Genomic DNA, 144,179 nt, shown 5'->3' on the forward strand with positions numbered 1-144,179 from the left:
GAGATTCTTTAATACAGAAAGTGGGTCAGTGTGTGTCTCTTTGAAGGTTAACCTCCTCCCTTTCTCTCTTCTCCGTGGCTGTGCTGAAGAGAAGACTCCTCTCCCTCATGTTCTTGACGTCATATATACCGTCATAATGCATGGGGCCAACTAGTCATGGGTTGAGCCAGAAAAACCCTCTACCTCATGCTTCTGACATTGTAAGTCCTGTCCTCGCGCATGGGGCTGACCAAACATGGATAGAGCTGGGATTATGCCCTATACATCCACTCTGTCAGCTGTTTTGCCATAGAGACACAAAATAACTACTATTGTCCTGTTTTGGAGATAGGAAGAGTCGTGAACCCTCCGATGGCAGACTTTGAGTACAAAGTGTTCCTGAAGAGTGTTCTCTGAATGTCCTTGGGGCTACCCTTCACGGACTGCTATCTGTATAAGGACGCACTGTCAAGTGTTTTGCCTGGATCACAGTTCTGCCTTGCATTATCTATGTATTCTTCCATTGGAATTCAAATGAGTTAATTAATTTTCACGCAGTCCAACAGTGCTCAGTGGAGAAGACTGATTCCATGCTATAAGACTGAAGGTCTGAGTTAAATGCTGCAGCAGACACGATCTGCATTCATAGCATCATCTGGGGTAGGTGCCAGGGGTGTCCAAGTGAATCAGCAGGCTCTGGATCACAGAATTCATGAGGGTTTCTTGGAGAAGACATATATAAATAGAAAAGGATGCCTAAGGAAGCTGTTTTAATTAAATAGGTTAGATGATTCAGAAAGTCCCTCAGAGAGGATCCGGTACATCACTTACTATGTGACAGGTGAGCAGGCACAACCTCCAAAGATGAGGCACCCTTTCCAAGACTGAGACTATGATATTCTGTTTGGAGAAACACCTATCCAAGGATGTCACAGTGACTTTGCAAGAGAATTCATTCACAGGAAAACAAGGTCTCATCATAGAGCAAATTATTTGTATGAGCTTACATCATTTCACGCTCCGGTGGGTACCATCTTCCTTCACCAGCTTTCCAGCTAAGCCACCCTTAATGTCGACTGAACTCTCACACTCACTAGGCACGAACTGATTGAAGTCACACCCTTCTTTTAAGCTGAGCTTCTTCTACGTCGTTTCCTTTTCTCTTTCAAATCGTATGCATGGAGTCATCTGTCTCTGTGAGAAGAAAGAAGTCAGAGGTCAGTTTGCAAGAGTCTTTCTAGCACATTAGTCTTGGGATTGAATTCAGGTTGTGAGGTTTGGTGGCAAGGGCCTTAACCTGCTGATCCTTAACCTTGTGAGCCGTCTCATCAGCTCTGTAATTCTTTTTCTTTTGTGTCCCTCTAGGTACCGTTGGATTGACAGCTCAGAGACACATATCCATGTCCCTCAACCTCTGCAGCCTCAGCACGTAGCAGCCAGGAAGCATGTGGCTTTTTGCAGCCCTGGGAAGCTAAATCTGCTCTCAATCCTGTAACTAGCTAATGGGAGTCAGGAGTGGGATTTCATTCCCTTGCTTTCTCCACTAGCTTTCTTTTCATCACAACACAAAACTAAGTACTTAGTCTGGTGGCCTATGGGCACACAGATAACACGTCAATGAACTGGGACCAGATTAATGTTTTCGGAGTCCAGATTTTATGCTTTCCTTTACAGTAAATCAACTAACAAACTTTGCAATAAACAAACAAGCAAAAATAAAGCCATCTACCAAAATGACACTTATGAAGAAAATAACATTTAGTCCTGTTGGAAGAAATAGGGTACTCAGCCAGGTGGTGGTGGCATACATCTTTAATCCCAGTACTTGGGAGGCAGAGATAGGTGGATCTCTGTGAGTTTGAGTCCAGCCTGCTAGTTCCAGGACAGGCTCCAAAACTACAGAGAAACCCTGTCTCGAAAAGCCAAAAAAGAAAAGAAAAAGAAAGAAAAAAAGAAAGAAGGCACAATCAGTGGCCTCAGTTCTTGCTCTGAGAACCTCCAGATGAGGGAAATTAAGGGGTTATAACTTTATTGGACAGCTGCCCCTGAAAGCAAGGGGGGTCCAAGCCCACTCAAACATCTCCAGTTGGGAGTTAGATATAGTTAGCCTTCTTCTTGAGCTAGCCAAACTCTCCTCTTTCCCAAAATCTTTATAGGGGAAACTTCAAGTTTTATCATTAATTGAAAGTAAGTTTTCAAAAACTTAGACTATGTGGGCAGTGAAATTATCTTGTCACGACGTGCCATGGTGACTCAAGACAATTTGTATTTGTCCCAAAACTATAGACTAAAAAACTCTAAGAGTGAGTCTTACTGTTAACTGTGCAATTTAGTTAATAAGACTGGTCCATATTTGTTTATCAAATATAATAAATGTGCTGTGCTAATGTACAAGGTCAATAACAGGAGACTCCCAGAAGGGCAAAGGAACATGAAGCATATTTGTACTTTTTGCTCAATGATTCTGTAGAATTGAAACTGTTGTGAAGGATAAAGTCTACGGATTGAAATTGATTAGAAAGGGAAACAAAGATAACAACAAATCTGCAGCTTGCAGTCTCCTTGCTACCAGGATGCCACGCCTCGCCATCTAGAGCTGGAGGCTTTAATGTCTCCTTGGATGTAATGTCCCCTCCTCCCATGTGTCTCTGTCCCATTATCTCTACCCAAACTTTATCACTGTCGAACAAAAAAAGCATTCTTTCAACTTAAAGGTGCTATAGCCCGCAGAGCTCACATTTCTGTCTACCCACACCATTTTATACTCGCATTTTTACTGCCTGCATCTGTCATCACAGTTTAATGTATTCAGGGACAGAAATGAAGATAAACTTCACATTCCACTAAGAAAGCTAAAATGTCTCTATTCCAGTGGCTCTAGGAAGATAAAGTATCAAAGAATAGCCAGTTAGAAGCAGGCCCTTGCAAGGGTGTCTCCCTGTATCTCATCAGCCAGAGCCTGTTGTCTTTTAAGTCCTAGCCATTGCTCTTCGCGTTCTTTCCATGGCTTCTACATCTCCACAAACCTTGCATCCCTTCATCTGTGCTCTCTCACTCCTTTTTCTTCTCATACTGTTATTAGCAATGCTCATGAAATTGAAAATGGCACGGAAAAATCAACAAACGACAGGGATATTTGAAACAGTTTCTCACTGTGTAGCTCCGGCTTCCTCAAATTTGAAGTGTTGCCAGCTCAACCTCCTTCGTGCTCATATTACAAGCATGTACCACCATGCTAGGTTCAACTCAGATATTTTAAGTGTTATCAGGGTGTTCTCCAATATTTATCCTCTAATATATTGCTACAAAGTCTTTCTTCAAGCGGAAGATCTGATTTTATATGTTGAGTGAAAACTGCCATTGATTATGCTGCCCCATCCTTTTCGGATTTACACAAAGTGAAAACGACTTTCGGGTGTTTATAACGTCCTCAGGGGCTCACAATGCACACCAATCTGAGAGCTCCAATTCATCTGGCCTCCTTCAATGGGAGATGGGTGGTTTCTCTAGCTCACCATCATGACTGAGCAAGGAGGCTACAGCAAAAGAAAGAATGTTAATTAGAACCACCAAACCTGAAAAAAAAAAAAAAAACGTCTTCTTATCCCACCTGCAAATGAGTCAGGATCATGTGGGGGAGGTAAGACCCAGAGCTGCCCCATCCAGCTAACTGTTCTGACACTTGACATCTGAGTCTTCAGCGTGTGATTATCCTGCCTCTAACTCACCTGCTAAAGCCTGAGAAGCACCAGCAATTACAGACAAGCTGAATCAGAGGCTTTGCTGTGTGGCTTAAACAATAAATGGGTTGATTATGCCACATAATGAGCAATCCATGAGCCAGGCAGTTGGGAAGAGTGCTAACAACTTTTCCAAGAACCCTCTTCCTGCCTGTTTTTGCTATGTGGTTAGTTTTTAACCTCAAGCTTGTCAACCCATGACTTCAAGTTTTCAGCACCCCATCTTCACACGGTAACATCATCCAAGACCCAGGGATATGATCCTTTTTTGTACTTATTTTTTATTGATTTATGATTATTGTGTGTATATGCACGTGTGTGTGCATGCATGTGGACATGCCGCTGTGTGTGTGTGTGTGTGTGTGTGTGTGTGTGTGTGTGTGTGTGTGCACGCATCTGTGTGCAGGAACATGTGTACCATGGGTGTATGTGAAGATCAAAAGGCAACTTTCAGGCACTGGGTCCCTACTTTTATCATAGGGATCCTGGGAATCCCAGATCATCATGCCGGGGCAGCAAGTGGCCATCCACCAAGCCATCTTTGCCATACTAACATGCGTAAAGTTGCCTGGTAACAAAATCAGTGTCTCATAAATGACAACTATTCACTCCATCATTGATGTGTCTGTGTGTGTGTATTAATATGTACCATTTTTTAGGGATAGAGGAGATCTTTTTAGAAGCCATGTTTTGGCCTCTAAATATACATCACCCCTACTTCTACCCATCAACAGTTTATTCTATTCAGATGTTTGGCAAATACTTAAAATCGGGCTTTTCATTTTCTTGTTGCTGTTTTAGCGTTTCTTTGAATATTTTGGATAGCAATCTTATCTTTTCACATCTTCCAAGCGTCTTTCACAGAGCTAAGTCTTTGTTTTAAAAAATAACAATTTAACCTGTTTTACTTTATTTTTCTTATGGATCATGCTTTTGCTGTGGTGGCTCAAGGTATCACTTAACTCAAGGCCATCTGGATTTCCTTATGTTACATTTTTATCTTATGCCTTTGAATTGTACGGTTACAGTCATTCCTCAATCTCTTACCAGAGATTATCATAGAAATAAACAAAAGCACATTTGAATTCCTATAAAAAATCTCTGGAGGTTAAGAACAGAGTTGCCATAATCTGATTCAACTATTGCTTTTTGAAATTCTTCCAACATTGAAATTATTTGTTCTGTTAGGATTTCTTAAAGAAATAGAAATTAAAAAGAAAAACATATGAGATCATTTATTATAAGTAATTGCTGCACAAGATCAAAGAGACAGGAGAGTACAAAATATCCAGCACCTTAGAAACAGAAAAGAATGACTTGCGTCCCACCTGAAGGATGGGAAACTCACTCTGGTTCGGGGATACCTGTCTTTTTGTTCGATGTAGTCCTTCAGTGATTGTATGAGGCTGACTAACATTACACAGGGCACTGTGCTTTTCCTACAGCCTCAGATTTTAGCATTAGTTCCAGGCAAGCAAAGTCTACATTGACAGCAGTCTTTCTCCATCACAAGTCTACCCCGTCAGCATGGCATCCATTTATATGCGCTTATATAAAATCTCCACATAAAGACACAATGAGACCTTACTTCAGTCTATACTGACAATAACCAAGGGTGCCCTGAATCCTTTTCCACGGACACAATGAAGAGTCCTTAGATAATGTGTCCTAGTTCAGCACCTGTGACCCCGACAGAAAGAACTAGCCTGGGAGAAGAGTAAAGGTGCAGAGCGCTGTAGGAATGTGGGAGCCACCAGCAAACTCCTTCCTAACAGTCATTATGAAAGGTATGTCTTATGGATCCTCTCAGGGGGTGAGCTGTGGCAACCCATAACATTCCAGTTTCAGCCTTTGAAGACCTCCTCCATACAGTCAAGACAGACTGGGTTAATTCCAGGTGGTCACTTGGAGTCATCTTATATCCATATATCAGCCAACTGACCTAATAAACTATTATGGCCCTTAATAATGTCCTGTGTCTCTCAATACTGCATGCAGCCCTATGATCAGTGAGCTCCTCTAATAAAGTTCACCCATGCTGTGGGAACTTCTTCAGCCAATAGCCTTTGAGATGCTGGACCACCACTTTGGGCATGGTCTTGGGGGTACTATAAAAAGAGATGTAGAAACATGTGCTATCTTTCTTGGTGTCTGAATTTGGTTCATGTTCCCCACTCATGATGTTGATCTGTGAGTCTACTCCTAAACAAAAAGGTATTTATTATTCTCCATTCTGAGCTAGTGTGGGACTACTTTATCATGATCTTTTACACACCTGATCTGATGTTGCATTGCCCCTACTATTAGGTCATACCTTTGCTACCATTCCCTGTGTAGTTCAGGCTTCTGTCTTTATCAGTCAGAAAACAAGAATGGTTCATTAGGACTGTAGCTGATACCATGATTCCATTTTTTTTTTCTTAGCCATAGAGAGCGACTTGGATTTTAAGTAATGAGATAGAATCATGAAATGTGATGGGACTGAGTTCCGAGAAGGATCAAGCCTGTCTTGCATGGTAAATGCCTGAGGAGAGGTTACCATAGTTTGTTAGGGGCTCAATACCACAGGGTTTGGAAGGCAGGTATCCTATAAGGGGTATGTTGCAGTCTCTGGAGCGGAGTTGCTACTTCTGAACATGGGAGGCTCTTTCCTTATGGGTGAGACTTCATCAGTCAAAGAATGCTCTTCTGAACTTAGGAGTTGAGTATTCTTCCCACATCCTATCAGAGTTTGCCCACTCGTCTCCATCTCAATTTATCATCTGCTGGTTTCTCAGTCAGTGTAACTTTACTTCCATCACACACACACAGACACACACACGCAGAGACACACACCCCCACACACACTGAAGCTGACTGTTCATGGCCTGTTGTAATTCACAAATCTGCATCTGCTTCTCAGGAACATCAACTCTGTGGTTTTTAGAGATGCTCGTGTCCTCAGAGCTCCTGTCACCATTTAGATGGTGTTACAGCTGGGAAGCTGAATCCCCAAACTTACCCTTCTCTAGCTTCATTCTGTCCAGCAGTCGCAGAGACAGTCACCCAAATTTACTATGTGTATTCGTTTTCCAAATATGTTTGAAAATATCACAAAGGTGGTCACCCATTCCTTGTTTTTCATGGAGTAATTAGAAATATTCAGTGTAGATATCTTGTGTCTCTCCCTTGGCAGATACACTATGGACCATCAGGGCTGTCCTTGACACTGAAAATAGAGTCATTGGCATGATGTAATCTAAACAAACTATAAAGCCAGTTCCCAAACAGATTTAGAAGATTCACAGCTAAAATACCCTTCTTCTAGAGCCATTCTTTCTGCCAAAATGTTATGAGTCAAGGATCTTCAGAGAAAGAGAGCCTGTAGGACACACACACATATACAATTATACACACATCAGTATGTGTGTATAATGTATCTTTGTATAATGTATCTTTGTATAATACACATATTATACACACACCTTCCAGCCTTTTTCTTTAACTATGTAATATAAAATACATTTCTATAATATGTATGACATACATAACCACACAGACAAATATATACATATATATTGCATTTATGCACACACACACACATGCATATACCAAAAGAGTACATCATCTCTACTCCACAGATTATCATCTCTACTCCACAGATTAGAAGAAAATTGCTTTTTTCATTGGTTTTACTGTTCATTAACATCTTCTATCCTCTTTTATATGAGGCTAATTAACATTTCAATTTACAGTAAGTAAAATAAATGCAACTAAAAGTTAATTCCACAGCTATGTTAGCCACATTCTATGAGCTCAGCAGCCACCTAGGATGAGTACCTAATATGTCAACTGACAGAGAGAATTCCTGCTCTACAGAAAGCCCTGGTTCATGCCATATGGGGAATAACAAACTCAGTGAGTGCCAGTACCTCCATGCCAGAGAATGAAGACATGGAGATCATTAAGGCACAATTCTGACCTTCCATAGATTTCTATGCAGTTGAAGGGCATGGAAATGGATAAGTATACTAGAAAGTGACACTGACAATCATAGCACACTCATTATGCAAATATTAAAAAGAAAACAATTGTTCTGTGCTGTGTTAAGATGGCAATGGGAACCAGGACTGTGTACACGCAGAATAATGTGCCACTGAACTACCTCCCTGCCTCTCCTTTTTTGTTTTTCTCACCTTTTCCTTAAAACATTTGTGACCCATTTACTCCAGAAATATTAAAATAATACTTCCATATTATTTCAAGGATAGAGTTTTTATAAGCATAAGGACCACAGGGCACTGGGGATAAATGGTGTGCCTTTGAAAGTCATAAATTGTCCCATGGTTGCTTCCTATAAATTGTGAACCCATACTCTATAGTAGGTTCAGGAAGTCTCAAATTAATCTTCAGGAATGGAGAAGTATGAATTCTGATCACAGCTTCCCTCCTGACTGGTCCTGATTTGGAAGAACAAGGAGGTTTGGCTTTTGCTTGTAAAATTTACTAAACACAGACATTTACAACTGAAATCTCAATTCTTAGTCCCCCAAGAAGACTAGAACACTACATAAACACCAGCAGAATAGGTGAGCTACCCGTGCAGTCAGTGACCTACCTGGAAGCTGTGAAAAAATAAACACAGGCGATTTTTAGGATTTCAATCACTGAAAAGCCCTCCTGATACTTTCTATGCTTTCTGTCTTATTATTTTTATGTGTCTTCATATCCTTTACTTATATTTCTTCAATCCCCACGTGCCTTACCTTGGTAAGAAGTATTTTTGTTGAGGCCAGTCCCTGACAATTATTATAGAACAGTTTGGCATGCTTGGCATTGGTTACTCTTTTGGAGCAGGACAGCCTAGGGAGGGCCTATGGAGGTGATGGATACAAAAGTTCCTTGTCTATCTGTCTAGACAAGTCATGAAACACAGATTCCACAAGCAGATCATATTGATTTCAACAGTGAGGCATCAACTAAGGAAACACTGTTCTGCTGTGGGATAATGTTCTTGTACCTTGGAAAGATTTGTCACTTGTATTGGTTTAGTAAAACGCTGATTGGCCATTAGCCAGACAGGAAGTATAGGTGTGGTGACCAAACTAGGAGAATTATGGGAAGAGGAAAGGCTCAGTCTGCAGTTACCACCCAGATGCAGAGGAAGCAAGGTGAAAATGCTGCACTGAGGAAAGGTACCAAGCCACATGGCTAAACATTGACAAGAATTACAGTTTAATTTAAGTTGTGAGAGCTAGTTAGTAATAAGCCTGAGTTAATAAGCCAAACAGTCTATAATTAATATAAGCCTCGGTGTGTTTCTTTGGGGGGACTGAATGGCTGGGGGACCACATGGGACAGAAACTTCCATCCATATTGTTCTTCCCTCTTGCTGGGGCTGTGGACCCAGAGCCTACAGCTGGAATGTTAACAAAGAGATATTTCCTAAATTACATAGTTTTTTCCTTGTGCATTCCAAGCTCTCTTGCTCTATGTCAAGACTCCCTGAAAACGGAGGTTCAGATGAGATGTGTGGTTTTAGAGGGCTCCTTATCCACAACATCTTTCTGATTGGTCTGATTAGAGCTGGGTTGGGGTTGGATGTGTCGAGACCCTCTGATCTCTGCAGCGGAACTGACTCTAGCTTGTAAAGATCTGTCTCCTGCCTTTGCAAGATGCTGTATCATTTAGATGAATAAGGAAGCTTGTCTTCTTTAAGATAAATTCTGGAAAGGAGAAACAGAAATAAAGTAGAAAAGTCATTTCCTCATCTGATAGTCTTAGTTGTACTAGTGTTCGGATTTTTGGAAATATAGCTTTAAGGATAAATGATGCTAAAGTAGATTTAATTGTGGTCCCTATGATTTATGTCTATATCCTCATCTCTGCAACCTAAGGAATGGACCTCATTTGGGGAAAGAATGTCTGCTGATGTAAGGACCTTAGGATAAATCATCCTCAGCAGGTAAACACATGAGAAGTCTGTCTATATGAAGCATGTGGAAGAAAGTCACAGACACAGAGGAGAAATGTAAAGATGAAGGCCAAGAGAAGAGAGACCCAATACAATCTAAGCAATACCTAGAACTGCCCGGTCCTAAGAGACAAGCAAGGATTCTCCCTTAGAGTCTCAGGGATGACAGTCTTACCAACATGCCTTGGGTTCTTGTTCTTTAAAACTGAAGAAAAATAAACTTCTAGTGGTTAAAACTATCAAATCTTCTGTAATTTGCTGTAGTAGCTATAACAAACAAACTCAAATACTATGTTAAACATGATCATTTCCTTTGAATTCAAAACCTGGGTCCCAGGATGTAGGTACCAAGCATCAGTTTCTTCTCTATGCATAGTTAGATATCATTTTTGTTTTAACATTGAAAGAATATTGGACAAAATGTCTGGTGTTTATCCAAAAATAATTTTCTTTCAAGCTAATCCAGATTTTTGGGGCAGTCCTGGCCTAGTTTCACAGACTTTGAATTCTTGTTCTTAAGTTAAAAGCAATGCCATTTTTGACTGCCACAAGAGGTAACCGAGAGGGGATAAAAGGGGGTAAAGGGGAGTCTTTCTCTTCAAATGAGTTTTAGACTTTTATGTAGGTTGGATGTTTCTAACCACGGGAATATTTTGACATTTGACACCTGGACCATTTAAAAGGACTTTTACTGTCTGGTTCTATATTCTCACTTTTTAAGCCAAGACAAAACATACAGGAAGGGTGAAATTGCTATTATCTTTCAGGAAATAAGAGACACAGTCCTCTTCATGCATTTAAATTGGCTTCTCCATATTTTTACACGTTTGTAATAAGGAGCAGAAATGATACCTCTCTGTTACAATCATCATAAGGTCCCAAACAAGAAAAGCGCTTTTCGTGACCATGGATAAAATTACACAATTCTACTTGTGACTTATTCTTACAATGCCCTAGTATGGTAGTTAAAAACATTACTTCTGAACTCTTGATAGCTGGAGACCTGGTGTCAAACAGGTTTCCTCCAAAACAGCCAAAACCTCTGGTAGGAGACCTCTGCTTCACAGATGCGCGTATCAGGAGTCCAGGTCCTAAGCGTTAATTCACTCATGCTCCTCACCTGCTAACCAAATTTTCAGGCTCCACTTCTCCTGAACTGAACACAGAAGTGAATTGGTAGCAGAAGATCTGTAGGTGGGAACAGCTGCAGAACACCAGTGACACCGGTGACATTCCCTTCCCAGCCTGTAATATGTAGTAGCCTCTCTTGGGTTCTGAGCCTACTGTATTCTCATTTATCTCTGATAGTTCACCTCAGCCTGGGGTAGGAACACCATATTTGCTAGGATACCAGCATGGATTTGCCAAAGACATTTTAAAGGGCTGGAACATACGGTTTCTGGAGAACACTAAGAGATGTTCTTAATGACAATGAGAGTACGAGAAAGGTTGATGGATGTCTTACTTAGGCTTTTTATTGCCAGGGTCATGGCAACTCATTTAAAGAGAAACATTTCATTAGGATGGCTCATTTATAGGTTCAGTTGTTTAGTCCATTATCATCATGGCAGGGAGAGTGGTGGCATGCAGGCAGACATGGTGCTGGAGACATGGCTGAGAGTCATGCAGGCAACAGGAAGTGGACTGAGACATTGGGCAAAATCCTGAGCATAAAAAATTTCAGAGTTTGTCCCCCACAATGATGCATTTCCTCCAACAAAGCCATACCCACTCCAACAAAGCCACAGCTCTTAATAGTGCCCTTCCTATAAGATTTTGGGGGCCAAATACATTCAAACTACCACAGTGGGCATGCTCATCAAGACACAAGGAAGACACGCATTTCTCTGAAAGTGTGTCTTAGAAAATTTGGAGAAGACAGACCCATAGTGGAGGGCAGGCTGACTCTAAGCAAAAGAGGCACATTTTCACCTCTTTTATTCTGGACATCAAAATGTGGCCATAAAGCATTTAGGTGCCTTCTAGGTAGCACCTTGGCTAGTGACAATGCTGCTGCTTTGGGTATTGTTTGCGACTCCCTCAGGCTTGCCATTGGCACACACCTGGCTTAACCACAAATGTCATTATTTTATCTCTGTGCCTGGGGGCATTTTCTGGTCATTGCAGTTTTCTCAGCCAGCCCTGGGAACCCCTTGAACAGTAACCAAGAGGAACTAAAGCATAAATGGCACAAATTCTTCAAAATCACAGCTAGTCCAGGTTAGCCACCGCTTCACAATACTCTCCAGCAGAAAGTACTTGGAGCCTTCCTATCACCTGTACCTTCTTGGTGATTTTTGTGATCAACTCCAAATAAACACATACTTGTCTCACAGTCTGCTTCGGCGGAAGCCAAACTAAGCACAGTTACTTGTGACCAGAGACGCTCGGCTTAAATGCCTTCTTTGTGTATCCAAAGGCTTATTCTGTCAGAGAGTTAGCTCATCTTTTCTAAAAAGGATCAGATGCGATACACATACAGTTCAGATCCATATTTTCTGTCTTGGTTTGTGATGTAATTGTTAATCTAAAAATATTTCTAGGTCAACCATTTTTAACGCAGAAACAAGAGTGTTCCAGGGTGCCAAAGTGGAATCAGTAGAAGCCTGGAGCTGCATATAAATGCGCATACTCAAGGAGAAATAATGGGTGCTTCTGCCTTCTCCCTAAATATCAATAGAGCCAGATGGAGAATGTATGTTTTCACCAGTCCCCTCCAGATCAGCAAGATAATGTCAATAAAGTCACATCAAAACGCTGGATTTTCTGTAAGATCTTTAATCATCTACTCAGAATGTGTGTGTGTTGTTGTTGTTGTCGTTGTTGCTGTTTGTTTTAGTCTTGTCATACAAAACATAAACCCTTTTATAAACTAAAGGAGAAAGGATACCAGTACCAAGATCATCTGATAGTAGGCTTGCCTGATAGTCTTTCTAAGAGTACTTTACTGGGGGATGGAGAGATGGCTTGTTTTTTTAAAGTACTTGCCACAAAAGTATGAGAACTCAGGTTGTACCCCATGTTCTTGCCATAGTGGCACACACCACACTGGTAATACCAGCCCTGAAGATGCAGAGACAGGATCATGCTGACCATGTACTCTAGCCAATCAGCAAGACCAAGTTCAGTAATAGACCATGTCTTAAAAAATAAGGTGAAGATATAGATGTATAAAGAAAAAGAGAAATCCCAATGTTAGCTTCTGTTCTCTATGAGTACATGCATATAACAAATTATAGACCTTCTGCATGTGCACACACACAAAAGAATATATTCTATATATACATATATACAAATATACACACATTCATATATATAGGTGTGTATGTATAGAATAGGAGGAATCCAATGTTAGCTTATGTCCTCTACAAGTACATTATATATATACATATGTTATATATAACAAATTGTACACCTTTGTGCATGTGCACATGCAAACACACACACACAATCCCCGACTAACCAAAACCAAAAAAAATTAAATAGAAATTTGTAAGCAACATAACCTAAGTGAAAACAAGAGATGATACAAAGCAATGATAAAATTGAGAAAGTTGGAACTAAATGAATATAACATCTACTCAAAACGAAAGAGTCAATGAAAAGATCAACTGTCGAAAGTAGAGAAATAAAGAAATAAGCATTTACTTAAACAAAGGTTACTGATTTTCGTGTATTAATTTTGAATCCTACTACCTTATAGAACTACCAACTAAGAAGTTTCCTGGAGGATTTTTTGAGAATTTTTATGCATAAAATCATATCATCACCAAGTAAAAATACCTTGCCTTCTTCTCTTTCTATTTGTATCCCTTGATCTTCTTCAGCTGTCTTATTTCTCTAGCTGAGATTTTAAGAAATTTATTAAATAAGTATGTAGAGAGTAAATGACCTTGCTTTGTTCCTAATTTTAGCTGGAACTGCTTTGAGTTTCTTCCCATCTAAATGGAAAAAGGTTTCCACTTCTAACCAAGAAGATATCTGCAATTCACACACACACACACACACTTTCAAAGGAATAATCTTTTTATTTCAATGAAACTTCACTGGGTATATTAGCCTCACTTCAGGGTAGGTCCCCTGTCCAACAGTAGATGGCCAAAAAAAAAAAAAAGTGAATTCAATGGTATTTTGTAGATTTTTTTCTTATTGTTTTGTTCAGTAATTTTTTTGTCTTTTTATAGTATGTCTTTCAGTTTTGTGTTTTTATGGAGTTTATTTTCTTTTTGTGACTTTGTGAATATGTATGATTTCCTTGTGTTGTGGGTTTTGTTTGTTGTTATAGAGTTGTTTCTGTTTTCTTTTGTTTTGTTTTGTTTTTTGCCTGTTTTCTAATGAGAGAGAGAAAGAAGAAGGGGTATGGCATTGAGTGGGTATGTAGGTTGAAAGGATGTGGAAGATTTGGGAGAGGGAAAAGTATGATCAGAATATGTTGTATAAAAATACATTTTTCTAGTAGGAAAAAAACTAATTTGAAATTAAGAGTCCTTTAACATGTTTCTTAAATATCAAAATATGTTCAAATATTCACATAACTGAAATTATAATTTATAATTATATATTATGTATATTTATAATTATATTCTATTATATATTTTATAGGCTATAATTATAATTTTCTTTTAAATGAAACTTTTTAACTACTAAAATTAAAAATTACCTATTTCCCAGATAATCCAGTTTGTGTCAAGTTGCCAAAAACTAGTCAGGACAGGGACTCATTTAAAGTATTCCTAAAGTAAAAGAGAGTTTCTGAGAGAAGAGTAAAGATTGACAAATTGGTGTGTTTATATGTTGCAGAAACTCCTTCAGCCTATAAGATATGGGACCACTTTGGGCGAGTTCCCATAACATTTATATAAGATATAGTTGTAACTATGCATAGAAACACCTAACTACATCATGTTTCTGCAATATTATTTTTAGGAGACCAATCTGGTCATCATAAAGATTGGAAGAAAAATTAATGGTAAAGAGATAGATATACAGTTATTTCTGTGTAAGATAAAAATCCCTTGCAAAATGTAGGAGAAGGCCAATGTTTTGTTTTTGTTCTGTTTTGTTTTGCTTTGCTTTGTTTTGTTTTTTTAAGTCGTGTGAATTTAGGACTTGAAAAATACAATGGTATTAGGGAGGAAGGATTATGCCTGTCCTTTGGATCTTCGTTTCCCAGTATACCTTGGTGGAAGCAATGTAGTCAGCCAAGCTCCCATGATTTACCTCTAGGATCCTTCTCACACATGTACACTAAGAAAGAAAACTTAAACCCCAGTTGCTACCCTGATCCAGTTAAAGGGATCACTCTTTAGCTATGCCTTTGTTAAATGCTGCTTTTGTCCATGCCTGCCTCCCTGTTCTGTTCAAAGGCAACCATGCAGAGCACTAATGGACTCTTGACCACTCCTCTTAGAGTGTGCTAAGGGCCCAAACTTGTCACTTCCAGGCTCTAGTCAGATCTCCTTTTCCATTCAAGCCTCTTGAAATCGCATGCATTGCTTCTGCTAAACATACCCGGCACTATTTCTAAGATAAATACACAGAGTATCAGCTACAGCACACCTCCCCTCAGGACTATGACCCCGTCCAATTAAAGAATTTCTCAGTGTCAGGGCAAAGACTTTGATCCCAGTTAAAACTCAACGGAATTCTAAGGGTGGCAGCAGGCACATGTCCATGTGGCTTGGGAAGAGATCACTGGACAGTCTAGACAAGTGGATATCATCCTAGGGAATCTTGGCTGGTGCCCTCCTGATGGGGGCCTTCTAGAGAACAAGTTCTCACTGAGAGGACCTTCCCTCTGTGTTATTGGTTACATAAAACATTACTGCAGAGACAACCAAGGAAGAAAGGCAGATTTGAACAGCCGAGTCAGTTTAAGGAAGCCACTCTGTGTCTGACTGGAAAGTTGAGAACCAGTGCTCTGGTGGGGGGGGGGGGGGTCTTCTTCTGCCCATTTGAGAAGATGCCTGGGGAAACCAGTCTATCTGTCTCAGCAGCTCAGGCCAACACCATTGCACTGTGCCTTCTGTAAATATGGTCCTACGTGGGGAATTTTTAAACAGCAAATCATGGATGTGTCATTCTCTCATTGTTTCTCAGTGATGCAATAAGTAGGAGCCTCCTTCACAATCCATGTAAATGAGAAAATAAAATAGGAGCTCAAATTGCTAGCCTTGTCAGAACAAATTATCCTGTGTGTTTAATCAATGTTGCCACCATAAGCTACAGTTGAGCCAAAAGACTCAAAGAGATTAAATCTGTCCCAGACACATGATAATGGGTATTAGTAACCTTCATGCAAGTCACTCAAAAATTTAAATATTACCCCAGGTGTGCCGTATAGATACCACTTCCGCTGGTGCTGCTTATTGACTCGTTTCTGTTTTGTTTTGAGATAGGCACTCACTCTAGAGCCCCAGCTCCCCTGCTATCTGTGAAAATTGCTCTATCTTAGCTAGGATTACAGGAGTAAGCCACACTGGGATTTATTTATAAAGTTTGAAATGTTTGGAAGAAAGGCATAGCTTTCTGAGCTATGCTGTTCCATATGTAATTTAGCATCGGTCTCAATCACGAAGGAGCAGGACCGGGAAGAAGCATTGATTTTTAAGTCATTACCCGAGACCTGGAACTGTGCAAAGAAGTTGGTGAGCTAGAGGAGAAACGTATCAGGCAACTTGGCGCTTCTCTTTCCAAAATCTGTAGGGCTTTTTTTTTAATTGGTCCAAAGTTTCCACTTCGTGTTCATGCCTCTGAAGTCTTAAATTAGTGCCATTATTATCCATTAGTTTCTATAATGAAGGCTATTTTGTATCATTTCTCTCTGTGACTGAACAAAATTCAAATTGCTGTAGGATTTAGACTTCTGAAATGGCATGGTGTTTTCAGTTCCACGGTAATCAGGTGCCAGAATGGACCACTTCAACTCAGAATGATTAGTGTTTAGTGAGGGGTGGCGGAGAAATTGCTGGACTAATCAAGGGGAAATTAACCAGCAGTCAAGGTGGGTTTTAATTAATTACAACGCTTGCTCACTGAATAAATGCCTTGAGAAAATAATCAAAGGAGCGGCACATATAGGGTGCTTATTCTCTTAAGATAATGTTTCAAAGGGAAATGTCTCCATCGGTCTTCAGACCATGCCCAGACGGTTCCAAGATGTATTTCTGTTATTTTTTTTTATTAGCATCCTCTCTGTTGTGTGGAAAAACACAAAAACCATCAGACAAAAACAACAAAAGTCTAGATTTTAGAGGGGATTGCCACATGCAGGAAAGTAAACGACCACCCTGGGTGTGTTGTCTAGCCTTAAAACTGACAGACAGGTGGAAGAGTTTCAGAGTGGAGGCAATGGGGGCTGGTGACAGCCTGGTGGCCTGGAAGCTGTAGGGTGATGTCTAGAAGTGAGTGTCCTGTGTAACTCTTAAGGAGCATGTGTCTGCCTGTTTCTTACAAGGATTCAATGAAAGGGAATGAAAGCAAGTCCAGGGCTGCCCTTTCTGCGATTCCAGATGTTACCCCTGAATAGGCTACAGCACTGACCACTGGCAAGCAATGGCTGGAATGGGTTAGTGATGGAACCTACCCTGTTCTATAGTAAATCCCAGCACACATCCCTCCCGCCTGCTCACTGGATTTTTGTATCTGCAATCTGAGCTTTCTCCCACCCTTCTAAGAATAGTGTCTCTTTATTGACGGTGACAATATTCTGCACTGGAGTGGGTGTTTTGACATCAACATCTTATTAAAGACTCTGAACCGCCCTAAGAAATGATGTTATTATTCTTACTTTACAAATGGGGAAATTGCTTCAGAGTTAAATGTCTTGTCTAGTTACTTGAACTATGTGAACCATGGAAACTCACATTTTATCCTGAGGTCTTTCACAAAAAAAAAAAAAAAATCCCCCAAGCATGTTGTGAATAGAGTAGAAAAAAACCTTTTCTCCTCCCCTAGGGAATAATACAAGCTACACCAAATGAAAGAAGAAACAATGTATCGAAAGAAGAAACAATGTATCAAAAGAAGGGTGGTGGTGGACTCCTTTAATCCCAGCACTCTGGAGGCTGAGACAGGTGGATCTCTGTGAGTTGGAGGCCAACCTGGTCTGCAGAGTGAGTTCCAGGACAGCCAGAGCTGTTTCATAGAGAAACCCTGTCTCAAAAAAATCAAATAAATAAAAATAATAAAAAAATTAGAGAGAGTGGACTGAAGAAGAAGCAACCTCAAAGTTAGCCCACATAAACTACCATTTCCTTGGGAACTGCACTTCACCGTCGTGAGAAGGGACAGAGGTTCTAGTCACCGAGTAAGCAAGTTAACATTACCACTGTTGGGAGAAATATGAACAACAGCCTTCTCAATGTGCTGAGAGGAAAATGATTCTCTGGAGTGTTTCTGGCCCCAAAGTCTACTCTATAGGCAAACAGGCTCAAACTGGGAATCGCTTAGAAAATGGTTTTCCAAGATTGGGTAAAACAGGTACACTGAGGAAATGTCCCACATGAGAGGGAATAAAGAGACAGGAAATCGAGACATGAGAAGGTCTCCAGGGATGAATGCTTGAGAGATGGATGCTCTAATGACCTTGTCTGAACATTGTTCATCTAATACTGGATTATCACACTGAGCTTCATAGATATGGACAATTATTGTATATTTCTGTCTATTTATGGTGTGGTGGGGGAGGAACTCTATTCTTAAGAACTACTAAAGAGTCTTTGGGGCAAAGGGTCTTGATACATACAGTTTATTTCCAACTGAACCAAGGGAAACTCTAAATAGAGAGGAGGTCTAAGTATGACAAACCACATGTATGGAGGCATCAATATTTCAGGAAATCTGGGTTACATTTTTCTACTAACATAATTTTATACGGGTAAAAAATAGCTTGCTAAATAACTACAGGAGTTAGCATTTTAAAAGCCCTGCGGCTTTAATAAACAGGGACCATTATTACTGTCATGCAATTAAGAAGTGACATGGCCATCTCTCTTTGGCCCTGGAGCCTGTACTTGTCCCTCATCTTTCACATCCTCACTTCATCTTTCAAACTGTTCAAAATCCAGTGAGATAATTTATGGGAAGGTATATATGAAGTATGAAATGCCAAGTCTTTGTGAGTGATGGGGAGCTCATGAGTGATCTCAGCTATTTCTGCTAAATGATTAGATGACCTTCATCCAGAACATGGAGTGGGTTGTCAAAGCTCAGAAAGTATAACTGAGGGGTCAAGGACAGAGGCAAGTCATGTCTTCCAGGTTTTAGCTTCATCTTCTGGCCTTGGAACTGCAGAAGAGTTTAGCCTCTTTCTTTCTGACATGTTTCTCCATGCCTGTTTGGCGATGCTCCCTTAGGCTGAGTTGTGACTCCACAGCTCTGCTGGTGGCTCGCTTCTGCAAGGTGAGAGCTGACTGGATGCTGGCAAGCCTAAAGGCCACCAGTAGCATCTGTGCATCATCATTCCCACAGCTGATGTTGCAGATGGCATCTCTCTTATGTCTGATGCCAAACTTATTTTCCTTCCCATCTGAAATACAGAAGGGAAGGTGGGGAGGGAGCCTCAGGTAGCCTAAGAACTTGGTTTCTACGTACACCAAAATAGAATCTATAAGACTGTTTCTTCATAATGGGGATCTCTATTTGCTTAGCAATATTTCTAATACTTTTAAATTTTATTTATTTTTTGAAATTAAAAAATGATTACAGTCTTTTCCCCTTCCCTTTCTTCCCTCCAACATTTCTTATATACCTACCCCTTTTCTCTCTGAGATTCATGACCTCATATCTTTTTATTGTTCTTACTCACACATATGTGCATATGTATATGTATGAGTGTTTAAAAAATAACAAGAGCCGGGTGGTGGTGGGGCACGCCTAAAATCCCAGCACTTGGGAGCCAGGGGCAGGCGGATCTCTGTGAGTTTGAGGCCAGCCCGGTCTACAGAGCGAGTGCCAGGACAGGCTACAAAGCTACGGAGAAAGTTCTGTCTCGAAAAACAAAAAAAAAAAAGTCCGGTTTTATCCCCTGCTTTTTCAGACCCGGGCCAGCTGGCCTTAGTGGGTTCCCCATAGAACATCCCCATTGTCTCAGTGTGTGGGTGCACCCCTCGCGGTCCTGAGTTCCTTGCTCGTGCTCTCTCTCCTTCTGCTCCTGATTTGGACCTTGAGATTTCAGTCCGGTGCTCCAATGTGGGTCTCTGTCTCTGTCTCCTTTCATCGCCTGATGAAGGTTAATATTCAGGAGGATGCCTATATGTTTGTCTTTGGATTCACCTTCTTATTTAGCTTCTCTAGGATCGCGAATTATAGGCTCAATGTCCTTTATTTGTAGCTAGAAACCAAATGTAAGTGAGTACATCCCATGTTCCTCTTTTTGGGTCTGGCTTACCTCACTCAGGATAGTGTTTTCTATTTCCATCCATTTGTATGCAAAATTCAAGAAGTCCTTGTTTTTTACTGCTGAGTAGCTCTAATATGAAAAAGCAGGGGATAAAACCGGACTTGCTGAACATAGCGGACAATGAGGACTACTGAGAACTCAAGAACAATGGCAATGGGTTTTTGATCCTACTGCACGTACTGGCTTTGGGGGAGCCTAGGCAGTTTGGATGCTCACCTTACTAGACCTGGATGGAGGTGGGTGGTCCTTGGACTTTCCACAGGTCAGGGAACCCTGATTGCTCTTCGACCTGATGAGGGAGGGGGAGGGAAATGGGAGGCGGTGGCGGGGAGGACGCAGAAATCTTTAATAAATAAATAAATTAAATTAAAAAAGGAAAAGATCAAGAAAAAAAAAAGAAAAACCAAAAAAAAAAACAAGAGCAATCTCCAAAACTACAGAGAAACCCTGTCTTGAAAAATAAAAAAAAAATAATAACAATGTATGTAAAAGCACACATTTGTGGCTGTATTCCTAAATAGATAGCTACAACCTGCTCAGTTTATACAATGTTGCATGTGTTTGTGTGTGTGTGTGTGCGCGGGCGGTGCGTGCGCATGTGTGTGTGATTTCATTGCTGACCACTTGTTACTGAATAATCAATCTGGACATTCTTCCTTGGGAAAGCCTGTTCCACCTGATATCAGCATTCCTTAGTTGCCTGTCATGCTTTGTCTAGATTTGAGACTACATGAGATTTTACCCTTTCATGTTCACATGTGTACTGGTTGTTCTTTAGGTAGCCACGCTGGTAAGACTTCATGGGTATAGCTTCTCTAATATTTCTGAGAGAGACAGTCTTACAGCAAACTTCCTATGCCTCTAGATCTCACAATCTTTCTGCCCACCTCTTCTGCAATGATTCTGAGTCTGAGGTATAAGAACTGTATTGTAGATGTATCTGTTGAGGTTGGGTACCCTAAGGTCTCTTTTTCTCTACATATTTATATGATGCCGTTTTCTAAAATGGTGTTTTTCTTTGATGAAAGCTGAGTCCTATATTTATCTGTTAGTATAAGGATAAGTATTTAGAGTGTAATTAAAGGGATTGCGGTGACAATTGTAGGCTACTTCCAAGATTCATAATATCATTGCTTCTGGCAGTTGGCTAGATTTCCAGTACTAGGTGTGATTTCAGTCTAAGTGGTCTTAATTTTTCTTTTCGTTTTCTCCTTCCTTCCTTCCTTCCTTCATTCTTTTCTTCCTCTTCTTCCTCCTCCTCCTCTTCTCCTTTTCTTCTTCCTCCTCCTCCTCCACCACCTCCTCCTCCTCCTCCTTCTTCTTTCTTTCTTCTTCTTCTTCCACACTGAGCAAAGACATTGCAAAAGGTACTAGAAGATGAAAAGGCCTTGCATGCTCATGGATTGGTAGAATTAATATCTTGAAAATGGCTGCCTTACCAAAAACAATCTACTGATTCAGTAGAAGCCCAATCAAAATCCCAATGCAATTCTTCACAGAAATTGAAGACATTGTCTTAAATTTCAAGCAAAAGACAAGAGACCATGAATAGGTAAACGATCTGAAACAATAAGAAGCTGCTGGAGGTATTATCATTCCAGATTCCAAGTTATACTACAGAGCTCTAGTAATACAAACAGCATCGTAGTGGCATAGAAACAGACTCATTGGTCAATGAGTAGGAATTAAAGGCTCATATCTAAGCCCAAACTCACACAGCCACTTGGTTTTAAACAAAGAGTTCAACAATGCATACTGGAGGAAAGGCAGCACCTTCCACAAATGGTACCAGTCAAGCAAGATGGCTATCTGTAGAAGAATAAAACAAGAACCTACCCTCACAAATCTCAACCTCACAGGGTATCAGTACCAGACACACTGCATCTGATAAGGAAGAAATAGGAAAACTACTTGAACTCACTAGCACAGGAAAGGACTTTCTCAACAGGACTCGATACTGTAAGTATTAACATCAGTAACCGAGAAATGGAACCAAACAGAACTGAAATGCTTCTGTTCAGCAAAGAATAGCATTTTCCTAGAGAAGCAGCATCCTAACAAAGAGGAAAAAGTTGTTACCAACTATGCAATTTACAAACACTATCCGGAACATATAAAGAACTGTAAAACCGAAAAATCAAGAAAGCAAAGAACCTAATCAAAAATTGGACAGAGAACAAAGCTGGGCTTTCTCAAAAGATGAAATACAAATGACTGAGAAATAGTTTCTTTTTTAAGTGTTCAATGTGTTTAGCCATTAGATAATTGCAAATAAAAACTACTTTTGATTTCATCTTATTCCATTCAGAATGACTAAGGTTAAACAAAATGATAAGATGCTAGTGTGGATATAAACAGCCTAGATATCCATCCAAGCGGTGAATGGATCATTAAATGTGGAACATTTACACAATGGACTATTACTCAGCTGTTAAGAAAAAAGAAGTTATGAATTCAAAAGATAGTGAATGGAGCTCACACAATCATCCTGTGTGAGGAAATATAGGCATAAAAAAATCTGAATTGTGGATGCTTGCTTTAAATCTTTAGATATATATACTTCATTTGAAATATCCACAGAGGTCAGAGAATTAGTAAAGGGTCTTGGGATTTAGGGGAGGATATTGAAGGAAAAGAAGAAAGAACATGTTGCTATAAGAAAAGGAATCAGAATAAAGGAACAGGAAGGGTTAAATGGGGTGGGAGATGGGAGGATAGTGGAGAGGAGGGAATGGGGGAGGGATAATTAACCCTAAGAACCTCATGAAAAACCATCACTGCCAAGTCCTCCTGTAATTTAAACACACACTTATCTAAAAAAGAGCTTGACGAGAGTGACCCTATAATGGGGCCACAATTCCCCTACTAGACTCCACCAACTAATAAGGAAAAACTCCAACGCCAAGAATGGGTTTCCTCTTTAGGAGTTCTTGCTTACTTAGTGAAGTCCCCTAGACCCTTAATATTACAGTTTGTTTTCCCCTTCACTGCTCTTGGTTCCAGTCCAGAACTTGATGCTAAGCCCGTATTGATGAAGACACTACCTACCTGAATCACAAAACATGTACAAATCAAGCCGGTACTGAACTGTGCTTCAAGAGCATAGCAGGAGTACCGGGCAAGTGGGGGTTAGGACAAAGATAATGGAGGAACCCTGAATTTAACAGAGAACAGAGATGCAAGTTATTATAAACATATACAGTAAGTTGATTTTAAAATAATTCCGGGCTGAAACTGGAATATTATAGAATCAGCAGAGCTCTGCAGTTGACCAATTAAAAAAAAAAGTCTTCTCTTGTTTGGGGTTCCTTTGAACAGAGCAACATGTGAAAATATTTCATTCATTCACCATTACCCTCCGACTGAAGCCAGCATCAACATACAGCCTTCTGCATACAGACTGCCTTTATGAATTGCTTGGGAAGCTACAGGTTGTCGGATATGCCCCCATCATTTTCAACGAACCATCAATAATAAACTAAACCCACTTCAATTTCTACAACAGAAACTTGCATATTTACTGCAAGCTGGGTAGTTTTTCTACAGGCACAAAGTTCCTTGTTTTCTGGACAGCATATTTAACATTCTATTTTGTTTTTTAAAAAGGTAGTCACGGAGCCTCAACTTTGGCAGCATTTCTGTGAAAACAGCAACATAGATGTGGGTAAAACATAACGGCAGTCTGAAAGGAATATGATAAGTTTTTTTAATTTTGCACCAAAACATTTTAATAATGCTACTATCATTTTTTATTACTTGAATTGACTTGCTGTTGGCTTTAAGCACTAGCAAAGATACTTCTAGCACATAATACACATCTTGATGGTACTTCCATGTGTCCCCATTACATAGAAGACAGCTTAGAGCCACAGTTTACATCACCCTAGTGTCCCGAAGAGTCCATTGTGGCGACTGGTGGGGGAGGATCAGAGCACAAAATTAGCTACATCATATGATCATATGTATTTCATTTGTATAAGATGCAGTTATTTATCTGAGTGACACATCGTCCCTTCAGGCAGTTCCTAGAAATTCTATACGTCAGGAAAAGTTAATAACTGCGGAAACCCAAGTAAACATCTCCCCACTACACTTGATCCCACACAGTGCGTTTTACCCTGGGGGTTTTAGTTCAATTGCTGTGATGTTTTTTTGTTTTTGTTTTTGTTTTTGTTTTTTTTTGTCTGTAAACTTTTGGATTGAATTTTGATCATCGGTCGTGGTGTCTACTCCCAAACACATGGTTGGCACTAAAGAAATCGACGAGAGGAACTTTAAAACAATTCATTCAGTGGGGGAAAAAAAATGTCTCCAAAATGCTCATCCCTGCAAGGACCCAGAGTTTGGGAGCATGGGATTGATCTGACTGACCTCAGTCCCGCCATGGACAATCAGCAATGAGTCTTGTTCTCCCAGGACCCCTTGCACTTGCCCTTTTCTAACTCTGCCAGAGAACTCACAGGGAAATACCCACAACCAAGGGGGCCAAAGTTCACAGAAACATGTTTACCCGCAACCCGGGACAGCTGTGGCTGCCTTTGGAGACTAGGAGGGCCTCAGTGACAAATGGACATTCCGCATGTGAGCAGACAGACACACCCGGTCTGCGGCTCCCGCAGCCCAGCTCTAGGTCACCCCTGCGCCCCAGGGGCAGTCCCGAGAGTCTGAGAGGCGAGAACTTGGCCACCCCTCCAAGAGTTGGACCGGCTTGTGTTGGTGGACAAGTGGGGAGCTCTGAATGAAAGGCGACCGATTCCCAATTCCGTCCCTGCACAGCAGGGTGCCTCTCTGTAGAGGCAAGAGTGAAAAGGCAGGCGGCTTGAGCCGGCCTGAGACTGAACAAAGGGAGCCAGCGGCCCAAAGGATGCTATGCTCCCCGTGCCCCACCCAGCGGGCCAGGGCGCTGCCTCGCGTGCAGGTAGCCAGTTTTTCGCTCTGCAGAAAGCTGTGTTCGAGGCCAGCACACAAAGACTCACTTCCTTGGGGCCAGCCTCCCAGACTGCCCTGCCCACTCGTGGCCAGTAGCATTCCTGCGGTCACCACCTGGACCCTTGCGCCCCCGGGTGCCAGGTACTGGGGAGCAGAGGCTGTGCGGGGAGCCCTCGGAGCCGCTTGCCTGGTGGAGGCGGTGGCTGGGATTAGCACGCCTTTTTAGGCAGCCGCGCCGCCCCACACAGCAGAGTCTGCAATCGCTGTGCGAGAGGCAGGCTCTGCGTCGCTGGAGCGTCCCCGCCTGCTCGGGCCGGGCAAGCTGCTGGCTGGGGTTGCGCGCGGGAGGCCGAGCAACTTCCCGGCGCCCAGCCGCTAGGTGAGCCCAGACAGAAGACCGGAACCGGGAGGGCTGGGGTGCACGGGGCTCCGGGGCGGGACAGCCTCCGATCGCGGGCCCACGGGGCCATCAGCAACCGTGCCACAGCAGCGCGGGTTGGAACAATGAAGCGCGCGGCGCGGGGCTGAGCTCAGCCACGCATTGGCTGGGAGGCCGAGCTGTGGCGGGCGGCGACGCGATCGCGCGCTGCCGGATAGGGGACCACGCCAGCACGGGGTCGCCTGAGCCCCCAGCGAGGCCGCGCTTCCTTGGGCGTCCCTGTGAGTGTGGGAGCGCGTTGTGCGCGCGCCCGCCAGTCCGCCCGCGTGGCTGCCGGGGAATAAAATGTGACACGCACGAGTCTGACTTCGGCGCAGAGCACAGGCGTGGGGACAAGGTGAGTGAGTAGCTCATGAGTGTGCAGGATCTGCGACCCGCCAGTGTCCTGTTGAAATCTCCTTGCTGGTGCGCTGAGCTACTACTCAGAGTTAGATGAGCTCAGCTACCAGAAGCCAGCGCTGTGCGGGGAGAACAGGGCACTCCGAAGAGGGTGAGCAAAGGAAGGCTTGCGCTTTGGGGACAGGTGGACACAGTCCACTCTGGAAATCTGAAATTGTGCATTGGTTTGATTTGATGTGATTTGGCTGTGAAAGAAAGTGGAGACTTTTATCAAATTCCCTGACATCTTCTTACAAATTAGTGCACTTACAGCTTAGAGAGCATCCTGATTTTTTTTTTCTTCTTCTTCTTCTGTGTGGCTATAATGTTTAGGTGCAGAGGGATCTTCGAGAGCCCCCTCCCCCGCCAAAGTCAGTGTTAATTCCTTGTGCTCTTAGCTGGCGAAAACTCCGTGTTTCGGTTGTTTTACTTCCCACCATGTAGAGAGGTTATGTGATGAATTCTTCTTAAGAAGAAATGTGACATCTGTCTCCTTTGGACCTGATGGCACTGGTGCTGTGGGACCAGTGAAGGTAAACGCATGGTTCGACGCAAATGAGGCTTTCCAAAGAGAGCTGAATAGTGTGTTTGGAAAAGCTGTGCTTTCCAGGAATTTAAATGAGACTTTTGTGATTGCCTTTCAGCGTCTCCCCCTGTGTTTCTTGGGGCAGAACTTCCGAAGCAGTGTGGGAATCCAAAAGCACTGTGGGGTGAGAAGCTATGTGTACATGGATTTTGGTAAACTTTAGGGGAGACGGTGGGAGGTGGGTACTGCTGAAAATTTGATGGTCGTATTTGGTAGAAATCATTGTCGTTTGGATTACTGAGCATTCTGTGGTCCTCCGGCAGACTGCCTTTCTGGGGGAGGAGACTCCTGGGGAGACTTAAATACTGCACTTTCTGCACACAAAAAGAAAAAAGAACTAGCAGAAGTTAGCTTTTCAATCTTTATTTTTCATGAAAGTTACTTTATAGTTGACTTAAAATTTCTGATCAGTACTTTTACCATTTTGAAATACAGTGTATGTCTCGGAGAGAATTTTAGTAGCAGAGTGTTGGGGTGGTAAATTTGGGGTAACTTCCTTTCAAAGGAAAAGCAACGCGTAGCCGTTGAGCTACTTTTTCCATTACTATTTTTCTGGAACTGACAACCAATTTTCTCCCCTATTTTGTTCTAATATCTTAGAAAAACTGTCAGCAGTGGTAGATGGATATTGCAACGGAAAAAAAGAAAATAAAAATAATAGATGATTGGGTTCTGAATTTTACAAGTTTGGGGTGGGGTAGGGCTCATACATGCAGAAGTTCTAGATATGCTTCGCAGGGCCAATAGAAATTGGAGCAGGCTGCATCCCTGTTTGCTCATTCAAACTGATGCTTCCTTGGTTTTGAACTAAATCTTCTTAGAGATTTTGGAATGGGTCCTCTCCTGACAGAGCTACGAGCTCCACGGTTTAGGATGCTGGAGGTGTGCACAATTTAGAATTAAGGTAAGGATGAAGACACACACCTGGAGGACCTGGGCAGAGAGACTTTAATATCTGGAAATGTGTGAATGATGGATTCTCCAGAAAGAGACAGTCATCTGTGCTTGGTTCTGACTATGAAAACTAAGAGGGGATGGATGTGAGTTTCTGAGTGCAGCCAAGGCAGCTGCCAGGACAGATCAAATAGAATCCTGGTTGCTGAGGTAGCTTATACATATGTCCTTGGATCTAGGGCTACTCCTTTTCTTCCTCCTCCTCCACCCTCTTCTTGCTCCTCCTTCTTCTGAGATGATTTTCTTCCTGAGCAGATCTCTTGCTTATATATGCTAACGAAACTCTTATTCTCTAGTGCAGAACGTATCCAATCATTTCTTTATAAGCCATGGCACACTAGGCCCGGAGCAGCCCCTGCTTAGATAAATAGGTCTCAGAGCAACTTGCAGACATTTATCCCTTGGGAAATTCTTAATTAATCTGCAACTCTTCTGCCTGATTTCTGACACTCTGAATAAAAATATCTTGTGCATCGTAATAGGATGCCTTGTCTTAAACATGGATTTCTCTTTAAGCATGCTATATTATGGTATTCCCTATCTCTTCCTCCTTTGGAGTATTTTGGAGTACGACCTTAAATTTTAATTGCTTAAATTAATGTTTTATTCAACTTGCTCAAATGTATAAGCAAAACAGAGTTCTTTTGGTGTTAAGTTTTAATTGTTTTAAGCCCTAAAACTGGAAACTCATGCTTTACCAAAGATGAGAATCACGTAAGTATAAAAGAAACAGTTGCATGGAATCGGGCACTGATTTTGGAATCAGACGAGAGCAGGTGCACATTTACACAGGCATTTTCACTGTTTTTAGCACTAACTATTGCTATCAGTGCCAAGGACTAAATGGGCTATGGATGATAACCAGCTACTCTTAGCAAGTTAACATACCTTCAGTTTCATAAAACTGTTGTTCCCTTTTTGGAAAGCCCATCATGTCCCCCTTTTGAGAGATTTGTTTATCACATTAAGTGTAAAAACTACAGCGTGGGGGGATGGATTTATTAGGTCTCTTATCAAATCTGAAGTTTATTATAACCTGAAATTCCACGAACCCCCTGAGTGGCTAGGGAACAGCTGCAGTGTGGAATATGTGCCTGGAACTTACCCAGTGTGCATGTGGCATGCATTAAAAGAGGCACTAGACTGTCCTTGGAGCTTGCGGGGCTCAAGATCCGGTCCAGCACCGCCAAGGACCCTAGCCTGGCCACAGGATAAAAGCTGGGTCTCAGCAGTGTCAGCCATCATGTGCATTCCACAGCCCCCCAAAACCAAGGGCTTCCTGGTGTGCAAGGATGGGGGGCAGAGGGTGGCTTTGTGATAGGAAATGACACCTGAGGCGTGTCCCCCCACTCTTGAGCATGCTGTCTCTACACATCTGTTCTAAGCCTGTCCTGCCTCCTGCTGTCTCCTCTGTTCCTCCTTAGGAAAGGAAAGAATCCCAAATTCAAGGTAAGATTTGGTTCTAGAGAGATGGAAGAGTCTGCTGAAGACTGGGTTTACAATTCTTGCAATGGGATTTCCTGAAAAAAAAAAAAAAACTGATCAAGAAGTCTGGTGGTTGTGACTTATTCTGGAGGAAGTCTCCCTGCACCAAAGTTCGGTTTCAGGGCTGGAAAGGAAAAACAGGGACCAAATCTACTCCAAGCTGACTTCTGGTTCTGGATTCTTAAGATCAATAATTTAATGTTCTGGTGTACTTAAAATTGATTTGCCCTGCTGTCCCTGGAGAAGGTAGCAATTCAAAGAATAATAATAGCAACTGATTTGCAGGTACTGTGCACCACACCCTGCCATTTGCTTTGCATAGATTATTTGAGTACACTTTAGCCATAAGCCTAGGAAGTATTATTACCCTATTTTAACAGTGAGAACACTGAGTCTCAGAGAAGTGAAATGTCCTGGCAAAGCTGGGGCGTTTGCCTAGAGCTGATGTTGTTGGGCTGAACTCTGCAGAGGAGCATCACCTTGTCTGGCCAGAGATTGCTGAGACCGACCATAAGCTACCACCTCCTCCAGTGCTTGAGCTGCTGGGTGGGGCAGATACACCAGTGTGAAGGGGAAGGCAGGAGCCCTCAGAGACCCTGCAAGAAGAAAGAAATTTTTGAGCATTTTTAAATGGACTATGGCATTTTAAGAACCCAGACAAGCAGGATTAGAATGAAACCCTGCCTTATATGAAGGTCACCACGTTGAGCGGAAATTTCAAAGAAAGATTTGGGCTGAGATTGGAGAAAAGGGTGCTGCTGCTTTGACTTATTTAGAAGTATATTGGTGAAAGCTCAGAGGGTTCACCATGCGCAGAAGCTGCCATCTTGATGATTGGCCTCTGCTTTCCTCAACTTCATTGTTCACACATTGAGTTCTTTTCAGTGCTGCTTCTAGTCTGAGCCCGTGAGCAAAATACTTTATTAAATTTCAAACAATTGGTTTTGCCTAATTGAATTATACAGATTTTTTTGAAGTCAAGATTCTTGCTGTGGTTTCTAAAATGACTTGACTTTAAATTAAACTCTGAAAAGGTGAGCCTCTTATGCAACCTGATTACTTTATTGTTTAGGGATAAAGCTGAGAAGCAACTTCCTTGAAAGCAAGGTAGTTAGGATGATTTTTATGAATGACAGTATATGGCTGGAGGTGAAAACTTAGTTAGCATGGGATTTGCTCCTGTTGCTTCTCTCAAGTGAAAAATCAATCTGTAATGTGTGATTAAATGAATGAATTCATTTTTGCTATTGAGGAAGGAGCTAACTATGTAAACTACGTTTTAAATTTTAAAAATCTTATTAGCTTCGCCATGTGAAGCTGAGCATGATGATAAACACTTGAAATTCCAAGCCAACCTGGGCTACCTAACGTCCTACTGGGGAAAGGGTGGAAAAGAAGAAAGAGAAAAGTTTTTATATGAGAAAAAGTGGACTGCCTTTAAATAGACATATATTTTCACACACACACACACACACACACACACATACACAGGAAAACATGAGGAATAAGTTCTTGATTCCTATCTTAAACTGACAATTAGGAGCCAGGCGGTGGTGGCGCACGCCTTTAATCCCAGCACTCGGGAGGCAGAGGCAGGCAGATCTCTGTGAGTTCGAGGCCAGCCTGGTCTACAAGAGCTAGTTCCAGGACAGGAACCAAAAGCTACGGAGAAACCCTGAAACCCTGTCTCAAAAATCAAAAAAAAAAAAAACCCTCTAACAATTAGGAATGAGAACTGAATCAGGGTATTTGGCCTGGGATTTTACCATGGTTAAACAACTAATCAGGACTAGAATTCAGCCCTTCTTACTGAGAAAATATTCTTTTTCTGGTATAAATTATCTCAGACCTTACATGTGGCTTATGGGAACTTACCCAAATGGGAAGGGTTTTGAGAACCTTCAATTTCTTATCAGTAGAACCTATGTGGAAGCAAATGTATTAATTTATGTTTCTGTGTATTTGTGGGGCACATGCCTGTAGTATCCTTAACAGCCATCAGCATCTTTGGTGGTTTTTCCAACTGCTCTTGGCTGAAGAGACTAACTCTGAAGAGGCCCTGGGCAGGGCACCCAGTGGAGTGTCCTCAGACTGAAGACTTGACCACTGTCCCTTAGAAGCAATTTCCCCAGGTGACAGACTGAGCCACTTGTTTCAGATCAATGTGAAGTTGGGAAAACAATGTAGGTGACTCAGCCTCTCTGCCAGGGAATACAATGCTGTTTGAAGTCATCCTGAATTGGTGTCTTTTATCTCACCGTACCTGATAGCAGGTTAAAGAATTTAAAACACTAAGCCCAAGGCTTTTGTTCTTAATATACTATACTTCCCAATTCTCAAAGGAATTTTTTTTGAGTATAATTTGTGAGTAAATGGCACGCGGGTCAGGGTTAACGTTTTTTAAAACTCTTTCTATCTGTAATACGAATGTGATTATTCGTGGGTATATAATTTCCATTCCTCAAAGGGAACCCCCACTTGACTCATGTCTAATTAACAGGTGTTCTGCTTTTTGATTAGAAAATAAGTAGAGAGGAGATTTGAACTCATTGAGTCATTTGCCCAACCTAATAAGGTTGGCCCTCTGCATCCGTGGATCCTACACAAACAATTTGGACCAACTGCAGTCAGGATGGGATCACTTCATAAAACTGCATCTATTCGGAATGTATCTGGGCTTCTTGGCGTCATTCATAAATGACTCGCTATAACACAACATGCATCTTCTGGAGTGAGAGGCCGTGTGTAGTGTCTGTGCCTATGCTGCCCTTTGATATGTGGCACCTGGGTACCCGGGAGGTCTTAAATCAGTGGTTCTCAACCTCCCTAATGCTGTTACCTTTAATACAGTTCCTCATGCTGTAGTGACCCCAGCCATAAAACTATTCTCATTGCTGCTGTAGTTTTGCTACTGCTATGAACTGTAATAATGTAAATACCTGTGTTTCCTGATGGTCTTACGTGACCCCTGCAAAACGGTCATTTGACCCCAAAGAAGTCATGATCCACATGTTGAGAACCACTGTCTGAGAGCAGATCCTGCAGTTCCTACATCATAATAACAGTCGCGATGCCTTTAAAGAAACTATTTTATTAATCATTTGAGGTGAGGGAGTTTCAAACACTCAGTCGTGTAGAGAGCAGATACCCACTTGGAGTCCTGTAAACAGTGACCTATGTGCTTCATTCTACTCTTTGTACCCTGGAGTTAAAACATACGACACTATATTAAAATTACACCCTAGCAATACATCGTCTGATAGAAGAGAAGCTTTAGTACACATTACATAATATTCCTCTCTTCGAGCAGTTAAAACAAACCTCCACCAAGGTGTTTGTGCTGTTTCTAGATGGTATGCTTAACCCAGCTGTTATGTAGAACTGATTGCGCTTAACTGTTGTATTGGTGAGCGGTGTGCCTATTGTGTTAGCAAGATTGACATATTTTATTCCAAATCTCCATGTATAGATTCAGTCGAACTGACTCTATTCAGTTCGACTGAATCTACTTGGTATTTAGCATGATAGATGCTGAATAGGGCATGATATTGAAACTTATAAAAGAGTCACCCTCTGAGTGATTTGCACAGTGTTCTGGGAAATAACCCACGTGGTGCCCGAGAAGTAACCCTTAGGTGCTGGCTCTGTGGATGCTGCAAAGGACAGCCAGGTCCTGTGCCAAGTGCCAGGTTTCTGCTTCATCCAGACAGCAAGCTCTCTTTGAGAAGCCATTAATAGGAGGGGTCTTCCTTGCCAAGCTAGATGGCATACATATAGTGATTAATTTGCTTCTTCAGGTCCACATTCCCCATGAATCCAGGTCTTCTTCCCTCCCAAATGGCAATTTAAATTGTATATAGGATAGGAGGTGGGTATGCATCAATACTTCAGCAAACTCATGCGCATTTTTAGTTATTTGCTTAAAATTTTTTAGTATTGCAAGTACATAAGGTTTGGCAGTTTCAGTAAAGCATTTAAACACACCTTTTGTAGGACCCAAGACCTTGGTCGGTATGTAGTGCTCACAGCCTTTCTATAACAGGCATAATATTTGCAAAAATCTACATACATTATCCATGTGTCCTTTAAATCATTTCAGATGACATGCACTTAATAAAGATAGTTATAATGCATATATTAAGGAAAACAAGAAAACCTATTGTGTTCAATATATATGCAGCCTTTGGTTGGGGAGAGTAAGGGATCTTTTTTATGCAGTTTCTCGCATATGCAGATCTAGAGACATTGGCTCAAAAGGGCCCTAGAGTCCTTGGCCCAAGAGGATGCATTGCACTGTCTGGCTTTTCTCAGAGCTATAAAGTATCGCTACATTAGGAAATATTAAATATTTGCCAGTGCCACATTGCCAGAATTATAAATACACCGTTTTGTGACTGTTCACGAACAGGATATGTTTGTAGAAAACATAGAGAAACAGATGCTGTCAGGTCATCAAGCCTTCTTTTGTCCTCTCTCTATCACTGTCCCCAACGTCTCTGCTTGGTTTCTATTCCTGATTACATTAGATTTAATCAAAACTAACTTATTTTCTTATAGAATTAAAGTAAAGTAGGAATAGAAGTATTTGGTTGAACATTTCTGAAGTTGTTCATCATGGAAACTTTTGTACAGAGAGCTAACCACTCTAGAATTGTTTGTGCCACAAGAGCTGAGTTTTGTCATTGGGTCAACACCCTAGGATTTTCCTTTTTGTTGACTGCAGACATGTCTCAGAAGTAATTTTTAGAGAATTCTAAAAGCTACTGTGTTGTGTTTCAAATCATGAAGACAAAGTGCCGAGCAAAAACACAGTCCATGAAATGTTTACTTTCAACTGAATTTATCTCATATGAATTGTAAGTTTGGGTTAATTTAATATTGGCAAATGGATATCGATACGTAGATAGTTATAAGGGCAATTTCGCACAACCTAGATTTCTTAGGAAATATGGGAGAAAAAGTAGCGCAGCTGGAGGGGTCAAGTGGGACCAATTCTTTGGCACTATTACCTTCTTAAAGAGGTGTGCCTTACAATGTGGAAATAAGGAGAGATTTTGAAACTCTAGTCTAGACAGTTCCATGATATTACCTACCTTGTACTAGAATGTGAGGAGCAAGAGAGACCTTTCTACTTTTCAGAAAAGGAAAAGGCAGTTTTCTCCCAAAGGTAGAAAGACGCCTGGAAATTTTGTAGCAAGGGAAAGATGGAATGTGTGACTGGAGAGATGGCTCAGTGGCAGAGAGCACTTGCTGCCCTTGCAGTTTCCCTGAGTTTGGTTACTAGCACCAATACTGTTAGTAAGGCCCCCAGCCACCTGTACCTCCAGCCCCAGAAAACCCAGTGTACTCTTGTGGCCTCTTTAGGCATTTGCACACATGTAGTGCGCATGTACACACTCGGGCACACACATGCACATGAAGAAAAATAGAAAATTGTGAAAACACAGAAAGCAAATGTAATTTAGGCGGTAAGAATAACAGGCAGACTGTTTAATAAAGGTGAGGGTACTTAGATTATGTTGTATGAGCTTGGTATTCCTCTAAAGCCCAAGCTGGCTCACATCCAAAGCCAGCTGCAGGTGCTGATGTAGAGCCAGACCCAAGGCAGAAAAACCTGCACGCTGTGTCTGCTACTTGCTTTCAGCAACTTTAGCTTCACAACATCATACCCTGGGCAAGAACTATTTGGGGCCTACAGAATAAGTGGTTTTGCCCCCTGTGTTAGTCAAGCCCCTTTCCTATTCCAGACAGTGGCTTTTAAGGTTTCGGGAGGGTGACTGTCTCAGGGTCTCATATCCTTTAAGGAAAACATCAAGCATAAATGCTCCCCTATTTACAAATTATGAATCTATGCTGCTTCTCATTCTCTTCAATCTTTTAAGAATGCTTGTCCATCTATTTTTTATTTCTGCATGCTTATAGGGCACACTGGGGTTATGCTGATACACGTATGCATTTAAACATTTATCTCTTTTGTTTGCTTAGTGTTTCCCCCCTCCATTTTACATCTGTCTGTATTCTGTTCTGGCCGAATTACCTTATCATGTGACTTCCTGTCTTCCTTAGATATCCCAGCTATTCTCCATGACATGTAAGGCCAGACCTCTGATCTTGAGCATCAGTGTAAATTACTTCAGGATTGGGTCAGTTCATGGTCTCATTCTGGTTTCAGGCTATTTTCTCTACTTTTTAATTCTCAATAACCCTGGTCATTTCATATTTCCTCTCCCTAATCCCAACACCGAGAAGTTTTTCCAACACACACACACACACACACAGAGAGAGAGAGAGAGAGAGAGAGAGAGAGAGGGGGGGGGTGCAAAGAGAATGAGAGAGAGAGAGAGTTAGAGAGAGGGTTAGATTATCGTTTTTCTGTTGATACATTTACCACTTACAAGTGCTCCCCCCCCCCACTTTCTTGGCCAGAAGTAAGAATCTGGGTCCCAGCTACATAGCCCACGGTGTACACGATACTCAACTCAATAGGTGCTTCATGAACGCTGCTTGAATGTGTAGTTCTAAGAATCATACGACACTGAAATAAGGGCTCCTAAAATGTGAGGTCAAAAAATGGAAGGGACTCAGCAATATACATTGCCCCTCTTATTTCAAGTTAAATCCCCATGGATGTTGTTCCCCACTTAAACAGAGTAAAAGCGATGGGCCCAAGGCCAGACGGATCCTTTTGAATATTGGTTATCTTGTGCTTGGAGTTTCTGTTAATCATTTTGGAGAGCCACGTTCATTGGCAATGTGGTGAAATCAGCATTAAACCATTCAACCTTAAAATTTTTGTGACAATTGCGAACCTCAAAGAGAAACCTGAAATGCACATTTATTTCTGTAATTGTTACAAATAAGGTTGAACGGCTTTGTTTCTTTCTTCAGCAGCCCATTCAGAACTGAAGGACAGGAGAAACCGGCAAATAATTAGGACATAAATTGGGTAGGGATCTGTCTGTGGAGGATTTATGAAGGCACATCGTCGAGGATTCATAAATGCTGTATTAAATCCTAACAATTAGGATGGCACACAGTACCAACACCTGGCAAAGATAATAAGGCAGCATTAGTGCAAATGGGCTCAGCAGTGTTTTGTTATTAGGCTGCGTGTTTAATTCTTCCTGCCCAAGTACCATCCACGAAGAGGTATTAGAATATGGGAATATTGCTTTCAGATTCCTGTGCAGGACCTTGACCCTGAGTTCAGTCTAAGCCCAACTACAGGTCAGAAATCTGACATATCTTAAGCCTACAGCCTGAGGATGTGCTGTGATGTCCCCTCACACACACACACACACACACACACACACACATACACACACACACACAGAGAGAAAGAGAGACAGAGAGAGAGACAGAGAGAGAGATCCAAATGCACAGCTCTGATCTTATTCTGCCAATGCTTCCTGCTGGAGCCAGTTATGGTGATGAGAGACTAAGTCAAGGGTCAGTGTATACCAGCACCGGTCACTGGACACCACCATGGCCCATCAGAGTCTGTCACGAGCTCTCTGTGTATCTTCAGCATATCTTCCTGGATTCCCACATCTGTGAGTCCTAAGCACTCTACCTTCCCCTCCCTCGAATCTGTGTAGTTTTATTTTGGCTTTTGAAATCTTGCTGTCTCCCTAAAGGTCAAGTTGAAACTGGGAGCTTGCCTGAGACATGTGACTTAATTAAAAGGGTTGTCATTCCCTCTTGGGCGACAGCAGATGTTTACCAGTGCTGGAAGTTGGAGACACTGAATGATTGTGAGCGGAAAATGGTGTGTTTACTAAATCGCTCAGGTGGAAATGGAAACAAAGAAGAGTGCCTGGAGCATTTATATAAATTGGTCCACGGTGCCTTTATGATGGGCTAGATACTGGACCATTACGAGGGACTAGGACTTGCTAGGAGTAAAGAGGAGAACCGAAGTGGACTCATCACGCCGTGGAAATCATTTTACTGGCATTCATAATCACTTTAAGTGAGTGTTAATGGCTTTGTGTGGGTTAGCTATTAACCGTTATCCTGCAGGCTGTCGCAGCCTGGCACTGCTGCTGCCTGATGGCCCCATCAGCACCTAAGCTGTGCCCTGTCTTCACAGCACACCACAGCACAGCACAGATTCTACTGGTCTTGAATTCACACACCAAGAAAATGATGTTTTTAAATTAAGAAAGCCAGGTCTACGATGAGGCGTCTAGGTGGGTCTCAGAGCATCTCTGTGTTGCTGTTGTTCACAGTAATATGCAAAATGCAAAAGTCTGGGAAAATCATTTCATGTTTTGTAATAATCAAAGATCTCTGCATACCCCAAGCCCTCTTCATTTTCCTTCTGAGTCATGCTATGCCTGCTTAACAGGCCTGCATCGCCAGCTGGTTTCTGTGTACTTTTAATTATGTTGTTGTCCTTCACAAGGATTTGATAATAAGATGTGGTTAGAAAAGTCTTCTGCTTTTCTTCTGGAATACTGATGCCAGCCAAGAAAGATCCATTCTGCACTGAAACCAACTCATCAGTCAGAAAACATTGCTGGAAAATTCATGAGCATGGACACTGACAGTGCCTCCAAAAGGATGCTGGGCATGGGCAGAGGAGGATACTGGCCTCGACACCTCTCTCTACCAACAGGCTGGTGGACGCTGTGCCCATCTTTTTACTGGATTTTCTCTTTTTACATTTTCACACTGCCTTATAATCCCTGGGCAGTGAAAATGAATATAATGCGGGGGATTCCTAGAAAATTGGCAAAATAGGTTGATTAGCGAGCAGTCTTGCCATTGTTTGTGCTCACGATTGTCTGTGGTAATTGGAAATTTCAGCATTTTGGGTTCTGTTAGTAAATTTGCTATTAACCATTTATTTCACACACCGCAATAATGACTTTTGTTTGTTTGAGGAGGTGGCATAAAAGCCTTTTCTTTGGAAGCTTAGGGTGACATGTACTATGGAAGTTAATATCAGTGTTTGTCTGTCTGTCTGTCTGTCTCTCTCTCTCTGTGTGTGTGCACGCGTGTGTGTGTATGTATATCTGTGCCCTCCTCCCTCTGTTTCCTCACACTTCTACCCAGAGTAATGTCTGTACAGAAGAGCCCTGAGCAAAGTGTAGGGACTCCCAGGTGACGGCTGTGTAGAGCTGGCCTGGCCCCTCTTGCCACTGTACTGGAGAGGGGCTCCCAGTAGCCACAGCAGTTAATTGTGCCTTTTTAGTCACATCAGGTATAGTGGAATGGCACTCCCATAGTGGCTGTCCTTGTTACATTCTTCACAAATGACTTGCCTGTCCCAGCTCTGAGGTTAGGAGCCTCTGGGCCAAGGTGGTCTGTTCCATCCTCCTCCCAGCCCGGAAGAGACCCTTACCTGAGCAGGTGTGATGGAGCACAGCAGAAGCCCCTACACTCTTTCAACTTAGTACCAACTTATAGAAAGTAATGCACTCCAGTAAGTAAAGTACTTAGTGCGTAGCTTTGTTTGTGTTTGCAGTTTTTCTTCTTTAAATCATCTACTGATTCATACTCTCCAGACATACGCGATGCCTTTGGGCGTCACTTGGGAGCAGGGAAGCCCATCTGAAGGTTGGAAAATTCCTCCTTCAGAACAGAGACAACAGGCTGACTGGGTGAATGGTGTTTCCTTAGACTGGGTTTCCCCCAGAAGTCTGCAGTCACTTTTCCCGGTCCCCTGGAATGTTGTGCTGGCTTACTGTCTTTCTCCAGTTCTTCCCAGCAGCTCTGCAGTGATGACGGCATGCTCCAGGAAGCATGGTCAGCAAGGTTATTGTTGCTCTGGGACCTGCACATAGATATGTAGTTTATTATGGCCAGTTCTAAAAATTTATGACCTATGAAAAGTTTATTTTTCAGAGTGTAGCCAAGGTCAGAATGAGGCTTTTCATCAGAAACCGCTGTCACTGAGTTCTACCACCTGTCAGAACGTTTGGCAAGCTGTAGAGGGCAGCCAGGGAAGGGACCCAGGCTCTACTCACCAAGCTCAGGCTCAAACCCTAGAGGAAAATTGAGAATCACTCTTCCCCACCACCATCCATTTTGTTGTTGTTGCTCCTCTCCCCCCACCCCACCTTCGTCTTTTAAAATAAAGAAAACAAAACAACAACAACAAAAAAAAAAAGAATTAAGTACATCTTAAGCTTCAGGTTCTACCTCTCTACTAAAGGCTCTTTCGTGATAAGCAGTATTTTGAAGGGCTACCCAGAAGACTTGCACAGGACTCAAGGTCAGTATCCTTGCCCCCATTCAGAACACAGCAAGCTAGTCAAAGGAGGTGGAGTTGACTGCTATCTAGCCCGTATAACTTTAGCAGCCTGGGATAAGCCACGTGGCATTTTTGTTTCACATTAACTTTTTGGATAATGACTTGTTCTGAGAAGGGACGTTTGGTTGATGTCACTTAAAAGCCAGTTGGCGGTTTGGGGGGAGAAAGAGCAGTAGAGCTTTGGGGTGGAAATCCTCAGTCTTGCTTCCTCCAGCTCATGGTTTTAATCCTTTACCTCCAGAGCACATCTGGTCCTCCCTGGAAACAGTCCTTTGAAACTCAATGCCTCTCAGCAGCCAAGGGCACTTTCTCTGCCCCTCTTTCCTGTTTGTACAGTGCTCTAAACCATCAGACCTGCCAGGAGCTACAGCCTCTTGTCAGAGTAGTCATTAAATATGAGATGAGCCAGAGAGAGGCTTGTAGGCTATGCGACACTTGTTGTCTTTTTGTTTTCGTTAAGGATATGAGAGGTGACTTTGCCCTACCTTTTACTGAAGTTTTAGTTGGGTTGATGTGTCTCCTCCACAACAGTTAGGTGTATTTAGTGTGCAGCAAGTGGATGGCAGAAGCTCCATTGAAAGATGCTCAGAAAAGATGGGTAGGTGAAGGGAATGAGTCATCAGTCTCCAGGAGTCCATCTCCAGCTCTGCTGCTGACCTTGGAGCAACGGTGGAAGTTTTGGACCCTGAGGAGCCGTTTACTGGAAACTGGGTAGATGTGTGCCAGAGCAGGGTAACTTTAGACTCAGCCTGCTTGGGACTTCATGCTGCTATTTACAAAGCTGACTGTGGGATGCTGATCAGAATTAAAACGAAGTTTTGCTTGTTCGATTGCTTTGTTGTTGTTGTTGTTAAATGTAGGAAATACGTGCCCTGAAGGGAAGGTAGGACTCCATGCTTGTGCTGTACTCCTTAGTCTAAGGGGTTGGCTAAGGAAAAGAAACCCGAAAGGACAGGAGGGGTTCTATCATTGGGACTTCTTGGAGTGTAGCTGTTTTGTTTTGTTTTGGAAGCAGCGCATGGTTCCAGCAGATAGGCTGACCTCTTTGACAGGTGAATCCTCTCTTGCTATAAGGCAGCCTGTTCACCTTGTGTTCTTTCTTAGGCTTGTTGAGCTCTGTGCATTTGTGACTGATCTAGTCCTGTGCTTGAGGGATATCAAGTATGCTGTTATGTGAATGGGGGCAATGCATGGTGGGTACAGAGTTGTCATGTTACTACTGTCTGCTCTGCTCATTTAATCGGCTGCTTCTACTTAACAAACTTTTCAGACAGTAGCGGAAAGGCATTAGCTAGTGGGAGCCTTCCAAGCCTGACTACCTGCCCTGAAGACATCTCATGTATTCTCAGACAATGTTATTTCTTCTTACTATATCTAATATCTACAGCAATGGACTTTTGCAGGTCTCTCCTGTGTTCTGCTCGGTGACATCACATGGCTAGCTTAAAATTATGTATCTGAAGGGGAATAAACACCTACGGACACAGGTTAACAGCCAGGTGTCTTTCCCCGCTCTGCTTCTAGGAGAGTCAGCTGTAAAACATCAGCAAGCTGCAGAGTCGCAATCACAAATCCCTTTTGGAAGAGTCATTCCATGCTGTGGCTACTGTGGCTGTTCTTCCAGAAGCCATTAGAGAAGGTAAAAAGGAAAAGGAGAATGGGGTGGTCATTCCCTGAGCAACAGTAGCTGGTGAGACATTAATGGCCTTTTATCTGAAATCCGATTAACATCCTCTTCCAGATGAGACTACCCTAGTCTTGCAGTTGGAGAAGCTTCTCTGGGGCTTCTTAATCTTCCCAAGTTGATAAACTTAATAAACAAAAAAGATAAAACAAAACCCAGCTTAGAAATGTTCCTAAATCCAGGTATTTGTGACTCAGATGCTGATTATCCATGCCTTAGTCAATGGGAGTAAGAATGTATTGGGTTTCGTTGTGTGTAGTGTGGTACTAGAGATGGAACCCAGGGTCGTACATGTAATCGGCAAGTGATTAATCCCTAATCTATAGCCTCACCACAAGGGTGGAGCTGCTTGTGAGGTGCTGTGTGTGGAGGAAGGGGTCTAAGAAGGCCAGGAAAGGCCTTAAGAAAACTGAGCTTGCAACAAGCCAGGACATATGTGCCCGGGATCCTGTGTGGTCTCCAAGGTTGAAATAAGAGGCTGTTTTGGTAGAGGCTCTAGAAGGTAGAGTTGGCAGATTATGGTCAGACAGACATCTAAGGGTAATTTTCTAATTCCAATCAGTATGTTGAATATTGTGTGAGAAACTTCCCAAGAGTGCCAAGCCACCGAAACACACCTGGAATGCATCTTCTTCTGGATTTCACACATATGCTCCAGTGTGAAGATTTCCTAAGACAGCTCCTGGGCCATGGTCCAGTGAGTCATGGGGTCGAACCTGGGATGGTGCATTTTGAACACACCTTCTTCGAGATTTCAAAGGAGCAGCAGGCACCGAACATTGGGAACTGCTGTTTTACAGCTTCTTGGGTATCCACGAGGAAAGAAAGGCCACACCCTCGATTGTCGTGATCTTCCCAGCTCGTTTTCACTTTATAACCAGTCTACATGGATCTCCACAGTTGCCGTGAGAGATTGCAAGCAGTTAGTTATTCTTAGTCTACAGTTGAGGAACTCATCTTCAGAGGGCACAAGCTAACGAAGCAGCACCAGGTCTCCCCATTAGCTGTTACCAGACCCAGACTTCTGGGTATTTTGCCAGTGTGCTTTTCTTGGGTGCACACAGTCTCACGGTAGCTCCTGCCAACATGCTGTGAGACTGTCACTTCATGGTGGCCTGCTTCAGCACCCATCTCAGAACCATGGTGCTTTCAGCTGTGGGGAGGATGCCCTGTGCTTGCCAAAATAACTGTGAGTTCCCTTGGAATAATCCCTCAGGATTCACAGTGAGCAGTCTCACTTTTGAGATTCCTTGGTCTCAGTTCACACAGCAACCGATCCTAAGCCACAGTTACAAACTTTGCCACATTCCCACCCACAGGATCTACATTATATGAGAGGGACCCTTTGAAGTTAGAGCACCGGGGGATAGCCATAACCATTTGAGTTTGTGTGAAGTACACACTAAGGTTGCTGCACCGTCCTGAATATAACTAGTGACACATTCCTTAGAGCATCTCTTTGCCAATAATTGACATTTGAGTGTGCCCTGGACCAGCATCCAGGATCCCATCAATCAATACCATTGGATGATGAGCTGATTCACCAGCTATAAGTACATCTCTCTCTTTTCATTGCACGGTGCCAGAATAAAACTGAGAACAAGACAATGAACGTGACGCCAGGTACCTGTGCTTTCATCCTATCTTCACCCAGCTAGCTGAGTGACCCTGTGTAACTTGCTCCATTTGTCTACTTCTTTTAGAAGGAAACGTTGAAGTTTTTGTAAGGTATGCTCCAGAGACTATAACTCCACTGATAGCATGGTCTTTGGTCTAGGACAAAATATTTGCATGTAAGTCACAGACTCATGGTTCTGCCCTTGTGTTCATTTATTTGGGGCCTGCAATAATGGCGATGGATTTTGCCTGTCAAATTCTTTGGATTTAAATAGCTCAGTGATTTGGTTGGCTCAATACTTGGTCACATTGCTTGTTTGCATGACTGTCTGTGTCTGGGGGTTCCTGCTCCACATCTTGCTTCAGATTTGTTCCTGGGTTAGCAAGAGGCTTCCATCCATCTCATCGTATTTATCCATTGATTCTACTTTAGATCTGATGCTTTACCTCATTGAAGAACTGGGACTCAAACTTTTCTTCTGACAAGAGAGTCAACCGCGCTGGCAAGTACTTGATATAGTAAAAACCCACAGTAGCCATACATGACGTAATTTGAGCATTACATTCTGAAAGAATCAGAACATTTTAGGGAGTATATTTTTTTTTCCCCTTTGGAAGGAAAGCAGTAACCTTACATTGTTCAGAAATGAGTTGTAGATACAGATTTTTATCCACCTCATCTGACATCTTAAGTGAAATTTGACTGATGAATTCACTGTTTCTTTGATAGACATCATAAACATTTTTCCTTTTTCAAAAAGCAATCTAGGGAGTATGTATTTTTAGTGTGGTTAAGGCTGTGTTAAATTGGTGTAAAATAGTTGCCGCAAACATTTGTAGAGGAAAGGAAAAAAAAAAAGCTTTTATTCAAATAGTGCCAAGAGCCGAAATAAAATGAACAAAGACAAACTGGGATGAAAGGCAACATGTGAAAAACGGGGCTGCTTTAAGGGTGCACGGCAGTGGCTTTAGTACTTCATTTAAGCTGTGTGCCACATACAGAATAATCTCTAGCAGTTTTATATCTGAATATAAGTGACTTACACGGGATATTTGTTGAGTGAAAAAATAATTTCTGCTGCAAGAAAAAAAATGTAGTTTACTCGACATGGATATTAGTTTCAGATACAATAATTGCATGTCATTTATATACTTACCCAAGAGCATGACATATCGACATCAGCTCTTTCACTCATTTACGGAAGGCTTTCATGTGACTCAGATGTCATAAAGACATCATTGCTGCTTATCTTCACTAATTCTGGGACCGTCGAAGACTATTCTCTTTCATTTGTCTGAAGTGATTGGGCCAAGTCATGTTTCAGATTTCAGATGACTTTGATTTGAAATTTTTTAAAATGTGAGTAATGCGGTGTCTTGGGGAAGGGACCCATGTTTAACCATGGAATTGTTTTGTGTCATGTGTGCCCCTTCTAGACAGAAGTGAAGACAATTTCACTTCAGATTTTAAGTGTGCTTTCATTTTGTGTAAAGCCACACACAGGAGTCAAAAATGGAGTTTTCTATTTGTGGCCCAGTGTTGGCCCTCAAAGGTTCAACTCTTGGAGCATTTTGAATTTTAGATACATAATCATGTATCTATAGATGGGCTTTCACCTCAAGGGGCCGTTGGGCAATTTCTGTTTAAGCTGTGGCAGTCTTATTACTTTCTCTTCTTTTCTAGTTCTATATATCATAAGTTAGACTTCTAGAAGTCAGCGCTACATTGTTTCAAAGGAGTTTTAACAACATCATTTGTGGGGAAGAGTCTTTACTGAGCTTCAGGAGGGACCCTGCAGTCTGCTGTGTTCGGTATGCTCTCAAGTGGCATAGCAGCCTTGACATTACCAAAAGCTGGCAGTATTCATCACAGAAGTCAGCATAGCCAATTCACTGTGTTTATGGGATTGGTAAGAGGTGGCTGGATCCTTCTAAAGGGCATGTTTAAAAAGCTAGAACTTTCCCAAATTATAGTGCACATTGGCCAGGCTCTTAGCTGCTTTAGCTTTTCATTGTTGAGGTTCTTCCACTTGAAATGCATTCGAGAATCTTCACTCCTCGTGATCCATTCCTTCCCAGGTTAAATAGTTCAGTCTCCCTCAGGCCTTCCTAGGATACTCACTTAGAATTATTATGTCTCCAAATCTCACCTAAAACCTCTTTCCTTTTCAACCTCCTTCCTTGGGCAGACTGTTGTAGGCACTGAGGATGTGTGCTTCACAAGAGAGTCTACAGCCCACTAGAAAGGCCAGCGGCACACATAAGTTTCTGGTCAATGTCAAACATTGACACAAAGCCACCTAACCTGGGCAGAGAGGACACAGGAAAATTAGGAAAGCATTTCCACCTCAGTAAAATCAAAAGGAAGCTAGAGCAATCTGGAGAAGAATCGGTTAGGCAGAGGAAAGGGGCTATGCAAACACCACGTGGCAACATGAGTAGAGCATGTCCAAGAAGTATTTTATGGGTGAGGGTTATAGGACCTCAATGATTGCCAACACGTGCAGGTGCTCAAGTCCCTTACATAAAATGGTGTAGCATCTACAAAGTTTACCTGTACACACTCTTATCTACTTTAATTATCTCTGAATGATTTATAGTACCAAATACAATATAGGTTCCAGATAAATACTTGCTGTACTCTATTGATTAGGGGGAAATGACAAGAAGAAAAAAGGGGGGGCTTGTATGTGCTCGGTACCAACACAATTATTTTCCTAAATTATTTTCGATCTGCAGTTGACTTTTTTTGTTATAAATCCTAAAGCCCTGGCTATAAAGAGCCAGTTGTATTTATCTTTTCAGCATTGTAAAATAGGTGCTTGGATGTCTGAAAAGGAAGAAATGAAAAAAGCAGTAGGTGGGTGTGTAATGGACATCTGGGCTCATATGTACACTTTCACACTTACACACAAACACCTGGGGCAAACTGGACCAGAGTGCAGGAAAGGAAAGACCTGGCCCACCACCAAGGCCTTCTCCATCCACAGTAGTGCTGACTCTTATCCAGAGGCCTCTTAAGCCAATGTCATCAAGGTTTCTGTAAGGACAGAACAACTTCAGAGTTCAAAAGTTAAAACTTACTGTGAAATGTTTTGAAAGTCCAACTTTACATACTAAATACTCAACTTTACTTTATATTTCATTCCAAAATATTTGGGCATATGTTCTAGAATGTAAAATCAATGTTCCTGTGTTCTCTACCTGAAAAGATGTGGCTGACTTATCCCATGACTTTTATGGATAGAGTCTTATTAGGGACAAGGTGTTAGTGCCTTCACAACTTGACAATTCTTCTAATAGGTCTTTAAAAAAAATAATTTATTTTTTCTATGTGCATTAGTGCTTTGCCTGCATTTACGTCTATGTGAGGGTGTTGGTTATCCTGGAGCTGAGTTACAGACAATTGTGAGCTGCCATGTAGGTGCTGGGAGTTGAATCTGGGTCCTCTGAAAGAGCAGTCAGTGCTCTTAACCACTGAGCCATCTCTCCAGTCCCATCCCCTAAACCAAATTTCAGTAGTGCTAATCCCACCTCACTACACCCTTTGTAAGGAAGCATACAAAAAACCACCGTCTCTACTGACATTTTTACCTGGCTGTGATTTCCACTGGGACTTTCTTAAACACATACAAGAATCATGTTTACCTTTAAACACACTTTGTGAGACAAAAAATTGACTAGCATCACTGTGACGTACTCACCAAATCTACGTTTCGACAGTGACCCATATAATAAAAACTGGATGAATTGGTAGAATTGTCCTAATTTAAATCTTTTTCCCCAATACATCTTTTTCTTTTGGCTGTTTAGCAGCACTGTGACGCAGACCTCACCCTTTCTCTGATAAGCTGTGTCATGCAGCCTTTTTTCCTGCATATCTTGACCAGCCCATATGAACAACAGTTTGGGCTACACAGCCTTTGACAGAGTCTCACACCAGGATCATGGGTTCCCAATGGACTGAGGACACCCTTTATTCAGGAAGAACTGATGGTGGAGGAAGGAAAAACTGGAGCACCAGTAAAAGGCTCCGTTATCCCTGGAGGTTGGAAGTCAAGATAGTGCTGCTACATAGCAGAGCCGTCAATTTTATATTCTTGGTGTTTGTGTAAGAACCAGGGATACTTCTCTTTCCTTAAAGAATAACGTAGGGGGTTGCTGAGAAGTTCACTGACTCTTTAGATAGCTTCTGGTAAGATAGTCATTTTCCCAATATTGATTCTTCCAATCCACACAGGAGGCCCTTTCATTTTCTAGTGTCTTTCTCAATTTCTTTCTTTATCTGGGTTTTCATCGTAGAGCTCGTAACTTTGTTGGTGAGGTTTATCCCAAGTCCCTTTCTGGAATCTGTTGCGAATATGATTGCTCCTCAATGTCATTCTCAGTATGTTAAACTTTGGTGTGTAGGAAGGTTGCTGATTTTACATGCTCATTTTGTAGCCTGTTACTTTGATGAAAGTGTATATCAGCTGTAAGGTCTGGATAAGTCTTCATAGTATCTTGTATAGGGAATTGTATCACCCACAATTAAGGGGCCTTGACTTATTTTTGCTTTATTGGTATCCCTTTCATACCCCTCTAGTCTTATTGCTTGAGCACTAACTATATTGAAATAGGCATCGAGTGACTATTGCCTTGTTCCTGATTGTAGTAGAAATGCTTTGGGTTTTTCCTCACTTTGTGTAATTTTGGCTGTACATTTTTCAAATAAAATCTTCACTTTGTTAAGATATATCCTTTTTCTCCCTGGTCTCTTTTCTCTTTTGTCATAAATAGATGCTGGACTTTGTCGAAAGAATAGTTTGATGTATTGAGAAGATCGTATAATTTCTGCCCTTCAGCCCATTTGTATTATGTATTACATTTATTGATTTCCATATGGCTTAGTTTCTATCCTTGTTGCAATGATAAAATAACTTAATAAAACAACCTAAAAGAGAAAGGATTTCTTTTAGCTCCCAGTTTGAGCTACTGTTCATTATGTCATGGAAAAAGAGGGCAGCGGGAAGTTGAAGCACCTGGGCACATTGCATCCACAGGAAGGCTGCCTGTCTCTGTCTCCCCAATGATGAGATTACAAGTCAAAATGATGAATGCCCATGATCAACTTACTCTTTCCACTACCTTTCATGATTCCACTCTCAGGGAATGGCCTTCTCTGCAGTTAAAATGGGCCTTCCTGCATCAATGATCAGAGTCAAGATAATCTTCTGCAAGCATGACCAGAAACTAAATAACCCCTTAGGGATGTGTGTGGAAGTCTGTGTCCCAGGTGCTTTGACAGTTCACAGCTAGAATTACAATGTGTATTGAACCATCCTTGTATCTCTGCAATGAAGCCAGGTTGGCCATGGTAAAGGAGCTTTCTCATATGTTCTTAAATTAGTGAACTATTTTATTGTTTGTGCATCTATGTTCATAAGAAAGATTTGTCTATTGTGCATGTGTGTGTAGATTTACAATGTCTATTTTTGGGTATGTAGGACAACCTTGAATGGTATTTTTCAGGAGTCATCCACTTTGCTCTTTACAATAGGACTTCTCAACTGTCCTAGATTTTGCTGTCTTTCTCTACCTCCCCAGTGATGGGATTACAAAAGCACACCAAAATACCTAGTTTTTTTACTTTAGGTTCAAACATCTTAATTCATGTCCTCTCAAGCATAAGCACATTATTGATTGACCTATTTTCCCAGCCCCTAATTTTCTTCATGTGTCATGTGTTGTATATTTTATCTTTATCAGCTTTGGGTATCATGGAAATACTGGCTTCATAGAAAAAGTTTTGTAGCAGTCTTTCTTTAAAAGAAATGTTTCATTGAGTGGCTTGAGATAGAGTGAGGTTACTTCCTTCCACGATTCTGTCAGAATTCAACAGTGAATTCATCTGGGCTTGGGCTTCTTTTAGTTGAGAGATGTTTTATCATTGCTCTAATCCTGTTGCTTATTATAAATTTATTTAAATTGTTTATCTCATCTTGGCTTAATTATGGTATATCTTAAGAGTCTAGAGTATATCCACTTCCTTCAGACTTTCCAATTTAATATTTTTGTGGTACGTGGTTTTGCTTAAAACATTTTAGCCTTTATATTTATGCATATGGCTGCTTTGCCTGCCTGTATGTCTGTACCACATTTGTGGCTGGTGTCCACTGAAGGCCAGAAGAAGGCATCAGATCCCCTGGAACTGGAGTTACTCAATGACTGTGAGCCATGATGGGTTCTTGGAATTGAACATAGACTCATAAAGAGCAGTCAGCACTCTTAACTGCTGAGTTATCTCTCCAGCACACTCCATAAATATTTTTAAGTATGTTGCATTGATTTAATTAGTATTAGTAGTGGTGTGCCCCTTTGAAACTCTAATTGCTTTTAGTCTTATCTCTTGTTCTTTCATTCAGTCTGGCCAAGGATTTGCTTATCTTTTTTTAAAAATAGCTATGCTTATGCTTTGTATTTTGTTGTTGCTGCAATTGTAATTGTTTGCATTTTGCTTCGATACATTCTGCCCTAAACTATATTTATTTCTGTATACTGCTTAAGATCTGACTTGTTTTTCTGAGACCCAATGTGCATCATTTTTGTATTTATTTGAGACCTCACTGGATTTTAGTGTAGGTACTTGAGCAGTAAGCTCTCATTTTAGGATTGCTCTCACTACAGTACATAGGTTTCTCCAGGGTTGCAATCATCTTTATATCATTCTTGAAGTTAATTTTTCTTGATTTATTCAATGGTCTGTTCTTTATTCAACAGTATGCTGCTAAATCTCCTTGAGTTTGTATATGCTCTGTAGTTTATCTTGCTGTTGATAGCTAGCATTCCATTGTGGTCAGGTAAAATACAACTTTCTTGTCTTTACTAAGGCTTGCTTTGTGTCTCATTATAAGAGCAATTTCAGAAGAATTCCGAAGGCTGCTGGGAAGAATTGTGTTCTGTACTGTTTGTGTGTGTCTAACAGACTGTGGATGTCTGTTAGATCCATTTGTTGGCATTTAACTTAAGTGTTTCTCATTTATTTTTTTCCTCAGAATGATCTATCAATTACTCAGATTATAGTATCAAAGTCACTGCAACTTTTTATTTGTAATCTTTGCTATTTTACTATCCCTCATTTGCATCACTATTGCTCCAGCAAGACTTCATCCTTCCTGTAGCCTCATTGATGTGCTCATCTTCCTCTTCTGGCTGATAGAATCTTTGCAGCGTCTTCTATGGAGATGGCTTGACTGTCATTAATTCTTTTAGCCAATTCTTATTGTGGGAAGCCTTCTTTTCTTCTCCAATTATGATGGCTAATTTCACTAGGTATACTATACATATAAGTCCTTCTGGGTTTTAAAGTTTCTTTAGAGAGACCAGCTATTATTCTGATGTGGTTGCCTTTATATGCCACTTTTTGCTCTCTTGTAGATTTAAATATGTTTTCTTTGCTTTTTATATTAATCTTTTAACTATACATTTTATGGTCTTATCTGCTTATCTTTCTAAATGCCTCCTGTACTTAGGTGGGTATCTTTCCATATACTTTGGCAATTTTCTGCTATGGGTTTTTTGAAAATATTTTCCCAGTCTTTGCCATGAAGTCCCGCTCCTTTTTCTTTGTTCATGATGCATAGATATGGTCTTTCCATCATATCCCTTAGATCTTCAATGTTCTTTTTATATGTTTTAATTACTTTACATTTATCATTGGTTAAATGTTCCAATTACTTTTCTGTTTTTAAGGCTTGATATTTGGAACACCTTCTGAATTATTCTATTTTTCAGGGACATTTTTATTTGACATATTGAAGTTTTCATTTCCAGTATTTCAAGTTGTTATTTTTTCATTCTTTGAACCTCTTTATTAAATTTCACTTTCCTGTCCTGTATTGAATTCCTTATTTCCAATGTTTGTGTTGGAATTCACTCTGGAGTTTATTTTTGTTCTGTTAGGATTTCTTTGAAAATATCTATAATAATTCCTTTGTATCCTTTGTCTGGGGTTTCATTTTATTCACTCAGATTAAATTGTTAATTTGGAGAGGTATTGTATTGAGTTAGTTTATCATATTTCTGTGGTTTGCATTGGGACTTATGCATCTGGGGGCTATTTATTTATTTTAATTGAAGACACCCCTATTCTTTTGATGCATATATTCACAATGTTCAAGATGGACCAGGAATAGGATTCAATTGTCATTTCCTACTGTAGACAGATGTTCAGGGTACAAGGTTAACACCCAAAACTCCTGTGAGAGTAAAATAATAATGTCTTAATTTTTTTTTCAAAGGGTAGAGCCACTTTGGAAATGTAGCAATCATCAAACAACTAACAGTATCTCCTTAAACATCAAATCCCCTTAAATGTTTTCTGAAATTGTTTAAGGGAAGAGTTGTGTTGTGTGACTTTATTGTGTTTCTTGGGATTTTGCATTGGGACTTATGCGTTAAGAAAATTCAAGAGCAATAGGACTGAATACACTGGTGTGTTACCACGGTGGAGTAACTGTGTTCAACAATAACTTCCTATTCACTTTGTGAAGAACAAACTAGAAGAAGGGAGCTAAACATTCCAAGGAAAGAAATGATAAAAGGGATAAGAATGGGAATTACCATACTCTGATGTATACACACTGTGCTGAAATATCATACTGTACCCCGTAAGTATATATAATTATTATCTAAAGATTCAAAAAGAGATGGTGAAAGTAAAAAAAAAATGTAACTCTGGGGCTCGGATTCTCTTCATTTTCTATACAAAGATGGAGCTTAAAGTGCAGAAAATCACCCAAGTTCATGTGGGTGTAAGAGCTGTGGAATTAAAGCCTGTTCCACGGTGAGCCCTCTGCTATTCATTTCCCTAAAAATTTATTACATTTTTCATGTGTTTAAATCAGGATATACATGTGTGTGTCTCTTTTCAACTGATAACATTGTCTCATCGAAGTTTTGACTAAATCTGGAATCTAGTGTAAAATACACATTTTCTGTTTCATATCACTCTCTTAGCAGGAAGTCTTATCTAAAGGGCTTTAGAAATAAATACAAGAAAGTAATAGCAATTGGTGGTATTTCTGTCTTGTTTTTTACAATTATTATGGTTGTTGCTATTATTTAAGATTATTATATACTTTACGTGTGAGAAAGCAGACACTAATAAAGAAGTTTATGGATTCAAATTTAATTATGGTAATATTTTCTATTCCGGGTCTTTAAATGTTTTTCCATGGTGCACACACCCTACTCCCCCTCTTACTTATTAAAGTCTCTTTGCTCGCCTTAGAGGTGTTTAATCGATGGATCTCTATGATGTGTTTTACTCTGTTACATAAATGGCCACTCTGTGTGTCTGCTTTACCAGCCTCTGACATCCTCCAGGTCATATTTGATATTTACTCATGGAGACAGCACTAATATGTTTAGTTTGTCTTCTATTTTTACTCTTCATGTAGGTCTTTACCCACAAACCCTCTTTCAGAGGGAGAAGCAAATGTCACATGGAGCCTCTGAAATCTGCTCCAAGTTCCCTGAAGCCCCCTTTCTTCTTTGGTTCTTCAAAGGGGCCTCATTTTCTGGCCTTAAGGGACGTGGGTCTTTGACTCTGCAGAATTCTTCTCGTTCCTGCTTTTACTATGAAGTAGGTTGTTCAAGGACAAAGCACCATGTGACACATACCCACTCTTACCTTCAGCCTAATGAATATGTATTGAATGATAGCAGAATGAACTATAAGAAGCTGATTACCACAGTGAATCCATTAGCAGATACTTATCAGTCCTTGCAGGGCAGGTTTTCGTTCATGACTGAAGCAGCAGGGATAGGGCTTTATTTAGGGAGGATTTATTCTGGACTTATTAGTTGTAGTAAGGTAGTAGTGCTTGTGTAACTAGTGCTACCTCAACTTAGGTCACTTAAGGAGAGGGGTGATGCCTAATGGTAAACGCTCAAGTGAACACAGGGGACCCAGTGTCCAAAACAATAGATACCAAACTTCTTAGGCCACTCTTTCTGTTTGTACAAACTATGGAATCTACATTTAAAAAATAGGAACTGAGCTCTGTTAGAGGGAGGCCCCTTGTTAGTTTCTGGCTGCTCAGCCCCTAAATAACCACACAGAAACTATATTATTTAAATCACTGTTTGGCCCATTAGCTCTAGCTTCTTATTGGCTAACTCTTACATATTAATTTTACCCATCTCCATTCATCTGCGTATTGCCACGAGGTCATGACCTACCAGCAAGTTTTTAGCACGTCTGTCTCTGGCGGCAGCTCCATGGCTTTTCCTTGACTCTGTCTCCTTTCTCCCAGCATTCAGTTTAGTTTTCCCCACCTATCTCTGTTCCCCTATAGCTCTGCTTTAGGCCCAAAGCAGTTCCTTTATTAACCAATGATATTCACAGCATACAGAGGGGAATCCCACATCAGGGCTCCCAGTATGGACCAGACTCTGTGCTGAGCATGTCACTTTATTCATGCACTTTATAAGGCATGTACCACAGTCCAACCATTTAACAGCCTAACCATAAGCAACCTACTACATACTATGGCCTAGCAATTCAACAGCTTCATGGTATGATCTTATAGACAGAGAATAGCCTAATCATTCAATGATATTACCATAGAGTAGTCTAGACATACAAAAGACCTAACCATTTAACAACATTCAACAGCCTAACCATATAGCAACCTACTACATACTATAGCCTAGCCATTCAATAGCTTAATGGAATGACCTTAAAGACAGAGACTAGCCTAACCATTCAATGATATAACCAAATAACAGCCTAGATATGCAAAATACCTAACCATATAACATCTTAACCATATATTTTCCTGGTAACCATAAGTTTTCCTGGAGCTGCCTAGACCCTCTTCACAGGCTGAGAAGCACACACTGACACAACCATCCTCTTAAACAGCTAGGAACCTCTGGGGGGGGGCAATTACAAGGCAAAGAATTTCCTCCATTTGCTATATTTTACTATTCCCAATCATTTATTTGAAAGAGAAGGTGAAGAAGGTCCCATAAGCCTCCCACTTCTTCTGAGTGTTAAAAACTGAGTAAGATGTTGCTGCCACCTATAGGAGGCTTGCAGTCATCTCCACTGTAGCTTATCCCCTTATCTGATGATTAACCATTGCCTTGGCACCTTCATACATCACTGCCTAGCCCAATCGCCATCAGAGATGTTTTCTCTGGCAGCTGATGCAGAGAACCACAGCCAAATACTAGGCACAGAGAGAGCCCAAATTGGAGCTCTCCATTGGGACCCTCCCCTTGGAGCTTCGAGAACCCTGAGGAAGAGGGGAAAGGAAGAATGGTAGGAGCCAGAGGGGTCTAGGGCACCAAGAGAATGTGGTCTACAGAATCAGCTAAGCAGGGTTCAGAGACTGAAGCAGGAATTATGGAGCCTGCATGGGTTTGCCTCAAGTCCTTGACATATATGGTTGTTAGATTGGTGGATTTTGTTGTGTGGAATTCCTAAGAGTGGAAGTGGGGGCATCTCTGACTCTTTTGCCTTCTCTTAAGACCCCTTTCCTCCTGCTGGGTTGTCTCGCCCAGCCTTTATATAACGGTTTATGCCTAGTTCAACTGATACCTTAGGAAGCCTGCTCTTTTCTGAAGGGAAAAGAGGAATGGATCTAGGTGTAGGGTGGATCTGGAGGAGTGAATGGAGGGGAAAAGATGGTTGGGATGTGTTGAAAATAAAAAGGGAGGAACAAAAATAAAGGAGGGAAAGAGGGAGGAGGAAGGAAACATGCAAGCAAACTCACACCTTTGCCAAGGTGGTCCATTTAGCCTGTCATCCTTTACCCCTTCCTGACATAAGAGGCCTGTATTTCCACATCCATCTGGACACAAACCATGACCCGACCCTGTCGCAGGAAAGAGACCTATCACTCTATCATGAGGGACTGCCCTTCCAAAGACAAAGATTTGATGTTCTCCTTAGAAAGGGGCTAGTGTCCCATCACCAAAAAGCTCCCCTGACTTTCCCTTCTTTTCTTCTGAACATTGGCCTGAAATTGGGCTGAGATTCTTAGCCTTCTGTACTTAGCTATGTAGAGACTTTCTTATGTTTACAAAGTGAAGAAAAGAAAGGGGGCATTTATAAAGAGGCCCATGAGGTTAGGAGGTGATAGATTTCCCGCCAGAGAACTGTTCCTTCCTCTCGTGTGTGACATCTTCTCAGATGTCACAAGAGCTAATTTAAAAAAAAAAAAAAAAACATTGCGATGATCATTAAAATGCAGGTGTCTCTCCATAGCTTACAAGTTAAATCTTTATTATTTCAATGTTAGATAAATACTTAGATTTGAAATTGGTGCCCACAACTCCTTTGTACACATAAAAAAATGCAAGTGGTTCTGAGACTCACAGAAAACCTGGCCATTGGGATCACAGCAAACATATCAAAGCATATTAAATACCACCACCATCAACAACAAACTTGAACCCCCAAAACTGATGATAAACCTTGTCAACCTCAGGGCTGTAGAGCGACATCCTTAAAGAGGCCTAGGATTAAACTTTTTGCTATTGTGCAAAATAGGAACTTAGCTGGTTAACATCATGCCATACTGTACCATTTGAAGAAGTGTTTACATTTCATAATTTCATCTGACAACGTGTGATAAATTGTGCCTTTGAGAAACTATAATTTCTTTCAGAACACTTTGAAGGAGAATTTCAACATTCCTCTGTATAATTATGATTATCCCTAAGACAACTGGGCTCTTTGGTTGGCTGGGGGAATCCATGTCTAAGCTGAGGAAACCCACAAACCTTTCTAGATAAGCAAGAAAATTAGAATAATTTCAGGGATGGATAGGTTCCCTATGAAAAAATACAGAATTTATCTGGAGGTTTGTCTAGACAAGAAACTGAAGTAGAAGAAAGGGTGGGAATAGGACAGAGGTAGAGCCAATCACAGAGAAGGTCCTCTAGGAACCAAATCCTTCCTGCTGCTACGTAATAACTGAGAGTGTCTGTGGAAGGGAGAGGAAGCCACACTGGTCCAGGATGCTAACAATCTTGCCACAGCTGTTCTCAGGGGGAAAGAGGCAGGGACTTGACAGCCCCAGTCACTTAACCCTCACTGACAATATACACATGAAGGTCTGATTAGGGAGCACTTTCCCCTGGCATCTGGGGGCAGATGATTTGCCTGATGGGGCCTCTTATCCTTCTCTGGTGGCATTTATATCACACCAGCTAATGATGACACATAGCAGTGAGGGTAACAGGTAACTCTGCTTAAATGATGTCATTATAATATTTCAGATGTACTGTAATAGGGAAAGGCTGCTTTCTATTGCATAATAAAAGCATCCATTTCACATGGAAGAGGGTTGTATGCTTTAACCTTGATGCCTCTTGCCTTTATGTCCTAGATCTATTAGAAACATGCACCCGGCAGATACCGAGAATAAGCAGAAGGAATTCTGTGTATTTTGCTAGCCGAGAATCTGCCGCTGCTTTGAGATTTAATCATTTTGGAGAGTGGTCTCTTAATTAACAACAGCAGGCTTGCCACCACCAAAGTTGCAGTGAAGGTTTTTGGATTATTAAAAGTTGAAGCCTGCTCACGAGTGGAGGCAGCTAACCTCCTCCTCCTCTCTGTAATTACTGTGCCAGGAAGCACGTGCATCTCACCTGATGGAGAATTGCTGTTCCTTTCCTTGAGATTCTTTCATTTTGTGCAGCTCTGAGGATCTTCAGTTTCTCCTGCCTAGCACATGGGGCAGGAAAGAACAAACGGCCACGGGGCCTTGGGTACCCGGCAGGACCTTCTCTTCCAAGTGTCCCCAGACATCTTCTCATTATTTTCCCTCCCTACCGTGCCAGCCATCATTTCCCTTGACAGAAAAGGCTTCCCATCTCTCTTTCAAGGAAAACGGCATTTTTGTATTATGATGCAGCTAGTATGTGATCTTGGGAATCATACTGTCTAATTCAGCAGCTTCACCTTTGTATTTGACTTCCCCGCAGCTTTCTGCAGCCACTAAACTATAAAGCAACATGAATTCATGTAGCATGGGGGCCATGGCCTCTGCGGCCAGAGGTTTCTGTCTCCTTTCCAACAGCTCAAAGCTGATGTTCTTATTTTATACCCCCGACTCTGCACACACCTAGTCTTTATCTGTAGGTTATAAAAACATTCTTACGGGCTAACGCTGCAATGATGTTATTATCTTTCTCATGTTACCCACCCAAATGCTGCTGCTCAGAGCGGTGAAACCATTCCCAGTCAGAGGCAGGAAGGCAGGCTTTCAAATTCGCACCTGCAGCCGTGGGATGAGGTGAACGCTGGAGGACTCCTCTCCTCTTTGTCGTAGGATCCTTTCTGAAACTCTACTTCAAAATTTTCAAATATCCTGTGTTAGGACTATGCTCATTATACTAATGAAGTGAGTCACGGGTCCTACAAAGCTTTAGGGTGGGGACTTCAGAAAGGCTAACAATGTGAAATTTCTGAGTGGGAACTTGGCGTTAACCTCTAGCAAAGAAAGGAAAGCTGTGGACTGAGTTTAGTCTCAAGGCTGACCGTTCATCCAGGCATAATCATATAACACAACCTCCGTAAAATGCTGGCACTGAGGATTAGCAGAACTCTCTGACTGGTAAAGATTTGATATACCAGGAGTGTTTCATGTATCCACCACCTTGTGGGTATTGTGTATATAAAACTAAAATAATTAACTATGCCATTTTGCTTGGGTTTGTTGGCCATTCTAGAAAATTATCAAACCTAATGGGCATTGTGGGGACTTCGTGCCTGATAGCTGAACCATCAGAGGTGTGGCCAGTTGACTCCACCTGCAGCTGGCATCCAAAGTGAGGGAAGTCTTCTGGATATGAACGCCAACTTATAGAGTAAGCACCAACTCTAGGTAGCAAGTGATGGAATGACATTTCAATGCCCACAGTTTTAATGGAAATAGAATAACTATTGCTAAGCGTAACGTTCTGATTTCTACTGGATCTTTAAAATACTAGAAAAAGCTCCTAGACCTTTTTGTTTGACATTATAACTTGAAGCAGGGATGGACTGTGTCCTGAATAGACAGGTTAGTCAAGTAACATAGAAGATGGTGCTCAAATCATGGCCCCAGACTGCACTGTAGGAGACGATCCATTATCACTTCCTAGTGAGATGTGTGAACCCATAAGGAGTAAGCACTTAGAAGTTTTGACAGTAATTGTCATGGCCGTCACATTCTGCTACACAAGAAAACACCAAAGTAGAGCAGCGAGTGGCAATTTGGGCAATAATGATCCTTTCCCACAGGTAGACAACAAGCTATATTTAGAAAATATAACTTTCCTTGGTATGGTTTCAAAGTTTAGCAAGCCCTAAAATCAAGATGGGTTTGTACACAACATTGCTTTCTATAACATGTTTTTGAGCATGTTAGTTTACATCTCTGGACCTGTTTCTACTTTTCAAAAATTTAAGTATATAGTACTTTATCTGTATGTATGTTTTCATGTCAGAAGAGGGCATCAGAACCCACTGTAGATGGTTGTGGGCCACCCTGTGGTTGCCTTGAACTCAGGACCTCTGGAAAAGCAGCCAGTGCTCTTAACCACTGAGTCGTGTCTCCAGCCCCGCACTTCTAATTCTTGGAAATGGATATAACAGTTCTTTCTGTCTTATTCAAAACCGAAAATATCTAAGGAGATAATCCAGGGCCTGGAGCACAGCCTGGCAACTGCTGGTATTTCCTCTAGGTTAACCTTGTGTCCCTGCGGGTTCAGTCTTGGTTGCAGAAGAGCAGGGCAATTCTTGAGGGCACTCAAGTCAGAAGGTACCCTGTAAGGTGTTTACCTACAGCCACAGTCCCCCATTGCTTTATCTAGAACCACCAGCGGTGGACTTCTGGCATGTTCCAGGTAGATCATGAAGAACTTAGAAATGCCTACCGTAGTAGAAGCCTATAAAATATCTGAGATGAGACGTTGATGATGCTAGCAGACAAGAGCAGGCAAACTACACTCTTCAACTTTGCTTCCCCTAACTAGATGCAGAAGGAAGGTTCCGCCATAGGTTCCCCACAAGAGTGCACAGGCATGAACGGCAGACACGTCCAGAGCCCCTTAGGAAAGATTTTTCACTCCCAAGGCTCTGCTGAGATGGCGTGACCTTGCAATGGTCAAGTGTGAAGGTAGGAGAGAAGTTAATTCTGTAGTTTCTGTAGTGCTGGATATTGTCTTCTGATGCCCCTTTCAGCTGCTTTTTCATAAATGCTGCCCCAGCAGCGTCTGAACAGGCTTCCCATGCTAACTGTGGCTCTTGTCTTTTTCAGGTTCTGCCCACCTCGCCGTGCGTTAGAAACCTAAGGTGAAGTGCTGGCCTCAGAGGTCTGCAATGAAACCACACTTGAAGCAATGGCGACAACGAATGCTCTTTGGAATATTTGTCTGGGGGCTCCTCTTTTTAGCGGTTTTCATCTACTTTACCAACAGTAACCCTGCTGCGCCTGTACCCAGCTCCTTATCCTTCCTGGAGAACCATGGGCTCCTACCCGTACAGGGCAAGCAGCGGGCCATCATGGGCGCTTTGCAGGAGCCCTCCTTGCTCAGGAATTTGGAGGCAAGCAAAGAGCTGCTGGGCAGTCACCCTGCCAGCCCCTTCCACAGCGGGCCTGTGGACCCACAGAAATGGGACCAAGATGGCTTTGACGATGGGGATGAGTTTTTTTCATCCCAGGTCGGGAGGAAGTCGCAAAGTGCTTTCTACCGGGAAGAAGAGGAAGATGGCTACTTTTTTGCTGCTGGTCAGCCAGGGTGGCACCGCCACACGCAGGGCGCCCTGGGGCAGCCCTCCCCGGAGGAGCCGTCGAGGCGGGCAGGACCCGCCCAGCACAAGCGAGAGAAGCTTCACCGTGCAAGACGGAGCCGCGTGCCAGAGGAGGCCTTCTACGGCGACATGCTGTCAGCCTCCATGTCCAGAGCCTTCCTGTACCGGCTCTGGAAGGGGACCGTGTCCTCCAAGATGCTGAACCCGCGCCTGCAGAAGGCCATGCGCTACTACATGTCCTTCAACAAGCACGGCGTGCACTTCCGCAGGCGGCGGGAAACCAGGCGCACAGGGCCAGAGCTGCTGTGCGAGCTGCGCAGGCGCGTGCGCGTGCGCACGCTGGACGGCAAGGAGCCACCCTTCTCAGCGCTGGGCTGGCGGCCGCTGGTACCTGGGGTGCCATTGAGCCAGCTCCACCCGGGCGGCCTGCGCAGCTGCGCAGTTGTCATGTCCGCCGGTGCCATCCTGAACTCCTCCCTGGGGAAGGAAATCGGTGGGTCCCTCGGGGGCTGTGGTTCTTTGCACTTAGAGTTCCAGGCTGGGGCTGTGCCCAAGATGCTGGACAAACTTCATCCCTCATAGAAACTGTGGTCTATGTGAGCAGAAGGCAACAGGGGGCCAGGGCATCAGATGGGAATATGGGAGAGGAGGAGGAGGTCAAGGATGCTGGAGGTTGCTTTTATGGGCGCCAGCCTTAAAGTGGTGTAGTTCCTGCCGTAGGTAGACAGACATGGGCTCACCAACAGAAAATCAGTTCTTGGTGGATAGCATTCATTCCCCCACCATTCTTTGCCAGAGAAAGTACCTACCCATCTGCCTGGCCCCTTCCCCAGCTCTTCTCTCCCTGGCAGTTTTAGATCCTGCCCTCTAGGACCCCTCTAATCCAGTTGATTGCATTGCTGTCTCCCCTTAAGGGCAAGCAGTTTGGCCCATTAAGATCACTGATTTTACAAGTGTGTGTTTATCCCCTAGTGGGTTCTTTACTTGGCACAGACTACAAATGTGGCTCAAACATAGCCTCAGCCTCAAGTCTGGACACAAAAGTTCTCACTGCAGATGTGGCAGGTCCTAAGGCACTAGCATGGAAGTGACATTCATGAACGCATTGCTTCTTCATGACAGAGAAGCAATTCACTATTGCCCTTATTCTTCTGAACAGAGCCTTTAGTTCTGTGTCCTTAAAGAGTGATGGTGTCCTGCAGCCAACTCAGAAAGGCACACTCAGAAACCCCCTCAGCTCATCTATTTTTTGGGGAATGAGACTGAATGGGAAATTTTTTTAAACTTAAAAATCCATAACAACAAATATGGCCTTGTGGTGTGAGGTCCCCGTGTCTCCATGCTGACATTACATCAGGCTCATAATAACACTATCCATGTGTCACATAAGCTTGTAGCAAAACCCAGAGCAGAGCGGCCTGCAATTTATTAAGAACGAACAGTGGTTTAAAGGCCCCCAGGGTGAAATAACACCACAGCTCTTTCTCATTTCCAAGGACCAATATTAATAATGCAGAAAAGGAATTTAAGTATTATGCTTTGAAGCAGGCGGTAACTTATTTCTGGTTTTGTTTAGTTTTAAACACCTCTGCATCGTAAATGTAGAGTGTTCGAACGGCTCTTGCATACCAAAAAGAAATCTTACCTTTTTTTTCTCATGCATAAAGGATCATGACTGGAGCCTTTCAATCTCTACTCAAAAGGTGGAAGAGGATGTGAAAGTCACTTTACATTTCTGGGGGAACATGAAAGACCACTGTTACATATTTGTTCGTTTCTAGTACCCAAATTTAATTTCAACTGTATGACTTCAGGATCAGAATTGTAAAGTCAGAAATGAAGAACAGGCTTAAGGAATTTGTGGGGTTATTTGCTACTTCGGCTGGTTAGTTGGTTCTGTCTTGTTTTGTCTAGGTTCAGATTTTATACCTGGGATTTTTGAGTCTTAGAACCATAGTGTTGCTCAGTTTGTAGAAACAAAAAAAGCTGGGTTTTTTGTAAGCTGGTGTGCTGGACCAATTCTGTACATGCCAAGGGCTGGGTTCTTTCCTCCCTGCTCACCTGGCAATGCCATTGCAAACCCCTATGGTCACTAGTGAGTCTCAGAGCAAAAACAGTCTCATGTTGTAGACTTTCTATCTCTTCATGTACCTTGGGGTATTGGAGCATGCTGCAGATAACATCAGGTTGCCCCCTCTGGAATGGAATGCTAAGTGAAGATCTAATGAGTTTCCCAAAGATGACGTGGTGAAAAATTTACAGCATGCCCAAGGCAGTCATATGCCATAGCCCAACCTTAGCTCTGCCCAGAAGGCTCTCCAGCTAAGGTCTTACTGTTCCCTGGTTTTCCAGAGTAGGCCCAGTTAAGACAGTTTGCTACTTGGCTACCCTTTGGCTCCCCCAGGTGTTTGTTTTGTGGGCATTGAGTCCTTCTCCAAAGGCCCCATTCTGTTAGACTAAGTCCTATGTAACTGTTGTTTGGGTTTAAAGAGGTATACTGATTATAAAGACCCTTACTCTGAATGCGTGACTTGAGCTGTTTTGGAAACATGAGATATTCCTTCAAGTTATGAGACAGTTTCTTGTCATCCAGACAACAAATGACAATAATTTGCTGGTCATTCCTGACAGTTCTGTGGAAATCCACTAGAGAAAATAAAAATCCACTGTGGGGAGACATCGCAGTCTTGATGTGGAAGACCAGGGTCAGTGTTATTGAACAACTGAATAGTGTCACGTAGATGGGAAAATGGGAGGTAGGGGTGGAGTATGTTGGGTGCAGAACCCACAGTAATATCTGGAGCAGGTCTTGGATTTGGCAAGTCCTTTAACCTTACGTTTAAAAAGCCAAGATCATGTAATCACTAAGTCATTAGATGTTTGCTGATCACCGTTTCTCAAGCAGATCCTGTGCTAAACACAAAGATGAATAAGTGACAGAGAAGATTTCAAATTCTGTACAATTCTAGAGAGAACCAGACCATGAACAGAGAATTCCAGCATCCTGTGAATGGGACAAAGGCAAAGAGACGTAGAGATAAGCAAGATAGAATTGATGGCAAAACACTAACCCACTCTTATTGGCGGGCAGAGAGGAGGTCAGGAAAGACTGCTCTGCAGAAGCCGGTCCAGGCCAAGGGTCCAGTATAGGGCATGAGACTAGCAAAACCTCAGTGAGTACAAGGGCCAGGAGTAGGCAGGAAAGAAGCTAGCAAGGAAGGGAGGAGGGCAACGCAGGGATAATCTGATGCTTACTGTCAGGCTCCATTTACCAATTGCAGTAGTATTGCCAGCTGAGAGTGTTTGCTGTAAACAGAGACCTGTTCTAGCACATTTTGACTGCCATAAAATCAACAGCCCTGAGTGGTACATACATTTCCATTTCTAGATAGGACACAGGCATCCAGAATCCACTGGACTGAGTGTCGATTGAAGTTGCAGCCTGGGTCTCTAGGAATTGAGGGCAATGAGGGCTGAAGCACGGAAACCTAAGCATGGATGTTTTATTTTAGAGACATCACACATGACCCTGGGTTTGGGGGCATGAGAGAAGTCAAGTGGAACAGGCAGGTCAGAGAGGAGAGGGACAAGACAGTGGGAATTGATAGAGATAATGGATGGTTTTGTCCTGTCCCTGCAGGCCATTGGCTGGTGTCTGGAGGCTACATGCTGTGACTGCTTAGTTTTTGTTTTTGGGTCAGCACAAGTTAGGAGGGGGAAGAGGGGAGGATGCAGGGCCTGAGTCAGGGCTAGGTGGTGATGCTAAGACCTCTAGCATGCCTGGGTGCTCCTTGATGGGCCCTGTGGGAAGGTCAGCACACCTCTGCTCTGGCCCAGTAATGCCTTCTGTAGAAGTGAAGCTTGACCTCATCCACCTTGTGCTCACTGTCTGATCTGCTCCCTTCCTCTGCATATGAGTGAACAGCGTAGCTTCTGATGATGCATTACCATGCGGGCAGGTGTGTATTTATCGAGTGAATATGGACGGTTTGAACTTGTTGTCCCTGGTCCTGCTCATTGACCCCTTCCACCAGGTTCAGCAGACTCCATCACTCTGCCACCTGTACCCTGGTAACCTTGTGACTCTTGAAACCAGCATACTCTTTCCAGAAACATTCATGGTCTTCTGCCTTGTGACATTGTAAAATACTGACTGGTCCACCTAGGGAAACAAACATTCAAATGCCTGGAGATTTATGAGGGTGATTTGATTAACTTGGAATTATAGTCAATTTACTAGAAACACATCCACTACTTAGGACCCTGGGTATGCTCATCAGATCATGACACAGAGACTATGTCACAGGGATGGGCAGCATGGCTTCCAAAGAACTGTGGTGGTGGAGACACTGTCACACTGGTTCTCCAGTCTTGCCCCCAAATCCTTCTGAGTCCATAGTATATCAACCGCCTGGAGTCTTCCTCTTTACTCTCGATTTTTTGATGGGTTGGCCTGAATGACCACTTCAAATTTGTGGTTCATCTATGGTTTCCAGGACTCTTTCAGGGCTCTAGAAGGTAAACTCAGTTTTTGTTTATACCCCCAAGTCTTTTTCTTTTTCAAAATTGTGCTGTTAAAACAAAAGCAGCAGAGGACAATACTGATGGCCTCTGAGCACACGCCTGGGGTAGGGTGTGCAAAACACTGGTCACCATGGTATCTTCACCACTAAGTGGAACAGTACAACTGAACAGCGTCGTGTTCACTGTGAACGGCTGGGGGGCTGCGTTCAAAACGAATGCCTTCACAAGGGCTCGGCCGCTTGAGTGCAGATGTTTTTCAGATCCCATGGGACAAAGTAGGAAATGGGAGATGGCACTTGTGCTGATCAATGGGAAGGCCCTGTGGGACTGAGCTGAAGGATGAACTAGCCACTCACGCCGTGAAATACAGCTTTTATTTGAAAAATAGAATAACTGACAGACAGACTTTAATTATTCAGATCTGGACGCTTGGCAAATTTCTTCTCGGGAAGGAATTAAATGAGACTGTCACTTTGAGACAGACAGGGTTTTTTGCAGTGATAAAAAAAAAATGAAGCTTTCAACAAGGAACTTGGAAGCTTCCCACACTTGAAGACTTATGAAATCCATGGTATATTAACCAATATGGCCTGTGGATAATTTATAGTGGAACATAACAGTATTCAGAATCACTCTCCAACTTGTTTCCAGAGAGTTTTTAAATTAACACTGAGCAAAATTTACATAGATAGACCCCCATTTTAAGAGCAAGACGGAATAGATTATAAAATAAAATTGCAAGCTGGTTGGACTCCTTTTATATAGCCATTCATTTTAATTTTAAAAAACATTTTATTTTGGAAGACTTATTATTTCAGACACAAAAGTATTACTTTCTACAAGGAAGATAAGCTGAACGGTGGGCACAGACGGCAGACTGCAGATGAACCCTGCTTTGCGTTTCATAAACATACGTCGTCAGCATTTATTTGGAACAAAACAAAAACCAAAAAAACCCTCGTTGACATGCTTTTGAAATACAACAATACAACCAGCTCTTAACAAACTACCACCTACCAAGTATGGGTAAACTATCGAAGAATATCCAGTTCTCTGGAAGAAGTTATAAAGTCTAATCTTTTTAAAAAGATCTTTTAGTTTTATCTGGCTGTTTGTGTGGGTGTGTATGTGTGCATGTGTGTGTGTGTGTGTGTGTAAAAATTCCTGATAACAAGATTAAAATATGAACTGTCTGTTCTGTATAATACAATTTTTATAGCTCAAAATTTTCGACTTTTATTATGCAATATATAATTAAAATATAACTAAAGCAGTTCATTGCAAAAATGCAAAGCAGTACTTAATCTGTGAAAGTCTTCAAGGGTTTTTACATTATCTCTGCAGAGCTTAGATTCCTTGAAATATACAGATTTGTAAGGTTTATTTTTTTTCTTAAGAGCCATATAGTAAATATTTCAGGCTCTGTGGGCCACGGAGTCTCTGTTTTTAAGGTCAGTTGTGCAAGGCTAGACCTTGCACAAATTAAGTGTGTCTGTTGTACAGCTTCAGTCACTAAAGCAGAGGCAGACCACATTTGGCCTACGGATCATAGTTTATCAATTCCTCTAAACTTTTCTCCTAAAGAATACTGTATGGGTTTTTTTGTTTTGTTTTGTTTTGTTTTGTTTTTTTTGATGGCATGGCCAAAACATACCACTTATGTATTCACTGTGCTCAGAATTTCTCAATAAAAGTAGGTACCTCTTAAAACTATTGTTTTATTGGGGCATGCCCAATGGCTTTTAATCATTAATGAGTACGGTGAAGACTCTGAGAAAAGAATATCAGAGTCCTCTTTTATAAGGCAGGTTGTCACAAGGACCTTATATAGAATATGGTCACTGTAAATGCGGTATCTCTGTGTCCTTGTGACTCCCAGCCCTGTCAGAAAGCTGTGAGTTTGCCCTTATTTATACTGCCAGCCACCATGCCTGCTGCAGATTAAACTTGAATGTGCATGGAATTCTTTTTGTTTGCTTGTTGGTGTTGGTTTTAATGTGCTTGTCTATGTGTCTCTGTGTGTGAGTGCAGTATTCACAGAAGACAGAAGGGGCTGCGAGATCCCCTAGAGCTGCAATTGCAGGGGGTTGTGAGCCACCATGTGGGTGCTGAGACTTGATCTCAGATCCTCTGCAAGAGCAGCTGTTGCTCCTAACTGCTGAACCATCTCTGCAGCCCCCATGAACAGGATTCTAAAAGCTAAAGGTGATCGTAGAAATTCTCTTACTATTTGCACCAAACCTTGGGCTGCTGGTGACACTGGGAGTTTCTCTAAATTCAGGGACTCCCTGACATCCACAGTGGGAGATGAGGCTTCATGGAAACCAGGACTGTTTTTCTTTTAAACCTCAACCTTCACTAAAAGCTAATAAAGCAGAATCAGAGACTGTAGTTTTTGGTATGTGAGAGAAGGCAGCAAGATTAGATGCAGTTCTTACCATGGGTGACCTAGTGACTTCAATTCTACAGGCTAGGAAACTCCAGGTGAGCTGCCTCCAGGCTCCCAGTGTCTTTACCTTTTCCTCTAGATCCAGCTCCCACATGTTTTGAAACTTTAAGGGGAATAATTATACAAAGCATGACATTTGCACACAGTGTGTGTGTGTGTGTGTAACAAGCATCCAAATGTAACTTACACAAAATGGGGTTACCTGTAATCAGTTGACTTTGTGTATGTTTAGGTATATAAATACGTAGTAATGTGTCAAGAAACAAGAGAACACATCCCAAGAAATGTATCATTAGATGGCTTTGTCAGTAGTGAACATCATAGAGTATACTTAGAAAAAAAAAGGTTTCTAGTTACTAGGCAGTACAATTTGGGGATATATATATATATATATATATATATGAACTTGTATTGACTGGTGTGTCCTAGTGCCATGTGACTCTTCAGATTCCATGTCATCCTAAATCAGCAGAAAATTATCTAAAGCTCTGTGTGTATGTATATATTAACTTTATTAGTGTTTTCTAAGTTTCAGATATTGCAAGATTTGTTTTAATGCTTTTTTTCCTAGATTATGTGATTTCACAGAGAAAAAAAATGTCACTTATGTGCCCTTAGATTCTCATGATGCAGTTTTGAGATTTAATTCTGCCCCTACACGTGGCTATGAGAAAGATGTCGGAAATAAAACCACAATGCGCATCATTAACTCCCAGGTAAGATGGATGGAGTGGTTGCCCTGGTACATTCTGTAGGCAGGTCCTTCAACTAGACGAGCGGACAGAACTGTGACTAGCCATAACCACAGGATCCTGTTATTTCTGTGGATCTTTTAATCATGAAGAATTTGTGAAGAAAAATAAAAAAATAGGGAATTTAGATGTGATTTGACTAGAAAGAGATGAGGAAGACCCAATGAAAACTCAGATTAAGCACAGAGAAATGATTTTTATTTGTGTGTATATGTTTTTGTTATATACACACAAATAAAATGGTCAATAGTTCTCAACTTTCTCAGTCTTCCTAAAGCTGTGGCCCTTTAATACAGTTCCTCATGCTGTGGTGACCCCCAGCCATAAAATTATTTTCTTTGCTACTTCATGACTGTAACTTTGCTATTGTTAGGAATGTTGAATTTGTAGTGAGGGTTGTAAAAGATGTCGTGACCCACAGGTTGAGAATCACTGCCATAGAGTGTTATTCAGTTTGTGAACTGCAAAATGCTATTAATTACAGAAGAGATCATGGCAGTAAAGCTAAAGGGAACAGAAACACATGAAATATTAGAGCTTTTAGGATATCTTTGAAACTTCTATCTGTGACTTGGAAATTTGAAAAATGAAAACAAATTGCCTAATGGGACATGGAATATCTCTTTTCTCCATGTTCTTAATAAGAATGTCTTCCAAATTTATGGAAAAATTATTCTCAGAACAAACCACAATTTCTAATTTCTAAAATGTGTAGAAAAATGAGATGATCCATGATTCATGATGAACCCCTTGCGGAACAAGCTATTAACACTGACTGCATCGTTTGCTGCACCAGGCAGCTGGCAGCGAAGTAAAAACAATTACCATATTTTCTTCATTCATAGATGTCACTACATTTTATTTAGTAATTTCTCAGAAAGTGATAAGCCCAACCAAATTAAAATACATGTATCCTGTAAGATACATCCTCATTTCAGAAGCATTAAAATGTGATGAAAAAATGCACTTTCATAATGGTGAAAATGTTTAATTGATCGAGAATTTTATACACACATGAAATGTGCTTAGATCATGCCCACCTTCCACTTCCCTCTCCCCCAATTCTTCCCTTATCACCCCCAATTTCCTCCCCATTTCATGCATTATCTTCTTTTTTGTTTTATAAACCACAGATTCCACTCAGTGTAGGCTGTATGTGCATGGATGCAGGGCCATCTCCTGGAATCTTAGTAGTCCTTCAGAAGCTATATCCCTGACAACAGCTGGTTCTCCCTTCCCAGAAACCATCAGTTGCTAATAGCTCCTCAGCTAGGGGTGGGGCTTCATGTCAAGCACCCTTCTCTATGCTGGAATTTTGTCTGCTTTAATTGTATGCATGCTGTCACAGCTACTGTCTGTTCAAATGAGCAACTGTGCTGTTGTATCTGGGAAACACCATTTCAGGGGTAGACATCCGCTGTGTCTGGCTCTTCACTCTTCCACCCCCCCCCCTTCCTCCACAATGATCCCTGAACCTTGGGGAGATGGGGTGTGCTACTTGTCTCATTTAGTGCTGGGCATTCCGAAGTCTTGTATTCTCTGCGTATTGAGCAGTCAGAGTTCTCAGTGTTAATCACCATCTACTGCAAAAAGAAGTTTCTCTAATCAGGATTGAAAGATGAATGAATCTCTGGGTATAACAGCAACTCATTAGGAGACAGATTGATGCTATTTGGCAGAATAGTAGTAGATTCTACCTATTATAAATTCATGACTCCATTAACAGTACCAAGCACAAGTTCCATTTTATGGAGTGGGCCTGGAATCCAGGGAGAAAGTGCTTTGTTATTCCCATAATTTTCATGCCACTATTGCATGAGTAGGCACATCGTGCTGGGCCAGTCATTATATAGCTCACAGGGTTCACATCTGGGAGAGACTGATGATAACGTCTCACCTGCGGTAGCATGCCTAGCACCCCAGCACACTATGAAAGATACTCAATAGGCTTGAAACCTCCAGTGAGTGCCAGATTGATTTCTTTGTATCTTAGACTAAAGTAGGTGGTGTCTGCAGTGGTGGGGTCTTAACATCAGTGTCTAGAGAGTAACGAAGTACAGTGGCTTTAAATTACATTGTTTGACGGTCTCTGGAGCCACACTGATCAAAAAAAAAAAAAAAATCCCAAAGAGGCACCAATCTGGGGCACTGGCCTTCTGTTTTGATAGCTTGTGGTGTCTGGAAGAAGCGTTGCCCCCCTCTTTAAACTCTTTTTACATGTGTATGTCTGTATTTTAGGAAGCTTCTGCAGTAATGGGCTTCCTTCCATAAGACTTCTCCACCTAGGTATTCCTACACACACTTTGTTCTGTACCCTGCCTTGCTGTCCCTCACTCCACTCAACCGCTCTTGCCCCATTGTCTCCCTTCTCCCCCTTCCTGCCATCTGTGTTCTATCACCCATCTCCCATGATCTCTCACTGGGCTTCTGACTTCTTCAGTACCCCAGTTTCAAAGCTAGAATGCAGAGGTGAAAGAGAACCTGCAATGGTTGCTTTCCTGGGTCCCAGTGCCTCACTCAGAATTATTATTTTTAGCCATTTGCCTACAAACTTCAGTTTTCTTAACAGCTGAATAATAAACCATTGTGTGTGTGTACTGTATGTTCATTATTCATTCACCAGTTGATGGGCACCTAGGCTGTTTCATTTTCCTGCCTTGTGAGCCCAGCAGTGATGAGCATGGCTGACCATGTATCTCTGTCGTAGGATACAGAGCCCTAGGGTATATGCCCAAGTGCATTATATGTGTTCAAGACTAGATCTATATCTAGCCTGATGTGGAACCTCCATATTGATTTTCATCGTGACTATACCTGTTTACAATCCCATCAACAGATGATAAGATTTCTCATCTGCCCACACCTACAGTTGTGTTTGTTGTCTTTTTAAAATGCTATTTGAGTTGTTCTGACCAGGGTAAGTTGAAATCTCAAAATAATTTTAACTTTCATTTCTCTTATATAGCTGAGAATGTGGGACAATTTTAAAAACTGTTCTCAGTCATATGCATTTCTTTTGTGAATGCCACTTAGTTCCATGCCTCAAGTTTTAATCAGATTGTTGTTTTCATAGTATAGTGTTTTTCAGTTCTCCATATGTTCTAGACACCGCCCTTCTGTCAGGTGTATAGCTGGTAAAGATTTCTCCCATTCTTTGGACTGATGTTTCACTCGAGCGATGGTGTCGTTGGCTATACAGAGGCTTTTCAGTTTTATGAGGTCCCATTTGTCAGTGGTTGGTCTTAATGCCTTGGGCTTGATAGCTTTTTAAAAAGATGGATGGCAGGTGAAATTGACGGATCCATTCAGCATCCGTCAGGCCCTGGGAAGAGGGACAACAGCTGACACCTCTTAGCTCAGTTCTGGCTGCTCCTTACCTACACCCACCCGAGTCACACATCAGAGGTGATGAGGAGCTGGGAGGCTGCACTCACTGAGATTTCTTCTTGCAAGGGTTGGCATCCAGAGCACTAGATTTGGCACAGTCCTGATAAAAATTAAGGACTTCGTGGCTTCGCTTTTGTTTAATTTTTTTTAAAAAAACTAATGCCTTTAAATGTACATTGTTTTGTCACGTGATACCAGCCTTACTCCCTCTCCCAAAGGAAAATAGAAAACCTGAGCCTTGCTTTCATTCTGCTTTTCAGTTGTGACTTGTTTTAAAACAAGATTTTGAAGGACAAACACTAATAATAAAGAGCTCCCCCCCATGTGCTTACAGATTCTTGCCAACCCCAGCCATCACTTCATTGACAGTTCTTTATATAAAGATGTTATCCTGGTGGCCTGGGACCCAGCTCCTTATTCTGCTAATCTGAACCTGGTAAGTATTTTGTTGATGCCCTGGACCGTGGGTCAGACCGTGCCCGATGAGTTACCCAGAGGCGCAGGTCAGTAATGGGTGCTAACTCACACGTCTGTCATAGCCCTCTTGGTACCACTTAGAGTAGCAGAGCTTCCTGCTGCTCTGGTGCTGTATCTCTGAGAAACAGAGGAAGTACAGCATATATAAAGGCTGAGAAAGTTGTATTATACCAAAAATTAGACTGCGCACACTGGCGTGTGTTCCAAGGTGATAGGATGGCAATAACGGCTTTGGAAATAAACTCAGTGGTGTACTGCGGGAAAAAAAAAATCTAAATTGTACATTGTTGTTTAAATGAAGACTGTCTCTGAATTTCCTAAGGATGATCCTCTTTGGCTCTTTCTGAATGTGTTAAATTTTATGGAATAGCCATCAAATACAAGCAAGATATATTGTTTACTTCATCGCAAACTGTTACCTTCCTAAGGAAGAAACTAGCTGTGTTGGATGGAACTTCATCTGAAAAGCCAGTGAGCTCTTTTTCACAGGACTTGGTAAAATGGGTGATAGTCATGCTACTTTGAGAGGCTATTGGCTAAAGGAGCAAGCATCCATGATTTGGTTTACTAATACCAGGGAGTGTATGTTGCAGGAGCTCCTTCCTCTCCTTCAGCCAATAGCTGCTGAGATACCAGCCCATTGGGGTGTGGTCTCTCTCCCTTTAAAAAAGCAGCCACTTCCCTCTTCTCTTGCTTTGGCTTCCGGCTCCACTTCCGGCTATTAGGCTCCTTTCCTGATTGTGCAGAGGGCTGTTGTCTGGGACGGTGATCTGTAAGTTTTCCCCTTTAAATAAATAACCATTCTATTAATCATAATTCCAAACTGGTGTGGGATTGTTTGTGATTTACACCTTCAAGTGTAGAGCCTTCTTAAGATGAGTGTGGGTGAAATTGGGAAAAATCTGCTTTCAAACCCATTGCTTGAGTACCAAGAGACCAGCATACTACAGTGTGAGCCAAACCTTGCTGTGGTTCACTGTGTAACGCTGGAGTAGAACACAACATGCCTACCGCCTCCCCTGCTGTGACTGCTTCCATGCTGACCATGGAAAACCCTGGCCCAGATCCTCTTGGGTTCACTGTCAGACCTTTAACAGCAAATGCCTGCCACCTCTTATCTAACCCCAGGTCTCATTGTAGCCTGAATAAATCATCATTGGAAGAGACTGGAGGGAGGGAAGGGAAGGGAGAAATTATATCCTTATAACATCAAAATAAAAGAAATAATGAAAAGATAAAGCATTATTCCTGCTAGGGCCAGAACTATGGTGTCTCTTTGTACTTCCCTGAGTAACTGGATCCTTCTTCCCCTCTCTCCAGCTCCAGGCTGGCCCATGGTCCTCTAGGTTTCCCCCAGATATATGTGGCGCTGTTTTCTTTTCACGGCATGATCTTCTGTACCCAATTTGGGTTGCTTTTGTTTCGTTTTAGTGGTATCAGAAGCCAGATTACAACCTTTTCACGCCATATATCCAGCATCGCCGGAGACACCCAGCTCAGCCATTTTACATTCTTCACCCCAAATTCATATGGCAGCTTTGGGACATTATCCAGGAGAACACGAGGGAGAAGATCCAACCCAACCCACCATCTTCTGGGTTCATTGGTAGGTATGTCTAGAAGTTGTTAATTAATTGTGTGCGGCGTGTACTATGTTTTTCAGCCTGGTTTGATACCCACAGTCTTTGGTTTTGCCCCGTTTCCTCATCTGTGTTGAAGCTCTTCACCCCATTTCTTTTCTATTACCTATGTAGAGCATGTGAAGGCATGTCTCTAATGCCCTGGGAAATATGAGAGCCTGTAACCGAACCAAAGGTATTGGGTGTGTTGACGCCCTAAGTTTAAGCCGTTTCTCGTATTTCTTGGGCTGCTCAGGGGGTCTCCATCAGTAGAGGGGAGAGTTGTGGAGACAACATTGGCTTCATTTAAATTAAGGACACAGTATCCTCAAGTGAGGCTTGAAGCTTTTGGAGTGGCTATATCATCATAGTGATATGAAATATTTTGTAGAAAATCCCAGGAAAACCTTAGTGTAACTGCTTTGAAAGCAATGCCTCTGACAATTTTATTTGAAATCCTCGATTCTTTTGTTTTATGTATTTTATTTAAATAACATTTTTAAAATTATTTTACATACTGACCACAGTATGTGGTCACCCTCCTCTGTCTCCATGCAGAAAGGGGCAGGTCTCCCATGGTCTTGAACGACACCTGGCACATCAAGTTGAGGCAGGACTGAGCTCCTCCCCTTGAGTCAAGGCTGGGCAAGGTAATCCAGCATGGGGAACAGATTCCTCAAAGTGCCAGGAAGGTCCTGACCTCATTGCTAGGAGCCTTACAGAGAGACCAAGCTACACGTCTCACACACATGCAGAGGGCCTAGGTTGGTCCCATGGAGGCTCTCTAACTGTTGGTCCAGAGTCCATGAGCTCCCATGAGCTCAGATCAGCTGTCTCTGTGAGTTTCTCGTCATGACCCCATCCCACCCCCTGGCTCGTACAATCCCAGTTTTCCAAAGTCCTGTTGATTTAGGAGAGGAAATTTTGTGCAGTTTTCAGCCAAGAGTGAATGTGCTAGAATGGTGGTTAGAAAGCATACGAGGACACAGCCAAGTTTAATAAAGTTTGTTTTCATGCCGCCACCATATCAGGCAAGAATGCTAATGCCGAATTGAGGGTAGAGTCAAACATGACTATTAGAGATTTGAAATTTGAAAGGTTCAGCTAGATGGTCTAGACGTGGAAGGTAATTCCCAGACTGAAAAAGAGCTCAGGCCACATGGGCAGCTCTTTTCCTGGCTGTTCATTGTGGATGTGGAGTTCTTTGTTTCTGTCTGTGCAGGAGGTGAGCTACAATTCATTGCCAGTGAAACCAAGGAGGCCGGGAAGGCCTATGTTTGTGTTTGTATTCTTCTCCACAACTTGCAGGCTTTCGAAAGGGTGAGGCAGGGTAGATAGCTGGCCAGCTGCGAGTGTTACTTTATAGGGCTGTCTTTGTTCAGTGCAGCATCTGCTAGTCACAGGACTATTTACATTTCCATTAATTCCAATTAAATAGCATATAACATCTGTTTCCGAGGCAACCGGTCCTATTTTAAGTGCTCCGTTGTGACAGCCTCCTGGTGGGTACCATATTCAATAGCACTAACAGGGAGTCCTTCCAATGTCACAGGGCCTTGTAGGAAAGTGCTGCTGAGTTTTGCCAATGAAAAGAAACTGTAATGCAGCAAATTGATAAGAAAACATTGGGTTTCCCCCGAGGCAGTCTGTGCTGTGTGGGTGGAGATCAGGCTGTAGTGGAGGCCATCTGCTTCATTAGACTCACTTTCTGCCTCTGAGCCTCGCCGTGGGGAAGGGTGTGAATCTCACCACTGTGGGCAGTGAAAGCAACTGGGTAAGTAACAGTTACCAGTGCCCTCCGGGCATCCCCATACTGTTGTAGCCTTTATGCGTCCTCTTTGATCTGGATGAGATGGAGTCGATCTGTTTGGTTATTGGATATGCTCAGATAGATGGGGGATGATGTCAACCACATCGCAGTCTCTCTCCCACGAGAACGTCAGTGAAATCAATGAGATGGGCTGTTTTGTTTTGTTGCTGTGACCAGAAATATGCTCCAAATGCCTTTTTCCTGCTCTAAAGTCCTACCGAAGAGTTGACTTGGTTCCTCAGCATCTGTTATCTCTAAGTGCTGCAAGCTCTAGCATCAGCTCCTGAACGGAACCCATTTCAGAGGGGCAAGGAGGGTTAGACTGTTTCATTAGACGCTTGTCCCTGTGGCTGGGAGCTGGTCAGCATGGGGATCTTACCCAGAGATAGCCCAAAGCAGGGTCTTCCTCACCTTGCACTACATTCCTGTCCAATACTCTGCTGAGTGAAGCAGAGGGAATAACTCTCTTCACTCACTGCTCTCCATTTATAAGGACTGGTTTCATGGGTGATTGCTCATGCAACAGACACAGCCTGCGTTTTCTTACCCATGCTGAGGAGTTTGCACAAATGAAATAGAGAGATCTCATCCTTCTGGGGTCCACACCCTCGGATTCAAAGAGCCACTCACTGAAAACACTTTTTAAAATTGCAAATTTTCTCAATGTGCAGACCTCTTCTCTCGTCTTTATTCCCCAAACAATAACAACTATTTATATAACATGCATATTGTTTTAGGTATTGTAAACCATCTAGAGATAACATAAAGCACACAGGAAGATGTGCAAAGGTATATGGAATGCAGTAACATCTTCTAAGTGTCTAGAACACCTGTGGATTTGGATATCTGCATGGGGCCCTGGGTTCAGTTCCTCAGATACTGAGGAATGACAGGATTTGGTAATTGAACAAGCTCTTAAAGTTTAGCATGCCCCACATGACCTGTGAGTTTTCTATATTAGCAACCCATTTCCTGCGAAGCAACACTCAGCAACTGAAACGAACGATCAGTGTTGTATAACCTTACAGACCTGTGCAAGTCAGTAAGGGGACAGATCGGTTGGATGATTCTGGCTCACGGTCTCTCCTGAGCTTGTAATCACCCATTTCTACTAAGCTATCAAACTAGCTATATTCTTTCTGTTATGCAAGTCAGTAGCCTTGCTGTGGGAGGGGGGCAGAGGCATGACTGCAAGTCGGAACCAGTGAGACCCAGTTTGAAGGCTAGCTGCAGCAGCCTTTTAAAACAAAGAGTCTAAGTAAGTGGTGGCCGTTGGAATTTCCATTTCTTACAGTCTCAAAGAGCACTAATGCTGCTTCTGGGGTATTCAGAGCCCTCCACTCTCAGTCTCATAGAAATAATCCAAGTGGCAGGAAACTGTAAAGTCTTCCTTCCGTTGGTTCTGTCAAAAGTTGTTGGACTTGAATGCCATGAGAGGACCCAGAATTTCAACCTGCTCTCTTGCTTATCGCTTCATTATGGCCATGATTAAACACAAGTGAAATAATTTTTAATTTACATTTACTTTAAATAATACACGAATCAATAAAATATAATACAAATCTTTATCTTTCGAAATGGTGTAGCATTAAATCTTACATTCTGACCCTATTAGATGTAGATTGCCTTTGTATTCTTGCGTTCCTTTCTTTAGCTCAGAAGCACAAAATTCATTCATAAACAGCCGTGTATTTCACTGTTTGTATTGGTGTCTATTTCTTCTACATAGTGTTTCTTTGAAGTCAATTTGTTTGGATCTCGCTCTTCTCACTTGCACCCCCAGCTTATCATGTCCCCATTTCTGTCCATGGCTTTCATACACACCGTTCCATGTGTCTATAAAATAGATAGGATCCACAAATGATAGAAGATGTGTTTATCCAGGATCCTCTAGAAGAACCCAGTAGAATACATGTCCATTACAAATGGGAGTCTACTAGGCTGATTTACACAACAGGGGGCAAGTAGTGAACACAGCAAAGTGTTAGAGGGAAGAGATGTCCAGAAGATCTGCTCCAGTCTAGGCTCCCTGGTGAGCTCGGAGCGGTGATGTCACTGGGACTGGACCCCAGCGAGGGATTAAGTCATTTATTTCCCCATGCTTTAGAATCTGCCCATTCTCATAATCAGCTTCTCTTGTAGAATCGGTTTGGAACAAAAGCGCTTCATTTACAACCGAGTACATTATATTGTTGCAAATAATGGGGCCTCTTTAGTTACTTAACGAAACACTCTACAACTTTCTACAGCCTCTCCACACTTCGGTGTTGGGAAATTATCTCTTTCAGAGGTCTGCAGTTCCTGTATGTAGAGTTTATCAAAGCTAAGGCGCACGCCTTTAATCCCAGCACTCGGGAGGCAGAGGCAGGCGGATCTCTGTGAGTTCGAGACCAGCCTGGTCTACAAGAGCTAGTTCCAGGACAGGCTCCAAAACCACAGAGAAACCCTGTCTCGAAAAAACCAAAAAAAAAAAAAATAATAATAACAATAATGGGGCTAGAGGGATGGCTCAGCAGTTAAGAGTACCTACTACTCTTGCAGTGGACCTGGGCCCCATTCTCAGTGCCCTCATGACAGCTCACAACCATCTGTAACTCCAGTTCCAGGAGATCTGTTGCCTTCCTCTGGCTTTCACAGGCTTCTGCGTGCCTGTAGAGCACATAAACTCACACAGGCAAACACAGGTACATTGAAATAAAAATAGTAAATCTTTGAATAGTAATAATAAATAAAGTAGAAGACATGTAAAGAATTATAATATTAAATACATATTCATATTAAATTAATTGAACTCTATTCATTAATATTAATAAGATACTTATTAAACATTTTATGTTTATAATGTTGTTATCCCTCTAACGTTACAGGTGAGTACTTTAAAATCATGTTTTCTGCATTTTAAGAATCAAATCCATGTTACAAATTAACAACCCTGCCTGTCAAAATATTTTGAAGAATCATTATTAAAAATATGAATATTTATTGCATTTAAACACTAAAAATTAATTCAATTACATATTAATAACTGAAAGTTATCTTTCAAAACATCTCTACATAATCCTGGATCTATTCTGACTTGTTGTCGTGGTCATTACTTTAAAATAAGTGAAAAATCTGACTTCTAAAATTGTGTGTGTGTGTATGCATGCGTGTGCACACTCGCATATCCCACACCATACATGGAGAGAACAAAGGACAATTGTCATGAGTTGGTTTAGTCCTTCTAGCATATGGGTCCTGACACTCAAACTTATCAGGTTTTCCGCCAGGTGCTTTCATCCACTAAATTGTCTCACTGACCCCAAAATATACTTTTTTTTTCCCAAAAATCTATTTCATGATTATGTAAGTCAAAAGAAGTCTGGAGATATTATTTGTTCTCACAGAGATATGAAAGCCCAACACTTTCACCAAGCCTTAATGAAAATAGTGCTTACTGGTTTCTTTAGCTTTGCTTGATAGCAGTTTGGGGTGAAGGTCTTGATGTGTCATCCAGGCTGACCTCAAACATGGAAATGCTCCTGCTTCAGCCTCCTGAAAGTTGAAATTACAGGTAAAATTGGCCGCCTTTTAAAAGGAAGGAAGGAAGGAAGGAAGGAAGGAAGGAAGGAAGGAAGGAAGGAGAAGGGAAGGGAGGAAGGAGAAGGGAAGGGAGAGAAGGAAGGGAATCTCCTGTAACTTGATAGATTCTATAAAAGGAAGTAAATAACATTATTAACTAAATGTTTAAGCATTTGGAAGACACCAACTCATTCTCCTCACCCTTCCTATCAGCACCTTTCTGATTTTATTTTGCACCAGTTCACGCCTCTCCCACATCAGGGCTCAGTGTGGCAAGTGCGTCCCCAGTGGACTCCCACAACCCCAGCTCCCCTTCAACACTTGCTGGGGAGAATGAGCATGAGCAGGTGGGACTAGGTCTCTGAACTTCTGGATCATCCATCAGTGTAATGTATAGCTCCTGCAGGATAGTTACCTCCTCCTCCTGGGTCACTTTGTGGTCCAAACCCTAAATTCCGCAGAAATCAGAATAAAATCAGGGCCCTAATTTACTAGCTCTAAGCTCCAATATTTTACACATGACACAAACTCTTTGTAATGAAGTTTTTATGTGGCTAAGCACAGTGACTACTCAGTAAGCCTTAGCTATAAGTCAGCTGTGCCTCATCTAAGGTTTTGCTCCAGGTGAAACATTACCTCACTCCCAACTGGAAATAGACTGCTCCCTCATTAAAGGCCTAATCAATCTGAAATCACCTTTCATTTCCTCTATGGTCAAAAGGTCATGGAGTTAGTTGCATACCGTAGTTGTTGTCTGGGGGTTGTTGTTGTTGTTGTTGAGTATTTTTATTGTTTCAGACTGCTTGATATCATGGAGCCAATTATGTCAATGAGTCATTGCTCCAATCATGTACTATTACATATTACAAATTTATTCTGTATGTGACAGAAATTTCTCCTTTTTAAAGGTACTTCCTTAAGTCCTAAGCCTTATGTTAGGTGACCATCCTGAGCATACATAATTCATTTCCAATAGTCACCTGGTTGTATTTCTAATCAGAGTCTGCATCTGTCATAAAGTACATTAGAAGACACCCTGGAGACATATTGTAAGTCTGAACTCCCCAGGGAAGCATACAGGACCCTTAAACCTGCTGAGCCATGCAATACTATAAATTAAGCGGATGCCCTAGGATCATTTAGATGACCCCAAAGGACCCATTTCTTTGGGCAGTGTTTTAATCTATTACCATTTCTCTCTTTCATCCCTGGTTAGATACTAGTGGTTGTGTCTTGGAACTTGCTGCAGTGAGGTCATTAATTCTGCTGCAGCCTGACTGAGTAGGGAATTCTTTCCTTGAACTCCTACAGCTTCTCTTTTGCCCATATGTGATTAAGTACTTTTATAGAGGGTGGATATACTCAGTGGTAGTCATAGAACCTGGCTCACTGCTGGTAGTATACAGAAAGTGCCCATGCAATCCAGGAAAGGCCAACTACCCAGATCTTAGTGGGCAACTTATGGCCAGGAATCTAGCACACTAGACACTGAGCTGGTTTGTAATGTCTTACTGTCAATTTATTATTATTATTTTTATTGGTGGTGGTGGTGTTGGTGGTGGTGGTGGTGGTGGTGGTGGTGGTGGCGGCGACATTGGTGTTGGTGTTGTTGTTATGTAAACCACCAACATTTCATCCATTTTTCAAAGGCAACCTCTACTGGTGACATTGAAAGTAATACTTCTAAAATTTATAGTAATAACCTACTGGTAATTTTTTCCATTGTGTAAACCACTACCACTCCGTCCATTTACCAAAGGCTGCTTCTACTGATGATATTCTAAGTACTACTTCTAAATTCACAGAGGCAAGCACTATAATTTCAGGCCATTTAATACATACACAAAAATTACGTGCTTGAAAATAAGTCATAACATCCCTTTTTTCCATTTTCTATTGCATTTTAGGATCTAGTTTTCCAATATACTGTTCAAAATGAGAACATTAAAGCAAAATAACAAACCAATTAAGTCCTTATTATGATAGTACAAAATGTATCATAACTTTTTGCATTTTCCTATGAATAATGGATCAAATGACATAATATAAAAAATTAAAATTGGCTTTCAAGTATTATTATTGCACATGTTATAGTCTTCAATGTGTTAGATGTGTCTTAAATTATTCTCTTGTTAAGTACATTTGTATTTCCAACAACTTTGAACCACAGATATTTTCTGTAAATTCACTTTAAAAGTCACTTATTCTCTTGAAGCAGTAAGAGGTCTACCTGTTCAGTGCTCCATCTTATGACCGAATGTACAGAAGGACTCACAGTGCAGCTACAAGAGTTCCATTCGCCTGCCATGGTTCAGTGCCCCAAGTCTTTCCCCCTCACCACCGCCCAGCAAGACTGTGTCTTCCTTGTTTTGTGGGTCATTCTGGAGAAACTTCCTAACTGACTCCACATAGCCAAGTGTTTTTTTTTTTAAAAAGTGACTTAAACTGATTTTTGCTGTTACTTATAAGTTTGCAGTTTTATACCAATAGCTCATTTTTCTATTCGATGGAAGGATGTTTACCCCAAGAATTTGACAATATTAAATATTCTGCCAAGTGAAAGCGGCATAACTTTTGTTGAATCAAATTCTGATTATGCTGTTACCTGAGTTCCAGAGTGTACTGTACATGCCTGCATGCATGCACGCCCATAGGGCTGCCTGACTCCCATCAAATATATCACATATATATTCATGGCCATAGCACTTTTTGACTCCCACAGTGTGTCACGTGTATGTATGCATGCCCAGGAGGCCAGGAGGCTCCCCTGACTCCCACTGTGTATCATAAATGTGTGCACACCCGTGGAGCTTTTTAGATAACACCCCATTCATTCAGAACTTGATATATTATGAACAAAGGGTCAACTTTGCCTTTGGTTCTGCTTTTAAAGCAAATAATTATTCATCTGCTTATCATGCTGAGTCATCTAACATGGCATTTTTTTAAGACCAATGGAAATACTTTCTAATTGCTTTGATAATTTCATTGCCATGTCCAATATTTAAAAAAATACAGTTTGGAAATGGATGCCTCTTGAGTCATAACTTCTGAGAACAAACTGAGAATTGTTTGTTCAAATGAATTCCTCCTAAGGTGTTTTCTGAGAAAAAAAAATCTTGCCTGTATAAAAAGATATGAATTGAACTTTGTTTAAAGATTTTAAGTAGCTGATTACATTCCCATTTGATTATCTTGGGAAATATATCAAAAACACTTAGGTACTTATCTGGCTTTCAGAAGTCCAGCTCCAAGTTGAAAACAGTAAGACTTCTGTTAGTTACAAAAGCAATTAAAACTTGGTAGTTGATAAACAGGACTATTTAACAGTACATTCTGTAAGTAATTTTTCAAAGTTAGTGGCTACAGAATTGTATGGCAGCTAAAAAGCAAAACCTGGGTTTTGGTTTTGATTTTGGTTTGCTTTTTCTTTTGAATTTTGTTTTATTTTGTTTGTTTGTTTGTTTGTTTTACAACACAGGGTTTCATTGTGATTTTCATGGTACCTACCTTTATAAAGTTGGGTGTTAATTGAGGTGATATCCAACTGCACTCAAGGAATCTGTCCTTCAGTTGTGCTCTTCTTCTCTACAATCCCTATTCCTACATGCCCTGTCCCTACACACATGGAGAGCTGTCAGCATCTTCTGTCATCAATGTCTCAGTAGGTCCTTTTGCAAACTATAAACAACTAAAAACTAAAAAGAAGGTTTTTGTTTATTCCTGTGTACTAGTAACTTCGGGATATGGTATATAAATTTAAATTTGTTCTAATGATTTCTATATTTATTTTATGGCAGAGTCTAGAATATAAATTTATATATTAACAATAGCCTTGAAAAAAGACAAAGTATGTATGTGCAAAATAATTATTGTGGTGACTTCTAAAAGATTAAATTATTAAGGAATAATCTTTTTAGACCATCAGGTCTCCCAGCCTACCTTTTATGTGTACCTGGTAAAAGATTAGTTATTTCTTTCTCTTTGAAGGTACTTCCACACCAGTTATGATATCCATACTTCAGCTGGCTGCCACATGCATACTGTGAGCAAATAATTACTTGAATTTTAGGGCACTCTGGCTACTAGGTTCATGTCTCAGGAAGCCACAAGTTCACGTGAGAATGCAGACTGAAATGGAAAAGATTTGTCGCTAAGTCTCTGTCTAGAGGCAGAATTTGGAAGGCATTGTGCAGGTAACTCAGGACAAATACCTGCACTGGCATAGCCTCCACCAACCATGAGTTTAGGCAGTTTTGAAAACACTGACCAGTTTTTCTGTTTCAGTGAGTCTTGACATTGTTTTAATATATAAAAAATTATAGACAAAAATACTAAAACTGTACAACCTATACTATATTGAAAGCATAAATTTTGCTTAGGCTTAGGGAAAAATATATATTCCATATTTAACAGAGATAGGAATTTAGATGTAGCATCTAACTATCAACAAAAGTAAAGTTTTTTCCAAAATACTCTAACAAAAGTAGTCTGTTTGATCTCTTCTTTCTGATTAAAATAACAGCAGGAGCATCCACAGAAAGTGCCTATAGTCACCCTGCTTGGGTGGGCTGTCTGTTCAGTTCTAGTCTAGCTGCCGGCACACAGGTTGTAGCCTTTTTACTGAGAGGTCAGAGAACCTTCACGGCCATTCTTCAAACAGTTGTGTCTTAGACCAGCTTGAGCCTTAAGGCATGACCAGTAGACCACTGTCCAGGGAGCATCCGTCACTCACTCCAGCTTGACTGGTGCTCAGGTCTGACATAGGCTCAGCATCATTTCTTTAATAGTCCATCTTTGTTGTATTTTACAAAAGCTCTGGTCCATGGCTAGCCAGAATGTTTTCTTTTAAATGGGCATTTACCACAGTTAGCCTAGGAACGCCTGTTAAAGACTCAAAGTTTGCCCACACACAAACCAATGAAATCCCTGTTTCTGGGCATGGGAATGAGTTCCAATAACAGCCATCTGATTAGTTGCTTGAATAGTTCTTTTTTTGTTGTCAAGTTTGAGAGCTACTATTTTCCTAGGAAGCCCAGGGCCAGCTGTGTGATCAGTATGTTCTTCTTAGCATAGCATCACCTTTGGAAAGCTCTCTGGTTCAAGGACAAAAGATGTTGAGATGAAGAAATGGCTCATGGTTAAGAATGTGGACTGCTCCTCCAGAGGGCCCAGCTTTGATTCCCAGCACTCACATCAGGAGACTTCTAACCACCTGTAACTCCAGCTCGAAGGAATCCAGTACCTCTAACCTCTTCAAACACCTGCCCTCAAGTGCACGAATCTACACACACACACACACACACACACACACACACACACACACAGAGAGAGAGAGAGAGAGAGAGAGAGAGAGAGAGAGAGAGAGAGAGATTTAAAATAAGAAAAGAACCAAAGATATAAATATCACAGTTCAGATATAGAGAACAGGTAACTGCCCTTATGGATTCAGTTGCGTTACTGATGCATAGAAACAGGTTTTAAAAGATGACCTATAGTACACATGGGAGAAGGGTGAAGGGGAGGGGAGAGGAAGGGGGAGGAGCAGAGAAAAATGTAGAGCTCAATAAAATCAGTAAAAAAAGAAATAGTCTAGACATGAAGCTATTGAAGAGACTCTTAAAACTTGTGATCGGGAAGCTGGAGTGAAGCTCTTCACAGCTGATGGCTTCTGGCTGGGCTGTGGGTGGGGAAGGACTCTGTTTTCTTTAAAGGGCTGGCCACCAACAGTTTGACCATGCTCCAGTGAGTATAAGGGCAACACAAACTAGACTTGGTATTTTTCTCCTTATCCTTTTATTTTGGAGTGAGTCATAAGCATCTGGGAGGACTTGGAAGTGAATGTGATTGGGGTGCATTATGTGAAGTTTCCAAATAATAAATAAGACATTCATAAAAAAATGAACTATAGTATAGTGACTAGCCTTTGTATAAATGAAACTTTTAAAGACACAAGAATGTCCCTTGGTATCTGTGGGAGAGTTTATAGGAAACTATGGGCACCAAAGCACAGGATTTCAAGTCTTGGATATAAAATAGTATATTATTTCCATGAAATCTGTACTTCTCCCCATGTATTTTAATCACCTCTAGATTTCTTATAACTCCTAATGTAATGGAAATGATATGTAAATGGCCCCTATTCTGTATTCTCTAGGCAATAATAACAAGAAAACAGCTCTGTATATGTTCAACACAGACTTGGTTCTTTCTGAATATTTCCAGTTGAATCCATATGTATGGAACCCAGGAATAGGAAGCCTCAAAGGCTGTCAGTCACTGATGAGAAGACACAGGAGCACAGCATGCATAAGCTTGGGTGGTTGAAAGTAACTGATGGAAAGGTAAAAATCACAGCTAGACCAAAGAACGCATATCACTCCAGCTCCATAGACTGTGGAGCTAAGAAGAGTCCACCTGCTGATATCAGACAAACCACAGAGATGCCAACTTGACAAGGATCAAAGATTCAATCCTCTTTATGTGGACGGCTTTCTCGGCCACCAAACCAGTGTCTGCAGTGGTTCCTACTGCACCACTGGGTCATAGCAGCCGACAGAAACAAGGGAGGAAGAACTTATTGTGTCTCACAGTTTCAGTGAGGTGTTTACATTTCATAATGGGAAAGGCATCATGGGCAAGACAGTTTAGATTTAAAGAAGACAACCCCTTGTTGGTGATTTTACCCAAGGAGAGTAAATGCTCACAGAACCATTACTGCCACACAGACGGAGAGACTAATGTGGCATGTGTGGCATGTCCTGATGGATAGATACACAGTGGTCATGTAGCAGGTGCCAACTCCTCATTCTCTGTTGGCCTTACCAACGTCAGTTCGTTGAGGATGGTCCAGGGCATGGATGGCATCTGGCTAGTGCGTGTGCTATGGTGGAAAAGAGAGCTCTGATAGACCTGGGAAGAAAAGGAGAGAACTAACCAGTGATGCAGAGTTTTGATATCATTCTGGAGAAAAACTTCTCTTCATTGAGTCTCTGGGTCTGGTATCACAGTACCCGCCACGGTCTAGGGTTCTCAGCACAGAGAGGCAGGGTAGTCTCTTGAACAACCCTTTGTTCCCCTCTATGCCTTGCCTTCCAGGAAACCGTTTCAGCTTCAACTTCTAGATCCTGCTTGGCCAAAAGGGGTTCCTTCACTTCTCTCCCCAGCAGAGCTCATGCAGAATTTTGTTCATTTGGGATTAGTTTTGTTTTCTGGTACTGGGGACAGACTCAGGCTTTTCCCATGCTAGACAAACATGCCGTATTTCTAGCCCTGGTTTTAGATTTTTGTGGTCCCAACATGGTTTAATTTCTTGGAAAATATGACAGTCTTCTGCAGGACAAGTTAGAGGTAACAGAAACAGCATGACTTTATATTTTGTTCACAATAAGTAAGAACATCACTTTCAGATAATGGATTAAGTACACTTTTTTTTTAAGTTTCAAGTTAACCAGACTTAGATTCGCACACCTTTAGTGCCAGAATTTCAGCAGTCCATGGAGGAGGATCTTCAGGTCAGGGCCCACATGGGCCACATAGTGAGACCTTGCCTCAAAAATACCTTCATGATGGTGGAGCAGAGAAAAGGAAGGGAGGGAGGGAGGGAAAAGAAAAGGAGAGCTAGCCTGAGTGAAGAGCAACATCATTTAATGATGAGATTTTGTAGTTGTTTACTGGAAACACTTAGAATCGAAGACAGGTTAATAGTGATAGCCTTCATGAGAATCGTAATCCTTTGTCATTGTGGCAACCCAGCCTGTATTCTAACACACTGTACACTGAGAGTACAAGTTTGTGTCTAAATCCTGGGCTCAAGCAATCCTCCTGTCCCAAAGTAGCCCAGGCTACAAGGGTACCCCATGACGTGTGACTGGGAAATATAATTTTGTTAACAATTTGACATTCTTAAATTTAATTTCTTAAAATCTACATCCTAACTCCATTGTATAGAGCTGTTACGCTGTAGGATTCCACTTTAGAAAGGTCGGAAGGAGAAGGATGGTTTCTATTTAATGTATAATAAACTTTCATAATCAGATTTTTATAGCGTTTGCTTCTTCAGAACATAACAGTCCATTGGGGATATGCTTGTTGCCCGTAGCACAAGAGAGTTATAGATCACACACTGGAGCAAGGTCCCCTTATGTTCAGTTTTATCTCTGCATGTCAGTTTTAGGTCTGCAGGAATAACAGAGTAAGCGAATGGATACGTGCAGGATTGTATCTATATACTCGTCCCCCGTGAACCGCCGCCCTTCACAACGGAAGCTGGAACACTGCGAACGTAAAGCATGTGTCTCTCCCCGCAGTCCTCCCCGGAAGCCGCCACAACTCCATGCCCCCTCCCCAGGAAAAGTCCCCCCTTTCTTGGAGTCGCCCACTCACGGTGTTTCCCTCTCCTTCCTCATCAGGCATCCTCATCATGATGTCCATGTGCAGGGAGGTGCACGTGTACGAGTACATCCCATCCGTCCGGCAGACGGAGCTCTGCCACTACCATGAGCTGTACTACGACGCAGCCTGCACCCTGGGGGCGTACCACCCGCTGCTCTACGAGAAGCTCCTGGTGCAACGCCTGAACGTGGGCACCCAAGCGGATTTGCACCGCAAGGGCAAGGTGGTCCTGCCAGGCTTCCGGGCCCTGCGGTGCCCAGACACCAGCCCCAACAATACATACTCTTAAAATAGAACTCTTGGGAACTGATGTGCAATAAGGTACTACTGCTGTCCTCAGAGTCACAGAATACTTGAAGATAGATTAGGCAATGTGCTGTCTTTAACTTAGTGGCCATGAGAATGCTTTCTAGTCAAAGCCATTGGGTAACTATTACTGCTAGGAATACAGAAATGGGCCTTTAAAATTATCCAAGAAAGAAGCAAACACAGGATACACAGAAAGAAATCAGATGCGTACCCATGGGCACGATACCTCTAAACATGTTATCCTCTACAGCAGGAACACTCTATCACAGGTGGTTCCAGCCACAAATTAGTGAGATACTACTGATAATACCGGTTCCATCAAGAAATAGCCAAGTGGAGGTCCCGTCGACCACTTGCCCATGAATTCCTCGCAAAGCAGCCTGGATTCTATGATGGCTGTCTGAATTCGCACCCAGGCCTGTTTAAAATCCTTCCGTGCATCTTGTCAGCCACACGGTTTTCAACCACAGCCTTGAAGCTCTGCTTCCCAGTGCTCTCTGGATGTTATGGCTGAGAACCTGGCCACACTTAGAAAAGTACCACTCATCCATCCCAAGAAGCCAAGCCAAATCCCGGCTGTTAGGAAAAAGCAGTGTCTTTGTCCCCCGCCTCCCTGCAGCATCCCTTCCCTGATCAGCAACAGCAGTCCAGGTGGTGTCTGCAGGGTCGTGACTGGCCAGGTGTCCGTCCCCTGGCTATTGCACTTTATGCACCTGGCCTGCCGAGGCACTCTGTAGCTGTCACATAGCCAGTGACACACAGGCTCACTACAGGTCAGCCAGGAGACACCCTTGTTCCTGCAGACTGTAAAGAGTGGGTTTGGAGCGCGTATTCTGAACTGCAGAGGTACACTCCCTGTCGTTTCTGTGTGCAATTACCGCAGGCTTTTCTCAGCTGTTCAAAACTTGCCCCTCACGCACTCTGAATGTCCCCCGCTCTACTGACAAACGGCTAGGAGTCCATCTTTGTTTTCCTGGGGATGTTTTATGTTAACGATGTGATAGAGCCTCAGAATGGCTTTTAACAAGGTGACTACTGTGTGTCTGGCAGAGGGACAGGCAGGAGAAAGTATTCTTCCCAGTGCGTAACTGTATTGCGATTTTTAACCTAAGCTTCTATCACTAATACATCCTTTTGTGTGGGTTTTTTGTTTGTTTGTTTGTTTTTCAATGAAGGTAGCGAGACAGAAGAATTTTAGAGTTCTGTAATAAAACAGGCTGTTGTTTCAATATCAAATCAAAGCAACTCTCAGTGGTATAGTTAAGACGTTTTGGCAATGACAATAGTTTAATTAAATGCAAACCCCTTGCAAAATGTGTGGCTATCAAAGTTTTGTAGAGAAAGAAAAAAATTGTTTCCCAATGAGTTTGTTGTGGAATGCTCTAAGGACTGCTTCCTAAGGAAGCATAGTTTTCTGAGCCCACTAGCTTCTGTTTGGTTATTTTCCCCAACAGAACGGATGTCTCCAGACATCCCTAGTGGTTGCTCCAGCAGTTAATTGAGTAGAGTCAGGGTTTCAGTTATGACTGCATCTGCTGAGAGCCCATTCTGAGTTCCACAACGGAACATCATCTTCTCATCCTGGTTCAGCCGTGCAGTCTCACAGAAGCTTGGCCCTGTCCCCATGCTGACCTGACTAATCCTGACTGTAACTCTGTAAGAGGAAGGGCCGTTGTGGGATGCGTATTTACTTCTGGAGGCCTTGGATATTTCTGGCTCTTCCAGGCTTTGCCATTATAAATGCTCACAACCGTCGAGTTTCCTTTTGTAGTCCTGAAGGGGATTCACTTACAGGCATACTTATTATCCCAGACATTCCCCTTTGGTGGCATGAGAATTTGGTTAGAGAATAACTTATTGAGGTCAGTGTAAATATTCAAGTTCAAAAGCCCCACAAAACACTTTGAAGGTTGTTAAACAGCATTCTGTTGTCTCGCATGTACTTTTAAAAGGCGGCTCTCAGTTTTACAGGGGTTACAGAAAGACCGCAGAACATAAAGGAAATTTAATTAAAGTTTTTGAATTTATTATGGCCCTAAAGACTCTTGGGACTCAGAGTCTGTTAAACATTCAGAAAATGTGGTGCCCATATTAGCATACTGTTGGCTAGGCACTCCTGTACTTAAACGTTTAAGTAGCTTAGCCTCCTGCAAATGTCACACAGCGATGGCTAATGCGAAGGCCGCGTCTTGTATTAGCTAAATGGGTCCTAAGTGGCAGTGTTTTGCCAGACATTGATGAAATCCTTCCACCGCACATTTACTAACCTGCAGTGAACCCCACAGCAGCTGTGGAATAGCCACACTCACCGGCTGCCACCTCATCTCTGGCCCTGGCTCTTCCAAAAATGTCCCACCTCTTCCATGAAGGGACCCTGGTTAGATCCCCATGGTGCCACCAGAAGCCACCAGGTGCTGCTTTCTCCGCCCTCAAGTCTGAGAGATTTCACATTCCTTTATGTTGCAAGAAATACCAACACTCTGTTTCTTCTTGTCGTTGTCGTCCCCGTTGAAAAGACACTAGTGATGTCCAGGAAAAACAGTTCAGTCACTTCTATATTCTCTCTAATTTGTGTCTCACTGCTCACACGAGGCAAGAGATAATGTATAATGAGGATGCTGAACGAAATATCAGGACTGGGCCCATGTCACTGACCATGCTCACCACATCCTCACAAACCTAGTTCTTTGTATGCAGGACTCTGAAAGGAGAAGTGTTGATCAAATAAGAAGTTGCATGCAGACATCTAAGATGTGCTTCAATAGGCAAGTTAGGGGCGTGAGACCACCTGCATTGCTGTGTCTTTTCCTACCTGATCTCTGAGCTCACGCTGCTTTGCTTCAGGAATGGGACTTTGCTTGTGTCTTGACCTCATGGTCTCTCAGCCAGTCAACCTGGACTCTCTGGTCGTCCTCTGTCATTGGAACCATAACATCTGAGCAAAAGCAGTGCTACGGTGTCGTTACTGTTTTCAGAACTGAATGTCAAAAGGCCTAGCTTACTCTGTCATATTTATGAGCTAGTTCATGTGCTAGAGCAGAGCCAGACCATGTTGCCAGCTGACCATACTCATATTTTCTGAATTAAGGGGGCACGCCTTGGGTGTCTCAAGTGGCATCGTCTCCCATAAGTTATGCTATGATAAAAAATTGTGTGCACCAGTGACTTAATTAAATTGTGTCCGATTTTCTTAGGACACATGGTATATACACTAGTCTCCAGACATATCCCATCTCATTGTCTGTTTCAGTTTCTGGCTTTCTGATAGTTGGAATGCTACTCCCTGGCTCTGTGTAGACATGACTGACTGGCTTAGGTAAAATATGCCTGCATTTCAACATGCTTTTTCTATCTGGACATTTGCATTGTAAGATCATTCTACATTCCTGTCACTCAGGCTTTGTTTAGACACTCGGTGAGTGAGCAGCATGTCTCTAGCGGCTCAAGAAAATAAAATGTGACTTCTGGTTCTTGTTTTGTTAAATAAATGAAGCCTTCAATAGCAAAAGAAACTCACTATGTTCTCTCCAGGATTAGGGTAGTGACGTGTGCAGAGTAAAGGCTGCTGATAGAGTTCTTAACCTAAGAGTGTGCATGTAGATAGTTATATAACTGTATATATACTTATCTACACACATGGTAGGTTTTTGTATTGTCTTTTTCATTCACCTTTATGATAAGAACTTTACAATAAATTTTATTTTAATTTTTAAAATACTAATTTTTAAGAGAAGGAAGCAAATATTTTATATCCTTCTGCTAAAAATAAACCAGTCTTCTGCCCTCACCCCCCCCCCCCCCCGCCACACACACACACACTGCCGTTCTCCATGTCATGGCCACTTTAACAAACAATGAATAACCACTGAAAGATACAGTTCATAGAACCATTACCCAAGTGTTGTCTTTAGTCAGAAACCTGATAAAACTCTGAATTTTTAAAGACTCTGTTGATTGCCCATGGCTTTTTACAAGATTAAGGGAAGAAACAGAAACATTTGTTGATTCTCTGGAAAACAGATTTCAACAAAGCAAGCGCAACAGTAGTGTTTAAACCTAAGTTTACAACACCTGCCCTGTTTTGCTCTAGATAAATCCTTACGGAATCTTTCTGCTGGAAACCAGTGAACTTTTTTAAAGGCTTTGGGAATTCTTTTGTATGATAATTTTTAAAACAAAACGTGTTCTCTTCAAACTAATTAATGGCTTGAGGTTTTCCAAGAAACGCATTTTAGAAGTGTTTGTACACATTTTAACACTTGGATATTTTCTATTTTGGTTTTGTATATTTTTATGTGTACACAGTGTACAGACTTGTAAATAAAACATGTTTCCATTTATCTTGAAGTGTCTCTGTCTTAATCTGGAAACATTGCACACACAAATGAGTGAGCAGCCATGCAGTCCTTCTGGAGATGTGTAAGGCATTGAGGCCCACTGGGCCTGGAAGGGGAAGAGCAGAACCAGTGAGCACAGACCTCCTGAGTGTGCACAGGGATGCAGCGTGGTCAGAAGCCAGAGGCAGATCGCATTCACATCATGTTTTCTACCTGGTAAATTGTCACATGCAGAAAAATGGCAGAGGTAAGAATCGAGTAGAAACACGGGTTTTAGGCTAATATACCTTTTATACCATTAGAAACAAGTGTTTTTGATCAATTTTATTATGCTTCCCACTAAACAGGCTTTAATTTTAAACTAGCTTTGGTCTTCACAACTACCATGGAAAGGAAAAATCACCTGATTCGGTCCTGAGAAGCCATCCCGGGTCATCCATTCGTAGTTTTCCAGCCAGAACGTGAAGGAACCCTCGAGTCACAGCAGTGCTAGCATTTGCTGTGAAGACAGATGTGGGCAGTTGGGGAACGCAGGAAGCCTCGGTCCCTGGGGGCAGCTGTAATGACTTGCAGAAGACCCCTCTTTTTACACCAGTGACCAATTATTTTCCCTCATAAAATGATTGTTTTCCTCCAAGATTATTAGAACTGGCCTTCTTTGCTGGGTGTGAGGTTGCTGCTACATGCCCAGGGGCAGCTGGTGGTTTAGTGACAAGCACATGCATAGGAGATTGGTGGTTAGAAAGAAAATGGCTCCCAAAGGGAGTGGCACTAATAGGAGGTGTGGCCTTGGAGTATGTGTGGTCTTGTTAGAGAAGCAAGTCACCGTGGATGTGGGCTTGGCAGTCTCATATATGCTCAAGTCATGCCCAGTGAGATAGTTCACTTCCTGTTGCCTTCAGATCAAGATATTGGACCCTCAGCTCCAGCACAGTGTCTGCCTGCACAACACCATGTCCCACCATAATGATAATGGACTAAACCTCTGCAATTATAAGCCACCCCCTTAAATATTTTCCTTTATAAACGTTGACATGCTCATGATGTCTCCTCACAGCAATAGAAACCTTAACTAAGACAGAGATCCTGTGCTTTGAGATCTCAGTGCTGCTGGAAGAATCTGGAAAGAAAGGAATTGGTTTAGATAGGTCAGAGATGAAGAAGGAAACAGAGATTTCCTAAACTAACCAGTTGATGGGAATTACTCAGTCTACTCACTAGGAACTGCACTTGGACTTAGTATTTGGATTTTTTTTTCCAGTCTAGAGCTATGGGATGCAGTCCTCTTTGGCAACCCTGGGCAGAGTGGCAGCCACAGTTTTAGTGTCCTCTGATAACCAGGGGAAGGGCTCACACTTCAGCCCCTGCGGCATACTTTGCTACTGAGCCGGGCTATACAGGCTAGGAACTCTCAGTGAGTGGAAACAACTAGGATCAGGGAACGGGAAGTAAAACATAAGTGCTGGGCTCTCTGATGTCACTTTCAAACCCAAGTCATTAGCTCAGACACAGAACTAGCGCCTCACTAACCAAGCTGAATGCAATGAAGTGCTGCACCAGGAATCCCAGTGCACAGAACTTGATGGGGATGCCCACTTCCCTAGGCTGATTCTCTTGCCCCTTCACTCACTCTCATGCCACTGGCTGAGCTGAGTCCTGAGAATGGAGGTCTTGTAGCCCGTTCAACCTAAAATAGCATTTTCTGGCTCGTTATAGAACATAGCTGCTGATCCCGATCTGATCGTAAATACAGTCTTCCGGGAACTCTGGACCAGAGGGTGTGGGTACAGTTCTCACAAAAACATTTTCCAAGGCAGATTCTGTTACCTCCAGGAAAGGTGAGGTCTAAGAGGTTAAGCCATCTGCCTACCATCACACAGCTGGGAAATGGCATGGAGGCTTACAAGCCTACAGTCTTCGTCTGATTTCAGAGTGCATGCTGGGAACTATGACGCCAGTCATTTAAAGCAGCCTCCACCCCATCCTCCCCACCTTACTCCCCACCCTTCTAACCCCACCCCCAAACTACTGCCCTAATCCTTGACAGTCCCACTGCCCAGCAAACCAAAGGCTCATTTTTGCAGGGACTCTACTAACTCTACACAATGACATTTCAATTAATTGAAAGATCAGATATTCAGTTCTATGAACCATATAGTCACTGTGTAGGGGGCTGTACCTTCTAGATATGTTTAAATATCAGCAGCAGAAAACTGCCTGCTGATGCATTTCGGAGACCATATCTCTATCATTAAGCAAAATGTGACAACTTTGCATATTGGGAAGAAGTTGTGTTTTAAAATTTATGGATAATCAGACTTTTCCAGTCCTCTGAATCCCCACAGCTTTGACATGGATCTGAACTACATGTACCAGACAAGAACACATCTTACTCTCTTATAAGAAGCTGAACTTTCATTTCTATAGCCTAATAAAAAGTAACTCCATGTGTAGCTGACAGAAGGCCACCTTTAAGTGACACTCCATGGCTCTTTCCCTCTATCCTAACTGAACACTAACATACTCCGGGAAACAAGTCAAGCTACCTTGAAGATTGAGGTTCCAGCTTAGACACTCAGATCAGAAAGGTCAATGTATGGCAGAAATCAACCATACTGGGAAATGCAGTGCCTTCTGTCCTCATTGACTTCATTATCATCCTGAGGGTAGAGGAGAACACGGTAACACAAGGGATTGAAACAGCAACCCATGTTGAGGCTGCATGTTTAGAAAGAGGCTGGTGAAGACATTAGAACCTGAAATGGAGAAGCTTGGGGCTCCAGAAGAACCAAGAGATAGACAGTCTTCTGATGGAGTTCACAGACATCCTAGCTCAGTACAATGAGAGCCAATGTCAGTTAATAACGTGTATGAGAACCACTACCAAGCAGATCTGCCACTGAAGAAGATCCTGCAAGGATTAGAAATGCTTTTCTTTTACCAACAAATCCATACATAGACCCAGAATTTCCATGTAGCCTTGGAGTTAAAAACAACAGCTCTATGCATCCAGAGAGGGGTCACCCAGATTGAGGCCAGTCTCTAGAGAATGGGCCTTAGCCTGGTACCCAGAGCTGACCGATATTTACAGCTGCTTACACTTGAGCCCACACATTGTTCAACCAGGACAGGATAGTCTCTAAGTCTGAATGCATGCGATAACTTGGATGGGAACTGTCAGCAGGGTTTTCCTTATATAGGGTACCCCTTTGCCTTTGGTGAGCCACTACCTTGTCTTGTCCTTGGTCTGAGCTTTAAGTCCATGTTCTAATAAATAAGGTTCACCTTGGTTTCCTTTGTTTCTCTTGGTCCATACACTTCTATACTGTTTTCTGGACTCAAGAATCAGGCTATGATAAGTAACTTTAAAATATCTCTAAGAAGTAGATTAACCTTATTTTTCTAAAATTTATTTCCTATGTTGGATCTCCCTTACAAGACAAGACAAAAACTATCAAGTTTTCCAACACATGGTTAAAGTCTACCATATTCCAAGCTTCCTTTAGCAGTGCTTATATGGAATTTGGAACAACATTGAGATTAACATTGTCCCTGCACAAAGGTAGCATTAAAATTACAGTAAGATTTCATTTTCTGTAGCAAAGGATGTTAAGTGAAATAAGCCAGGTCGAGAAACAGATGCCAATTGCTTTTCTTATAGGTAGAAGCTGAAGTATCTAGTACCTTGATCTAGGTAGAGAGTAGAAGAGAAGTGGAAAAGGCTGGGAAGGGACAAGGCATGGGGACCACCATGTAGGTATATAGAATAATATTGTGTGTGCTCTGCACTCACTGTAGGGAGGCTAGAGCTCAAAAGTCACTGCAATTGCTTGAAGAATACCAGCACATGAGCAGAATAGATGGGGGTAGAAGTGACAGTGATCTGGTAATGCAAAGGCTCCATCTTCCTGCTACACACACATTCAGAGGCAGGGAGTGGAAGAGAAAGAACTGCGTGGCATCACACACCAGCTCACAGAAGGCAGAATTCATCCTAAAGAACCACCTTCCTGGACATCTGATTTGGGGACTGCAAACTGGTGGCCTTCTCCTCACAGACGGATTGTGCAGCAAGGGGACACAGCTAATTTTAATTGCCTGGTCACCCAGATGCTTTTCTGTACTTCAAACCCCAAGAAAAAAAGAATGATGATTATTTCTGGGAAATGCCACAGTTTCTCCAGGTTTTCTTCTCAGTTCTCAATATGCAATTCCTGACACGGTACGTCATCAACTGGCTAGAGAGAGTGGCTACCCAGAGAGCAAGGACAAGCAGGTATTTAGTTGAATTCAATTGAATATGGAGTCAGGCTGGCTAAGGAGAAAGATGTTCTTTTTATTTGGGGTGGGGGTTGGATTCCTAGTTGCCCTCAAAGAGAGAACTGCTTTAATGCATTTTTGCAATTTCAAATACAGTACATAGTGTATTCCAATTATGTTCATCCATCCCCTCTCTCCTTCCTTCCTAAACTTGCCATTGTCCCCTCTTCCCTTTAGGTCCCTTTTCCACGTTCATGGCCTCTGTCTTTTGTCTTGAGATCCTCTGATTCTTACCCAGGACTGTTGGTGTGGCCAGGGATTTGGATGTTTTTTATGCCTGGCTTTATTTTGATGGTTAATCAAAGCATACTTGTCATGAGCTACCAACGCTCCATCTCTGCATACCAATATTAATCATCCATTGAAAAATATACAGAAATACAATAAGAGAAAACCAGCAGTGTCAGTGTAGCTCACTAGTCAGTTGTTTGCCCAGCATGTGGAGGGTTGGGAATTATATGCCAGCATAACAAAAGGATATAAATGAATTAACAAAAACACCAAAATTACCATATTTGTTAGAAAATTACATAGAGCTGTTAGCAGACTTGTGGATCCTTGGCGTGGAACCCACCGTCGTAATCAACAGCCTAAAAAGCCAAGAACTGAAACAGTAGGACTCTGGTTACTATTAAAATGAATGACATCTGAGTCACTGCTTACCTGTGCGGAGATGTGACATACGGAACCACCCAGAAAGACATTGGTAGATAGCTAGCTAGACCTTATAAACTACTATCTAGCCAGAGGCTTTCTGTCAAGTACATAGGCATAGCATTGCCCTCTCCTACCAGAGTCAGTCCAGGGCCAGGAAGATGACTCAATGGTAGAAACATCTGTTCCCAAGCCCAATGGTCTGAGTTCAGTCACTGGGATCCCACACAATGAGAGGAGAAAACCGATTCCTGCAACTTGTCCTCTGACCTCCACATGCGCATGTGGCGTGCACCCTACTCCCCTACCCTCCCCCCCCCCCCCCCCCCCCCGCGGCACACACATACAGTGTAATTTTAGAGTATTTAAAAGTAATCAGCCAAAATGAGTCCATCTAATGGGCTTATTAAAAGACTTTAAACTGAGGCCAACCAGTGGTGGGGTACACATTTAATCCCAGCACTTGGGAGGCAGAGGCAGGCAGATTTCTGTGAGTTCGAGCCAGCCTGGTCTATAAGAGCTAGTTCCAGGACAGGCTCCAACGCTACATTTGAAAGCCTGCCTCAAAAAGCAAAAAGCAAAAACAAAAATAAACAAACAAAAAAGACTTAAAATGAAATCTTTCCAGTAAAACAAATGACCAACAAAAAAAAATGCTGAAAACAGGTATTGGGGATAGTCTCCCCAGCTGACAGTGTCAGGGAAATCAGACAACAATGGATTTCAAGGCTGATATGAACCTGAAACTCTGATATGGCTCGGATCAAGCACAGGGGTAATACATTGAAACACTGTACTGGGCACAGAAGACTGAAGTAAAATCAGATAAGATGAAATGACATCCAAACAAAATGTTTCATACAGAAGAATCAGAATGAGGAAGCCACTACAAAATAGGAGGGAGTATTTGCTGACTTTGAATCCCCCTTGGCTAGGTATCCAGAATACAAGAGCAACTCCAATGGCCAGAAAGGAAAGCAAGGATAGTTAGATTTTTAAAAATGAACGTATTTTAAATCTTTCAATTTTGTTTATTTATTTATTTGCTTATTTATTTTATACCTGATCATAGTTTTCCCTCCATCCACTCCTCCCAGTATCTCCTCGCCTTCCCCCTGTGTTCCCATCCCACCCCCAATCCACTACTCAGTTTCTGTTTCGGAAAGGGCAAGTCTCCCATGAGTATCAACAAAACATGAGACATATCAAGTTTTGTAAGATGAAGCACCATCCCTCAGGTGACTCATGAAAATCTCTTCTATTCCCCCTTACCAGAGAGATCTGGATGTCCCCCACTCACCATGAACCCACTTTATTATCTAGTTTCTCATGGGTCCTTGTATTGCAGCATGGTTATTCTTTACAGCTAATATCCATTTATTAGTTAGCACATACCATGTTTGTCTTTCTCGGTCTGGTTTACCTCACTCGGGATCATTTTTTCTAGTTCCATCCATTTTCCTTCAAATTTCCTGGTTTCCTTGTTTTTAACAGCTAAGTAATACTGCATTGTGCAATCACACCAAATAATCTATTTTAAAAATGGGGTACAGACCTAAACCGAGAATTCTCAACAGAAGAATTTCAAATGACCAAGAAACACTTAAAGAGCATCCTTAGCCATCAGGAAAATGTAAGTCAAAACGACTCTGAGATTCCATCTTACATCTGTCAGAATGTCTAAGATCAGAAACACCATTGACAGCTCAATGCTGGAGAGGATGTAGAGCAAGGGGGCATTCCTTCTTTGCTGGTGGGAATGCAAATTTGTACAGTCACTTCAGAAGACAGTGTGGTGGTTTCTCAGAAAACTGGGGATCAACCTGCCACAAGACCCAGCTATACCATTCTTGAACATATACCCAAAGGATGTTCTACCATACCAAAGAGACACCTGCTCAACTATGTTCACAGAAGCTTTATTTGCAATAGCCAGACCTTAAAACAGCCTAGATGTTCCTCAGCTGAGAAATGAATAAAGAAAATGTGGTCCATTTACACAATGGAGTACTACTCAGCTGTTAAAAACAAGAATGGTTAGATTTTTAGAAATGGCAATAGACCTAATAGGCATTTCTGAAGGGAGGCATTCCAATGGCCAACAGGCATGTGAAAATCATCTCGGCTTTATTAGAATAAGAGCAGGCACATCCAAAGCATAGTGAGATGAAACCTTATCAAAGTTGAATGTCTATTATGGAAAAGAATATCACTGCTGGTAACAGTGAGGCAAAAAAGAGCCCTGTGCTCTGTTGCTGGGAAGGCGAATTAATTCGTCCATTACGGAAAATAATGTGTGAGTTCCTAAAAAAAGCACAGAATGACCATGTAATCAGATTTATATACAAGGGCCATGAAGTCAGCATGCCAAAGAGACTGCTACACACTCTGATGCCTCCCATAGCACTACTCACAGTAGCCAGGGAATAACCTAAATGCCCATCAACAAATGCGTGGATGAAGAAAATAGAATATCTATAGTGTGTGTGTGTGTGTGTGTGTGTGTGTGTGTGTGTGCATATGCATGCAATGTAATTACTATTCAGTGGAAAAGTCCTGTCGTTTGGAACAACATGTCTGAAGCAAGAAGACATCATACTGACTGTTGTGTAGCTGTATCCTTCAAATCAAAACCTTCCATCCTGCAGGGAAGCTTGCTAAGACACAGGACACCAGAAAGGATGAAAAACAATGTGATTCACTAAGCCCATCCCTCCCCAAGTGTATATACTTGATCCAGTATAGATTAAGTCGCATTCTCTCAAAAATCACGTGTGAATTCCAGGCTGCAGAAGTACTTCTGGCATAGAAGCATGAGGCCTCCCAAAACTCCCCTCCCTGCATTCATGCAAGAACACTGGCAATTATTTCTCAAAAAAAGGGGAGGGGAGAGGCAGGGAAGGGAGCAGAGAAAAATGTACAGCTCAATAAATATCAATAAAAATGTATAAAAAATAAAATATAATTGACAGAATACAAAAAAAGAAAATTAATTAAGGATTTTCAGTTCAAGAAAAACTGCCCAGTCTTTCTCAGTAAGAATAGGACACCTTGTGGTATTTTGTCTTGCCCTGTCCCCTTCCTTACTCCCCAGCTCTATGATTGACTTTAGCTGGTCATGAGCATTACTGTGAATCTCAAACCACATGTGTGCCAGTTTGGAAGTCTTACATTGAGCTGAACGCTGTAGACACGTCTCCACAGAGAAATAACACCCTCCCAACCACACATACTGTTTTTATTTAACTTTTTTTTTAAATTTATTCCTTTTTATGTTTCCTTAGCCCAAAATGTTTTCTTATAATTTTTGAGATTATAATGCACATACTCTTTTTATAACCACAGATGAAAAGGAATGATTCAGGTGAAAGCCAAATTTGTCTATTTCCTCACACTAAACACAAAATTTAGCATAAAGCAGATCATAGACCAGTAATAAAACACATAGTCTTAAGAAAACACAAAGAAGTCTTCATTATTTGGAACATATATTGCAAACATGCATGTACAAAAATACATATTTGTGTATGTACATATATACATATATATAATCACATAAGCAAAAGCAGCAAAAAAAATAGAGTGGGCATTATCAAACTTTAAAACATTCATTCTTTAAAGAATGCCATCAAAGTAAAAGAATAGGCCACCAAAAAGAAATGATGCACAGATTACACATTAGTAGAAGAACTCTTATGCCTCAGTAATGAAGTTTCAAAGCCTTGTTTAAATGGGGGAAAGTTTCAAATGGGTATTTCTATAAATAAGATGTACAAACTGAGCACCACTACTAGAGGGGAGGTGACTTCTACTCACCCTTGTGACTTCTCATGTAAATATAAATCAATCTGACTACTGTGGAGACTCCTCACGAAGTTAAAAGATCAATATGGTTCAGCAATACCACCTCTGAAGAAACACCCTCAATAGCAAAGTCTATTTATAGTAGGGATATGGGCATTTTCAACTTTATTGCTGAACTTTCCATGATAGACAGCTTATAAGATTGGAGTAGGTGGATATCAGCAGATGGATTGATAAAGACAGAGAGAGAGGGAAGAGGGAAAGAGGGAGGGGAGAGGGAGATGGATGGAGGGACAAATGACAATGGGACCTCATAAAACTAAAAAACTTCTGTACTACAAAGGAAACAAGCAAGTGAAGAGGAATCCCACAGAATGGGAATCTTTGCTATCCATCTACCTAGGAGAGGATTAATATGAAAATACAAAAAGATAAAGAGACTAATATATAAAATATGCAAAAATCCCAAAACAAAGAATTAAGAAAGCAAACAATCTAATAAAAAAATGAGGCTTTGGATATGAACAGAGAATTTCAAAACGAAGGGGTAAAAATGCCCTAGAAAATATCATTAAAAGTGTACAACATCCTTAACAACTAGGGAAATGGAAAACTATATTGTAGTTTCACTTCACGCCGCTTAAAATGACCAAGGTCAAGAAAACAACCTACAAGAAATGATGGTGAGGATTCAGGGAAAGAAGGACCCTAATTTGCATAGCTGCAGCGACACCCACACCCTGAAATCTACCACATGCCTAGTTGTTAAAATGATGTGTCCTCACAGGTGCAGCATATATGAAGCCCTCCCTGCTGGCCAGTGTCTTACCACAGCACATCACATGTGTTTATGAGATGACCAAGAGGATACATTTTGGGTTTTACATTTTGGCGTATGAGAAAATAGATTTTAAAAAAGAAAACTAGATTAGTTCAAGTGTCAGAGCCCTAAGTCAAGCCCAGCAGCTGAATCCACAGCCCTTAGCCTCTTCCTGTGTTTCTGATATGTATGACTGTTAAGGCAGCTTACTGAAAGTCACATTATCCATCAGACATACTAAGTATATGTCTTTAATGATATTATGAGCTCAAAAGTAATCAGAATTTAAAAACTATCTCTACTTGGGAGATGGTGCCATCCTTAAATGCTTGTCACACAGCATGAGGCTCTGAGTATGGATTCCCAGTTCCCCATGTAAAAGCCAGATACGGACCTGCGCCTTTAACCCCAGTACTGAGGAAGCAGAAAGAAGAGGATCCCTGGGACATGTTAGCCAGCCAGTCTAGCCAAGTCAATGAGTAACCACAAGGTTCACTGAGAAATTGTGTCTCAAAAAATAAGATGGAGAGTAACAAGGCAGAATGCCTGCATACACTCATGCATGTATATCTGCACACATATTAACACACACACTCTCTCTCTCCTTTTCTACAAGATAAATAAATAAAAATCCTGAAAGGAATGGATGTAACTGTGAAGTCCGGATGAACATCATGCAGCTATTTTCACATAATATAATCACACATATGAGGAGAAACCAAGACTGCAGGGAGCTCTTATATTTGACCAAGGTCACTGCATTGAGATAGGATTTGAGCCCAAATCTTTTTTTTTTTTTTTGGTCTTGAATATTTTTTTTTAAAAAAAGTAGGGTACATAGGGAAGGGGAGGTAGAAGTGGGAAGAGTTCATGAGGGAGGTAAATATGACCAAAACAATTATGCAAAACTATATATACAAGAACCAATAAGATGTTCAACAAGCAAAAAAAATTTACATATACAATACGTTAAAATCAGACTAAAGCTCTAATTATATTTTATAATGTTTACAACTATGTTTGTGAAAAATATTGTTGAGCCCAAATCTTTACACTCAAGGCCTGTAGTGGTTTGGGGTTTTATTTTTGTTTTACTTTGTTGTTGTTGTTGTTTGTTTGTTGTCTTAACCTTCTGCCTAAGAAAGAAAATTAAAGACAGGTGTAAGTCCTGGGAGGACTTGGCTATGTCAAGAGCATCCACAGTGAACTGATAGAATTTCCAAGGAAGTTTCCATGTGGTCTAGCTCCTCTGTGCTCTAAATTTGGTGAAACATCTGAGCTAATAGAACTAAACATTACAGAAATCTCTTGCAGCTATGAAAGGCATGTTTACAAATGCAAAAGAATGACAGTGTACACTAAAGCTACGGAAAACCAGGATAGAAAACACTGATTTAGTCTTCTTCTTCACCCCACCCACATCTATGCATTATTTATTTAAAAAAATGTACATTTAGTCTACCATATGTATGGGTTTACTATGCATGAGTCAATCATAGATCAAAAGTGTCTTAAAAATTGTCTATACTGAAAAATTTGCCAACATTTTATTATTATCTCCTAAATAATTCAGTATGGGAACAATTTACTTGGCATCTTGTAAGTAACTCAGATGTAAGTTAAAGCACATGGGAGGATTGTTCAGGTTACCTGCAAATACCACATCATCTTATAAAAATCGGAAACATCACGCAATTCTGACCTCAGGGGTCCTGAACCTCATCCTTCATGGACTCTGAAGGATGACTGAATGTACACATTGAATTATTCATGTGTGTAGGACTTAAAGTCTTTTAAAAGAACAAAAGAATTATCAGAATGGTTATTATTTATACCACACACCTCTGAAAGACCAACATATATGAACACAGAAAGCAAATTTTAAAAATATTTTGGAAACTTCATGTCCTGATGATGGAGCACAGTGGGTCTTGATCAGAGGAGAAAAATCTCCACATGCTTTTGTTTGTTGTTTTTAGTTCATTGTGTGATGAGGCTGGTTCTATCAGTGCCCCAAATGTCAACAGCAACCCATGCTGTCAGAAGCCCCGTGCCCAGGATCATCACCGTATCGCAGACACCTTGTAATCACACTGTGAAGTAGAAAGCCAGCATCCAGTCTCTGTCTCCCAAACTACTCCACGAGCTTTGACCATAGCCACATGTGTTGATTTTCCTCATGGATAAAACAGAGACAACAGCCGCTCCCACCAAAGTTTATTATGATGATTATGGATTTAGACAGTGCAGATGAATCATTTAACATTGTGTGGTGCCTGGTGAATAGGAATTGTCAGCGCTCTTGTCACTATTATATTTTGATCTCTTCAGTCTAATATATCTACTTAATTAATAGAAAGAAACTCGAATAGAGGTTAGATGGCCATGTCTTCAGGAGCACTCGTCTCGTTAATGTTTAAAACCAATGGAAATTGTCTGGTGGCTCGTTTTCCAGACTCCCTAAACAGACCTGAGGAATCGTCTTCAGTGAAATGAAAGAAAAAAAAATGACAGGTCAGTATGTGCCCTGCCTGACACTTCTTCTTTCCCCTCCTTGTCCCCATTTATGTTTCTACAGTTGCTTCCAAGAGGTCTAGGACTGACTGCCCCCAGTGAAGGAGTTAAGAATACCTCAGTGACTCTTGTCAAGATCTGTACAAACTCCCCAGGGAAAAATATAATCAAAAACAAATGGTGTGACCATTCGCTTTTCACTCTATTTGCGCTTCCCTACTCTATCAGATACTGTTTATTGCTTCGAAGCAAACTGTCATGGGTGAAAACAGGACTCTTTCTCACATTGCTGCTGTTTGTTTGGGAAATCTACCTACTGGGCCTTCTTGAGCATCCTAACTGGTCTTGGGCCAGCAGTTTTACCTTGGTCTCATTCACACCTCCTGGCAGGAAGTGCTACCTGCTGAGTGGTTTCTCTCACTTCCCTGAAGGGCTTCTACAAGGTGGGCAGCCTCTTCTTAAGCGGTGTCTAGACAGAGTCCTGAGCGGACACAAGCCAGGTTCCAATGCTCTCACATGTCTTACAGGTTCAAAGTGAGGGAGGGGAACAAGGGTACCTCATGGATGGGTGGGAACAAAGTGACATTTGTCAAAGGACATGCACCCAGAATAGGGGAGTGATTTGGCAATTGGACAGTTGACTCTTAGCCCCCACTTATTCAGCTACAAGCCTCCATCCATACCTAAACTACTACATTTTCCCATAAAATTTTCTTTACAGGAAACTACTATTACTTTGTGTTTTCTGGTGCTATGATGCAGTATCACAGACTAGATAGCTTATATAGAAAGAAAGAAAAAAAAGAAAGGAAGGAAGGAAAAAATTTGTTTTCGTAGTAGTGGAGACTGAGAATCTAAGCCCAACATTCTGGGGTTTGACAGGGCCTTCCAGTGGTTAGGAAACACACAATGAGTGAGCAGCGCAGAGAGGCGTGGAGTCTGAGAGAACTCACTTCGCTTCCACACAAATGTGATGGAATGGGAGGGTTAAGTGGGCATTACCTAGTCAGTCTCTGAAAGAGCCACGTGAGTTAAACGGCTTCATGAGTTTTGGAAAGGAAGTCCAAACAATAGCACAGGGCCACAGGAAAAGCACAGAGTAGGCTGTGGCAGCCTATCAGCAGCTAGCAACAGTAAAAAGAACCTCCTGCTTGGTTCTTTGCGCCACAGAGGTGAAGCCTTCCATCTCATTTCCGCAGGATCCTCACCCCAACAGCATGGCTGCTGGGAGGGGGTAGGGGAAACTCTGAACAGATGTGTGATTTTCAACCCTCCCTAGCAAGCCTTCAAGGTCCACCTGCTCCATTGCCTCAGCAGAGAGAGCTCATGGAACGTTGTCAGGAATCCCAAGAGGCATAAGGGCGATAGGGGTATGCTTGTGAATCTTGTGAATCTGCCAGCCTGGGGTCACGGGGATCGGCTTCCCCACAATCTTCACTTGCTGTTTCTCCTGGCAGTCTGTGCAAGCCAGTGTTCCTTACCCTCCAGCTTGTGGAGTAGCTGTTTCGCATATGAATGCTGATGGGTACAATTTGGGTAACGCAATATTTTTCCTCAGACAGAGCCAGATTCGAAGGGAAAATGAGGTACTAACCATCCATGGAATGCTGCGCAAAGCTAGAAATTCTTAACTGCAGTTGTTTGAACATACATTCGATGGAAGGCCAGGTTCGGGTTGACCGGCTGCTCAATGGCAGGCCCCAGCGGAATGAAGATTGTGGAGTTTAATGGCTGTTTATTACTTTTATTACTGCTGCAGAATCTGGGGGAAAATCGTTGCTTTGAGCCCTCTGCTTACTGGATGTGTAGGGAACAAGAAGTAAGAGCCGCCTTGAAGATACGCTTCATTCCCCACAGCTAAACAGTGAAGATGTAGAAGGACTGACCCAGAGTGGAATTCTGAAAGTGACTGAATTATGACACAGACAGACATCACAGCCTTACCAGGTCTTGTAGGTAGCATGAGGAGGTCAGTAAGGAAAGGAGTACTCACTGCACTTGGAGTGGGGTTGTTAGGAAAGAGCTCTGTGTTGCTGAGGAAGTGGAGTTGCATACCCTGGCAATCCTCTCTCATGTTAAACAGCTTCGTCAGGCTGGACAGATGAGTCTGCTCTTCCTTCAAGATCATGTGATAGCCACAATAACATAGGCACTTGGCGAGGTTGTTTCATGTCAAACGGGCCATGCAATTCCCCTTGCTTCCTAAGTCTATGGTTAAAGTTCAATAACAGTTATGGGTCCACTGTGGCCCACAGGGGCATCGCATAAAATGTAATTTCAAAGGAGGCCCTATATACATAAAGAAAAGCAAGGTTTAATAGTAAACATTGAGGGTAAGAACATACGTGAAAATGGATTCTGGAGGCAACACATTTGACCATACTATTCAAACCTGTGCTGCTAACCTAGCTACACGTCTGGCTGCCAGACTTCAGTGAGTCCATAGTTAGAGAAGGTTCTATAGCCAATCCATCTGACTGGGCAAGATGCTCTTCACAAGAAGCTTATCTTCCTGCATATCCCTTGTGGTCTGAAGTATTTTCTAAGAGGAGGTCATGTGTAGGTTTTCTTTTCTCTTCTTTATTTTTTTAAAAAACTCATTCTCTCTTTCTGGAGGAAATAAACAAAACCTGGTCATTTCTACATGGTCCCAACTGTGCATTAAGAAATCACATGTTCTTTAAGTCACTCAGCTACAAAGTTGGGTGTGGGAAACCACTGCCCATCTTCAAGTCAAACTGTCACATGATAAAACAGGCTCCAGCAAGACTTAAGAATACAGGGTAAAAGACTAAGTACTCCAATTTCTGTTTATCTCTTTCCCCTACCTAATGTCTCTCCTTCAATACAGATTGGGGACCTAATAGGGATCCCCAAGGATCAAGTGACTGAGGTCTTAAAAATTATCATGGACCTTGTTTGTAGATATAAACAGTTGTATTTGAAAGTGACATTTATGAATCTGCCAGCCAAAAGGTGAGCAGCCTCTGGGGAAGAGGGGAGGGAAGGCTTCCCAGAAGGGTTCACTGTGGCTGCAAGGAGAGATGCCAACAGCACAATTGGCTCAGGGAATTAAGCCTTGAGTGGATCTTTCTGAAGTCACAGAGCGGGAGAGCATTGGTTTCTTGGGGCTTTTACAACAGTTGGTAGCTGGGGTGTTTCTGAAATGGCAGCATAGCATGGTTGGACCAGGCACTCCCTCGGCTGCCTTACTGAAAGCTTGCACAGTAAACCTGTGAGCAACAATGGAAGTCTGATGGTTATCAACCAGCGAAACCTATCTGGCTGTTAATCAAGGAGTCCACCATAGTGCAGGGCAACACCCTTCACTTTATTCTTCACCACAGCCTATTGGACCCCAGATGATATGAGGAAGATGAAAGATAAGGTTTGATTCTGCTGAACCACCACTTCAAGTACGGTTTTGCAGCCTTGCCTGTGATGTAATAGTCCCTCCCTATGAAGGTATGCTTCAGTACCCCAAAGGACGCCTAGTACCACAGGAAGTTCTCAGCCCTCTGTATACTGTTTCTTCCTATACATTCACAAATAAAATGCATTACTTGTCCATCCCCACTGATCACTAGGCATGTACCATGACTTTGGCTTTTTCATAGCCGTGACAATACGATGAATTTCTTTTCCGTCACAGTTTTACAAACAGCAAATTCATCTGTATTATTTATGGCAGCAACCTTAGCATTTCAGCTTTTCTTCCTTTCTGTAGTTTATTCTCTTGATAGAAACATCTCATCATTTCCCCTGGATGCAAACAACTTGCCATTGACTCTCTGAACACAGGTGCTGCGGCACCATACCACACACTCTGATAACAAGCATATCTCCTAATGGCCAGGCTCCACACACAGTGTGAGTACGCTGGATGTGATGGGGTGGCACTGCGAGCCCTTGTCATCACACTCAGCATGACATGCAAATTAAGTTATGAATTATTTATTTCTGTTAATTTCCTTTTAATATTTTTGAGTCACGGTTGACCAGAAGTCACTAAAATTGCAGATAGAAATAAACCATGCTCTGCCAGTGCCTTAATTCAGGAAATTTTAGAAAGTTCCACATCCTGTGACACTGTTCCGAACCAAGCCAACGTCCACTGTGCTCATTCTTTGTAAAGGCAAGCTGTGAAACCTACGTCCACAAGTCCTTGGGTATTGGAACACACTATCACTACAAGTTACAACATGAGCCAGCTGTGCACAAGGGCATATGGTCTGATGAACAGTTCATAGATGTTATAATGTTGCCCATAGCTAGTACCCATGGTCAGAGCCTTTTTCCATAAGCTGATAGAAAATTTCTGCCCTACCCTTCCTGCCTCTCTGAACTTGACTGTTGCCTTAAGTTTTCTTTTTTATGGCTGTGATTAAAAAGAAAGAAAGAAACATCATGAACAAAGGCAACCGGGGAGAAAAGACTTTGTTTCAGCTCACAGTTGCACAAGACAGGAATTCAAAGCTGGAACCTGGAGGTAGGAAAGAAAGAAGAGCCATGGCAGAGTGCTGCTTGCTGTCTTGTTCCTCATGTCTTGCTCATCCTGTTTTTATATAGTACCCAGGACTACAAGCCCAGAGATGGCACTTCCCACAGTGAGTTGGGCCTTCCCACATCGCTCATCAATCAAGAAAATGCACCACAGGTTAAGAAAATTCTTCCGTAATGACTCTAGCTTGTGGTAAGTTGATATAAAATTAGCCAGTACAGGTAGCTTGGTCAGTCACTCATTAATGTCAACTGAACACAAATAATACAAATATTTTTCAAGACATTTAATTTCCAAAATTCTATCTTTGGTGATTAAAGCCATTTTGCTTTGAATGTTGTCGAAAAGTTGCTGTCTGGTCTGTGGAGGCCACTTTCTGCTGGCTCATGTTCTCTCATCGTCTTGGTGGGGTTGTGCTTGTCATGTTGGCATTTGTTTTTGTTTGTGTGTGTGTACATATATTTAATTCATATATGCATATATGAATGCCAATGCATGATTAGGCTCATTGAGTTAAGATGTCCTGCCCACCATGGGTGGCCCCATTCTCTAGACTGGGATCCTGGACTGTAAAGGGAGAACGGAAACTGCAGTAGCAATGCACTCATTGCTTTCTGCTTTATAATTGTGAATGAGATGTGACCGACTATTTTACCCTCTTGTTACTCCTCTGATACGATGGACAGGACCTCAAACTGTGAGCTAAAAATAAACTCATCCTTCCTTAAGGTATTTTTCTTTCAGTGTATTTTATCGCAGCAACACAGACTCCAACTAATATAATTTCTCCCTAGGATGCAGTGCCTCAAAAGTCTGAATTAATTGTTTCAGTCTTGGAATAAAGTCATGCCTGGCAAAAAGGATGCTGGATTTTAGAAAGCATTTGACAATAAACATTCCAAGCAGGAAAGAAATGTTTGTGTTCTCATCTCCTGAATTAAGGGTGGGGTTATAGTGTTGTTAGAGTCTCGGAGTTTTGATTGTCCTACTTTTCTTTGTAGAGGAGAGATAGGGAAGAAAAATTTAACTCCATTCAAAGACTCTCAAATACTTTCAGGTGTGATGGGGTGCTACAGTTCTATGGTCAGGCAAACTTGGAGAACGCAACTGTCATTCTCTCCCTAGGGAAAGTACCAGAAACATAGCATTTGGGGTCCTTTGGTCCTTGGCCCCACATGCTGTCTGTGGGAGATCCAGGGGATGCTGGCGGTGCTGACACAGTGGCAGATGCTTACTACTTCAGTTTTTTCCCTGCTTCTTACCAATACCCCAAGCAAGCAGAGATAAATCAAAATGTCAGGGCTTGATCCTGTGTGCACATCCCATTAACACCTCCATCATTCTTGATAAGCATTTAATTGAACAAAATGAATGTTTTACTACTGAATCATGGCAGATTGTACACTTGGGGACTCCCGTAAGATATTAGAGGAGGCAAAGAACGTGAAAAAAAAAAAGATGTGTTGCATTCTAGTGTGAAAGATTTGTAGTCATTCCATCGTGTAATATTAGAATCTAGAAGGAATATCTAACCCAAATGCATATTTTATCAAATTGTCTGAGCCTTATGTTCTAAACACCATAAAATAATTTCTCAATAGCCTTTCTATACTGCAGAGTGACTTCAAGGCCAGCCTAGGCAACTTAGGGAGACCCTATTTCATATAAAATAGTAACAAAAGGTCTGGAGATGTAGCTTAGTAGTAGAGTGATTGCCTAACATGTGTGTGAGACCCTAGATCCAATTCTATATGCCTTCACTCCTCCCCTCAAGAAAAGACTATCAATGATACATTAAAGAAGGGGGGAGATTTTGAAGGAAGGCAAAAGAAGAATTTGCATAAGCAATTTGGAGATGTGCTTTGATTGCTACAGAGTTGTGGAGATGAGGTTGTTGGGCAAGAGTTTCTGTCAAGCATCCTGTCTGAATTATGGCATTATTGGTGGGTGTAAAACTGTGTTCCACAGGTCTGTGTGCGCAAGTGATGTGTGCACACTGTGGTGTACATGTAAAATGAGAGCAAATTTCCTTTAGGCTTTGTAAAAAAAAAATCTTTGAGAAAAATACTTGTCTCAATTTTGCAAGCCCTTCCTATTTTTGCTTCCCAGCTCCAATGCTGTCTGGGTCAGGAAGGGTTTCATCTCACTATCATTAGCATGTGAGCAGAGTTACATCAAGAAATGCTCCAGGCATCTACTGTTGTGAGATAATCTTCTTGTACATGGTGAAAATATGTCTTTGCCAAGGCACCTTCTAATTGATTTAATAAAGATATGAATGGCCAATAGCTAAGCAGGAGAAAATAGGCAGGACTTCCAGGAAGAGAGAGGAACTGAGGAAGAATCCAGGTGCATACGAGACACCAGCGAGATGCAGAACAAGCCAGATGTAAGAATGGGAGAGTGGTAAAAGCCACAGGACAGAATATAGGTTAAGAGACACAGGCTAATTTGAGTTATAAGAGCTAGTTGGGAATCAGACTAAGCTGAAGACCAAGTTTCATAATTAATATTAAGTCTCCATATCATTATTTGTGAGCAGTGGTCCCACAAAGGGAAGTACAACTACAATCTGCTGCTTGCCTGAAAACATTCCATTAATACAATGGACCTTGAAAGCAATATCCTCACCACCACTGTGTGTGTGTGTGTGTGTGTGAGAGAGAGAGAGAGAGAGAGAGAGAGAGAGAGAGAGAGAGAGAGAGAGAGGTGTTTCATCACTGGGTCATGATGGCAAGCCAGGAAGAAGTGCACATGCTCCTTAGGTTGTCAACCCTTAGAGAGCATCCACTCACACCTCATGGAGGAGATACAAATTACTCCGAGAACATAGTTTCAAGCCAGGTCCAGAAGTTGTATGCTTTGTAAACTGAACCCACATGGACAGAGTCAGTACACTCGATATAGAGTAAGGAAATTAATCTGTATTTAGGGAGTAAAACTATGAGCTGGCTCAGAGACTGGTAGCCTCACAAGAAGCCTCCTGCTCTGCATTCCTTGCTATGGGAGTGAAGTCATCGAGAAATTACTCGTTAGATGTTAACAGAAGGTGTTGTGTTATATTTTGCCAAATTAAAGCCTATTTCAAAATGTCCTGAACTTGAACTTGAGCTTCTTGTAGTTGAACTTGAACCTTCAACTGGCTAGCAACTTGTTGTGCGTTCTTCTGAACTCCCCCTTGCTGCAGCTTCTGGAAGATCCCTTCTGCTTCTGCAAGGATGGACTTGTACTTTTCACGCTCTAGCTACAGCAGTGTGTGCATTTCATCAGCTTCTTTCAACCTGTGCTCTAAAACCTTGACCATCTCCGCATCCAAAGTTCCAGCCACACATGCTATTGTCTTCTTTTCAAAGCCACATAACCATTCACTGTACTCAAATTAGAAGGAGCAAACACCATTGGAAATAATCTTTGGTCCCTATCTCAACAGCTTCCACATGTTGTTGTCTTTCATTGTTTTTCTTCCTCTGATGTTCAGCAGCATTCTTCAAAGAATCTAACCCATTGCGAAGATCAGCTAATTCTTTTTCTTTTTCTGAAATTACCTAAATCAGAAGGGATAAAGGGATATGACTGGTAGTGATGGGCACTGACTACTGGCCTGGATCGTATACATCTCTCTTGTGTGATGTTCTGGGTCCACTCCTCTTTTCTCGTTATATAAGAATGACCCAAGAAACTCTGAACTGAAGATGATAGACCCTCTGTCCTCTGTGCTCCATGAATGGGTGCATGAGGCCAACTTCCTCTCCCTTATGAACGAACTGCTTAGAAATGTACCATGAGAAAGAAATAAAACGAAGCTTGTGTTAAACCATTTTGTCTTTGAAGGCTGGTTTTTGTCAACTTGGCACAAGCTCAGATCATCTGAACAAAAGGAAGCTCAATGGAGAAATGAGATTGGCTGTCATATAAATCTGTGGGGCATTTTCTTGACTAATGATTGGTATGGGAGAGCTCACCTCACTGTGAGTTCCATTCTTAGTTAGATGGTCCTTGATGGGGTAAGAACTATCAAGCTAAGTAACCCATGATGAGCAAACTAGAAAGCATCACTATCACTCCTCCATGGTCTTTGTACCAGTTCTTGTTTCCAGGTTCCTGCCTGAACTTCCTTCAAGGCTGAACTGTGACATGGAAATATAAGGCAAATAAACCCTTGCCTCCCTACGTTGCTTTTTGTTAGAGCATTTATCACAGCAATAGGAATCAAAGTAAAACAGAGGGTGATTTGTCAACGCAACTAAGATTACACTAAAAAATATAGTTTCCTCGTCTGTTTTTCTCATGCCCTAAGCTTCTAATCAGCACTAAAATTATGAATACGCAACTAATTTCAGCAACATTTACGATGGCCTCCCCCAACTCCCACCAAATAACCCCATGTGTTCCACTGCCTCCATTGTTCTTTTGGAGACACACCCTTGGGATCACTGTCTCTGGGAATTTAGGCAAAGTTGTTACATCCCAAATCTTTTCAAGCTTTATGTGGTAATGTGGGGGTAATGAGAAAATACCACACAGGGATTCCTGAGGAATGAATAAGAATACATATATTGATCATAATATCTGATACAGACATATATAAGAATAGCAACTCCCCAGTGTGATTCAATAGCTGAGACTTAAAAGTTCACTTGACAGAAGCCAGATTCACATTGAAAGGAGATAAGGAGATATGATATCTATTGATGCTGACAACTCTATGGTCGTAGAAGTAATATGCCTCTTTAACAAAAAGCTGTAGGTTGTAGAGAAATGACCAAATGGAAAATTGGTTTGAACTTTTAGGAACATCTACTCTAAAGTTCTAAAGGAACTGAGAGGAACCTAGGGGAACTAATGATGGCAAGATTTCTTGGTAATGGTTCATCTATGCAAACTCCTCTCCTGCTGGGTCTCTCCCCCTGCCAGAAACAGGCTGTTCTCCTCATCCAGCTGCTGACCAGAATATGATTTATTCCATCTTCCCAGGAGGAAATCCATTCCCTGCCTTTAATCAGAAAAGGAGAAAGTGGAGCCCTTCCCTTGCCTGTGTTGATTTAGGTGCTCGGTAAATGCTCACATTAATATTGCTGGTGTTATCTAAGAGAGACAGGCCTACATTCACTTGAAAAGCCCCTGAGACTGAATTCTAATGGAATAAGTATTTCCAAAAAGGAAAATAAGGGGTGGAGGTATTTGAGTTGTTGAAATTCTGGATGGGAGAGTGTTTGAGGCTGAGAACAAAGTATGAGATTGGACATGTAATTCCCAAGCACCTAAGCCGGGATACTGTAGGAGACCCAAGATTCCTAAACTAATATTCTAATTTTTCCAGTGACTGTCACAAAGAGGAGAGAGCTTTGGAGTCATTAAGCCATGAGGGAGTAGACCTCATGGATGGAACTGACCCAAGAGAGATGACTTATAGAAGACAATCAAGAGAGTCAGCTCATGGCTTCCATCATGTGAGAACCCAATGTAAATACCTATGAATGAGGAAACAGACCAGCACCAGTGCATTAGCTTTTGTCATTGGGTAAGAATATCTATCAAAGGCAAAGCTAACTGTTTGCCTGAGGCTCTGATTCTTTATTACAATGTTAAAATCCTTGTGTGCCCTTCCCATGTGTTGTATCTCAGTCTTCTCGATGTTGACTTTCACACCAAGGTTTTTACTGACTTCCACCACTCTGTCTACCATGGTCTGCAGCTCATTTGGGCTTTCAGCAAATCGTGCTGTATCATCGGAGAAGTGCAAGTTATTGATCCACACACCACCTATCTGCATGCCTCTCCTCATCCTCCAGGGCTCTTGCTATTATTAATTCCAGGATTATATTAAAGAGCAGTGGTGAGAGGACGCATCCCTGCAACACTCCTACAATTGTCTTAAACTGATCACTTAGTTCTCCACAGATTTTGACTAATGCAAAGGTATCTTTAAAGGCATTTTCTAGTATTCTTATGATTTTCTCTGAATACCTGTAGAATCTCATTGTTTCCAAATGTCTTTTCCTCCAATTGCTATCAAATGCCTTCCTGAAGTCGATGTAACAGACATACAAGTCTTTTCCAAATTCCTATTTTTCTGCCAGTCAATTTTGTCTACCTGGGAGGAAAGCTCAGTTCAAAAGAGGGAACTATTTCAGATGTCAAGAGGTAGATAGGTATAGCAAGGAATACATTCTGTGCACTAGGAAAGGTTTGGTCAGCAAGAGACATACGGCAACAACAAAATTACAAGTATATGAGACACTTGTCTTGAGCTGCCTTCTTTACAACTCCAAAACCTAGACAATGAAATGTTCCTCAGAACAGTGGCTGAATATGTTTGAGATGGCGTGTCTCAGGAGGAGTCTAGGCATCTCACAAGGAGACCGGCTGTGCAACAATGACATTAAGAAACATCTCCATCTACAGAAGGAAGTAAACTACAGGTCACAGCAATGGCGCTTGAGATTCTTCTCCGTCCATGTTATGACATACCAAAAGATAGCACTGCTTGGAAAAGTACATGGAATAAGGCAAAGAGGAAGGCCTATGGATAGACAGCATAAAGGAAGACTGCGGAACCTTGGGTATGACAATAACATAAGTATCTAGGACTTCCCAGGACAGGAACAGCTGGAGAACCACCATAAACAAGCTGCCCATGCATCCTTAAGCATTGCCAGGGCATAAATGATGAAGAATACCTGAGACATAATTTATAAGGACTAATATGTTAGCCCATGGTTTCAGAGGTATCAGTTCCTAGTCAGTGGGCTCTACTGCTTTTAGGCCTATGTTGGGGGCATCATAATCATGGAAGTATGTGGCCAAGAAGCCTTCTGACCTTCTACATTTGGGGAAGTGCAGGGTAGAAGTTACAAGATTGGGTGAGAATATAGGCAGTCAATGGCAACACATGCCATTTAAAACAGCAATCTTAAGTGTCAAATTGGCACACTCTAGAAGCACTTTGGACTTTTAATTGTGAAATTGTTTAAATCAAGCTAGCCTAATGGGTATGTCTGTGGGGATTATTTCGATTGTTATTGGATGTGAGTAGACCCAGCACAGTGTGTGGGGCACTATGACCTAGGCAGGGATTCCTGGACTGTACAGGACAGGAGAAAGATAGATGGGAGCCAACAAGCTAGCAAGAAGCAGGCAGCATTTGTGCCTTTGTTTCTGTATGCTCTTGACTGTGGATGTGATACACCTAGCTATACCTGCCTTTGCATATTTGCTGCAATGACAGGTTGCAACCTGGGACTGACTGCAAATAAATCTTTACCTTCCCTGTGTGGCTTTTGGTCAGGGTGTTTTATCACAGCAATAAAAAATGAAACCAGGACACCCATCCAAGACACAAACCAGTGACCTACTTCCTCCTAGACTCCACCTCCAATATCCCTGTCAGCTTGGACATTAATGACATCGATGCCTATGATCCAATCGCATCTCAAAAGCATCACATCTGAACCTTTTGAAACATTTTATATTTAAGCTATTGTACCAGACACTGAATCATCAGTCCCTGATCCTTGGTTTCCCAGTCCCCAGAAGTGTGAGACTTGCATGTCTAATGTTTGTAAGCTACTGGGTTAATGCCATTTTCTTATAGCAGAATGAGGCGACTAGGACAATATTTCAGTTCATTTCAGTTTTCTCTCTTCTTCTGTGCAACCCCGTCTGCAAATGATCTTAACAAACCTGAGTTCTGAGGGTTTTATTGCTGTGAGCATTTCATGAATTTTGTATCTTCATGCCCGGGTACACACACAGCAAACACTGAGTGCCTAGTGGCATCTCTTGGGTTGCAAGTGGGTCTTAAATGAGAATCTCATGTCCTTGTATAATTGCCCAAAACCTTCCTGCAGGAAAAACTGAGCATCCTTTATCTTGGTAGTTTTGCTGTGTGTCATTCATTAATCACTGGCTTGGGAATGGATAATTACAGACAGGTTTTTCATTCAGATGAGTACTGGCTGCATATATGTAGAACCCCCAAGAAATGATACAGTTGAAAACGATTACTGAGATCTTGTTTGCAGTTATGAAGTGGGTACCAACTAAGACCACTGGCCACTTTTTTTTCCCTTAGAAATGGTTCTATGTTTTTCAGCTGACTTCAAACTCCTAATTTTATACTTGTTTCGATTTTTGTTTTTAGTTGGGCTAGCTAGGGTTTACAATATACATTCTTGGACAGTCTGAATTAACCTTCAAATATTGCATTGTTGCTTTCCATGCTGGGGATGACTGGCAATGGCCTCTTTTCTGAGATTAGTTGGCGGAACAATAGTAACTGACAAAGCGCACACTTAGTTTTGTGTTATAGAAAGAGTCCTAATTCTTCCCCATGTAATATAATAATAATTCATTAGCAGACTAGGTGTGTGCAAAGCATCTTGGGGCTTGATGTAAAAGGAAAATAAGGTTTGCCTTAGTAAATAACAAAATGAAGAGACGGGATATCCAAAAGAAGCTGTTCACATCATCCTGATCCTTAAGTTAGTAGGAATGCTGTTCTGTTTTTCTCTAGAGATGATCTATGGGGCTGGCAATGTAGTAAATCACCTCAGTCCCTCAATATTCCTCATCAGAATGTTCTACTATGGAAAAGAAGACGGCGGCAAGCCATTACATTGCTGCCCTCATTCTGGGCTCTCCCAAGGCAAAGGTTGACTCATCTTTTCCCACCTCAGCTTAGTGATTCCTGAGCACTCACCCACAATCTCTTTCATAAGAGAAAAACTAGAAAGTAGGGCTCATTTTCATGCCAGAAGAAAGTCCAAGAAATGACTATAAACAGCCTGAACTGGTCAGTGTTGAAAAAGCTGCTGCCACACCCGCTTACAGCAAGTATGGTACACTGGGCCATTGCTAAACTATCTTAGCAAACCAGACTGACCTTCCACCAAGCTGTCATCTGTTTACTGGCCCAATACTCTTTATTCTGGTGCTATGTTTGAGTCCCTGTGCACACATTGGGCCACAGGCATAATCTCAGAGCTCATTAGGCATGTTCTGCCCAGATACAACCTTCTCCACCATCTGTCCACCTCTGCCATGGGTCTGGTTATAAGTTCTACCTTTATTACCCCTCAGGGAATTATTTTTTAAGTAACTTGTCCTTTTTATTATCCTCTGAGTCTACTTAACAGGTTTTTTTTAAATAGTCCCATTGTAAGAATAGTTGTGTATATTAACATCTGGTCTCATAGCTTCAAATTCTAGCAAAGCCATTATTATTGTTATAAAAATCATCATCATCATCATTATTGTCATTATTACTGGTATTATTTTACTTTGAAGGTTTTTCAGATTTTCATTTCCTTAAAATATAATTACATGTTTTTCCTCCTTCCCCTTCTCCCCTCCCACCCCTCATACCTTGCATTTTTGTCGAAACAGATTCCAGACTTTTAGGCCTAATTCATTCTTCATTACTTGTGGATTCAACGGAGATCACAAGTTCAACATTGCCATAAAGGAACTTGCAATCTTTCCCCAAAACCTCCCACAGACCTCACCTAAATAGCTACACTTACGGTTTTTCCATTTGCCCAGTAAGAGAGAAAGTCTCCTTTGACTCTCTTTTCTTTCCATTCCCTCATTCAATCTATTCACACGTGGTGTTGGTCTTCACATGTATTAAATACTGAATGCTACCACTAGCCTAAGCCACCACGGGTCTCTTCTGAGGAGTACTGAATGAGCTTTCTAGCTAGTCTGCATCTTCTCCTCTTTGCATTCTTTGTGTTTAACAACTTAGAAATAGTTGTTCAATGTTGGCACAGGAGAGAAATTCAGGCAATGCTTACTGATTTAACAAAGAACAGAGGAAATCCTTCATCATTTTGTTAGCTATATCTGCTCCAGATGGCTTTAGTACGGTGACCATATCAGCAGGTAGCTTTACTCCTAAAATTTAACATATAGTTGAACAAAGAAAGTTACATTGTGCCTGATATTTCAGTTCTGAAGTCGCATTCATTAGCACACCAATTAACTGGATCTATAATGCTTTTTTTCTAGTCTGTTTTCTAGTGATATCACAGAATACTTAAGGCTAGTCATTTATAATGAAAAGAGATTCTATCTACTTCATTGTTTTGTAAGTCAAGAGCATGGTACCATCATCTCCATTAGTTCTGGTGAGAAACTCACGGTAAAAACTGGAAAGAAATGAATGAGAGACACATGACAAAAAAGAGCTGACCCACTCTGTAATGACCTGCTCTCAGGTCATTGCAACCCAGGAAGCCTATGCCAGTCTTGTGTGAAAGATACGAGTCTCTGTGCCACGTCTTCGGTCTGATGCTTTGGCAGCCACATCTCAACCGAGTTTGGATAGGAATGAACAACTTCCAGTTCAAAGCAGCACCTTCCTTAGATAATGGGTGGGTCCACCCTCCATAAGGAGATAGTGCTCAGTAGTGGCCAGCCCATCTCCCAGTCCTCACTCACCCACTCTGCTCCAGACATTGCCCTGCTCCAATAGTGTTTGGTGAGCTCTCACCCTGCTGCTGCCCGAGGGGCAGATTGGCCACACCCAGGTCTCTCGGTCTGTCTTCCAACTCATCAAACCACCATCTCCACACACCTCTCTACTGGGACTCTTAGGTCCCTGTCTTAGTCACTGTTCCATCACTGTGATGGAACACCATAAACCAAGGCAACTCTTATAAAGAAGCTTAGTTGAGGGCTTGCTTACAGTTTCAGAGGATTAGTCCATGATCATCACAGTGGGAAGCAAACAGGCATGGTGCTGGAGCAGTAGCTGAGAGCTTTACATATCGATCTGCTGTCAATAGGCCAACAGAAAGGAGAGGAGGAGAAAGACTGGGCTTGGAATGGGCTTCTGAAATCCCAAAACCCACCCCCATGACACACCTCTTCCAACATTCAGAGGCCATAACTCCTAACAAACAGTTTACGTAGAGATGGACTAAGTATGCAATAGCATGAACCTATGGAGGCTATTCTCATTTAAACCACCATATTCCACTCATATATGGGCTTATACCATATCATAATGCAAGACATGTTTAGTTCAACTTCAAAAGTCCCCACAGGAGACCCTCTAGGAGAGATCAGAGAAATAGCACATCAAATCCTGATCGAGTTACAAGGTGGGTTCTTGCTGTTACCTCGTATTGAAAAGGGATGGTTTTAAAGAGTTTGAGTGCTATTGAAAGTGAGAAACTAATATGTATACATGTAAATTTAATTTTGGTATTTATAGTTTGTAGAAATAAAGCATTACTACCTTATTTAAAGACACAAAAGGAAAAGAAATCATTGACCAACATCCCAGAAGCCAATTTACAAGATTCAAAAAATATTGTTTTCAAGTGAATTATCACAGTTTAATAAGTATTTGATTCTTCTAATGAAATACATGCTATTTTCCCCTTTTTCAAGACAAGATTTCTTTGTGTACAATCCTGACTATCCTGGAACTCATTCTGTAGACAAGACTGGCCTCGAACCCACAGAAATCCACCTGCCCTGCCTCCTGAGTCCTGGGATTAAAGGTATGTACCATCATTGCGCTGCTAAAATACATACTTTAAAGTCTACTGTGTTCCTTTGTTTTCATGAAACTTATTGAACTAAAGAAAAAAAAATACAGAAATTCTCCTTATCACCAGAGAATAGACGTAGATGGTGGATGGGTAATAGTACTGGGAATTTTATGTGTGATGTGTCTTTTTCATATATATGAAATATAGATGCATATAGATATGTATATGTAAGTGAAATACAAATGAAATATATATGTCAAATGTTGAACTTCAAGTCTTAATTTAGGCAGATTAAGAACTAATAATAGTAAATGTTAGAACATGCTCCAAAAATGGAGTCCTGTGAGGCGAATTCTCAGAGCTTGTAAAAAAACTCCAAGAAAACAAGATAAGAGTCTTGTGACCTCATTTTCTTCAAATGATAGAATTTCTCTGGGAGTATGTTTATGTGCTCATCCCAGGTGTAGTGGATAGGAGTGAGTTTGCTTGAGATTGTTCATTACACCTGGCTGTTGGTATTTATTCATATGCCTGTATGGAAAGGCATGTTTTTGCCACATGCAGCTTGTCTACCACGTGTGACTTGCCCCTCACATGTATCTGGCCATTGTAATTGCATGCTTTACTCCCATGACTCCTCTTAACTCTCCGAGTATAAACTGACGCTCTGAATGAAGTTGGCTATTGAAGGAGACTTTAGTCCTCCTCATTTTTAGAATTCTCTCTTCCACGTCCCACTGCCTCTAGAGTGATGGAGGTGGGTGGTCCTTGGACTTCCCACAGGGCAGGGAACCCTGATTGCTCTTTGGGCTGACGAGGGAGGGAGAGTTGACCGGGGGAGGGGGAGGGAAATGGGAGGCAGTGGCAGGGAGGAGGCAGAAATCTTTAATAAATAATTAATAAATAAAAAATAGAGTGATAAACAGTAACAAATCTTACACTTTAGTGAAATTACTAAATTCAATAAAGTTTATTGGACACAAGAACCACCATACTGTGGCCCTTCATCTGACACCTGAGAAAGCTACAGAGTACTTAACAGGTGGCTAACCTATACACTGTGTAAGTGTATAGGTTACACTAGGCAAAAGAATAATTTGTGTCCTAGGGAGGATGGAGGCAGATAGTGTGGGATTTCACATAGGACTAAGAGCCAACCATTTGAAATTTAAAGCTCATGTTGACTTTTCTGTTATTTGGGTTCTTTGGGATTTTGTTGTTTGTTTTGTGCGGTTTTTGTTGTTGTTATTGTTGTTGATGGATAAGGTCTCACTTTGTTTCTCAAGCCTTGAACCTATGATCTTCCTGCCACGGGCCTCTCATGATGGGATTATAGCTATGAGTCACCTTGCCTGGCTTCAATGTTTATGAGTTCTTTATTTATGGAATTTGATATTTGATATTTTTCAGACCATAGATGAACACAGATAATTGAAACTATAAAATTCAAAATTATAAATAAGGAGGAACATTGTAATAGATGTCTTCCCACCATCATCTCTCCCTCTCCCTCTTCCCCCTCTCTCACTCCTTTCTCACTCTGTCCCTCCTCCCTCCCCCTTCCTCCTTCTCTCTTCTCCTTTCTCCCTCTCCTACCCTCTTCCTTTCTTCTCCTTCTCTCTCCTCCCTCTCACTCTATCCCTTTTCTCTCCCCTTCCCCTCCATCTCCCCTCTTCTCTCTCTCTTCCTCTCTCTTCCATCTCTTTTTCCCTCTCACTTTTTCTTTGGGATATAGGGTCTCTGTGTTTGCTCCCTGCTACCTCAGTCTTCTGAATAGCTGTAAGTCGAACCCATGCAATTCAATACCGTGACAATTGACGTGATGTCTGAGAAAGCTAAGTTCTTCAACGGGTGTGTAATCTCTCCAGTATAGACACATTAGATGCCACCAACACATGGAGGAATGAATGGCTACATCACTCTATACTTTTATAAAAACCATACATTCCCTGCAAGTCAGTGTCGTGGTGACATAATATTGTCGTTAAAGAAAAACCTTTCGTCTTCCCTCTTAGATTCACTAGCTGAGAGCCTGTAAAGTGACAACGGGTGAGTAAACAGGAGAAAGGGACACTGTTGTTATTAATATTTCATACAGAATAGAACCTTAGTTAATATTTATATGGCAGGAATCACGGAAAATTAGAGGAACTCAAAGAAAGATCATATCTCGTTTTGACAAAGAAAAGGAGGTTGAACTTGATAGGTAATGCTAAGCCATGAGGAAGTGGCTAGGAGTCCCACGGGAAGGCCATGCAAGGGTTGTTGTGGAACAGTCTGTGCAGACTGAGCATTGGCTCGGCTTCCACCTGTGATCAGAACGGCTTCTTCTCTTTTCGCTAAGGGTGGCATAGTTACTGTGCTCAAAATCAGAAGCTGATCATCTGCATCTGTGATGCTCCGTTGCCATGTTGTCAGACATCCTTGGCCATGTTGGCATATCCTGCGGAGGTCCGTCTTGACTCCTCTCAACGTGAATACCAAAGAATTCAGAGGGAAGGGCACTGCTGTGTGCAAATTACTCTGAAACGGATTTTAAAACTAAGGTAGTTTAATAAACAGATGGAGAGCTGATGAATAATACATGACTTTAAAATAACTGTTATGAAATGTTAATGGCAGTATCTAGGTAATGGCTATATGGATATTTAATGTAAAAGTATTTCATGTTTGCCGAGTATTTGCAAATTATTGTGATAAAAGGCTTGGAAAACATGCTATGTTTTCAGCAAAACTGGGTGGGGTGTTGGGTTGCCCCCCACCCTAGGGCATACCACACTGATCACGTGACTTCTCCATCAGATCACGTACCCCCTCCTCCCAAGAATTCTGCCTTGTACTAGAGGCAGAAAGGTCTTCCCAGGCTTCCACCCAGGCTTCTGCCTCTGGATTCCTGTCCATACCATAACCGGTGGCCTTGGGTATCCACTCCAGAGAGGCTGGCACCAGGCTTCTCTGGTCCCTAGAAGTTTCTGAGAAGTTTTCTGGGGCTTAAAGGGGATGCAGCTCAGTGGGAAATGTTTACCTAGCATGTGCAAGACCCTGGGCTCAGACTTCAGCACTGAAAACAAAAACAGGGAAGGTCACATCTCTGACTAGGAAACATGGCTGAATGTCATCCTTCATTCCTGACCATTATACACTTTCTCTGCTATTTCCACGAAGTCAGGCTCTGCATCAGGCCTTCACTTCCCGCTATTCTTTCTCCCTCAGCAGAGCTTCCTACACAAAACAACTGTGTTCTGCCTATGCTTGTCCTCACCTGCTGCCCTCCCACCCCCATTGCCTATAAATTATACTCTTTTTGCTTTCATGTCACACATATGTGTATATACATGTCTGTGCATACATATACATGTGTATTTAAACCTAGACTCTATATCCAGTTGAAAATACATAATTTTGTCTTTCTTCTCTTCACTTTACATTTACTTGCCTCCATGACCCTTTTGATCCCAATCTTAACCACATAAGCCCCTTTTAATTTCAACACACACACACACACACACACACACACGAGGAAACATGGGTATTTGTCTTCCTGAATCTGACTTTCTTTTCTTACCATGACAATCTCCAGTTCTCTCTATTGCCCTTAAGATGACAAATGTCGTTCTCCCTCATGGCTGACTAGACTCCATTGAGGAGATGTATCACATTTTCCTCACCCATCCTTATTCTGATGGGCACCTAGGCTGGCTGCATATCTTGTTAGCTATGAGCAGAGCAGTGGTTAAAATAAATCTGTAAGCATCTGTGTGCTTTTCTGATTATTTTTCACACACACCCAGGAGCTGTGTAGCTAGGAACAGGGTACTTAAAGATTTTAGTTTGTTTGTTTGTTTGTTTATTTGGTTGATTGGTTTGTTGATTGTATTTTTTGTTTGGTTGGTTGATTGGTTTGTGGTGTTTCTTGTTTGTTTGTTTGATTGGTTGCTTTGTTGGTTGGTGTTTTGAACAACAGTGTTTTCCACACTGCCTGCACAAGCTTACGTTCCCATCAGCAATATGATCATCCCCCACAGAGCTACTGGTATTTGCTTTCATTCAGTTTCTTTTCTTACATATATTTATTTTATGTGTATGCATATAAATAAATGTATACACATACAGGAGCCTGTAGAGGCCAAAAGAGGCATTGGATCCAGTGGAACTGGAGTCAGCATTGGGACCTGAACCTGATTTCTTGATTACAGCAAATCTGTCAAGGGTAAAATGGAACCTTAATGTGACACACAATGCTTTGTCTTCTTTCCCAAATGGCAAAGGGTACTAAACATCTTTTTTATATATTTACTTGGCCATCTTATTTTTTCTTCTGCCAACTTTCTATTCTATTCATTTGCACATTAATCAATGGGATTAATTGAGTTTATAGTGTTCAGTTTTTGAAGTTCTTTATAGATTCTGGGGAGATGCAGCTGGCAACCTCTCATTCTGTTGGCAATCTCTTTGCTCTGCAGATAGTTGTGTGCAGAAAATGCTTGGATTCCTGCAGTTCTACCTGTCCATTCTCATCATCATTGCATGTGCTGCAAGATTCTATCCAGACATTGCTGTCTATATTTATACCTTGGACTGCTATCTCTAGTGGTACCCTGATGTGGGATTCCCCTCTGTAGGCTGTGAATATCATTGGTTAGTAAAGAAACTGCTTTGGGCCTATAGCAGAGCTATAGGGGAACAGAGCTAGGTGGGGAAAACTAAACTTAATGCTGAAAGGAAGAAGGACAGAGTAAGGGAGAAGCCATGTAGCTCCTGCTGGAGACAGACACACTGAAAGTTTGCAGGTAGGCCACGACCTCGTGGTGATGCACAGATTAATAAAGATGGGTTAAATTACGATGTAAAAGTAACCCAATAAGAAGCTAGAACTAATGGGCCAAGCAGTGATTTAAATAATATACTTTCTGTGTGATTATTTCGGGACTGGGCGGCTGGGAAACAAACAAGCGGCCTCCTTCAACAATCTCCAACAGGAGTTTCAAGGGCAGGTTTTACTGAGTCCCAACATCGAATAACGGGAAACGCTTTTCTCCTCAAGCTACTTTCTGCTCTGGTGTTACATCACAACAATAGTAACCCTAACTAAGATACCTTGGTAATAGCGAACAGGAGGTCCAGAGGAGACCGTCTACCCTGCGTATGAACTGCTATGTATACTTAGACCTAAGCTACATTCTTCTCCGTCAAAGGAGGGCCACCCCACTTGATAACCAAAGGAGGGTCTACCTCACCTGGTTACCAAAGGAGAATCTACCGCACTCACCTGGTGACTGGAGGAGTATCTACCTCACTTGCTGAATAAAGGAGAGTCTACCTTACCTACTGACCAAAGGAGGGTCTACCTCACCTGGTGACCTCACCCTGTTGACCAAGTCTCTGAATAGATTATGGAATGCCATGTCTTGGACTCTGTTTCGCCACTTGAACCATGGAAATGTCTTACTATGCTCATCCCTCTGCTCGCCCTTGACCAGAGTTATACAGGCGCAGTACAAATACTTCTGCTTTTTCCTTTTAGGGAAGCCTTAATAGCTCATGATTCAGCTAGATACTACCAGGTATCCTGCTGGGAAACAATCTTTGTACATAATAAATGTGCATTGCCCTCATTGTTAATTTAAAAAGCTGGTTGGCTGGTAGCTGGGCAGGAAGAGATTGGGTGAAACAGCCTGACCCAGAGAATTCTGAAAGGAAAAGGGCAGAGTCAGGAGATGCCAGCCAGATGCAGAGGGAGCAGAAAATGAACGTGCCATGTTAATAAAGGTACCGCCACATGGCAGAGTATAAATAAGAACTATGGGTTAACTTAAAATGTAAGAGCTAGTTAGTAAAAAGCCTGAGCGATTGGCTGAGTATTTATTTATTTATTTATTTATTAAGGATTTCTGCCTCCTCCCGCAACCGCTTCCCATTTCCCTCTCCCTCCCCCGATCAAGTCCCCCTCCCTCATCTGCTCGAAGAGCAATCAGGGTTCCCTGACCTGTGGGAAGCCCAAGGACCGCCCACCTCTATCCAGGTCTCGCTGAGTATTTATAATTCATATTCAGCCTCTGAGTTGTTTATTTGGGACTGGGTGGTCAGGACAGGAAATTTCCACTTCCACTGTCCATTATGCTGTGGTTTCTATAGGGATTATTTTACACCAACAAAACACCGGCATCACAGAGTTGCTTGTTTTCATTAATACAACTATGAAGACTGGTGAATAATTTCTGTCATACTAATACAGATATGCTTCACTAATACAGAACTTATGGCTGCCCAGTTGAGACTCACTGTGTTGCTCTGTGTTTTGGGATGGGGGGGGGGCATGGCAGTGACAAATAGCACAAAATGTGCAAATGGTATACAATTGAATCAAACAGTGAATCAGGAATAGCAGCATGTTCATGCCAGGACCTGGGCAATAGGCACAGGGCTTACACTTGCTTTACAAGGCTGCACAGCAATATATAATATACTAAGCATTAGAAATGTACTCTCAATTCTGAAGACTTATCATCTAAGATTAGAGTTTCTGCAGGTACACTGTCTTCTCCTTGCATCCTTAAGTGATTCTCGTCCTCAGCAGGTATACGGTCTTCTCTTTGCATGTTCTGCCATGTTTGCCCTTGTTTTAGTTGCTGCTTCCTGTAAGGACACTGGTAACATTGAATTAGAGCACACAGTGGTGACTTCATTTAATGTTATCTCTTTAACTGGTTACACCAGCAGCTCAGTGATCATACCACTTGCTGCAGCATCTTTCTGGGTGTGGATGATAATACAGACATCACCTACCATTGTAGCTGTAGGTCATAGTGCCTTAATTTATACTGAAAACTCAACGGTAAGATTCAATTCACTCTCTAACCTCCAACACCAGAAGAATGGAAAGAAGGGAGGGGTGGACAAACAAGCAATTGGAAGCTGTCCACAGTACCCACTAAGGCATCTCCAGGTGGTTGAATCTGGCAGGGATTAGAGTAGACTGGGCCTTCTTGAGCTCTCTCCCATCTCAACAACATGTAAACGAGCCCTGAGCAATCCCGAGGAATCAGGTGCAACAGCTTTTAGCAAAAATCATTTGGGCACAGTTAGGATCCAATTAGTATCTAGAGCAATTTACAAGAAGAAAATTGGCACTTATGAATTAGTACATTGCAGCATCCCATGCTGCTATTTTAAGACCATGGAAAATTTAAATTATGGTGAAGAGAGAAGAAATGGGGTGGTGGGGGGAGTGGAAAGAGTCATCTAAACAGTCTCAGCAGACTGCCCATGTGACCAGTGATTTCCAACATCTGCACACTGTAGACAGAAAAAGAACTGCCTCAATCTGTTCTCAATCCTGCAATGAAGAACAGGGGAAAAGAAATTTTAGTTGTTATTTTCATTTTCCATGTAGCTCATCCCATGGACTAATTACACCAGGCAGATCCCAGATCTGTTACATGGCTTCTGTAGTCTGAGAATTCTATGGAAGATACAGGGAGTCAGAGCTTGAGTGTTAGCCTGGTCATTAGCTTGAAGTGACCTTGAGAAAGCCATACTTTCTGCTGGGTCTGGCTTTGCTATTAATTGAAGATGACAGTTTAATCTATCTTGCAGGAGAGGCGAGAGGAAAGAGGCACACAAAATATCCTGGTGCCATTGCCTATGACATCTATGACATTGGAGACAATGAGAGTCGTGTGTTATTGGGGCATGCATGACTTTTTTTAATAAGGGAGATTGTTCACAATTGAAATATAGTATATTATTGTCAAGGACTTTAGAGCATTGTGGCATTTACTTGATACCACATACGGTCATCTGATTTGGTTTAGATGAACTACATAGAAAGTACATTCATGATAATGGGGTCTAGAGGTGTCAGACTGCAGATGTCACACTCAAATTTACTATTCACCATAATTTAATACGGTATCACATGTAACGAGTGTGGAGAGCTGAGCATAAAGAATTGAGCAAGCATGTATGCATTCATGTCTGTCTGTTCCAAACTATGCTTGTAATGTAACCAGCTGTTCTAAGTTCCTGCTGCCTTGATGTCCCTGCAATGGGGTTTCAGAAATCAGTGAATATTAAAGAGATGAAAAGAAAGAGATTCAAGGATAGGGTTGTCCAATTTCCTCCTTCTATGGTCAGCTCAGGTTGGACCACGACCCTGGCCTGGGTCACAGCATTTCTCAGGTGGCCCCTGTGATCATTAGTATTAAATGTCAACTTGAAACACCTAGATTCACATGGAACCAGTACCCCCAAAGAGGGACTGCTTACATTTGGTTGGCCCATTTGGGGGACACTGAGGAACAACTTAGGACTTAGGGGAATGTCACAGTTTGGAGAGACAAGAGATGGACAGGTAGTTAAAAAAAAAAAACCGACAGGACAAGTACCAAAGAAGCTTTCCTTGTTTCATTTCTCTTGCTGTGATGAAACATCAGGACCCAATGAAGCTCAGAGAAGCAAACACTTACCTTAGCTCCCAATTCCAGCTTTTAGTCCATTATAGCAAGGACATCAAGGCAGCAGGATCTTAAAACAGCAGGTCATATTACGCCCAAAGTTTGGAATAGACAGAAATAAATGTGTGCATGCTAGCTCACTCCATGGCTTATGCTCTCCTCCCCTTCTCTTATACAATTCAGGAATCGATGCATAGGCAGTGGTGCCACCTGCACTGGGCTAGGTCTTCCCATATCAAATAGCTTAACTAAGAAAATCCTCCACATACATACCCATAGGTCAACCCAAGGTAAGCAATCCCTCTTTGGGGTACTCATTCCATGTGATTAGAGGTGTGTCACGTTGACAATATCACAGGGGCCACCTGAGAGATACTCTGATCCAGGCCAGAGTCATGGTCTAACCTGAGGTCACCATAGAAGGAGGAAGTCAGACAAGCCTATCCTTGAGTCTCTTGCTTTAGTACCCACCAACTTCCACTAAACCAAGTCAGGGAGATGCTAGAGGTCAGGGGACCCAGGACCTTGTGGTACCAAGGGCAAGTCAGCCTTCTGGATCAAGAGAGATATGGGCAAGGAGGAGGTCTTCAGTTCACACAAGCTTCTAACAGGTCACTATGTGGTCCCAAGGTAAACTCTGGAGTTGACTGCCAAGCACTAACCCTGTAGTCACTTAAGAGAACTGTGAGCTATGCAGGCTCTCCTAGTTCGCTTTCTGTTGTCATAAAACACTGACCAAAACAACTTAGGGAAGGAACGCGTTTATTTTAGCTTATACTTCTCCTTCATGGTCCTTCACTGAGAGAACGCAGGGCAGAAGCTCACACAGGAAACTCGAGGCAGGAAGTCAATCCCAGAGCATGGAGGAACACTACTTACTAGCTTGCCTCGCATGGCTGCTTTTTTATGCGACGCATGACTACCTACACAGGGGTGCCACCACCCCCAGTAGTCTGGACTTTCCAATAGCAATCATTAATCCACAGGCCAGTCTCATGGTGACAATTTCTTAACTGAAGTTTCCACTTCCCTGATGACCCAAATTTATGTCAAGTTGATAAAAATAACAAAATAAACACAGAAACAACCATCACACAAGTTTTCTGCAAGTTGCCTATAGCACTTGTAGTGTTAGTTGCTCGTCTCAGCACAGTGGGTCAAATACCTGAAAAAAAGAAGACTGATGGAGGAATCATAGTTCATGCAACGCCGTAGTCAACACCTTGGGCTAATGCATTTTGTTCTTGGTAAACATCAGGTGGTCTTCACTTTGGTGGACACTTAGTAGATGGCTGAGTGTCCTATGGCTCAGTTGAGCCGGTTTTCTGGCTCTCTACCATTGAAAGAAGGATATGTGTAGTAGGAGGCTGCTTGTTTGTTTCCCAGGGCCCAGGCTCCTTAAATAATCACACGGAAACAGTATTAAGTAAATCACTGCTTATCCCATTAGCTCTGGCTTCTTATTGGCTAACTCTTACATCTTAATTTAACCCATCTCCATTAATCTGTGCATCACCATAAGATCATGGCCTACCAGCAAAGTTTCAGCCTGTCTGTCTCCGGCAGCAGCTCCATGGCTTCTCCTGACTCCACCTTCTTTTTCCAAGCATTCAGTTTAGTTTTCCCCACCTAGTTCTACTCTGCCCTATCAACAGGCCAAGGAAGTTTCTTTATTAACTAATGGTATTCACTGCATATACACTGCAACAGATATGATCCACTTGTGAATCCTCAGACCCACCTCATACGTGCTGAATGATCATCTCTCTGCATTTTAAAAAGACCAGCGGGTGAACAAGTGGATATTAATATTGTGACATTCTGTGCCACATCATGGTTTATGATCGAAATGACAGCTCTGATTCTGGTTTTCCTTGTCACAGTTGGGCCAAAGCAAGCACATGACTGTTCTAAATGATTTTCTATATGAGGTAGTTTCTCAAGAACCCATACTTTTGGTGGTTTGAATATGTAGCATAAAAGTAATGTACTAGGAACTAAATTCCCAATGCAAGGGCATGACTAGGTCATGAAAGCAGAAGGAAGAGATTGATCCAAACATGATGGGGTGCATTCACTTATAGAAAGGGAGTTTGACCCTGTTTTACTCTCCCTGCCCTTCTGCTTTCCACCAAAGATAATGCAGCAAGAAGCCCACTGCAGCATCATAGCCAATGTCCCTGGGAATTTTCAGCTTCCAGAGGCTCAGGTCAATGAATTTCTGATCCTTATAAGTTAAATAGTCTCATGTATTTCACTACAGTGGCACAAGACAAACGAGACACAATTGTTTTTAAGTACCCCATGACTAACTCCCCAGAATGTGAATATAGTAACGGGATGAACAAATAAAGAGCACCAAGTATACTGTGTTTGGAAAACAGAGGAAGTGTGAACTCTTATTAAGTCCAGGTGGATTTTATATAGGAAGGAAAATGGCAGCTGTATGTGCCACTGCTCTGAGGTAATAAACGGAGAAAATGAACCCCTCACTGTTCTTATGGCTATACCCCAAAAGCAAAATTTCCCCCCTTCTCCCAAATTGGCATGGAGATTAGTAAACGGAGAGAGTCATGAAACAGATGACCTAACCAGGACAGCTGAGGACAGTGTGCCACAAATGGGTCCTTGAAGATGCCTGATCCACACTGGGTCTCTGCTGAAAGCCATGATGTAGTCCCTTTTATAAACAAAGATTTGTAAAGAGATACTTTTATAGTACTCTTGGGATTTCTAACCTGCTTCTGGGCAGTGGATGAGGGAATTTTGGGGGGTTGTCTAGAGACAACCTTCAGTGACTCATGGAGGGTTAGGATATATCAAGTGGGACACAAGCCAAGCAAAATGGTCTAAAAGGCTCATTTTAGAGTTCAAAGTTATCATGTGGAGTCTGTTGTGAATCTATTGCACACCCTTCTCTTTTTAATGATCTTACATTATCAGATTATACATCTCACCTTGGCAACCAGCTCATCTATCTCTCTTATTTAATGACCTTGCTCCTGAGATCTATGATCTGATAAGGCAAAATCAGAAGCCATGAGAGTTTTGGGAGCAACTATAGTCTGTGTCTTATCCGTGAAAACTGGACTTCTGGTAAAATTTCTATACATTGCAGGTTGATGGCCTGGAAGAGCAGAAAACCTCGAGCAACTATTAATTGTGCTAGAGTTCTTTGTTTCTGATATTTACTTCTATATGTATTTGAGAGGCACACATGTGCACGTCAGAGGAAAACTTGGGAGTCATTTTTCCTCTTCTACCATGTGGATTCCTGGGATAAAACTAAAGTTATCAAGTCTGGCTGGAATTCTTGCTCCATTTCTAGCAAAGGCTTCAATGGGCTTCCTGGGTAAAGGGTTTTCTCCCTCACTGGATCACCACGATTTTCCCTGCATACTCCAATCCCATCTTCCTGTATAAACAATAAATAGCAAACGGGCCTGAAGAAACAAGATTGCATGACCCACTCAATTGCTAAAATATGTCCTTTGAAAGGTCAAGATGATACTGTAATATATTTCCTGTAAAAATCTTATCTGATTTTCATTTATGAGGCTAGAATGGGGCAATAACTCATTCCAAAAACAGAATGAATGTTGTGATGAGCTGAGCAAAGGAAGCTGATTTGCAGATTTCAAAGGGAAAAAATGCAAAAAAAAAAAAGTAAAAACAGAAAGGTTGATTGTTTCAAAGCACTTTATAGGGTTAATTGTAGTAAATCAGTTTGGCCTCTCTCTCTTTCTCTCTCTCTCTCTCTCTCTCTCTCTCTCTCTCTCTCTCAAAAAGCTGGTTATTTTTGGAGTTCAGCTTGATTTTGTGGCTTGTCTGCTCTGTGGGGCCCTAGGGTAGGAGGCGCTCCCAGAATGAGGGCCACCGATAGCCTGTTCCCAGCAAAGGCATCTGAGAGCAGAATGGACAGCCAGATGCTTCATTCTCACCACAAGAACCCCATAGGAGCTAAGCGGGGAGGCTGGAACCCCTTTCTAAGAGCCCTTTTCCATAGGTGAATAGTATTTTCCTACGATCTAAAACTTACTTCCGAAGAAGCAAAAAACAAGACATCTTCTAGTGGGCTGCAAGCTGCGTGTGCCCTTCTCCGAAGGTGAGCTCGCCAACAGACTGCTCTTGAGCCTGAGCTTCTGGGTAGAGGAGCTCTGGCCTTCCAGGATTTCATGGAGTGAATTTTCATTTTCTTCAGATAACATGGCAGCCCTCCAAGCTTCTTCCTGAGGGTTGGCAGCTAACGTAAACTCAGCCCTTCGTCTCCTACTGAACTAACTGAAAGCTAAGGCTGCCACACCTACAGAGGGTGGAATGGGAAATTATTCATTTAAATCTCACCAACAGAAATGGAGACCGTGTCAAGAATGTGGCTGTTATTCCCAGAAGAGTATATACGCTGTTTTAAATTTACTTGGTACTGAATCATTCCAAAATGTAGCAACATGTTCTTTTTTATTTTAAAATTCATAGTGTTATTCTAAGTTTCCCGTTACTTGTTTCATTTGTCTTTTCCTTTCTCTCTCTTTTTGTTAGAAACATGTTTTTTCTGAATTGGCAGACTTGGCCTTTGAGTTATGCTAGATATATTCAGAAACAGATCTTACCTTCATATCAATTTTATTATTTTCTTTCTCTCTACCAGGGTCAATTCCTTGATAATCACTGTATTTCATAAACATGCATGAAAAACATCAGGAAATGAATTCATATCAATGAGTGTTCTGCCCTTACTGCCCTGGTTCACCACATCTGTCACATGATGAGAAAAGCCTGCTACGTGTTAATATTATTTTCCCCATTTTTCATGCCTGCATTTCACTGGAGCCCTGTATGTTCTGACATATCCCTTCCCGGCCTGCCCACAGTACTCTACAAACAGCTGTCTATGTATTTGACCCACGTCATGCTAAGAAAGAATGGAGAGAGCCCTTGATAGGAGCTGTGATAAAACACCATGACCAAGCCAACTTATAAAACATTTCCATGGATTTACATAGAGTCCATGATCATCATGGCAGGGAGTATGGCAGCAAGCAGGCAGACACCGTGCTGGAGCAGTCGCTGGGAGCTCACATCTTGAGATACAACCATGATGCAGAGAATTGAGAAAACTGGGAATGACGTGAGCTCTGAAACCTCAAAGTCTGCCCCAGTGACACACCTCCTCCAACAAGACCACACCTCCTAATCCTTCCCGAATAGTGCCACCAACTAGAGATCAAGTATTCAAACAAATGAGCCTATGAGGGCTTCTAATTCAAACCACCCTAATATGTCTCTCTTTCCAAAACTGTTCTGTCCTCCTGGAATTAATCCACATTTTTGTTTTCATTTGACAAGAGAGATTGATCTGTCACCTTATGTCCAACTTTTCTTATCTGTGACACTGGGTTTACTCACCTGGTGGAGAAAGTGAAATAATCTATCTCTGGGTCTCTTCATATAAGGCATCAGCTTCATCCTTGGAAACTTGACTCTAATGATTTCTTAAGGGAACCCCCTCTAAATACCACCATTAAGGCTATAAATTCTGAATGGACAGGGAAGCATACAAACTAACATATTAACACACATAAGCAATCACTTCTCTAGGCACCCTTAGCAGTTAATAACAAAATGGTGCAAAAAGCAAAATATAGTGCAAGTGCTCAATTAATGTAATGAACAGAGCCTTGGTATCACCGAAAACAAAAACTGGGCATATTGAATGCTTCTTGCTGATATAGTTGAGACAGTGTGTGTGTGTGTGTGTGTGTGTGTGTGTGTGTGTGTGTGGTCATCTATGTATACACACAAACAGTTGTTTATTAGCCTAGTTAGTGTAATATATTTTAAGGACAATTTTACATTCATGGCAAAATTAGGTCTAAATTTCCACACACCCTTCCTGCCCTACCCATGCATAAATTTTAACACTGTCAATATTCCCCAGCAATGCAGCAAATGTGTCATAATAAATGAATCTACATTAATAACTCATTATATATTGAAGTCCACTGTTTGCATTAGAGTTCACTTTCTGTGTTGTGCGTTCCATGGGTTTTGGCAAATGTAGCCTCCAGCAGTTGTGCCTCATAGAAAGTGGTTTCACTGTTCTTAAAGCCTGTCACTCCACCTATTCACCTCTCCCGCTCCTCTCCTAGCAACCACTTATCTCTGCCTTGCATCCGTTTGCCTTTTGCACAATGCTTTGTAGTTGGACTCATGCTGTATGCAGCCACTTTGGGCATCTTTCTGTTATCAATGTGCTTTTAAGCTTTCCTCTGTCTTCTCGTAGTTCGAAAGCCCATTTCTTTTTAGCACTAAAAGTCATCTCACCCTCTGCATTTAACCAGAATGTGTCCATTCAGTTGCTGAAGAACATTCTGGATGCTTATAAGCTTGAGTGTCATTGCCTTTGTGTAGGTGTGAATACAACTTCTATAAATACCCCCACATGTGGTCATAAGTTTTTAGTTTATTTGGGTAAATAGCAAAGACACAATTGTAGATAGATTTTCTTTTTACCACTAGTCCCCAAATAATGACATGGAGCCTTCTTATTGAAAGCTTGGCTTTAGCTTAGGCTTGTTACCAACTAGCCTTTATAACTTAAATTAGATTGTTTATAATAATCTACAATCTGCCGCGTGGCTCATTACCTGTCCTCCATACTGTATGTCCAAATTTCTTTCACATCTCACTGGTGAATCTCCACCTCTATGATTCTTCCCCCAAGTTCTTTCTACCCAGAAGTCCTGCCTATCCTCTCCTACCTAGATGTTACCCATTTGGCTCTTTATTAACCCAATCAGAAGGTGTCTTAGGCAGGTGAGGTATATGCTTTAATAGAGTTATAAAATGATTGGCAATTCCTGAAGACCTCAAATGTCACTGTCAGTCATTGGCCAGGTAGGAGCGTGTAGAGACTAATGAACATGCTGTATAAATCTAGTTTCTCTGTGGTTGTTGAAATACTGCTGACAGCTACTCCTATGACTCTTCTTATTCTTAGTCTTCCTGAAGAAGTACATTAAGAAGAGTCATCTTTAGTACCTGGATAATTCCTTTAATGGCACCAAAACCCTCTAAGTCAGATGAAAGTTGAGATGCCTATGGATGTATTCTGGTCTTGAAAGTGTGCTGATCTGATAAATTGGAAACAGCAGATGCCCTGGGTGGTTAAGAAAGCACGCATGCCAGAGAGTAGAGGAGGAATGTCATGAATGCACAAGTTGTTGCCCCAAGAAAGTTTTAGGATCTGGTGCCCCAAAGCATATCCAGGTGACCCTTACAACATGAAGAGAAAGCTAGAAAACCACAAGAAAATCCATGGGAAGAAACAGCTGAATCCACTAGACAGGAGTACTTACTTTCACAGTAGAAGAGATATATGGGGCTAAAACAATTAAAAGGTGGTCTAGAGAAACCGTGCACACTTTTAGAAGGTGGTTCAAATACTCTCGGTTTGAAAAATGGCCTTATCGAAGCTTTTCATGGGAGGCATGCATCTTCTTTATGGCTCTTTCTCCCAGGATAGAAGTTGGAAGAGTTGGTACTTCCTCTTACTTCTTCCTTCTTGACACCTGGGAGATTGGCTCCAGCTTAAATCTGAGCAACTGGATATTCTCATACCGAATCCTGTAGTGATGTCAGCCAGACGGCTGAAAAAGGGATGCTGGTGGAGTCCTAGGCTTCCTGCCTCGGCTATAAGCTTCACTCTCTTCTTCTACCTTATCTCCTTCCTTTCTCTGGCCAGTTCCACCTTCTCAGTTGCTGTAAACACCTCAATATTATTTCCTAATTGACTTACTCGGGTCCATTTTTAGCTCTTGAACCCACCCTGAATATAACAAGTGGTCTTTGTTTTGAGCAATCCTCAAAATGAAATATTCTCTAATAATTTTGGTTTTTTTATCTTAACTATGTTTATTTGAAATAATCTAATGATGTGGGGCTAATAATGGAGGGAATAATTCCCATACATTTTTGCTGATGTTCAACCAAATCAGGGAGCAGCAAAGAATGGGAGAAAATAAAGAAAACCCTAAAAATATTTCACAGTTATGTATGGAGTGTGTGATACATGCATGTAAAGTATATTTCAGATTTTTTAAAAATAGTTTATCCACATTTTCATTTTTTGTGATTATAATTATATTTCTCCTTTCCTTTTACTCCCTTTGAGTCCTTCATATACCTCTCCTTGGCTCTCCATTAAATTTAGGGTCTTTTTTATTAATTCTTATTGCATTCAATATTTATATATTTATATTTTTAAATATAATCTTCTCAGTCCATATAAGGTTACTTGTATATATGTTTCTAGGGCTGACCATTTGGCACCAGACAACCAGTTGGTGTGGTCATCCCTGACACAAATGTTTTTTATTTGAATTTTTAAAAACTTAAGAAAATCATTTGTAAAGGTGTCACAGATACTAATGAAATATCACAATTTTAAATGAGACAGAATGATAAACTTCATTTGGAACTTCAGACAGGAGAATATAGAAGAAGCTCCATGATTAACAAAAGGCACATAATACTCATATTATTATAGATACACATGCATATATGTCTTATGTATACAGTATATATGTACACACATAAAATATATGTTATATACACAATACATATGCATGTTATATATACAGATACATTGTCTGCACACGCATGCATGCATATTATATACACATATGCATTAAACACATCTACATGCACATATATTATATACACATATGCAAACAGTGTAGAAATTCTGCTGAGTCATAAGACAGATAAGACACCAGCTTTCCTTGCTTAGCTATCAATATAAAAATGATTGAATTATATACAGTATATTACGCTTTGTCAGAATAGCATCCTCCTGAGCCCTGTTCCATGGAGTCAAATGTGCAGAGTAAGCCAACCCTTCTGATCCCATCACAACGAGAGCAGAGGATGGTAGAAGAGACTGTGGAGGGACAATACAGTCCCTTCTCTGAGTAACATCATCCTTATTTCCTAGCTTGCATGCAAAGCCATATTTATTAAATCCTATTAATGGAGTTCTAAATTTCTTCTTAGTGACTCGAAGGAAACACATAGAAAAGATAAACGTATACATTCAGCAGATATTGAAGTTGGATGGGGACCACTCCATTAGTTTACAGAATCAGCTACAGGGCCTAGTTAATTTTAAAAACTTTATATAGCTACTTTGAATAAAGATGATAATCTTTAATCTTCAGTCTGAAAAGTTATATGCATTTTGTGTTTCTACACAAACTGTTCAGTGATTCATAAGCTTATCAGTGTAAATAATAGAAGTGGATCGATGAAATCTTTGACTCTTGTAAGCTCTTTAACTTTGACTCTCGTAGCCTGTTTTTCTACTGCTGTGACAAAACACTGTAACCAAGGCAACTTATAAAATAAGGCATTTAATTTGGGGCTCACAGTTCTAGAGGGTTAGAGTCCATAGCCATCATGACAGGGAACATGGCAGCAGACAGGCACACATGGCATTGAAACAGTATCTGAGAGCTTGCATCTGATCCACAAGCACAAGGAAGAGGGTGAGGTGAAAGAGAGAGATGGGGAGAGACAAGTGGACAAGGTGAGAGAGAGAGATGGGGAGAAACAAGTGGGAATGACTTGGGTTTTGAGACCCCTAAGCTTGCCAAAGTGGCACACCTCCTCTGACAAGGTTGAGCCTCCTAATCTTTCCCAAGCAGTTTTACCAACTGAAGGCCAAGCATTTAAATATAGAAGCCTATGGCAGACATTCTCATTCAAATCATTGCAGCCTCCGTATACAAAGTTCTGCATCTCTGTTCATCTTACCAAACCTCTGTTAATCTAAAGAATGGAATGCTATAAAGAAAGATATTCATTTAAATATTCAAGAAGCATACAGAACACCAAACAGACTGGATCAAAGAAAAACATCTCCTCGCCATATAATAATCAAAACACAAAATATACAGGTTAAAGAAAGAATATTAAGAGCTGCAAAAGAAAAAGGGCAAGTAACTTATAAAGGTAAACCGATCAGACTTACACCTGACTTCTCGATGGAAACTATGAAAGCCAGAAGGTCCTGGATAGAGGTTCTGCAGAAGCTAAGAGACCATGGATGCAAACCCAAACTACTATACCCAGCCAAGCTATCGTTCACTATCAACGGAGAAAACAAGACATTCCAGGATAAGAACAAATTTAAACAATACGTAGCCACAAATCCAGCCCTACAGAAAGTAATAGAAGGAAAATCGCAACCCAAGGAATCCAACACTGCCAACACTGCCTACAATAACCCAGGCATCTAATGACCCTTCACGAGCACATCTCAAAGAAAGGAGACACACAATCTCTACTACCAAAAGCAATAAGAATAACCGGAGTAAACAACCACTGGTCATTAATATCACTTAATATCAATGGGCTCAATTCACCTATAAAAAGGCACAGGCTAAAAGATTGGATACGAAAACAGGATCCAACATTCTGCTGTTTGCAAGAAACACATCTCAACCACAAAGACAGGCACCTACTCAGAGTAAAGGGTTGGGAAAAGGTGTTTCAAGCAAATGGTCCTAAGAAAAAAGCAGGTGTGGCCATACTAATTTCTAACAAAACTGACTTCAAACTAAAATCAATCAGAAGAGACCGAGACGGTCACTTTATACTCATAACAGGAACAATTCATCAGGAGGACGTCTCAATCCTGAATATATACGCCCCCAATATAAAAGCACCTACTTATGTAAAAGAATTATTACTAGAACTCAAGGCAGACATCAAACCACACACACTAGTAGTAGGAGACTTCAACACACCTCTCTCTCCAAGGGACAGGTCAATCAGACAGAAACCTAATAGAGAATTAAGAGAATTATTGGAGGTAATGAAGCAAATGGACTTAACAGACATCTATAGAACATTCCACCCAAATAGGAAAGAATATACCTTCTTCTCTGCAGCTCATGGAACCTTCTCCAAAATTGACCACATACTCGGAAACAAAGGAAACCTCCACAGATACAAAAAAATATCAGTGTCCACCTGTGTCTTATCAGATCATCACGGATTAAAGTTAGAAGGCAACAACCACGCTGCCCCCAAAAAACCGACAAACTCATGGAAACTGAACAGTCAACTACTGAACCACACCTGGGTCAAGGAAGAAATCAAGAAAGAAATTAAAGTCTTCCTTGAATTTAATGAAAATAAAGGGACAACATACTCAAACCTATGGGACACAATGAAAGCAGTGCTAAGAGGAAAGTTCATAGCACTAAGTGCCCACTTAAAGAAAACGGAGAATGCATACATTGGGGACTTAAAAACACACCTGAAAGCTCTAGAAAAAAAAGAAGCAGACGCGCCCAGGAGAAGTAGAAGACTGGAAATAATAAAACTGAGGGCTGAAATCAACAAAATAGAAACACAGAAAACAGTCCAAAGAATCAATGAAACAAAAAGCTGGTTCTTGGAGAAAATCAACAAGATCGACAAACCCCTATCCAAACTAATTAAACGACAGAGAGAGAACACGCAAATAAATAAGATCAGAAATGAAAAGGGGGACATAACCACAGACACAGAGGAAATTCAGAGAATCATTAGATCTTACTACAAAAGCCTGTATGCCACAAAACTGGAAAATACAAAAGAAATGGACATTTTTTTAAATAAGTATCATATACCAAAGCTAAACCAAGACCAGGTGAATGATCTAAATAGACCGGTTTCTCGCGAAGAATTAGAAATGGTTATCAAAAATCTCCCTTCGAAAAAAAGCCCAGGACCAGATGGTTTCAATGCAGAATTCTACCAGAACTTCCAAGAAGAATTAATACCTATACTCCTTAAGGTATTTCACAATATAGAATCAGAAGAGTCATTGCCAAATTCCTTTTATGAAGCTACAGTTACCCTGATACCAAAACCACAAAAAGACCCAACCAAGAAAGAGAATTACAGACCGATCTCACTCATGAACATCGACGCAAAAATCTTCAATAAAATACTGGCAAACCGAATCCAAGAACACATAAGAAAAATTATCCATTATGATCAAGTAGGCTTCATCCCAGAGATGCAGGGCTGGTTCAACATACGCAAATCTATCAATGTAATCCACCATATAAATAAACTGAAAGAAAAAAACCATATGATCATTTCACTAGATGCGGAAAAAGCATTCGACAAAATTCAACACCCCTTTATGATAAAGGTCTTGGAGAGAATAGGGATACAAGGGTCCTACCTAAATATAATAAAAGCTATTTACAGCAAGCCAACAGCTAACATTAAATTAAACGGAGAAAAACTCAAAGCCATCCCACTAAAATCAGGAACACAACAAGGATGTCCACTCTCGCCATACCTCTTCAATATAGTGCTTGAAATTCTAGCAATAGCAATAAGACAACATAAGGAGATCAAGGGGATTCGTATTGGAAAGGAAGAAGTTAAGCTTTCGTTATTTGCAGATGATATGATAGTGTACATAAGCGACCCCAAAAATTCTACCAAAGAACTCCTACAGCTGATAAACAGCTTTAGTAACGTGGCAGGATACAAGATCAACTCCAAAAAATCAGTTGCCTTCCTATACACCAAGGATAAGGAAGCAGAGAGGGAAATCAGAGAAGCATCACCTTTCACGATAGCCACAAATAGCATAAAATACCTTGGGGTAACCCTGACCAAGGAAGTGAAAGATCTACTTGACAAGAACTATAAGTCTTTGAAGAAAGAAATTGAAGAAGACACCAGAAAATGGAAAGACCTCCCTTGCTCTTGGATTGGGAGGACCAACATAGTAAAAATGGCAATTCTACCAAAAGCAATCTATAGATTCAATGCAATCCTCATCAAAATCCCATCAAAATTCTTCACAGATCTGGAGAAGACAATAATCAACTTTATATGGAAAAACAAAAAACCCAGGATAGCCAAAACAATCTTATACAATAAAGGTTTTTCTGGAGGCATTACTATCCCTGACTTCAAACTCTATTACAGAGCTACAGTATTGAAAACAGCTTGGTATTGGCATAAAAACAGAGAAGTCGACCAATGGAATCGAATAGAAGACCCTGACATTAACCCACAAACCTATGAACACCTGATCTTCGATAAAGGAGCTAAAAGTATACAATGGAAAAAAGAGAGCATCTTCAACAAATGGTGCTGGCAAAACTGGATGTCAATCTGTAGAAGAATGAAAATAGATCCATATCTATCACCATGCACAAAACTCAAATCCAAATGGATTAAAGACCTCAATATCAGTCCGAACACACTGAACCTGATAGAAGATGTAACGGCGTAAACGAATGCAGACAGAGTGTAAATATATATATATATAGCTTTAATGTAGAAATAGACTTACAGAACCACCGTTCCCGCGGAGACCAGGAAAGCAGAAGCAAGCGCTCGGAGCTTGCTTGCCAAATTTATAGGCAGACATTAGCCCGAGGCGAACACGCCCCCTAAGGGGCGGGACTTATCCCTACATCTCCCCTTTTTGTCTAAATAAGACAGAACTAAACCAAATACAACTACATACAATAACAACAAATAATAAATATAACAAACAATATTGAGAACAAAAGCTTTGCTAAACATTCTATCTCAAGAAGTCCAAATAATGTAAAGAGTAACTACAATTATATAATCTTCAACTCAGTCAAAGATCTGAGAAGGGAATAAACACTACTCAACAAACGAGATATATCCAAAATGTGCAACAATTGACAGAGACAACTGACTACCTGGGCAATCACCCAAAGTCTCGTTTGCAACGTTGAGTCAACCAATTTTGGCTAAGGCCTAACATAACTGACATACCATTATTAAAGGCAAGGAACTTTTCAAAACTATCTTACCCTGTCTTGGCAGGATATGACAGTCCTGTTTTATCCATTGATGCACGCTCTGTATCTGTGTCAGTGGTTGAGGTATGGGCATTTCTTTCCCCAAAGGCCAGTTCTGCCAAATAGAAAGGCTCCAGATGGAGTGTCTTTGGTGCTCAACATTCTCTCGGGAATAGAGCGGTGTTGCCAGGAGCAATTGTGTCTCACTATCACGAAACTCTGAGTTAGATTAAAGGCCATTTTCTACAGCTCTTTGAAGAGGTTGAAGATTATCTATCTATACTGAGTATAATCTCTATATATCTAAAGAACCTGATTAGTCTAATTATAAATGACAAACTTAGATGACAATTAGTCTATATAATTCTCAATATCTATCTAACTTAAAGAATAAGACAATAAACAACTGTGAAACAAATGAGGACAATGACCTCCAAATATAAACAATGTACAAATATACATTGCAGTAGGTAAATATATATCAATACACAAATATTATATAAGTATCTTAATCAGAGGTAGAAATGTACACTGCAATATGGTAAATATATACAATATATATATCAATACAATATATGTCAATACATAAAAATGTTTTAAACAGAGGTAGAAACATGCATGCGTACAATAGTCCATATAATTTAACTTTGTTTCATTATACAAGAATTGATACCAATATATTTGTCTAAAAGCAGTAACTCACAATTATAAATCTATTATCCCATCATTCCCTCTTTTTTTTTTTTTTTTCAAAATGATCCTTGAGCTTATAAAATTCCTCTCCCAACCCTCAATCATATACTAATTATAATCAACCCCTAAATGATGTCCCTAAACCCAAGGGCAAACTTTACTGGGAGAGGGGACGTCGTTCTCTAGAATTACTTCCTGCTGTCATAGGGGCGACGTTCTTTCTGGGGGATCCTGTGAAAGTAAAATGATGGTTAAATTTCAAGATAATGTCTTTTAAAATTGCAAATAGTCTCTGAGTATTTTCGTGCAGGTCTGGCCAAAATGTTGTATAAGATGTGCACCATTTCAGCTAACCAAGTTGGAACTGTCTTGTGCAGCTGGTATCAAAAGCAGGTCTTGTAGTAGCGCTATCAGTATCATGACGTCATATCAACCAGGTGGAGTTGTTGTTATGGGGCCCCATCTTCTTCCTGGAAACTTAAAATGTCACTTCAGGAAAAACTCATTGTTCATTATGAAAAACTTAAACATTAATCATATAGACATATATATATATATTCAATGAAAGACATGATAGATATATTCAATGAAAAGTATGATAGATATGAAGAGAAGCAAAGATGTTTTCTAAACTCATATTTCTTTCTGTCCCATATCATGGCTCTTGACATGAGACAGAAACTCCAGAAACTCTGGGTTTTTCTCTTACTAACAGGCTTGGAATTGGAGAGGGACTGAGCCAGAGTCCAACTTCAAAACCAGCTTTATAAATTTAGAAATATGGTTTAATATTACTTACACAACCCATTCAGTTGTCTTGATATTTCCTATTGGGCAGGTATTTTTCCATCTGTCAGTATCCAAACATCCAGGGTCCCTTGAATTTCTCAAAGATGAGTGTTTTCCTGTGGAGATAAGAACAGAACCCTGCCCCCATTCTATATGTTTTTCTTACCACCTGTATGAATATCATCGTTGTGGATGAGTTGTCATTTCTCCTTTCCAAAAGGTTTCTCCTCTTCAAATCGAAACTTTATTAATTTTGATGGTATCCACAATTTTTCTTCTCCTGTGGAAACAAGAGCAAAACCCCTTCCCCAACGTAGCACATCTCCTGGCTTCCACTGAGAGGTCAGCACATCTTTGAAATAAATCGGTTGATTTAGTTCAGCAGACTTTTCCATTATCCAATGTCTTTCTGCTGCTGTCGTTCCTTTCTCATTAGCGTTAAGAAAATTCAAGGTTAGTAAAGCATTATGTAATCTATTTCTGGGGGTATTTTCAGTCCCTTTCTGTTTGTTCAGCATATCCTTTATAGTACGATTTGATCTTTCTATAACTGCCTGACCTGTAGGATTATTTGGTATACCTGTAATGTGTTTTATATTATAATAATCAAAAAAGCATTTCATTTTCTTAGATACATATGCTGGACCATTATCTGTCTTTATTTGCGCAGGTATACCCATGATGGCCATAACTTCCAATAAATGTGTGATTACTGAATCAGCCTTTTCTGAGCTCAGGGCAGTAGCCCATTGAAAACCTGAATACGTGTCTATGGTGTGGTGTACATATTTTAATTTGCCAAATTCTGCAAAGTGGAACACATCCATCTGCCAGATTTCATTCCTTTGGGTGCCCTTTGGATTAGCCCCTGCAGGCAGTGGCGTTTGGTTATAGAAAGAGCAAGTAGGGCATTTCTTTACAATCTCCTTAGCTTGTTGCCATGTAATTGAAAACTCTTTCTTCAAACCTTTGCTATTAACATGATGTTTTTTATGAAATTCAGAGGCTTGTAGCACACTACCAATCAATAATTGATCAATTTCTGCATTACCTTGTGCTAGAGGACCTGGCAGACCCGTATGGGATCGGATGTGTGTTATGTACATAGGGCAAAGCCTGTTCCTGATCAAATCTTGAACCTGGAGGAACAATGAGGTTAGTTCAGTATCATCAGGTATAAATTCAGCAGTTTCAATATGTAAAATAACTCTTTCTGCGTATTGTGAATCTGTAACTATATTAATAGGTTCTTTAAAATCCCTTAGCACCATAAGAATGGCATATAATTCCGCCTTCTGGACAGAATTATACGGACTTTGTTCCACCTTATCCAAGTCTTCTGATTTGTAACCTGCCTTCCCTGATTTATTGGCATCAGTATAGAATGTACGGGCTCCAGTTATTGGAGCATCACGGACGATTCGAGGAAGAATCCAAGAAGTTCTCT

The 144,179-nt window shown here is 41.6% G+C and overlaps 1 protein-coding gene across 4 annotated transcripts; it reads left to right on the forward strand.

Moving 5' to 3' along the window:
• The first annotated feature begins 25,217 nt into the window (after positions 1-25,217).
• St6gal2 (ST6 beta-galactoside alpha-2,6-sialyltransferase 2) lies at positions 25,218-90,818 on the forward strand. Of its 4 annotated transcripts, none has more exons than XM_041656196.1 (6): positions 25,218-25,779; positions 58,709-59,695; positions 66,794-66,891; positions 70,649-70,750; positions 72,223-72,397; positions 86,193-90,818. In XM_041656196.1, exons 2-6 carry the CDS (start codon positions 58,771-58,773, stop codon positions 86,462-86,464), a joined length of 1,572 nt encoding a protein of 523 aa, XP_041512130.1. In that variant the 5' UTR covers positions 25,218-25,779; positions 58,709-58,770; the 3' UTR covers positions 86,465-90,818. The 4 variants fall into 4 exon arrangements, with proteins under 4 accessions (XP_041512130.1, XP_041512129.1, XP_041512132.1 ...); XM_041656195.1 differs by having other exon boundaries at positions 25,218-25,382; XM_041656198.1 differs by having other exon boundaries at positions 25,218-25,382; positions 72,223-72,401; positions 86,193-86,431.
• Positions 90,819-144,179: the final 53,361 nt, after the last annotated feature.

Source organism: Microtus oregoni, unplaced genomic scaffold, assembly GCF_018167655.1.
Source record: "Microtus oregoni isolate MIOR12 unplaced genomic scaffold, Mior012 000007F_ref0000211, whole genome shotgun sequence".
In the NCBI taxonomy this organism is placed as follows: Eukaryota; Metazoa; Chordata; class Mammalia; order Rodentia; family Cricetidae; genus Microtus; species Microtus oregoni.

Coding starts and splice junctions, on each gene's coding strand:
- St6gal2 (XM_041656196.1), top strand. CDS start 58,771: ATGAAACCACACTTGAAGCAATGGCGACAACGAATGCTCTTTGGAATA. Junction 66,892..70,648: donor TGCGCATCATTAACTCCCAG/GTAAGATGGATG, acceptor ATGTGCTTACAG/ATTCTTGCCAACCCCAGCCA. Junction 72,398..86,192: donor ACCATCTTCTGGGTTCATTG/GTAGGTATGTCT, acceptor CTTCCTCATCAG/GCATCCTCATCATGATGTCC.